At 37.0% G+C, this 121,896-nt stretch overlaps 2 protein-coding genes across 2 annotated transcripts; both read left to right on the top strand.

Moving 5' to 3' along the window:
- The first annotated feature begins 7,664 nt into the window (after positions 1-7,664).
- On the top strand, positions 7,665-46,182 carry LOC306846815 (sodium/potassium-transporting ATPase subunit alpha-3-like). The gene is made up of 21 exons (XM_079380440.1): positions 7,665-8,038; positions 23,899-24,015; positions 24,337-24,396; positions 26,028-26,231; positions 27,846-27,959; positions 28,263-28,397; positions 30,049-30,166; positions 31,651-31,919; positions 34,919-35,117; positions 37,734-37,978; positions 38,838-39,030; positions 39,158-39,470; positions 39,879-40,029; positions 40,162-40,330; positions 41,832-41,986; positions 42,139-42,262; positions 42,373-42,518; positions 43,782-43,912; positions 44,048-44,149; positions 44,295-44,386; positions 45,139-46,182. Exons 1-21 carry the CDS (start codon positions 8,033-8,035, stop codon positions 45,165-45,167), a joined length of 3,072 nt encoding a protein of 1,023 aa, XP_079236566.1. The 5' UTR covers positions 7,665-8,032; the 3' UTR covers positions 45,168-46,182.
- Positions 46,183-66,271: 20,089 nt separating this feature from the next.
- On the top strand, positions 66,272-120,895 carry LOC306847466 (POU domain, class 2, transcription factor 2-like; the record flags this gene model as incomplete). The annotated part of the gene is made up of 16 exons (XM_079381411.1): positions 66,272-66,374; positions 101,614-101,682; positions 102,229-102,263; positions 103,307-103,363; positions 104,418-104,531; positions 105,853-106,095; positions 106,942-107,053; positions 107,171-107,262; positions 108,090-108,290; positions 109,514-109,655; positions 109,745-109,893; positions 114,940-115,131; positions 115,374-115,422; positions 115,508-115,655; positions 118,969-119,042; positions 120,588-120,895. 16 exons carry the CDS (start codon positions 66,272-66,274, stop codon positions 120,893-120,895), a joined length of 2,088 nt encoding a protein of 695 aa, XP_079237537.1.
- Positions 120,896-121,896: the final 1,001 nt, after the last annotated feature.

Below are 121,896 nucleotides of genomic sequence, written 5' to 3' on the forward strand. Positions count from 1 at the left end.
AATGAAGGAGGGAGTCAGAGACAGTCTGTTTGGCTAACACACACACACACGCACATACATACATACATACATACATACAGTATACATACTGTACAAAGTTTTGCCATGCAAATTGAATATCCAGATTCAATTTAACCTTGCCACATGCATGCATCTATCCTGGCTGGATAGAAATGTAATTGCATTCGTTTTGGATTTCCTGCATTCCATGCAAATTAGCTCTTCATGTAAGATTGCTGAATTATTTGACATTTCATGCCTGCTGTCAGCATATAGCTAGATGTGCATTTCAGCCTTCTGAAAAGAGTTTTTTTTTTTTCAATGACATTTTCCTCTGCATCTATTATGTAAAACGGCACCATACTCCGTGCTTTGCTTGTCTGAGTTGATCTGGTAACATGTACTACAGTTGTCTTCTGCGCATCATTTGTCAACTTACAATCTGTTAATTCTTTTCTTCAGTTGCTGTAGAGGAAGTGTTCCAAAATGAGTGGAGGGGAGGAAGGAGAGCGAGAAGATGTGATTAAAAATAGAAGTGGAGGGTAACCAAAAAAAACAGCTTGAAGGCAGATTAGGGGAGACTAGAACCTAGTCATGTTCATGTCAGAGGAAGTGTGAACATCTTACACTTGTGGAATATTTCCAGCATTAATATTAGCAGGGGAAGCACAACAGTTTTGTCTCTGAGGATGCCTAAACTTTCATGAAGGCTTAATGAGTCATATCAATATGAATATTCAGACATCAGACGTTTGGTCAGATGCATGTGGTTAGATTCTGCTCTGGTCATACAAACTAAGCCCTTAGTCCTCACTGGTGGGTTATGTAATAGCAGGTGTGGGGGTGGGTGGGTTTTGACTGCAGTGGTCCTCACAAGAATAGTAAAATCTGAAATAACCTGTTCTGTGGACCAGCCAATGGTCCCCATGGGGAAAATGAACATATGTTTTATTAAAGGCAGTGGCTATTTACACTAAGTGCAAAAAGCATATTTTCTTAGCGATAGATGCTATTTACACCAAGTGCAATTAGCTATAGATTCTATTTACACTATGTTAAAATAGCAGGATTTTCTGCTATTTATACTACTTATTGCAAATAGTGGCAATTATCTACACCTCAGTATTGTAGTATATTATAAAACACTACGCAATAATAACTTATTGAGTGTAAATTTTAATTTGAATTCAACTTATTAAATGGATGCCACCTTATTGGGACAAAAGATACTTTATTTTCAACTTTCTGATTATTTCTTTCATTTTTATTAAAAATAAATGCTTTTCTGATGTGATTTGAAATTTGAAAAAAGTTCACCAAAAGGAGGATTCTGTAAGGTCTGTTTTGGGTTCTGTTTCATGTTCTTGCTTTCATGTCTTTTATTTTGCAGTTGTTTCATGCTGTTAGTGTCATGCCTCCCTTGCCCTCATGTATTCATGCTATTGGTTCGCTTGTTCATTGTGTCATGTTCTGATTGGTTATTGTCCTGTCATGCTACTCTCAGTTCTGTTTCCTCATTGGTTGATTCTTGTCTGTATTGTCTGCTATAAGTATAGCCATCTTGTTGTCATTGTTCCTGGTCGTGTATTGATGTTGTAACCTGCTATCAGTGAGTCTCGTTTGTCCATGTCAAGTCTGTTCATGTCAAGTCTGGTCAAGTCTCGGATTATGTTTGTAGCTTGGATCACGTTTGTAAATAAACTGCACTAGGGTTCATCACTACGCTAGCCTTCAGTGGACTGAATCATTACAGATTCGAACCCAGTTCGATCACGTCAAAAGGAGTATGATACACGATTTACCATCTGCGGCACTGAAGCTGATGACTGACAGCTGTCTTTTGTAATGTTGACTAGCCCAATCACAAGTTGGTGGGCGGAGTTAGTGTAAATACCCTCTGCCAACAAGGTGGGCCATTTGCACTTAGTGTAAATAGACACTCCGTTTATTAAATGTTTTGATGAATACCTGAAAATGCACAAGAGGTTTGTTTGAGGGATACATTTAAATGAACTGTAGATGATAGGAAATCATCAGTCATTTAAAAATAACCATTAGATTGAAGTGGTATTCATAGTGCATTTACATGAATGACTGTTTCAATAAAACTTGAATATTTATTAAATCATATTCAAAAGATGAAGAGAAAATGCGTGTCTTATTTCATAACCAAAAAAAAAGAGAGAATACATTACACAATTATTAGATTTTTTTATTAATATAGTAAATTTTGTTTAGTATTGTTCAAATATATTTAGCTGCAGTTTTAAAAATTTTAAGAAACAGTCATTTTTTCCATTACATATGATCTTACGTGTATAAATCCTTTTGTTTCAGGCCCTAAGCTTTCATTCATATATTTATTAATTTATGTATGTATGTGAACGATCGGGCTTTAAAGAACCAAAATTTCCTTACCAATTTCCTTCTTAAGGGTCAGTTTGATGTTTACTTTGCAAAATCACCTTAAATAAGGTCAATGCATGTATTTTGGGATGCATTTTTTGTCACCATCAAATTCTTGTATAACTATTGTATTTATATTGTTTATTATAAATGATTTATCCATGCTCATCGTTATTATTATTTAAATCATGTGCCCTTATAATCTTTCATCAAAATAACTTTCCTCCGCCTTGCTACGACATCTCAGATTACATGTTGACCAGTGCAAGGGCAAGACAATAACCTCTCCCCTCCAGCAAATTGTCATTGGCATGACATCATGGTAATAGCAAGCAATATTAATCAAATGATCTAGTCAATTCCTGATTGACAAAATAAAGTACCACCCACATTTTTTTCTTATTTGAGAAGCCATTTCACTATATACGCCACATTATGGAAGAAAATGTGATTGCAACTTTTGCTGCATGCTGACATTGACAAAATGTGACCCAATTTACTTGAATTACACTCATGAGAACATTTGCAAATGCACAACTCTTCAGTCTTATTCATGAGTTGGGTGGTGGTAGTTCATGGCTCTTCAGAACTCAGACTACACTATAAAAATTGGCTGTTTCAAGTCACAGTCACGACACCCAAGCTGATTGATTAGCACCAGAGAGCTGTTGATGTCTTGAGCTGTTGAGAATGGTGCTGCGTCATTAGTCGACATCATTTCAACCCTTACCATGCTTGCATGAAAATGTATCCTTATAATTAAAGAGTAAATATGAAAACAACTCAGTAAATCTGCAGTTCTGAAGCACAAATCTTATAAAGATTGACCAAAATTTGTTTTATAAAAAATCAGCTTTCTGTAAATAGCACAGCACTCCTCATGTTGTTTTAGATTTGGCTCCACTGTAGAACTAAAGGTGCTTGAAATGTCTGTTGTGTACTCAAATTCAATAAATATTTCAAATGCCTCAAAAACTTTTTCCTAAGATGTGGATGAGCAGTCATAAGCCTTTAATGTTCTAGTATGGGATCCATTAAGCACTTAGCTTCAGCTCCAATTTCTTGTAGCCACCATGAAATTGGTCTTCAGAAAGCTTTATAAGTTATTCAGGGAGCTGCTCTGTTTGTGTACTTACACCAGAAGTTGGTTTTGCTGGTTTTGCTTCAGAACCCAACACAAAATTCTTATTTTCAAGGACCCTTAAAATGAAGACTGAAATGCATTAAAATTACTAAGAACTGCACATGCCCAACGATATGCTGTCAAGAGTATGACTAGGAAATCTGATGATTTGGTGTTTAAAGATGTTTTCGCCACACAAAACAAATTGCATATACACACTTTTTGTTTTGTTGCTTTGCAACAATTCTTTTAAACCTAACTGATACAGTGCATAGCTTTTTATTTCTTAAAAAACCAAACGTACCGATGTCTATATTCTGGGATGGCAATGTCAAGATGTTACAGTCTCAAATTGTGAACCAGTGGTTCAGTGAGCATGAGGAATCATTTTCATGTAAGAACTGGCCACCACAGAACCCTGACCTAACCCCATTGACAATCTTTAGGATGTGCTGGAGTCACCTTTACAAAGTATTTCGACTCTCCCATTTTTAAGATCTCAACCAAAAATGAATACAGCTCTTGATGGAAATAAATGTTGTAATGTTGCATGACATTGTCGAAACAATGGCAAAACTAATGCACAATATAATAAAAGCTAAAGGCGGTACCAACAAAATATGGACTCTGTGGTGGTCAATTTTTCTCAAATTGAGCCTGGTAAATATATTATGTTAACAGTGGGTATAAGCTGCATATAAAACAGCAGTTGGAATCCAACTGACAAATGGCAAGATGTTTAGGCAACTACAAATGGAGACGCCACCACTGTACCCATTACATATAAATGAATGATTGATGCATATATATAGTGCTTTGTGTATTGCTGTACACCCAAAGTGCTTTACAATCATGTGGTGGTGGGGGGGGGTCTCTCCTCAACCACCACCACCATAAAGAGGTTTTGACAGTCTTGAATGCGTAGACCGATACAAAAATATGTAGTAATGACTCATGAGTGTGTATAAGGAACACTGTGGTTCATGATAGCTGAACTCTTATATTTTATGAAGTAAATGACCATTACATTTCATCTCAGGGATCAGTAAAGCATTTATCTATTGCATAAATATATAATGTGCAACTAGCTGCAGGGTTTTACAGAGTGGCAAAAGAAAAAGTAAGGAAAAGGAGAATAATGTGAGGCAATAGTCTTAGGCAACATAATGAGTGCACTTTAGCCAAAGGAATATGAACAGAGGCTGTTTTTAACTACACTTTCATGCTAAACCGAATGATTAGCCTCATTACCTGAAAAGTCTACTGCAATCAAAATTCAGAAGTATTTGCTTAAATTTAGAAGTTTGGGTTTGGAAAAGTTAATTAAACATGTCCTTCAGCCCCCCGACTGCACCTCCACATATCATTTTCTCAGTATCTTACCAGCTTGATTAGGGGGCAAGGTTACTTAGCAGCCGTTGCTATGGGGACATGATGGATGATGAAATGAAACGAAAAGAGGTTAAGTATACTGTGGTTTGGATGCTGTCAGCTAATTTGTTCTCTGAAAAAGAAGAACTTTGTTTACCAGACTCAATGGGACATAAACAGATGAAGTGAATGGCAAGCTCGGGTTGCTAAAAACAACTGTAAAAGATTTATTGATTGCAGCATTGTGGGTTCTCATGTGGCCTTGACAACACAGTTGGAAAGTAATGTTATGGATTGCACAGTAACTTTCTGTTAATCTTATGTAAATATAGATTGACCACCACTAGCACTACTTATATTTTCTGAAGAAAATATGTTCATCTAAGCATTAAGTAAAAGGTAAGATCAGGTAAGTTTAACCAAAATTATAAAATGATTTACTTTACATCTACCACATTGTGAGGTTTGCTATGGAAGCTTGTTTCCTCCGTTGAATAAAAATAAGAAAGGTTATGCGACTTTTTATCTCACAGTTCTGACTTTTTTTGCGCAGTTGTGATTCTGCATTTCTCAATTCTAATTTATTTTCTCAGATCTGCGAGAAAATTTGCAATTGTGAATTATAAAGTCAGAATTGTGACATATGAAGTTGCAACAGTGTGTTTTAAAGTCAGAATTTTAAGATATAAACTTGCAATTACGGAAAAAAAGTTGCAATCGCCTTTTTTTATTCCATAGGTTACTGACTTAAGTAAATGAGCGTTTAAATAAATATAAATATTAATAAAAATTATTTGATATCACTGATGGTGATAAATGATTCTGCTGTTGTAAAGTTTTCGAGATCCATCCTGGAAATGTGATTCTCAGATAAGTGGTGTGACCCTGATTGTTTTAGGCCTCATTAATCTATTCTTAGCACCTGCATGGTGAAACACTTGAAATCTCCTGTCATCCTGCACTCGTTTCATCCATTTTATTCTGTCTATACATCTCTTTTATGTTTATTTCCTCTCTCTCAATCCAGATTCTTGATTAGATGGCTGACTTATTCTGTCTCTACAGCTCATTTATAACTCTATCATTCCCTGCGTTTGACTCACTTTTTCTCGTTGCATTTAAAAATACCTGATCGTTGTATCTGTTTGCCCTTATCTGCCATCCCCCCTCATACACACAATCACAAATATCCAGTCTTTATGACTAATAGATAGCATCGTCACCTTTTCATTGCAAGAAACATTCGCTCACACAAACAGCACTGCCTAAAAAAACTTTAGTCCATCAAATTTGTTTTCAGTCCATTATTATATTTTTGAAATGTTATTATTCGTATTCTCTCTGTTTCATTCAGTCTTTCTCTATCTGTAATACACCCACACAGCTTTGAGATTCAGTCCATTTCAGGGATCAGATAATGCCGTTAAACTGGCTGATCTTCTGGAACATGTGCCGAGAATCAATATAAGTTTGAGAAGCCTAAGAGGGTTTATAGGCTGCTTTGGTACATTGTTCATAGACAACAGTACCATCCATTAAATTGTCTTTTGCTCATTTGTTGAACAGATTTATAATACTATGTGAAAAGGATTGTACACTTAAAAATTAAGATTCCAAAAGGTTTTCAAAGCAATGACATAGAAGAACAATTTTTGGTTCCCCAAGGAAGCTTTCAGTGAACAGTTCTTAAAATAACCTTAAGCCTGTCTCACACTACAGGATTTTTAGCCCCGATTTCCCCTCCTGAGAATCGGAGCAAAAATCTTGTCGACCACCTCGATCAGTACCGATGTTCGGCACAGATTATCTGGTAATGTGAGGCGTTCACAGATCGAATCTTGCAACTCCTGATCTGCTCGCACACAAATCGGGGCCGCACTGATCATACATACAGAAAGAGAACCGCTGGGGTGAAATCACCTCAGTTTTGAATGTACCAGGTGAGTGCCGAAAGCTGCTAGCACCCTAGCAAACACATATGTAAACATCACTGAAATATCAATGACTATCTGCTGCGTGAGATCACGTGAGGCTAATCTTAATAATATCTTGTAGTGTGTGCTGCGCCGCGATTTTCAAAACTTGTAGTGTGTGCATGTTTAAGATTTGAGGGAAGATAATCTGCAAAGATTCTCCTTATGTGTGTGCTGCAACCAGATATCATAATCGGTTAGGATTATTAAACTCCTGTAGTGTGAGCCCGGCTTTAGTGCGAAGAACATTTTAATAATCTAAAGAAACTTTATCCACTGTAAAGAACCCTTTGTGGAATGGAACGTTTCCATGGATGTTGAAGGTTCTTCATGGAACCATAGATACCAATAAAAAATATATATTTTTGAATGTACCTCAGCAGCATCTCAGTATAAATAATGACAGTCCTTGAAATTGGGAACTGTTAGGATGTGTTTTAAATTTACAGACTCCACAATCTTACCACATTCTTCTACCATGGCATTTGCACTCAAAGAATTTCAAAGTATTTCAAATAATACCATGGTACATGCCAAAAGCATCACTGTATAGCACAAGGATACTAGTTGTTTGTGAAATAGTATGTCTTCAGCATAATAATCCATAAAGAATAAGTGTCTGCTGATATTTTTCATTGGAGATACACATTTGTAGAAGTCTCTTAATATAACCGGATTCTTCTGGAACATTATTTCATTGTCATGTCTGTACATTAGAGGCATTAAAGGGCTACTGTCGCTCGCGGAGGGATAAGAAGTGCGTGCCGCGGCTCGAAGCACTAGCGGCGGATGAACACAGAGAGGCAGAGTGAGCGCGTCGGCTCTTCATCTCACCGGCATCATTCTCAGCCAGAGACGCTTCATAATCCTCCGCGCTGCATATGCTCTTCTATCATTATATCAAACGCTGCCACACATGTGCTTTTAGAAGCCAATGCAGCTTGGGCCATTCTTTAAGTTTTTCTTCATGTAGACCCCCTGTAGCCTAATACATTACTATGCATGGTATCTTCAAGAATATATAGATTTAATTAATAGACAGAGGATCGTTCAAACGCTGCCCGTCGTTATCCGTTCAAGAGCTTAATTTTTCTTCTCTCCCGCTTGACTGAAACCAAACGTTTGACTGACTGAAGACACAGCGACTGAAGGCTCCAAAATGGGGGTAAGAATTTATTTTAAATGCTTGCACATTTGAATGCCATGCATCTTCATAATAATTCAGGGTAATTAGATTTGGATGATAACGTGTGTCTGTATGTATTTTGTCAAATCAATGCATTAAACAGGTGCGTTTATCTCCCAATTAACATATTGCTTACATTGTAAATGTTAAGCAAACATTTATCAGTTACACTGTGGGCGTATTACCCTTAGACTGCAGGTTTAACATCACTGACTTTGTGAAATAACGCTGCTTGATCGTTTGGCAATTGCGTCAAATCGGATGCTTCATTTTTGCACCCAGTCCGACGCGTCATGATGGAGTTAAAGCGAACAAATGAAGAATACTAGTGAATTCATATGCACATATCGGCATATTAGGTGTATACATAATAATATAATCTAAGTCGTATGGCATAGAAGCTAGAAATGGAATATATAGACGCTACTCTCATTCGATGCAAAAAGGCGCACTGAAGTAAACGCAAAAAGGATATCAAAATTATCATTGATAACTAATATGTTTCAAATACATACCGGTATATGTCTATTTTTAACATGACACAAGAAAACTGATATTGCCATAAAGTGATCTTTTTTTTTTAGTCGTGATTTGTAAATTCAGAATCTGGACAGGAAAATTCTGCCAGTCTCCTAAATGGAAGGCGTTAACCACAGATGGGGTGGGGGGCGCGTGTGGATATGGGATGACTGCATCTGGACTGACCCGTTTCAGTAGTTTCACAGCCAACATCATATCACATTTATGACAAGAATTACACCCCAAAGCGAGTCCAATTGTTTAGTAGACGCGCACATCTGCGTCTGCTGATTCAGGCGAATATATCGAACTCATTTGTCACAGCAAGCGCCTTCTAGCTTGTTATTTTGCGACCCTGCAAAACCAGAATTGGTCATCTAAAATTCATGTTAAAAGAAACAAATCAGGGTCATATTCGCAGTTGCTGATGATTAATTGGTCTTGAGCCAATCAAACAATAGGATGCAAGATGCGCTGGGCCAAAATGATGATTTGGGGATGGACTAATACAAGAGGAGAATAAAATGAGCATGGAAAGGGAATGATAGGGTTACAGGAGGGTGTCACCTGGTGTCACCTTGAGAGAGGCAGTGAGTCTTTTGTAGGAGGCTCAGGTGCTTGTGGTTGTTGGCAATTTGTATGAGATGAATGTCTCTTGGAGACTGATTAGAATAGATAGAATATCTATTAGAATAGTTTCTACACTGAAACATGTTTAGATGTGGAATATTGGCACAAAGGTTACTTTGAAACTATTTTCACTCAGTAAATTTTACAAATAACTTGTGCAGACAACTGGGGTGGTTGTGGTTAAAGAGTCAGGCTTGTAACCCAAAGGTTGTGGGTTCAATTCTCAGCACCAGAAGGAAATGTAGGTGGGGGAGTGAAAAAACAGCGTTCGCTTCCACCTTCAATACCCACAGAGCTGAGATGCCCTTGAGTAAGGCACTGAATACCCAGTTGCTTCCCGGGCTGCTCCGGGTGTGTGTCCACAGTGTGTGTGTTCACTACTCACTGATGTGTGTGTACACTTGGATGGCTGAAATGCAGAGCACAAATTCTGAGTATGGTTTACCATACTTGGCATACACGTTATTTATTTACAAAGAAACAATTAGGCTAAACACATTGAATTAAGCATGAAAGTTTGAAGTATGAAATAGCTTTTTTTTCTAAAATAGCATTTTATTATTATTTTTTTTTTACAAGTAGCATTTGTAAAATGTACTCCAAAAATCTGTTTTATTTACAGTGTACAGTATGTAGTGTGTTCAGTATAATGTGTGTACAGCATTCATTTATTCTTTATAATAATGCACAGTTGTTCATATAATACTTGTTGGCAGATGTTTATATTACCATTGTTCAATCATTATGATCAAAAAACCTGGATGAGTGAATTTTGATTACTATCTCTATGTAGTTTAGTAAGTAGTAGGTCTATATTTACACATTTTTGTTCATACCGCACTAAATGACATTCACTATCTAGGCAATAGTGAATGAGTGAACAATTGAGTGATTTCAGACATAGCAACACCAGTGTGCAAGATATAGTATCCCACAATTCAACTACTATCAGCCCCAAAAAAAGTTCTCTCTCTTGAAACGTTATTTGACATGTAATATATATATGTATGTTACGGGGCTGACGAGACGTGAGACATGCGGATCCATATGCAAAGCTTTATTACAAAACATGGTCAGTAAACTGGCAGGGTCAGACAGTGGCAAACAGGTATGGTGGAGGCAAGACAAAGCAATCCGTGGAGCAAGCGTGGGTCGACGATCGGCGAACAGTATCCAAAGGGGCAAGGCAGAGAGATAATCCAGAGACGAGAGCAATAATCCAAACGGGGAGCGAACAGAGTCCAAACGGCAGAGGCGAAGGGTAAATCCAGGAAACACGGGCAGGGTCAGACACGGCAGGAAAACAAGGCAAGACTAAGGCTAAGACAATGGCTCTGTAAAGTGCTATCGCTCCTACACCAAATTTCTGAAAGCATATTATACATTATTACAATTAATAGGTAAACTACTTTAATTTCAGAAATTATAATTGAATTCAATCAAAATGAATAAAATTACATTTATGATTACTCCCTAAATTGAAATATAAAAAATATGAATGATATGTTTTATAGTTGCATAATGTGTTCTGTTTCACATGCTAGTTTTTAAATATAGTATGCAGTATACAGTATAAGCTGTACAGCATGATAATATTCCACTATAGCCAAGGTTTTGAACTTTGAAATGATATCACGGATGGGCTGATACAGTAAGGGAATAAGCTGAGCATGGCAGGAAAGGTGAACGATGGGGTAACAGCAGGCGGTTACCTGGTGTCACCTTGAGAACAGCAGTGAGGCAGTTGTAGGAGGCTCAGGTGCTCGGGGTTGTCGGCAATTAGTGTGACATGAATGTTTCTTGGAGGGTGACACTGCGATGCCCTTGGGACATGCATCCAAAGACACAAGCCTGTCTGAAGGCTTCAAGGGCACTCTAGGTGATTAGGATTTTTAGAATAGCAGGAATGTCATCTGCTAGTGTGAAATCAGATTTGTAAAGTGGTTTCTTTTGGTTTTAGTTTCCTAAAATTGTTGTTTGTATTTTGTTTTGATAATAAATCACTTTTGGTGTTTAAGTAAAAATGGCAACATTGGAGTTTGAATGTCTGTTTACATAACTTTTAATGTTGCATGACTGATAATTGTATATCTGTAAATGAGAAACAGACTGGTGGTGAAAAGTCTTACAATAGACAGTTGTGTAATGGACGCCGTTCAATAGCTTATTCTCATTAAGTGATTCTGGATATGTGTGTGTGTGTGCACTTTCCACTAAAGCACGTAATCAAGCCTTATTTTGTGTCGAAGCCTGGGATCATATGAAGCAAAGCTAGCAGAAAGGCTATCAGTCAATTTGCCAGACGCCGACATGATGTTATATCCTGTGGGACCTTCAAGGTCAGCCAGCAATCTTACTTGGTTGGCCCTCAAATGTCAATAGCAGGTTTTAATCAGTTTGTTCCATGCCAAGGTTGCTTTCCTGTATATTTAGCAAACCACTGTGACAACTACTGCATCAACAGTCTGGTGTTTGCCCAAATTAATTCACTTTAAAATTATTATGCATTTAAATTCTAATTACTTTAAAAAAATTTGTAGCGAAAAGAATTATGGCATTTATAACATGTATGGAAAAAATATATAACACACACGAGTCATTTTTTTTTCAAGTTTACATCAAGGTTTATTTGTAGAATTTCACACTTCATATATTCAAATAAGCTAGTGAATGGCGTTTATTTATCATCTTATAGAAAACATTTCTCATTTGTCCCTAAAATTAAAAAAAAAAAAAAAAAAAATTATATTTAAATAGTTGAAAGCTTATTTTAGGACCTTTTTTTTTGCATTTGTACTATTTTCAAGCAATTTTTTCTCAATTAAAATGTTCATTAATTCCATTACTTTAATATGACTGTTTTACAGAGTATGACTGTAAAACATACGTAAAAAAATGTATTCAAATGAGCATATTTGTGCTCATTTATTTATATTAATTCATTTATATGAAAATTATGTTTTTTTGCATTGTGGTAATAAGAATTTTCGGGGAGAGCTATGTTTAGTTCTCTCGAAAATAATGCAAAAATATTGCATTGGTCATAAAAATAGATTTAACACTCTTAAAGAAAAACTTAATTTGCTTTGATTTTGTGATTGATTAGAATAGGTTACATGAGGTTTAACCCAGTATTTTAATTTATAATTTGTATAAAATACTAACACCTAAGCAAAGTTGTCATGTACGCTGAAAGAATTTGGTGTCAAAACAGTTTTCACAGAGAAATTGCAAGTAAATTTCACAAACAGTTCACAAATATTTCACAAAAAGAAATGGCAAGTAACACATTAAATTATTGACATTTTGAAGTACAAAAGCTTAAATAGTATTTCATGCAAAACATACTCTAATAATCTTTTTTTAATTTTTTACAACTAAAAAAAATCATTTCTTTTTACAGTGTACATCACATTTCTTATCAAACACTGTCTTACTAAAGTAATATTTCACATACAGAACAGAGACATTTTAATTCACACCCATGCTTTCGGAATCCATTGCACACTAATATACTAATTTCGCCTTTGGCTGCATTGAATGTGTCATGAGTCCGGGCTCTGCAGTTCTTCCTTTCTCCACCAGAGGTCACCATCTCCCGTCCTCCCAGACTCCATTCCCCTAACTCCACACACCTGTCGCATATCACACACTCCTGTCACAAATTACACTCCCAGCTGTTGCCCATTGTCATGGACTATTTATACACCACACTCCCGCTGCTCTGTCTGGGTGAATTAGTTGTAATTTATTGTATTAGTCGTAATTATTGTTGAACTCTGAGGATACATGCACTGTGTTGCCGTTGATGTATCCTGTTTCTGAATCTGTTTTGTTTTGCCTTGTTGGCCTTTTTGTTTCGTATTGAAGAGATTCTTACCTGCATTTGGACCCAGACCTCGTCTTTCCACAGTGCTCTATGTGTTCCGTGACAGAATGCATGAACAATATGCTTGATTTCTGGATGTGACTGACTACACTTAAATTAAACACCCATCATTCTCTAACATGATTTTAGCTTTTCTGCTGCTACATAATGGATAGCTCTAACATTTAATTAGTCATTTAATTTAATATGTGGTTTGTTTTATTGGTGTCTTATGTGTAGTTATCCAGAAGCAAGGTTTCTTTAGGGTGTAATCCATTACTATGTGTACAGTACACAATGCGTAATGTACTCCAGGTCATTAGATGAAGCCTTGGACAGAGATAGAGAGAGATGAGAGGTAGTCACAATGTCGGCCATGTTTCATCTGGAACTCATTTTGTGATTAATTTTTTGATCTTCGCTAGCTCTTATTATTAGTTCTCCCAGAGATGAATATATGAAATTAATCATTTATTCACCCTCATGTTGTTCTAATCCTGTATGGCTTTCTTGTGTGAAACATGAAAGGAGATTATAGGCAGAATGTTCAAGCTCTCATCCAGAAACTCTCTAAGGCCACGTACACACAGCAGCTAAATTCGGTTGTCAGTTCACCTTTTACTCCTTTCTCATTCTGTACACACATAATTCACTAAAATACGGGAGTGACAACCGCATTAACTCGCGAAAAATACAGGTAGTGACAACCGCATTTACAGAAATTCTAAGCAGTGTGTATGGAACCGAACTGAACAACTATTTGTTAATGAGGTTTTTAACATTCATAGATGTGTCTCTCTTCTGTATGTGCGGTGAATCACAGGGAAAGCAGTACCAGAGCAGCACGAGCCTTGACTTGTTCGTGTTGCCAGATCTTGCAAGAAAAATCAGTGAACAAGACAGTAATAAACCGAAGTAAATCCAAATGCTTTATGCTGAAAATAAGATCAAAATATAGCGACTCGTTTCTGCTCACAATAACTCCATAAACCTGATCGCTTTATGATCTGAGCTTAAACAAGCCCAAAAAGTGCTTGTAATGAGTGATCATAGCAACACAGAGACTGCACGCACTCTGTGAAGCAGCCTGTATAAGCATACACAAAACACAATGCCTCCATCCACTGTACTTTGGTTAAGCTGCTGAAAATAACGAGCGTTTGTCACTGTAAAATTACTTTGGTCACAATAACGGATACTAAACTTGCAAGAGGCCAAAACGTTTCTATGGTTTTCAAGCTGTCAATCATCTCAGTTTCGAGAGTGAGTCTTCTTCCGTACATACCTGTAACGATTCACTCCTGTATTTATAGGGTTAGTTCACCCAAAAATAAAAATTAGCTCACCCTCGAAGCATCCTAGGTGTATGTGACTTTCTTCTTTCAGACGAATCCAATCGGAGTTATATTAAAAATTGTCCTGGCCCCTCCAAGCCTTTTAATGGGGGTAAGCGGGTGTTTGTTGTCAACAGTTCAGAAGACGTGAAATAAAGTGCATGCATCCGTAATAAAATGTGCCTCACACACCTCCAGGGGGCACGAATCCATGCATTTTTGTAAGATAAATATCCATATTTCAAACGTAATAAGCACTTTTTTCTCACTTTCGCTGACTGTGATACGCGGAAGCCATTCAGGCGGATGACGCAGGACGTAGGCGTCGTGTGCGTGCCTCAGAGAAATGCAGGAGCAAAGGAAACAAAGCTTCCTTTAGCAAATCCTCCCACATTTTTCTCCACAAATCTTCGTTTTGTGACCGGCGTTTTGTTTTATTCTCTCTCTGCGCTCGTCACTAATCGCCAAACGCCGATGTCCTACGTCATCCGCCGGAACGACTTCCGTGTATCACAGGAAGTGAGAAAAAAAGTGTTTATTACGGATTATGGATATTTATCTTATCTACCGGAGCTGTGTGAGGGACGTTTTATTATGGATGCGTGCACTTTATTTCACATCTTCTGAACTGTTGACAACAAACACCCGCTTACCCCATTGAAAGACTTGGAGGGTCCAGGACAATTTTTAATATAACTCCGATTGGAATCGTCTGAACGAAGAAAGTCACATACACCTAGGATACGTCAAGGGTGAGTAAAACACAGGCAAATTTTCATTTTTGGGTGAACTAACCCTTTAAATGCGGTTGTCACTCCTGAAACTTACATGGCCTAAGAGAATGTAATCTTGATCATGTCTGAGATGAACCCCACTGGATTTACTAAAGTGGAGCACCTCCAGTTCTCCACACATCCTACGGCACAGAGGCCGATGGGCATGGACATGAATGTGCACGTGTGCCACTTCTGATCTCAGGGTCATGACTGTGTCTGTAACTGTGATGCACGTGTGCGTGAGTGATGGAGAGAGATCCACAGACAGTCAAATGGATGATGTTACATGCATGACGATAGGCACGTGCGGGGGGGGGTGCTTGAGCCCCTTTTTCCCTTGATGCCCAAAGTGCCCTTTTATATTAATTAATAATAGTTTAGCAGTAAATTAAATTATCCACATGATGACGTTTCACCTGACTCACCATCTCATCCGGAACGATCCCTCACGACACCTCCAGAATTTTTATTCAATAATGTCCGCGGCTGCCTGTAAGTGGAGTTCTCTGTGGAGCGGTGTGCTTGTAAACGTATAGCAATTGAATTATTATTATTTTACGAGAAGGCGTGAAGAGATCATGCACAGCTGTTGTTTATATTGCTGTGTGTAGCCTGTGGAAGCACGCTTAGCTGCAGCAAGGAACTACAATATTTTTGTTCAATGTTTTCCTAATGACAATTTTATGATTGGTTTATAATGGCTACTATGAACACCCTTTTCCCATTTTTATCACAGAATAATTCAGGAAATATATTTTATAGTTTCTATAGTAAATAATATGTCAATCAATACTGCATTTTTCATATAGTTTTATTTATTACCTGAAGATAACTTGAAAAACACACATATTTTCGCAATCGTGTTTATTTTCTTCACGTTTCATCAGTAAAAACATTTCTGCTTTTTATTTCAGCTCAGCTACAGCGATTGCATGTGAGTTTGTCCATATTAGGGATTTCCTGCACGTCAAAAGTTTCTGTGCTAGAGCGCCCTCTGGCTTCGAGTATGAATGAAACATGCACTGCAGGAGAGTGTTTCGCTCTCCTGATATTCATATCTCCTCATTTTGGATACGAATAACACGTCAGGTCACGTCTCTTTTAATTTAAATCTACATTTAAATCTAGAAACCTCTATGTGAAAACACCTGCTCGAATAAAAACAAAGGTGCTTGTTCTCTTTCGTTCTTGCTGTTTAATTGGGAAAAGTTTAAAGCGCGTCAAGGTGTCTTGTCTTTATGTTATCTGACTAAAAACTATTCATACTTTGAACTATTAATATTACAGTATCTATTTAAAAAACTTAGAGAAAAATAATTATCACACCACTGGTAAAACAGGCTTATACTGATTGTCTCGTCCTCCGAATTATACTTATCAATCCTGTTTTTATAATCATTATAATTCAAAAAATGAATAAATTCAAAACAGTATTAGAATAGAATTCTATTTTAAATAAGACAGGAATATTTTTTTCTACAACAGTAGTGTTTACAACAGCAAAACCACCATACCCTGTAAACTGAACAACAACAATAATAATAAAAATGTCATTCCAGAGTAATTAAGAGGTGCCAAAAATGTCTTTAACATTTAAACTTAAAATAGTCTTTTCTGTTCTGTTTCTTTTTCAAACCTGTGTCATGGCATTTGCTGCTGTATCAATACAGAAGCATCCATTTGGATACACATATCAGCAAGGAGCACAGCCCTATTAAAAGCCGTGTTCCATGTGCCCCTTTTATACTTTGAGCACCTGCCCCTCCAAAGGTCTCTGCATGGCCCTGCATGACGATACGGCGAGAACACAGTGTACCAGTATAGGGCTTTGCTATCAAGATGGTTAAACTACATTAGACAGCAAACTATAAACAAAGTGAGTAGATGAGTTAAGACAAAATAAATAAAAAAAATAGACAGTATGTATCTCAAAGCATACGAGCGATTGAATGTATGAATAAGAGAAAAGCAGGAGCGGGATTACAGTTGTTCAGTAGGGTAATCCAGACTGTAGTAAACAGTCTTTATCCTGCACTGCCGTCTCACCCAGAGGACAGAAAGAGGAAAAACCCTTGACAGATGGTCAAATTATCTGAACACACGGCCACAAGGATGCTACAATCGTGCCCTTTTTGTGTTTTGTAGTGTTTGGGGTTTATTTTTTTAATAATTTCTTGATTTTTTTTATTTTTTTTTATTTTTTGTAACAAAAGAAATACTGTCTGTTGAGCATTATGCTGAACATCACAGGGTTACCTGAGTATCTATGAGATGCTCTTATCATTTTTGTTAATATTTTTAATTATATTTTATTTTTATATTGTCTGCTTTCATGTTATTTTTTAAAAATATGTCTGTATAGTTTTTATAAATTTTTATTTCCATTTTAGTTATTTTAGTACATAAAGTTATTTTATTAACAAAATGAAAATTAGAAATGTTACCTTGGAAACTAGATGAAATAAAATAAGTTTTAAGTTTTTTAATATTTTATTTCAGTTTAAATTTATTTCAAGTAACAATTTTTTATTGTATTATTTTTTTATGGTTATAGATTTAGTTAACTATAATAACCCTGGAAATAGATCATTTAAAACAAGCTGCTACTAAAATATTGAGTTTATCATCATTTAATATTTTCAGTATTTTTAAAGTATGTTTTAGGGATTGTTTGATTTGTGTCCTCTGTGTATTGTTTTAATAATATAATCTAATAGTTCCTGAATAATTTGGGTTAACCCTATGATGAACATAATTTGTTTCAAATAACAAATAATAGTTGCTAATATAAAAACTACAATTGGGTCAAGTAATATTTTGAGTGATGTATATATATATTTTTTAATAGTTTTTGTTTAATTTAAGTAAAGCCTTATAAAAAACAGAAATAATTAATTTTAGATTAGAGACTGCCAATAAATTTGGTCTGTTTTAATGCCTTTTTAAAAATAATATATATATATATATTATCAACCGACATTAGAATAATTTATGGAAGCATTTTAAGCATTGCACATTATCATGAAAGCATGCTGGTGTGCTATAATGGTGGATTTGACAGTAATGCCGTCTGGTTGTGCATGCAAGCTAAAATAGGTCACAGAAGCACACATGGCAAATCAGGGGATGCCACATCAATGAAAAGCCCTAATGTGGATTGAAGTGCACTAGACCACCCTCAACGGCCCCCACACTCACACCTCCCCCATATCCCGCACGGGGTTCCTGTTAAAAGCTTCACGGTTTCAAAGATAAGCAGGATAGTGGCTGAAGCATTATCTGTTTGGCATTTCCCTTCTCATCCTCAGTCATCAGTTCAGAATCAGAATCAGAATGAGCTTTATTGGCCAAGTATGTTTACACATACAAGGAATTTGTTATAGTGACACAAGCTCCACAGTGCAACAGAAAGACAGCAACAGGACAGGACACAGATAATAAAAGAATAATATCCAAATAGGCAATGTATAAAGCAGCAAAAACACAATATATAATATAGACAGCTATGTATGTACAGGTCAAGTATGTGCAAATTAGAAATAAGAAATACAAATAAAATAAGTGAGTGTGGTGAATGGATAATGCATTATAGTTGTGTGTTCCACGTTTATTGTTGAGTGTTCATGAGATGAATTGCCTGGGGGAAGAAACTGTTCCTGTGTCTGGTCGTTCTGGTTCTCAGAGCTCTGTAACGTCGACTAGACAGTAACAGTTCAAAGAGGGAGTGTGCTGGGTATGAGGGGTCCATAGTGATTTTACCAGCCCTTTTGCTCACTCTGGATAAGTACAGCTCTTGGAGATTGGGGAGGGTTGTACCAATGAATCACTCAGCAGTCCGGACTACTCTCCGTAGTCTTCTGAGGTCAGATTTGGTAGCTGAGCTGAACCAGACAGTTATTGAAGTGCAGAGGATGAATTCAATGAAGGTGGAGTAGAATTTCGAGTATGGGTCACCATACTTGACAATACGTCACGACTTTACTTTAACTGTTTCAGCAGCTCCTGTGGCAGGTTGAACTTCCTCAGCTGGCGAAGAAAGTACAACCTCTGCTGGCCCTTTCTGACAATGGAGTCTATGTGAATATCCCACTTCAGGTCCTGGGAGATGGTGGTGCCCAGGAATCTGAATGACTCCACTGCAGTCACAGTGCTACTCATGATGGTGAGTGGGGGGAGAGCAGGGGGGTTTCTCCTGAAGTCCACAATCATCTCCACAGTTTTGAGCGTGTTAAGCTCCAGGTTGTTAAGACTGCACCAGACAGCCAGCTCCTTAACCTCCTGTCTGTAAGCAGACTTGTCACCGTCCTGGATGAGGCTGATCAGTGTGGTGTCGTCTGCAAACTTCAGGAGCTTGACAGAGGGGTCTTTAGAGGTGCAGTCGTTGGTGTAGAGGGAGAAGAGCAGTGGGGAGAGTACGCAGCCCTGAGGAGTTCCAGTGCTGATGGTACGAGTGCTGGATGTGAATTTACCAAGCTTTACTAACTGCTGTCTGTCTGTCAGGAAGCTGGTGATCCACTGACAGACGGAGGTGGGGACGGAGAGCTGGGTTAGTTTATTCTGAAGGGTTTCCGTGATGATGGTGTTAAAAGCGGAGCTGAAGTCCACAAGCAGGATCCTCACATAAGTCCCTGGTCTGTCCAGATGCTGCATGGTGAAGTGCAGTCCCATGTTGACTGCATCATCCACAAACATGTTTGCACTGTAGGCAAACTGCAGGGGGTCCAGTAAGGTTCCGGTGATGTCCTTCAGATAAGCCAAAACAAGTCTTTCAAATGATTTCATGGCTGCAGTCATTAAGTGTCTGTAGTCATTAAGTCCAGTAATTTTGGGTTTCTTTGGGACGGGGATGATGGTGGAGCGTTTGAAGCATGAGGGGACTTTGAAAGTGAAAGTGAAGTGACATTCAGCCAAGTATGGTGACCCATACTCGGAATTCGTGCTCTGCATTTAACCCATCCAACGTGCACACACACAGCAGTGAACACACACACACCGTGAACATACACCCGGAGCAGTGGGCAGCCATTTATGCTGCGGCGCCCGGGGAGCAGTTGGGGGTTCGGTGCCTTGCTCAAGGGCACCTCAGTCGTGGTATTGAGGGTGGAGAGAGCGCTGGACATTCACTCCCCCCACCTACAATTCCTGCCGGCCGGAGACTCGAACCCACAACCTTCGGATTACAAGTCCGACTCTCTAACCATTAGGCCACGACTTCCCTTCACTTTGCACAGCTCCAGTGATCTGTTGAAGATCTGTGTGAAGATGGGGGCCAGCTGGTCAGCACAGATTCTTAGGCAGGCTGGTGACACACCTTCTGGGCCTGGTGCTTTCCTTCTTTTGTTCTTCCTGAAGACCTGGCACACATCTTCTTGACTGATTTGAATTGTAGGTGTGGGGGAGAGGAGGGTTGCTGGAGGTGTTAATGGTTGTGTGGACAGGTGTTCAGGGCGGGTGTGGGGTGAGTTTTTAAAAGACAATAAAACTCGTTCAAGTCGTCTGCCAGGTGTTGATTCTCCAGAGTGCTGGGGGATGGTGTCTTGTAACTGGTGATAGCCTTCATTCCTTTCCACACTGAAGCAGGATCACTGGAAGATATTTTTTTCCTTAGCTTGTCAGAATAATTCCTCTTTGCCACTCTGATCTCCTTTTCCAGTGTGTATTTGGCCTGTTTATACAAGACTTTATCCCCCTTTCTGTAAGCATCTTCTTTGGCCTGACGGAGCTGTCTTGAGTTTTGCAGTGAACCATGGTTTGTCATTGTGCACATATCCTCACAGAAACTGATATAAGATGTTACAGTCTCTGTGAGCTCGTCCAGATCGATGGCAGCGGCTTCAAAAACAGTCCAATCAGTGAGAGAGAAACAGGCTTGTTGATCCCACTCTGTTTCATTAGTCCATCTTTTAACAGTTCTTAATACAGGCTTTGCAGATTTAAGTTTCTGCCTGTAGATCGGAATAAGATGAACCAAACAGTGATCAGAGAGTCCTAAAGCTGCTCGTGGAACAGAGTGATATGCGTCCTTTATTGTTGTGTAACAGTGATCCAATATATTACTGTCTCTGGTGGGACATGTGATGTGCTGTCTGTATTTTGGCAGTTCGCGGGAGAGATTTGCTTTATTAAAGTCCCCGAGAATGATTAAAACAGAGTCCGGGTGTTGTTGCTCACTCTCTGTGATCATATCAGCGAGTTTCTGTAAAGCTGTGCTCACGTGCGCTTGCGGTGGAACGTAGACACTCACGAGAATGAACGAGCAGAACTCCCGCAGCGAATAGAATGGCTTGCAGTTAATGAAGAGTGTTTCTAGATCTAAACAGCACATCTTCTTTAACACAGTTACATCTGTACACCACCTCTCATTGATGTAAAAGCACGTCCCACCGCCACGCGATTTCCCCGTTGATTCTGCGTCGCGATCTGCTCTGATCAGCTGGTAATTAGGCAGATGTAGCACGCTGTCTGGTATGTCGCCATTTAGCCAGGTTTCCGTGAAATACAGAGCAGCAGAGTTAGAAAAATCCTTATTTGTCTGGGAGAGCAGGAGGACTTCGTCCGTTTTGTTGGGTAGAGAGCGGAGATTCGCCAGATGGTTGCTAGGCAACGCCGTTCGAAATCTGCGCTGACGAAGCTTCACAAGCGCTCCGGCTCTCTTCCCCAGCCGCCTGCGTCTCCTGTAGCGTTTGACCAGAGCTACGGCTCCACCAACTACAATGTCCAGCAAAACATCCGAAAAATCTAAATTCGGTAAAAGATTTTGTGGTGTGTTCTGCCGAATGTTCAGCAGGTCATCCCTGGTAAAACTGATCGTATTTGAAAAACAAAAAACAGGAAAAAGAAACAAAAACAGTACAAACACTGAAGAGCAACGCACAATAGCTGCCATCAGCGGTGCCATTCCTCAGTTCCTGGACCATGTGTCTCTCGCAGTGCAACAGAAGGTGCTGCGACATGATGCTTAAATATGAGCCCATCTGTGTGCTCATGTTATTATCACAGTTTCAGCTGGTTCGTTAAAGTTCTCTGATTGAATTGAGTTGAATGTTGAATGTTTGTGTCATTTGTGGGAAAAGTCTGGCTATTTGTGCCTCAAAAAGGTTTTGAATTCCATTTTACCAGCATTTAAAATATATAGTCATTGTTTTTTTATTCTTTTTATAATGCCTTAGTTTTACAGTCATAATTGATGTCTGTATATACTGTATGCAAGAATCGATTTTTATTTGACAAATTAAAACAGTTGACCAATTGTAGCTTTTTCTGAAATTTCATACTGCCTTGCTTATGTTTTAAAAATAAAAAAAGTTTTTGTCTTGTATCATCCATGATGCGAATCTCCCGTTCCACCACATCCCAAAGATGCTCTATTGGATTGAGATCTGGTGACTGTGGAGGCCATTTGAGTAAAGTGAACTCATTGTCATGTTCAAGAAACCAGTCTGAGATGATTTGAGCTTTGTGACATGGTTCATTATCCTGCTGGAAGTAGCCATCAGAAGATGGGTACACTGTAGTCATAAAGGGATGGACATGGTCAGCAACAATACTCAGGTAGACTGTGGCGTTTAAACGATGCTCAATTGGTACTAAGGGGCCCAAAGTGTGCCAAGAAAATATCCCCCACACCATTACACCACCACCACCAGCCTGAACCGTTGAGACAAGGCAGGATGGATCCATACTTTCATGTTCTTTACGCCAAATTCTGACCCTACCATCTGAATGTCGCAGCAGAAATCGAGACTCATCAGACCAGAATCTTCTATTGTCCAATTTTGGTGAGCCTGTGCGAATTGTAGCCTCCGTTTCCTGTTCTTAGCTGACAGGAGCGGCACCCGGTGTGGTCTTCTGCTGCTGAAGCCCATCTGCTCCAGGGTTCGACTTGTTGTGTGTTCAGAGATGGTATTCTGCATATCTTGGTTGTAACGAGTGGTTATTTGAGTTACTGTTGCCTTTCTATCATCTCTAACCAGTCTGCCCATTCTCCTCTGACCTCTGACATCATCAAGGCATTTTCGTCCACACAACTGCTGCTCACTGGATATTTTCTCTCTTTCGGACCATTCTCTGTAAACCCTAGAGATGGTTGTGTGTGAAAATCCCAGTAGATCAGCAGTTTTTGAAATACTCAGACCAGCCCGTCTGGCACCAACAACCATTCCACATTCAAAGTCACTTAAATCCCCTTTCTTCCTCATTCTGATGCTCGGTTTGAACTTCAGCAAGTCGTCTTCACTACATCTAGATGCCTAAATGCATTGAGATGCTGCCATGTGATTGGCTGATTATCAATTTGTGTTACCAAGCAATTGAACAGGTGTACCTAATAAAGAGGCCGGTGAGTGTATATTGTTTATCTATGCAACTTTATTAAAACAACATACAAATAAAAATCTGTATTTTATGTATGTTTTTGTTATCATTTTTCAAAATACATGTTTCTCTTTTATATTTACTAATACAATATCAACATCAACATGTATTGATGGGCATTAGGATGGATATACATGTACATGACATGTATGGGCTAGATAATATATGAAATTGTCCCAATTTCTAATATGTTTTTACTTCATATGACAATATATTTCATATATGGAAATTACGGTAACACTTTACAACAGTGGTCGGCAACCTTTTGGGCATGAAGTGCCATTTTTAATTTTTCTGGTTAACCACTGTGCCAATAACCCCCCCCAATTTCTCCTCCAGTATGGACGGTCGGACAGCTACCGTGTGGCGACCACGCAGGACAAAGATGAGAAAGAGTCTCCTAAAAAGGGAAAGGGAGGGAAAGACCTGGATGACCTGAAGAAGGAAGTACCGCTGGTAAGACACATCAATACATATCATACATCTTCATGTTCTTGTATGAAACTTTAAATATTTTATACTTACGATCAGTGACCTATAGTGAATAATTTCATATTGTACTGATTTGGCTATGTAATTTTGCCACAGTGCTCATTGGATGAGTAGTTCAGTGCCTCATAAATTAAAGTACACCATACTATATTGATTTTCAAATACTATTTTGCCTTAAATCAAATGTAGCAAGGTTGTGGTTCAATTACTGTGGTCAGTTGCACTCTATAGTAACTCATCCTTTCTTTGTGCAAATTTAAACTCTCTTGGGTATTTTTCCCCTAGACAGAGCATAAGATGTCAATTGAAGAAGTATGCCAAAAATTCAACACTGACATTGTACAGGTGAGTTTCTCACGTCAATAATGAACAATTAAAACCAATTAAATCAAGTTAACAAGCCAGCTGTTTCATATGTTGCACTATAAAATAAAAAAATAGTATTACAAGAATAAATATTTAAAAAAATAATCTCACAAAAGGCTTTTTACTAGAATAAAGGTGTGGTTTTGAGAATAACATTTAGAGATTAAAGTAGTAATATTTAGGGAATAAAGTTAAAATTCTGAGAATGATATCAAAGAATTATGAGATTAAAGTAGCAATATTCTGAGAATCTTTTGGAAGGAAACATCAAAGTGAAGTGGAATCGAACACTGGTTGTCATTTAAGGTTGCAGAAAAGAGGCAATTTCCTGACTGTCTATCTGGTTCTTTCTCCTGAATAAATTCAATTTCCTTCATAACTGCGGATGTGTCTGGATGCTAGAGATAACTCGATGCTGATGCACCAAAAGACCAAGGATTTCTATCTTGGTAAATCTTTTGCTGAAGTTTAATTTAACTAAATACCCTATTCCTCACTGGTGAGGCTAGTCTGGTGCCCTATTCCTGTAACTTCCTATATTGTGAATTTTGTTTTTCCCCTCAAAAATTTTCTGCTTTAATCACATAATATTATATCTTCTGTATCCTGGTTTTTGGGATATTTCACCCAAAAATGAAAATGCAATCATCATTTGTTCACCCTTATGTCATTCCAAACCTGTATGACTTTCTTCTGTGTAATGCAAAAGAAGATATTTTGAAAAATGTCCCCCATTTACCCCCATTTAGGTTTAAAATATTGAATTGTCCTGACTCCCTTTAATCTTGTAAAATTAAGTATGTATTGTCAAATTTAAATAAATTAATTCTTGTAATAGTACAATGTTATTACTTGCTTCTTAAAGGTTTTTTTGTTGACACTGATACACTTCTCATTGATTTACATTACAACAAGCTATCAGAATTTCATCTTACTGGTCATATAAATGTCAGCACATGTAGCAAATTGCATATTTTGCTCAGTTTGGGCCTCAACTATGTGCTCCATATTCTCCTATAGTATATTATATGAGCCATAAAAGCCTGATATATCAAGAATGATACTTCTTTGTTCTAAATTCTAAACTTTTTTTATTTTGATGTTTTAAAATATTTAGTCTAAAGCATCAGTGAACTGTTAAATAATAATAATAATAATTAAGAAATAAAATAAAAATAGATTTTCTGATTATTATTTCAAATGTAAGACTTGTAAACTTGTCCTTTAAAAGATTCTCCTCATCCAAAGCAATTTAAAGGGACAGCCCACCCAAAAATGTCATCATTTCACCCTCAAGTTGTTCCAATCCTGTATTAGTTTCTCTCTTCTGTTGAACACAAAAGTTTGAAAAATTTGGTAACCAGACAGTTAATGGTCCCCATTGAATTCTATAAAATACAATGGAGGTTAATAGGGACCAGCAACTGTTTGTTTACCCAGGTAAATAATCCCTTTAACAGAGAACTAATTTCACCTTAATGAGCTTATCTGAAACACAAATGTTTTAGAGCAGGAACTGTGATCTCAACAAACCATCGCCCTCTAGTGTCAGTGCAGTAGTGATTGACTCATGAGTCAGATTTCTTCTCACACTCTCTTGTCCCCTGAAGGGTCTGACTAATGCCAAGGCAGCAGAGTACCTCGCTCGGGACGGTCCCAATGCTCTCACCCCGCCCCCCACCACCCCGGAGTGGGTCAAATTCTGCAGACAGCTCTTCGGAGGATTCTCCATCCTGCTGTGGATCGGAGCCATCCTCTGCTTCTTGGCCTACGCCATCCAGGCCGCCACGGAGGACGAGCCTGCTGGAGACAACGTGAGAATTCACACATGTGCACAAAAGCATACATTGGCACAAAAAATATGCGTTATGCTGCTGTTTGGAGTAGGCCAAATTTAGGACAATTTATCTGTGAGTAGATAAGGCCATGTTTGTGACATTCAGTAATCCTATTCAGTAGCTAGTCTTTTATTTCTAATCCATGTTTTTTTGTTAATAATACTCTTTTAAATACGATCTGTTCCTTTTATAGTGTATTTAGTTTGGAGAAAAGCCATGGGTGGCAGAAAGTATTTTGAAGAGGTTGGGTTGAGAAAGTAATTAAAAGAGAATAAAAACAAGCCTTGTCCCACTTTTTAGTTTTAGCAAATTAATTAAGAAAAAACATTTTCAGTCCCTATCTCACTGAATGTTTTGCACTTTGTTATGAGGTCAAGCTTTGACTGGTTAGCATGGTTTATTAGCATGATCAGTAATGCATCTTCTGTTCAGCTATTCAGAACTGTTCATATATTCTGGCAAAGTCATTTTAGTCCAAGAAACACATACACTACTGTTCAGGTCAGTAGGATTTTTAAATATTTTTATGTCTCTTATGCTTACCAAGACTGCATTTATTTGATCAAAATTACAGTAAATATATAAATATTGTGAAATATTATTACAATTTAAAATAACTCTTTTCTATTTGAATATATTTTAAAATGTAATTTATTCCTGTGATGCAAAGCTGAATTTTCAGCATCATTACTCCAGTCTTCAGTGTCACATGATCCTTCAGAAATCATTCTAATATGCTGATTTGCTGCACAGGAAACTTTTCTCTTTATTATCACTGTTGAACACAGTTGTGCTGCTTCATATTTTTGTGGATTTTTTTTTAATAGAAAGTTCAAATTTAAAAGCATTTCTTTGATAAATGGAAACATTAAATTCATAAATTCATAGTGACAGCAAATACATATGTTTATGTATGTATGTATGTATATATAAATAATTGTAAAATTAAAATGTAGATGCTGTCACCTGTCACCTATTCATTTCTTTTTTTTAAAACATACTCCACACTTTTAAACGGTAGTGCATTTAAATAATACATTTACAGTTGTTTATATATTTAGCATACACTTTCATCCCAAGTGACTTATGTTACAAAAATTAGCAATTTGAATAATATAAATAAACATTTCTCACTTTTTCAGTATGTGGCATCTTCTGGTTTTTATACCTCAATTAAAACACTGTAATATCAGCAACTCTTTTAGAATAACAAAATAACAACAAATTAAGATTATTCCCAGTTTGTAATCATTCAAAGGTGTTGCATACTGTACTGCTATGAACTGTACTAGAATAGACACTGCAACAAGAGAAACAGGGAAAAAAGCATGATGATGCATGAAAAGTAGAGAAAAATCGACCTTGATGTCATAATCATTCATGGTTGGCTTCAGCCGAATGATTTCTGGTGTGCTGTAATGGAGAATTTGACCATAATGCTTTCCATTTTGATTTGTGGGCTAAATGAGGCAAACAAGGTGAATCAGAGAAATCAAGGTCAGTGACCTGCTGAGGATTTTCTCCACATTAATTTGATAACCTGTCCTCCTGCTCTCTCTCTCTTTCTCTCGCTCTCTCTCTACTCCACAGTTGTATCTGGGGATCGTGCTGTCTGCTGTGGTCATCATCACTGGCTGCTTCTCCTACTTCCAGGAGGCCAAGAGCTCGAAGATCATGGAGTCTTTCAAGAACATGGTTCCCCAGGTACACAAAATAAAAGTTCTTTAATATCCTCAGTTCTGATTCTTAATCCTACTTCAGCCAAATTATTATTCAAAAGTGAAAAGATTTTTCAGTGCAAATTTCTAGCTGTGCTCCTCAACTCAATAATAGTTGGATCAAAAGGAAAACTCAAATAAGCAATAAATCTTAATCCACTGTTTTCCTGAATCTTTGAAGCCTCGCTCCTCTAATCTCTCCTTTGGCCTTAAAGTCATTAGAGGCTGAAATTGATGTGTGTGTGTGTGTGTGTGTGTGTGTGTGTGTGTGTGTGTGTGTTGTCCACAGCAAGCTTTAGTGATCCGTGAAGGTGAGAAGCTCCAGATTAACGCTGAGGAAGTGGTGGCTGGTGATCTGGTGGAGGTGAAGGGAGGAGACAGGATCCCTGCTGACCTCAGGATCATCTCTGCTCATGGCTGCAAGGTACAGTATCGAAACAAAAACATGGCTGGAAATATCTATTACAACCCCAATTCCAGAAAGGTTGGGACATTTTGTAAAATGATATAAAATCAAGAATATGTCATTTGAATCTCTTTAACTTTTTATTCAATTGACAAAAGTACAAAGAAACGATTTCCAAAGTTTTCACTGACTAACATAAATGTATTTTGTAAATATGAACACATTTTGATTTTGATGGCTGCAACACACTCCAAAAAAGTTGGGACAGAGGCATGTTTAACACTGTGTCACATCAACGGCCTTTTTAATTACAATGCTTAATTGTTTAGGAATTGAGGATACTAAAAGTTCTGCAAGCAAAGTTTTTGTCCAATCTGGCTTGATACAAGACTTCAGATGCTCAGCAGTCTGTGTTTGTTGTAGTCTGATTCTCCTTTTCATGATCATTGCAAAATTAGATTTTTGATTTGTTTGATACTTCTCTCATGAAATTAGGCACAAAGTGATAAGCCATGACCCATCTTTGCTGGCAAAGACTGAGATGCTCCTTTTAAACCCAAACATGAGACCTTGACCTATTACCAATTCACCTGCTTACTGTGAACTGTTTAAAAATAGTTTAACATGGATACTCTATAACCTTTTCACTTTTATTTTGCCCATGTCCCAGCTTTTTTGGAATGTGTTGCCGCCATCAAAAACAAATTTGTTCATATTTATAAAATACATTTATGCTGAACTTTGAAAATCTGTTCTTTGTACTTTTGTCAAATGAACAAATCACAGTTTCTTGATTCTTGATTTTATTGCATTTTACAAAATGCCTCAGCTTCTCTGGAATCTGGAACCAACTGTCTGTCTGTCTGCCTTTCTGACTGTAAGGCCTGAAAAACCTAAAACTTTATTATTTTAAAGGGCACCTATTATGCTCCTTTTTACAAGATGTAATATAAGTCTCAGGTGTCCCTAGAATGTGTCTGTGAAGTTTCAGCTCAAAATACCCCACAGATCATTTATTATATCATTTTGAAAATGCCTGTTTTGAGTGGAAGCAGAAACATGCTGTTTTCGTGCATGTATCTTTAAATGCAAATGAGCATCTGCACAGAAAGCAACTGTCACACAGCAGGTGAGTACTAAACTAAGTTCTGTTTCATGTCTTATTGCGCTTAAACTGTCAAATACACATAAGTTACATAAACATAGTCGGTTATGTCTGTGAAGGTATACAGCTGGGAAAGAAATCGCATGTTTATATTAGATCTGTGTATTAAGTGACAGCTGCGTACTATATAGTACAAATAAAACTATACAGATAAACATGGTGGATTGTGTGCGGCTCATTCTGGGCGGGGTCTCTGCTAATATGGCAGTGTCCGTCAACAGTCGTGGGCAGGGCTTCTAAAATGTGATGTCCACATTTGAAAAATTCCACAAACGGCTTGTTCTGAGACACTGCTATGATTTTTAAAAAAAAAAAGGAGCGGGTGGATTTTTATCATTATAGGGTGGTTGTGCACACACACTGCCAACACATTTATGTTCAAACAACATGTAAAAGTCCAGTTTGCATAATAGGTGCACTTTAAAACACATATAAGCGTTTGGACAAGGCTCCATCAAATCAATACTACTTTGTTACACATGTATATATTTTTTATTCTTCAAGGTTGATAACTCCTCCCTGACGGGCGAATCAGAGCCTCAGACCAGGTCACCTGACTGCACCCATGACAACCCTCTGGAAACCCGTAACATCGCCTTCTTCTCCACCAACTGCGTTGAGGGTACGTTTGCCATAGCAGCTGCATCACTACTCCTTTTTCTCCTCCATGCTGTCTCTCTCTCGCTCTCTCTATTTTTTTCATTTCCTGTTCTTTATGAACTCATCTTCTCTGATCGACTTCTGCTTTTTCATTTCACTCTTTTTCCAATCTCTCTATTTTTTCCTGGTCGTTTTTCCTCCAAGAACAGCCGTGGAGGAAAGATGTTATCATGACAACAACCTCTCACTTCTGCACCCCGTCTTGCCACTCGTCTGCTGCCCACGTGATTGCTCACACCCTCATTTTTCACTCTGTTTTTCCACATATTTCCTTTGTTTTGAGGATAAAACACTAATTAATTCAGATCCGACTGAATAAATGAATAGTACTGCAAAAGCTAATTACATTTTCTTCACTGTGTTACTATCACTGCTGAATTCCAAATGAGGTTTCATCATTTGCTCATCCAGTCTTTCACAGGTTTTCTACCTGTGAATGAGGATTAAGATTCATTATAACAAATCCGACTGCTTTAATAAAAGCAATTACATGTATAGTTCTCTCAGAGATGACTGATTTCCCTCTCAGTCAGTGTTAGTGCAGTATTAATGTGTCTGCAGCTCTTGTCAGTTGTGTAATGCTGTTGTTTTGAAAGGAGATGTTGCATATGCACACTGCTGTGCTGTCAGCAGGGTGTTGTTAGTGTTTGTTGATCTCAGACAATGTCCTTCCTTCAGATTCAGACTCAGCTCCAGGGTACGCTCTCCTGCCACCGTGTGGTGGATTTACACAACATCATTATGAGACTTCTAGAATGTGGCACAGAACTCAAGCTAAATGAAATCATTCCAAAAGAAGACATCAAATCACTATGTAATACTGGATATTTTTACCCGTGGTCTGAGATATTAAAAGAATAAATAAGAAACAAAATGGCTAATATAAGACATGTTGTTTTTATTTTATTTAAAGAGCTTTATTAGTCAAATAACCAATTGAAATGACATCCTGCAGTTGTGGTCATTAAATAAAAAAAATAAAATTTAAAACATTTTTTCTATTTTTTAAATAAATGAATGTGTTTATTCAGCAAGGAAGCTTTAAATTCATCAAAATTGACAGTAAAGACATTTATAATGTTACAAAAGATTTCTATTTAAAATTTTCAAAGAATCCTGGAAAAAAAAAAAAAAGAAAATTCACAAAAAACTAAGCAGCACAAGTGTTTTCAACATTGATAATAATAAGAAATGTTTCTTGAGCAGCAAATCAGCATATTAGAATGATTTCTGAAGGATCATACGACACCAAAGACTTGAGTAATGATGCCGAAAATTCAGCAAATTAATGCAAAATTTATAACTAAATGTTGTATAATTTATGTACAACTAGAAATACTGCTAAATATTGAAGCTTAAAATAGCAAAAGTCACACATTTTATCACTCTTTCTTCTCACATAATAAAATAATATCTACTTAGTTCTCTGTTGTCTTCTCCTGTCAGGTACCGCTCGTGGGATTGTCGTTTGCACCGGTGACCGAACCGTCATGGGCCGTATTGCCACTCTGACCTCCGGCCTGGAGACCGGAAAGACGCCCATCGCCAAGGAGATCGAGCACTTCATCCAAATCATCACCGGCGTGGCCGTCTTTCTAGGCGTTTCCTTCTTCATCCTGTCAATCATCCTGGGCTACAGCTGGCTGGAGGCTGTCATCTTCCTCATCGGCATCATCGTCGCTAACGTGCCCGAGGGACTGCTGGCCACTGTCACTGTGAGGACTCCTGCTTTCTCCCTGTCTTTCTCAGTGTCGGAATTTTGTAGTGGGTATTGGTGTCCCTGCAAGTGTTTAAATGTCTTTTTTTGACACGTACATGTTTTTTGGGGGAGGGGGAGGGGGGGGGGGGTTTCAGTATAATTTGTGACTTAATGCGTGTGTTTGTCGTCTTTTTTGTTTCTTTTTCTTTTGTTCATGGCTTTGTTTGGAATGGACATACAACATATTAACATATTTCACAGTACGCACTACAGACTGCACAGTATGTACTGCAGACTGCCTACTGAGTATGTGAAATATTATGTTAAACATAACGCCATATGCAAAGATAAACATTTAATACAATATTGTGTGCTAGATTATATTCGCTATATTAATTCGCAAGGGGCAATGATATGTCAGTAAATAAATTTGCATTATCGTTCAAAAGACTTTTTTTTTTAAGAAATAAATCATTTTATTCAGCAAGTCAAATATTTGTAAATGTCATTTTTGGACTTAATTGAATGCATAATTAAGTGAGAGACTTCTTTCAAAGACATTAGAAATCTTACTGACCCCAAACCTTTAAACGACAGTGTATTTTGTTTAAAAAAAATTAATTAATAAATAATAATAAAATTAATAAAACACATTGGCATTCCAAACTAATAATTAGACAAAAACATAAATAAATAATTAAATAAATACAATAAAATCATGTTTGATATTTCATTTATTCATCAAATATAGCATTTTTGCACGTTCATTAGTAGGTAGATAAAAAAAATAAGAAAGTGAGTGAGTGAGTTTTAGTTTCGTTTCTTTTCATTTTACAGTTCTAGTCAGGTGGGGTCAGGTTACAGGAAAGTCAGGCTTCAATTTCTACTACTACCACAGTTCTCTAGTTCAAGTATTGTAGTTGTGTGCCATTCTGAACATATTCCATGAGATTATATTTGGACACTTTACTCTGTGTGTATCTCATCTGTTCTTTTTCATCTCTGGTTCATTTCTTCTTCGGTGTAACTCTTGACAGTGTTAGTGAGTGTTGTGGCTTCTGGTCTATGGTTGTGTGGTGTCAGTGAATGCTCCAGTAGTGTTGAATATCATTGTGTGTGTTCTTGAACTGTATTCCCTCTCTCTAATCCTTCATATCTGTGACTCTTCGTGACTCTATCGCTGTCTCTCTCTCTCTTTTTCTCTGTCTGTTCCTCTCTTTCCCTTTCTGTATTGTTTTACAGACGCACTGTTGAAAGCCTAGGCCAATATGAAAATCAGAAAAAGTATTACTCTGTGATATCTCTAGTTGCCTGTGCGAGCTAGTGGCTGCCACATTTGTTGTGCTGTGCTGGGCTGTGCATTGGGGCTGGCCTGTGCCTCTGGCTGCGATGCACAACTAGGCCTCAAACATACTCTACGCAGACGTGGAGCTCGGCTTTGTGCATCACTGCATTCAGAAATGTGTAATTCATAATGCAAAGCAAATATGCATGCTGACAATGCATGCTAAATACACGGACATTGAGACTTTTTACAAATATATTTTTGTGACTGTAAGGCAAATTATGTCATATATATGTATCGATTTATATATTATAAGTTTTATATTTACAGTAAATGTCAATTATTCTTTTAAATTAAAATGCCTCATTTTATTTCATTAAAAGAATATTCCAGCTCTTTATTTTTTAGCTAAATTTTCTGACTGTAAGAAAACATTTGAACGCTTAACTCCACTACCTGGATTTTTTCTTGAAGTTTTTGAAAACGTTTTGCAATCTTCAATGCTTATAAATAATAAAAAGTCAAATCTTTTGTAAAATACTATAATAATATGTTTTTGAAACCCTTAATTTGTGCTGTAGCTTATAGACACAACTGTGTCTCTTGTTTTTAAAAGTCTGTTAGGCTGCATTTATTTGAACAAAAATACAGTGTAAACAGTAATATTGTGAAATATTATTATAATTTAAAATAACTGGTTTCTATTTGAATATACTTTAAAATGGAATTTATTTCTGTGATGCAAAGCTGAATTTTCAGCCTCATTACTCCAGACTTCAGCGGCACATGAGCCTTCAGAAATCATTCTAATATGCTGATTTGCTGCTCAAGTAATGTTGAAAACAGCTGTACTACCCTTTATAACATGCATATGTTTCATTGATTAAAAAAAGCATCTCAACATTGCCAAAAGGGTGTGATACTGGACATTAAAAAAATCACAAAAGTAAACAAAAACAATATGGATAATAATTATTAATGTGATATAGAGACATTTTGATTTTTAAATCTGAAACTATGCTTGAAACTAGTAAAACTATTTTGTTTATTAAGTTTTGAATGATTTTTATATGAATGAGTTTTCTCTAAATCTGATTATAGTTGTATAAATTATAGCTGTAGTCTGTCACAGGACAGTTATTATTTCAGTCATGACTAAAATTTGAAAAAAGTACATGTGTAATACTTGCATTTTGCATGTTCTCAGCAGCCAATAATTCACCTCAGAAAAATGATGGTCTACACAAAAGTTGTTGTTTTTATTTAAAATATTCTGGGTTATTTACTTTTATATCTTTTGTCATGTTTTAGGGGGGGTTGGATGATAAGGGCATGTCGCAACTGTTCATTTTGGCATCTGTCTAATTTGACTTGCTCCTACCAAGTGACAGATGAATTTGTGCAAATATATCTAAGATTTAGATTGGCTAGTCTTTTGATGTCAATAACGAAAGACAGACATTGTGTAGAGTATGTTTCTGAACTCTCTGCTTCTCGCTGTGCTTGGCTTTGCTCCTCAGAGCCTCTTTTTGTTTTCACACTGTTCTCTTACTGCACGATGCTGCATTGTGCCACATTACCAACAGCGTAATGTCACTAAAATTCTGTTCGCTTCTCTTTCTCTCCACCTCCTTTTCCTTTCAACTTCTGCTTCACACTTCCTTTGGTTCCATTTTTCTGCTCCTCTGTTTCTGTTTCTCTCTTTCTGTCGTTCTGTTTGCGTCTCTCAGGTGTGTCTGACGCTCACGGCCAAGCGCATGGCCCGTAAGAACTGCCTGGTGAAGAATCTGGAGGCTGTGGAGACATTGGGATCCACATCCACCATCTGCTCTGATAAAACCGGCACCCTGACTCAGAACCGCATGACTGTCGCCCACATGTGGTTCGACAATCAGATCCATGAGGCGGACACCACCGAAGATCAGTCGGGTGAGTTGCCAGGGCAATAGATGCAGAATAGATCGATTTTACCTTTCGAAAGTTTGGGGTCAGTAAGTTTGTTTTTGTTGTTGTTTTTTGTAAAACAGTAAAGATTTTTATTCTGCAAGGATGTGTTAAAGTATGGAAGCCTGTTTCTGCCACTGAGTAAAAAATAAAGGTAATTGTGATTTTTTTTTTTTTTTTTTTTTTTTTTTTTTTTTGAATTGTGAGATATAAACTCACAATTGCAAGAAAAAAAGTCAAAATTGCAAGATTAAAACAATTGCGAGTTATAAAGTCAGAATTGTGAGATATAAACGTGCAATTATAAGAAAATAGATTTTATAACTTACAATTCTGAATTTATATCTCACAGTTTTGAGAAAAGACATCATACTTGTGGGGGGAAAAAAGTCCGAATTGCGAGATAAAAAAATCGCAATTACAACCCGAATTATGGAAATGTTGGGACGTTTTTTAAATTTGAATAAAATGAAAACTAAAAGAATTTCAAATCACATGAGCCAATATTTTATTCACAATAGAACATAACAAATGTTTAAACCGAGAAATTTTTTAATTTTATGCACAAAATTAGCTAATTTCAAATTTGATGCCTGCTACAGGTCTCAAAATAGTTGGGACAGGGGCATGTTTACCATGGTGTAACATCTCCTCTAGTTTGAAGACGTCTGGGCATCGAGGTTATGAGTTTCTGGAGTTTTAGTTTTGGTATTTGGTCCTTTGGTTTCCAGCTGCTGAAGAGTTTGTGGTCGTCTTTGACATATTTTTCGTTTAATGATGCAGGCAGGCCAACTCAGCACCCGGGCTCTTCTACTACGAAGCCATGCTCTTGTAATAGCTACAGTATGTGGTTTTGCGTTGAACTGCTCAAATACACAAGGCCTTCCCTAAAATAGACGTCATCTGGACAACCTTTATATACCTTTCAGCATGCATAGTGCAAACATGCGAGCTGCCCATACCATATGCACTTATGCACCCCCATACCATCAGAGATACTGGCTTTTAAACTGAATGGTGATAACACGCTGGAAGGTCTCCCTCCTCTTTAGCCCGAAGGACACGGCGTCCGTGATTTCCAACAAGAATGTCAAATTTGGACTCGTCTGACCATAGAACACTTTTCCACTTTGAAACAGTCCATTTTAAATTAGCCTTGGCCCACAGGACATGGCGGCGCTTCTGGACCATGTTCACATATGGCTTCCTTTTTGCATGACAGAGCTTTAGTTGGCATCTGCAGATGGCACGGTGGATTGTGTTTACCGACAGTGGTTTCTGGGAGTATTCCTGGGCCCATTTAGTAATGTCAACGACAGAATCATGCCCGATGAGTGATGCAGTGTCGTCTGAGGGCCCGAAGACCACGGGCATCCAACAAAGGTCTTCGGCCTTGTCCCTTATGCACAGATATTTCTCCAGTTTCTCTGAATCTTTTGATGATGTTATGCACTGTAGATGATAAGATTTGCAAAGCATATGCAATTTGACGTTGAGGAACATTGTTTTTAAAGTATTCCACAATTTTTTTACGCATTCTTTCACAAATTGGAGAGCCTCTGCCCATCTTTACTTCTAAGAGACTCTGCCTCTCTAAGACATCCCTTTTATAGCTAATCATGTTACAGACCTGATGTCAGGTAACTTAATTAGTTGCTAGATGTTCTCCCAGCTGAATCTTTTCAAAATGTCTTGCTTTTTCAGCCCTTTGTTGCCCCCGTGCCAACTTTTTTGAGACCTGTAGCAGGCATTAAATTTGAAATTAGCTCATTTAGTGGATAAAAGTGTAAAATTTCTACATTTAAACATTTGTTATGTTCTCTATGTTCTATTGTGAATAAAACATTGGCTCATGGGATTTTAAAGTCTTTTAGTTTTTATTTTATTAAAATTTAAAAAACGTCCCAACATTTCCGGAATTCGGGTTGTACCTTATTTTAGTTTTTATTCAGTGGCGGAAATGGGCTTCCATATTAATTGGATAGTTCACCCAAAAATTCTGTCATCATGTAGTCACCCTCAAGTTGTTAAAAATCTGTATGAGTTTCTTTCTTCTGTTGAGCACAAAAGAAGATATTTCTGCAAACCGTTCCTGGTAACCACTGATTTCCATTGTATGGAGAAAAAAAAAAGTCAGTGGGGTGCAGAATCTGTTTGGTTACAAATATTCTTTAAAATATTTATGTTCAACAGAAGACAGAAACTCGTACAAGTTTGGAACAACTTGAGTAGATGATGACAGAATTTTCATTTTTGGGGTGAACTATCCCTTTAAATTGATCAAAAGTGTCAGTAAAGACATTTAAAATGTTACCAATGCAGGGTTGTTATAGTTAACTGAAACTAAAACCATAAAAATGGGTTACTAAAAATTAAATAAACGTTTACTGAAAATATTCAAACAGAAAATAGTTCATTTACATTGTAAAACAATATCACTTTTTACTATATTTTTGATCAAACAATTGTAGCCTTGGTGAGCAGAAGAGACTTTGTTTAAAAGCAATACCTTGGAATGGTTCTAGCTGTTGCTGGGCTGTTCTGGCTGGTTGCTAGGTTATATATAGATATTATATTGATCCTGTGTGTGTTCTCTAATAGGTGCGTCCTTTGACAAGAGCTCTGGGACGTGGTTGTCTCTGGCCCGTGTTGCGGCGCTCTGTAACAGAGCCGTGTTTAAGGCGGCACAGGACTCTCTGCCCATCCTGAAGCGTGATGTCGCGGGTGACGCCTCTGAATCAGCTCTTCTCAAGTGCATTGAGCTGTCCTGTGGATCTGTCAAAGCCATGAGGGACAAGAACAAGAAAGTGGCTGAAATTCCCTTCAACTCCACCAACAAATACCAGGTTTGTGTGCTGTTCTGTATCTGATGTGACTGAATTTTTCATCCATTGAGTCCAGCATCCATTAAGTTGGGCAGTCTTGGCCTAATGGATAGAGAGTTAGACTTGTAACCTGAAGGTCATGGGTTTGAGTCTCATGTCCGGCAGGGATTGTAGGTGGGGGGATTGAATAACCAACACTCTCCCCACCCTCAATACCATGACTGAGGTGAGACCCTTGAGCAAGGCACCGAACCCCCAACTGCTCCCTGGACGCTGCAGAATTGGCTGCCCACTGCTCCGGGTGTATGTTCACTTGTACACTTGGTGTGTACACTTGGATGGGTTAAATGCAGAGCACAAATTCCAAGTATGGGTCACCATACTTGGCCACACACCACTTCCCCTTCCCTTAACTTGGTTAAAATTCAGTCAATATAACCTTCACTTACATAATGCTTAAAATAATATTGTATATTTACTGTCAATGCAAAATAAATTTGTTGTAGTGTACCAACAATTTTATAGTTATTATTCAAAGTAAACATTGTGCAGCTTAAACCAGTATTAAACAGTATGATATTATTTATTATGTTCATGTCCTTTTTTTAAAGTTAACACAAGATTTTATGTTGAAATGTATATCAGTGTCTAAGAAAAAGTGTATTTTGTGTTATGAAATAACACGTTATGAAATACTAATACATTTTTGTTAATAACTAAAATACTTTAATAATTTTAATTTCTTAAATTGATAATGAATGAAGATTTTTCTTTTAATTCTTATGAACGATTAAACATGCTAATCTTGATTCACATTTAACAGACTATTCTGTTCTCATTAACACTCATTCTCATGTGCTCGGATGTGTTTTCATACCAGCTGTCAGTGCACGAGTCGGACGAGGGTAATGATAGCCATTACCTGCTGGTGATGAAGGGGGCGCCAGAGCGCATCCTGGACCGCTGCTCCACCATCATACTGCAGGGCAAAGAGCAGCCCATGGATGAGGAAATGAAGGAGGCCTTCCAGAACGCCTACCTAGAGCTCGGAGGACTTGGAGAAAGAGTGCTGGGTGACAAAATCCTTTTAAAAGCACAAACATGAATATAAATCCAAGGCACATGAAAAACAAAAACATTGGATCCTCAAAACTGTAGAATAAATCCATTCTGACAGTCTTTTTTCCTCCTTCCATCCAGGTTTCTGCCATTTGTTCCTGCCCGAGGACAAGTACCCCAAAGGATTCGCCTTCGACACGGACGACATTAATTTCCAGACAGACAACCTGTGTTTTGTGGGTCTGATGTCCATGATTGACCCTCCCCGAGCCGCCGTCCCAGACGCCGTGGGCAAATGCCGCTCAGCAGGTATCAAAGTCATCATGGTGACCGGTGACCATCCCATCACGGCCAAGGCCATCGCTAAAGGTGTCGGGATCATCTCTGAGGGTAACGAGACCGTGGAGGACATCGCTGCTCGCCTTAATATTCCCGTCAGCCAGGTCAACCCCAGGTAGAGTATAAAAACACACAGACAGCTTTAACCCTATAAAGCCTATTGCATCATATTTGATACACAGACTTCTGAGGCCTCTAAATGATCAACTTCATTTAGAGGCCTCAGTATACTCTTACAGTATACTCTTTTAAGAGTATACTGTAATACAGCGAAATATTTGCAATTTATTTGTGCATCAGTGGAGAAACATGATTTTGCCCCATAATGGTGTTAGTACAGTATCTACTGTACCTACATGGAAAGTCATCCAAAAAAGACTGAATTCTGGATAATGTGAAACATATTTGTCTAATACTTCTTGCTCTTCTTTTTATCTAATAACAGCAGCTGTACGTTTAGTCTGATTTTGATACTACTGGAGAGCGAGTCTTCATTTGGTATTCTTCGTGCATGTGTTGTCAGGGATGCTAAAGCCTGTGTGATCCACGGCTCAGATCTGAAGGATCTCACGCAGGACCAGATGGATGAAGTGCTGAAGAATCACACAGAGATTGTGTTTGCCAGGACCTCTCCACAACAGAAACTCATCATTGTGGAGGGCTGCCAGAGACAGGTACACACACACCCTCACCAAAATAATGTGTAATAAATGCATTAAAACTAATTGTAGTTCATTGTTAATCCTAATATCAAGGGAAATAACTGACTTCTATTTGTACACATGCTCTCTGTCTGTGTCCTTTAGGGCGCCATTGTTGCGGTGACTGGTGATGGAGTGAACGACTCGCCTGCTCTGAAGAAGGCAGACATCGGTGTTGCTATGGGGATCTCTGGATCAGACGTCTCCAAGCAGGCTGCAGACATGATCCTGCTGGACGACAACTTTGCATCCATCGTTACTGGAGTTGAGGAAGGTAAGAGAGAGGGAGACAAAGGATATGGGAAAGACAGAAAGAAATCCAGAGCATGCCAGAAAATGAAGGCAGCTCATACAAGGCACTTATTTTCATCTATGACAGGGAATTTGCTCTTTATTCTTCATTATTTATTCTTTAGTTGGAGCTCCATTACATTCCACAAATCTAGTGCTAGTCTACCTGAGGTCCTTATAAACATTCATAATATAATATTATATATATATATAACATAATATAATATAATATAATAAGGGGTGCACATAAGTGGAATGCAGGTGCGCATGCACGACCAAAATAAAGAATGTGCTGTGTAAATAAATTCGCTCATTTGTGTACCGACATGGTTGACAACTGTTAAAATTTCTATTCGAACTGAAAGCATAAGTCTTGGCTATCTGATGCCGTTTTCAAAGCACAATGCAAAACAAAAGCTTGCTGATTTTAAGTTTGAAAATTATGAAAATTCATATTAAAAACAAGGTAAATATTAGCATTTTATTTTTACGTTTAATATAAAATAATTGTATTTTTATTTAATACTCCCTATTTATTTTAAAATATAATAATATTATCACACTTTATTATTTTGTTGTTTATTTTATTTTTAAAAAACTAAATAAATAAAGAGCAATAATATTATTATCACTATTATTCTTTTTTTTTTATAGTTATATTTTAATGGGTCACACTATGTGCAGTGTGAGGACCAAACCAAATCTCCAGGTGCTCTTGAGAACCAGGCTGAAAAACATATGTGCACCCCTGAATATAATATAATATTTAAACCAAATAACAAACACAATTGAGAGTGTCTTTCTATAGTATCTTTTTGAAAAAATCATATCGTTTTTGAATTTTTAAATATGTATTAATTCAAATGAAACATTTATTAATTATATACAATATGACTTATGGTTAACTTTATATATTTATTTATATATTTAATATTTGTCAAAATATCTTAATTGAAATTCAGACAATTACAATAATTTTTTTTACTTCATTTTATTTATTTTCATTTTTATTTATATTTTTGTTTTGTATAATATTTATATAGTATTGTTGTAGTATGCTTGAACAAAAAACACAAGCGAGTGTCTTTGTATGGTAACCTTTTGGGAAAAAAGCATATAGTTTTTGAATATTGAAATATATATAAATTAATTGACAATAAGAATTTATTAAATACAACCATATGGCTGTATAACTTCTGGTTACAGTTAATATTTAATTATATTATGTATTTAATTAAAGTTTTTAATGCTTTCATAAAAATGTCAACAACAGCAAGAAAAATAGGTAATATTTACACCAAATAAAAAAAACACAATTGAGAGATTTTCCAGGCAGCATAAACATAATACAGGCATTTCTCTGAAAGCAAATAGTTTCAAGCTAAAATGCTTGAAAAAACAGAAGTAGTCTAGATGAATGAGAGAACATCTCTGGTAAAATTTAGGTCTATATGAGGTCTATGCTTCCACTTTTTCTCTCCCAGGTCGTCTGATCTTTGATAACCTGAAGAAGTCCATCGCCTACACACTGACCAGCAACATCCCTGAGATCACTCCCTTCCTGTTCTTCATCTTAGTCAACATTCCTCTTCCTCTGGGAACCATCACCATCCTCTGCATTGACCTGGGCACTGACATGGTGAGACACACACATACATTTATTGTCTTTATTTCAATAATGAACATATTCTTGAATGTAACAGGAACTGTTCTTTTGTAGGTATCATTCTCGCCTTTTTTCCGAAAATTCACCCCCTTGTTACATTAACAAATCTTTGCTTTCAATGTCAGGTCCCTGCAATCTCATTGGCTTATGAAGCAGCAGAGAGTGACATCATGAAGCGCCAGCCTCGTAACCCCCACAGGGACAAGCTGGTGAACGAGCGTCTCATCAGCATCGCCTATGGACAGATTGGTGTGTGAGCTGCTACATTATTAAAAATGTTGTCTAGTTCAGTTTTTGGTTTGATTAAACTGCTGTTGACCCAAATGAACTGAATAAAAGGGACTTCCTGTCATATGTAGGTATGATTCAGGCCCTGGGAGGATTTTTCAGCTATTTCGTGATTCTGGCTGAGAACGGCTGGCTTCCCAGTCTGCTGGTGGGCATCCGGCTAAACTGGGACGATCGCTCTAATAATGACCTGGAGGACAGTTACGGACAGCAATGGGTAAACATGCTGTAGAGATACATTACACTGCATCAGATTACACAAACTACACACATGTTTGATAGAACAGGTTTGACCTTTATGCATTTGGCAGATGATTTTGTCTTAAGCACTTTACATTGCATTTTACATTTATTCGTTTAGCAGACGCTTTTATAAAGAGACGTACAGAAGCTATCCTGTTTCACAACAGGCTAAGCAAAACCATCCAATTACTAAGACCTAATCATATTTTTAGTGTTGGCGATTGGCTTCCATCTTAACTATTAATGATCTGGTTTTGACATACAAGAAAACAAAACAGTACAGCAGAAAACACTGATTTTCAAGACAGGAAGTGCATCTATACAGAAGAATCCAAGTTTATTCTATTGATTGTTGTTCAGACACATTTAGTGAGATATTTCAATTAAAATAATTAAAAGTGTTCAACAATAGAGAAATTTAAATCAGGGTTATTATAGTTAACTGAAACTAAGACTAAAACCATTAAAAAAAAGTTACTTGAAATAAATTAAATGTTTACTGAAATAAAATATATTTAAAAAAAAAAAAGTACTTATTTTAATTCAGCTAGTTCCAAAGAAACATTTCTCATTTTCATTTAGTTCATTAACTTAAAATAACTACTAAAAAATAATAATAAAAAACTATATAGACATACTAAAAAAACAAAATGTTTATTATTTACAAAATAAAAGACTTTAGAAAATGTAAATTCAAAATTTCATTAATTAAAAACTACAATCTCTATACTAAAATAACACTTATCTAAACAAATCTAGCAAAAAAAATCAAATGTAATATACACTACCATTCAAAAGTTTGGGGTCGGTAAGAAACACAGTAAAAACAATAATACTGTGAAATATTATTGCAGTTTAAAATAATTGCTTTATATGTAAATACATGTAATTTATTTCTGTGATATCTTCAGTGTTACGTGATCCTTCAGAAAAACTTTAAATGCTGATTTGAATCTCATGAAACCAAATCATTATTATTATAAATGTTGTTTGTGGAAACAGTGATACAATTTTTTTTCAGGATTATTGGATGAATGGGAAATTCATTTATTTGAAATATAATTATTTTGCAACATTTTAAATGTATTTACTGTCTCTTTTAAACAATTTAGTGCATCCTTGCTGAATTAAAGTCATAATTTCGTTCAAAAAATGTCAAAATCCTACTAACCCCAAAGTTTTGAACAGTGAATATGGAGCATGTTAGAGTGTGTAATCATAAATGTCTTTCTCTCAGACGTATGAGCAGAGGAAGATTGTGGAGTTCACCTGTCACACGGCCTTCTTCGTCAGTATCGTGGTGGTGCAGTGGGCCGACGTCATTATCTGCAAGACTCGCCGCAACTCTGTGTTCCAGCAGGGCATGAAGTTAGTATCTCTCACGATAATCCATTAACACTAAGATTCTACATCAGCTGGAAGTTGGATCAGATATTAAGGCTTGGGGTTTGTAGGGACTGACCCAATCTAGCTGAGCTAAGAGATTGTGCTTGTTCTTTGTAGGAATAAAATCCTAATCTTTGGCCTGTTTGAGGAGACGGCTCTCGCTGCCTTCCTGTCTTACTGCCCCGGCATGGATGTAGCCCTCAGGATGTATCCTCTCAAGTGAGTGTTACCTGGATAGAAACCTCCTGATGGAACATTACAAAGCAAATTTCAAATGTGCATCCTCACTATCATAGTGCTAGCTGAGGAAACAACAGTTTAAATAACGTGAATTCTCTTTTTTCCCTCTCGTTTCTTCTCTTAGGCCCAGTTGGTGGTTCTGTGCGTTCCCTTACAGCTTCTTAATTTTTGTTTATGATGAGATCCGAAAACTTATCCTGCGCCGAAACCCAGGAGGTACAGAGCTTGAATTATTCTCTAAATATATTTATATATCGCTGTATACAGGCTTATGATGATATTCAATATATAAGTATTGAAATTTACATATTTACTCTGCCATGGCTTTTTGTTACATTGACATTCAAAAGTTTGGGGTTTTATTGTTTTTGAAGCCTCTAATGCTCACCAAGAATGGTAGTATTGTTACATTTTAATAAATAACATTCATAAAAGATAATTGTAAATCAGCTTAATATTTTTGTGGCAACCATGATACATTTTTTCAGGATTCTTTGATGAATAGAAAATTCAAAAGAACAGTATTTATTTGAAATATGCTTTTTTTGTAACATTATAAATGTCTTCAAAATCAATTTAACGCATCCTTGCTGAATAAACCTATTAATTTATTGTAAAAAAATCATATCGATCCCAAACTAAAACACAGTAAATATCTAGTTAAAATAAACCAAGGATTTATTTCTAAACTGTTTCTCACTAAATGAACTAAAAAATATTAATTTTAAATTTTTGTATGAATTGTTATTGCATGGAAGATGCTACATAGACACTCATATGAACGTTAAAGACTTTATGATGAAAATGAATCATTGAATCAGTTTTGAATCTATTCACTGTAGTTGACAGTTTGCTCCTCATATGAATATTCTGTGAATATCTGATTGCCCAAACAAGGAATAATTTTAAAATCCATGTTACAGATGCTGAATTTTAATTATTCTCTTTCTCTCTCTGTTTTACTTCAGGCTGGGTTGAAAAGGAGACATACTACTGAATTTTCAAATACTTCTTTCATCAATTCTCCCTCATTCCCTTGCTCTCTTTCTTAATCTTTCTCTCTTTCTTTCACATTCTACCCTTTCCTCCCTTCATTATAAAAACACCAATACAGAAACAACCATGTTACTCCTTCCTTTTACTGAAATAAAAAAATAAGAAGATGAGAGGACCAACCACAGAAGAAGACAACAAACCTCCTGTTTTTGTTTATGTTTCTGCCCAAAGACTACAGCTGAATCTGCCAATATGATAGTAGTTAGCTTTACTAATACTTCTGTAATGGATGCCAAGCATCACGTCTGTCTGTCCAAACCCAGCAGCTGCCTTTTGACTCGCTCACGGTCAACAGCCACTCCTGTACAAGCACTGCCACTATATTACTGTTATCTTTACTATCCAAAAATACAAATAACCTAAAGATCACAACCCATTTAGACTATCACCCTCTGCTGGGGGTAAAGAGGAGCACAGCTTTCCTCACCCCAATCTGGCACCTGTCTGTCTCTCTTTCTCAGCGTTTTTGCTTTCTGTGTTGTTGTTTTTTTTTTTAGTGTTGTTTTTATTAATCATTCATAGCTTTTTTGTTCTATTTTTTTATGTTAGAAGTGTGTCTGAGAACTGCTTGGTTTCATTTTTCTCAGACATGACAAAGCACACTGCTACCCTTTCACTCTATCTCTCTCTCTCGCTCCTTCTCTCCCTCCCCTTTTATCCTGTACTCCCCCTCCCTCCCTGCTCTTGCTCCTTCTGTCTGTCTCTCTGTCCCTGTCTGTTTGTCTGTTCGTGAACGATGTGAAGAAGCCGCCCTCCTCTATCCGCCCCTGTTTCCCCTCTTCCCCTGTTTAAAAAAAGAGAAAATACAATCTTTCTGTGTCCTAGGAAAAAGAGACTTCTCTCCGATTTCATTGTTTAAATAAGTGTAGAAAACAATGGAGTAAAAGCAACGTACCGATACGTGAAACAACAGCAAAAAGAAATGAAATAAAAAAGAAGGATCTCTCTTTTTTCAGCTTGGCGTCTGTTTGTTTTTGTGTCTGGTGTCTGGCATGAAATCGGATTAAATACTTTGTGCAAATTTTAAATCCACTGCATTTTCAGGACGCCTAAACATGCATTCACATTGTGTTTGAGCTCAAAACAAACATTTTTAATTTATAAATATCAAGAAATCCTTTCACATGAGTGAATTTCATGTTTTAGTGTGTAGTTGAATGTCATCCAGAATGCATTCAGATGTATTTTCATTTTGTAATTCAGATTATTCTCAGTGATTCTCATTATTTACTAATTTCAGTGTTAAGGTAATGAGAATCGTCCTGTGCATAGACAATGCTATTAAAACTATAATAATGTACAATAAAAAAATTGGATTTTATTTTTTTTATTTTATATTAATTAATTATTTTTTTATTTTGGTACGTTAAATATAACCCAGGCACGTTTTTGACAGGCTTTGTGCAATTCATACAGTTAACTAATTGTGATGCTGGTCAAATACTGATAGTAATTTACTAATTATATATGTATATATATTTTTTTTTTTTTTTTTTTTTTTTTTTGCAGTATGTTAAGGAAAATCTGGGAACAGTGATTTATTGTAACGAAACTAATTTGATAAAATGGATTTAATTATTTTATATTATCTTATTATATATTATAATTTTTAATTACTTTATTTTAATTTATTATTATTATTTATTTATTTTTAACATTATTGTATTTTGGGGGGGTAAAATATGACCTAGGCACATTCTTGACATACTTGTAGTAAATTGTAGTCAGCTAATAAAAAATAATATTAAAAACTACTCTCTCGATTAACATGATTAGAGAACGTTTACCTCTGTAATGGCTGTTCTCTGAACTCTGCAAGTCTGTTAATGGTTTTACTGTCATTAATTCACTCTCGCAGGTTTTCTCATAGCTTTTATTGGCACTGTGACATTTATAGAGGTGTCTTCTCCCAAAATCATATCACAACAATAATCAGATTAAACACATCTCACTCGAAATCACTCCGTAATATTTTAGCAACATTCATCATTTTGAGGAAGCTGTTTTTCAATAACGTTTCAAAACAGCAGGTGGTCATAAATTTAATTTGCGATAAAATTTCCTGGAAATAAATAAATAAAATAAAATTGCTTTTTCACAGACGTATCACCTTGAGGTGTGGGTCACCCTGTTTAAAGACTGCACACACAGATAGAGACCGAGGGCCTATAACAGCTTATATATTTATACAACCTGTTTTATATATATATATATATATATATATATACAGTTTGGGGTTTTATATGAAAGAGAAAGGAGGAGATGGGCTGCAGTAAAGTCTTTGATGAATTCCCTGGTTACATTCAGCCACTGTTTCATTTTGATGATGAAGAGGGTTCACAAACGCACACACACAAAACCACACCTCTAAAAACAGAATTACAAACATGCCTTGAAGCCAACTCTCCAAAATAACAGAAATATGTCTCCTCATTATGAAACACACACACATACACACGCGCTCCCCTTGTCAGCTGTCCTGCCTGCTTTAATCTTTCTGCTCAATGCAGACCCCCAATCTCTCTCTCTCTCTCTCTCTCTTTCACTCTCCCCCTTTCCCCCTCTCCCTCTCTCGCTCCACTGTTCTGTGTGATAGAATATCGATCGCTCGCCTCGTCTCAGCAGAAAGGGGGAAGGGAGGGGGCAATGGTCAAATGTACTCCAAGGTTGTCTCCTTGGCAACTGCTGGATAGGTCACAGGGTTGCCATAGCGCCTAGGTCGTCGGGGTCACCGGGCTGACCAGTAATGTTTGGGTGTGTGAGTGCAGGTGGGGATGGCAGTCATGTTCATTACAACCATGTTTTGACTGATCTCTACTTCATACACACAATACAGACTATATATGACTACACATTGCATAAAATATTTTAACCATGTTATTTGTGGTAAAACTGTGATTATATGGTATTCAATCCACCAAAAAGTCTTGATTACAACATTTTTACTATAATAAAACCATGGTTAATTTTCATTAGGGTATGATTACATATATTACATTAAATGGTGCTCTTTCCCAAATTAGAGCAGTGCAGTTCAAATAAACAGTCCTATAATAATAATAACATCAAAGGCTTGTGTTGAGTTGCTATTAGTTGAGGTTGCTAAAATCATCTTCAAAACTGCTTTGCTAATATAAGAATTTGAGGAACGGTCGTGGAAATTAACCAGGGTTTTACTACAAATAAAACAAACAAACAAAAAAGGCTATTGCTGTTAACCACAAATTAACCATGCTTTTGCTACACTAAACATAGTTTAACCATGATATTTGTGGATATACAAACAGTAATCAATCCAGCAAAAAGTCATGGTTACTACATTTTTACTGTAATGATTAATTTTCGAAAAGGCATGATAACCTATAGTCCATAAAATGGTGTTCTTTCACACATTAAAGCAGTCCAATTCAAATAAAGAGTTGAAATTTTATGTTTAAATCCTTGGATAATAATATCAACGGCTCATATGAGTTGCTATCAGTTGAGGTTGCTAAAATCATTGACCCCGTTGACCCTTGCAGAGAACGATTCGCACCGCTAGATGTCGACCAAACTCGACAAATCATCTGATTTCTTGTTGATTATTATTTGAACGCCGAGTTGAAGTTCAAGATTTGGTTCAGGTGGTTTCTTCAGATCGAAGTTCATCCTTTCAACCAGGTGATAATGTTACACGCTTATGCACATTTATATTGCTTATCACACAAATTAGGCTATATTGACAAGATTTCATCTTAAAAAGTTCCTATGCTATTCCAGTCAACAAGACGGAAATTATATTGTTGTTGGAATTAACCAAAATAAACCAATAGATTGGTTTGGCTCTTGGATAATGATGGTCTTACCTGAATAAACACTGTTTAGATTAATATTTAGGTTAATAGTTACATCACATAAAATGTCAGCAGACGTTTTCTTTTTAAAAACGATTGTTGACAAAAAAAAAAAATAATAATAATAATTGAGGTTGTTTTGTAGCTGGTTTCTAGATGGTCCAAGCTGCTAATTGGCTAGTTGAATAACCACCATTTCTCAGAGTCAACATTAAACTGGTATAACCACCTTGAAGCTGGTTTGTTAGTCAGTAAAACTATGTCACTATATAATGACAAGCAAGAAATTAGTTGCCATGCTGTAAAACACAGCCACCATCTTAATCTGTATTTCCAGTAGTCTCTGTATAAATCTTTGGCCTAAAGATACAGTAAGAAGCCAATACACACACACAAAAAAATGTTGATTATTCAGTATCAGTTTGTACTAAAACTTAGTGGCTTAATTAAGTTTTAAAGTGTTTCGTATAAAGCCAAGTGTGTGTATGTAGGCTAAAACATGTCAAGGTGTATCTGAATGCTTGTAAACGGTCAGCTGGTCTGATATTTGAAAGTTGGATACAGAGTTTGTTACAATGGATGGAAAAATCTGGACTTGGACGAGCAGGAAGTCTTCGTGTCGAGGGGATTTAAGCGACCAGAAGTGGCTGATCGCAGCGACCAGTCTGGGGTGTACGAGTTTGATGAAGGATTTTAGGTAATGGTTCTACGGGCCATTGGCAGCATTACAGGCTAGGACCAGTGTTCAAGTTCAACTTTACGATACAAATCGTTGCAAAGCAGCTCTACAGGAAATTAAGTTTCCACAATATATTTATATATTGCAGAACCTTAATATATTTAATTTATGGCAAAATTTGGTAATTCTGTATGTTGTCTGAGCGTTGGCATCCTCTGAGGTCCTCTGAGGGGTTGGCATCATCTTTTCTCAGGTGTTCGGTCATCTCAGATCATTTAAGGGTTGGATCCAGACTGAAGCTTCTGTAATTCCTAGTTACCATGGGATGTTAATCCCGTGACAGAAACAGAAAAACGAATAGAGACATAATTAGCGTAGCTGCTATTCCATCTAAGCAAAAATGATTTGTTCAACCCAAGCTAAAGAATAATAATGTACATTTGATCAGATATAACTGCAGTACAAGATTATAAGATGCATTATGTGAATGCTTCGCTAAAGAGATGTGTCTTTAATCTAGATTTAAACAGAGAGAGTGTGTCTGAACCCCGAACGTTATCAGGAAGGCTATTCCAGAGTTTGGGAGCCAAATGTGATAAAGCTCTACCTCCTTTAGTGGACTTTGCTATCCTAGGTACTACCAAAAGTCCCGAGTTTTGCGACCTTAGGGAGCGGGTTGGATTGTAGCGTGGTAGAAGACTAGTTAGGTACACAGGAGCTAAACCATTTAGGGCCTTATAGGCAAGTAATAATATTTTGTAACTGATACAGAACTTAATAGGTAGCCAGTGCACTGAGTGCAGAGACTGTAAAATTGGGGTGATATGATCATATTTTCTTGACCTGGTAAGAACTCTAGCTGCTGTATTTTGGACTGGCTGTAGCTTGTTTATTGAAGATGCAGGACAACCAGCTAGCAGTGCATTACAATAGTCCAGTCTAGAGGTCATGAATGCATGAACAAGCTTTTCTGCATCAGAAACAGGTAGAATGTTTCAAAGCTTGGCAATGTTTCTAAGATGGAAGAATGCTGTTTTTGTAACATGGGAAATATGATTTTCAAAGGGCAAGTTGCTGTCTAATATAACACCCAGATTTTTGACTTTAGAGGACGTGACAGTGCATCCGTCTAGTTGCAAATTGTAATCCAAGAGATTCTGTGTACTGTTTTTTGGTGCAATAAGTAATATCTGTCTTATTTGAATTTAATAGGAGGAAATTATTGGTTATCCAATCTTTTACATTTTTTACACAATCTATTAGCTTAGATAGTTGAGAAGTTTCATCTGGTCTTGTTGAGAAATATAGTTGAGTATCATCAGCATAACAATGAAAACTAATCCCGTATTTTCTAATAATATTACCAAGGGGCAACATGTATATTGAAAATAGCAGAGGACCTAGGACAAATCCTTGTGGTACTCCATACTTTACTGGTGATAATTGAGATGACTCCCCATTTAAATGAACAAAGTGGTAGCAATCAGACAGGTAGGATCTAAACCATCTTAAAGCCTGCCCTTGAATACCAGTATAGTTTGGTAATCGATCTATGAGTATGTCATGGTCTATAGTGTCGAACGCAGCACTAAAATCAAGTAATACTAGCAATGAGATGCAGCCTTGGTCTGAAGCAAGAAGCAAGTCATTGTAATTTTAACAAGTGCAGTTTCTGTACTATGGTGAGGCCTGAAACCTGACTGAAATTCTTCATAGAGATAATTTTTTTGCAAGTAGGAACACAATTGAGCAGACACAACTTTTTCAAAAATTTTAGACATAAACGGAACATTTGAAATGGGTCTGTAATTTGCCAGTTCATTAGAATCTAGTTGTGGTTTCTCAATAAGAGGCTTAATAACCGCCAGCTTGAATGGTTTTGGGACGTGACCCAAAGATAACGATGAGTTAATAATATTGAGAAGCGGTTCTTCTGCTACAGGTAACAACTTTTTCAGTAGTTTAGTGGGTACAGGATGTAATAAACATGTTGTTGGTTTAGATGCACTGATAAGTTTATTTAGCTCTTCCTGTCCTATAGTTGTAAAGCACTGCAGTTTTTCTTTTGGGTGCGACGAATGAAGCTGAAATACTAGATGCAGTAGAATCTACATTTGATATTGTATTTCTGATGTTATCTATTTTATCAGTAAAGAAATTCATAAAGTCATTACTATTAAACTGTGAGGGAATATTTAGATCGGGTGGCGTCTGTTTATTAGTTAATATAGCCACTGTGCTAAATAAGAACCTTGGATTGTTTTGGTTATTATCTATGAGTTTGCGGATATGATCTGCCCTGGCAGCTTTTAGAGCCTGTCTATAGCTGGACATACTGTTTTTCCACGCAATTCTAAAAACTTCCAAGTTAGTTTTTCTCCATTTGCTCTCAAGATTACGAGTTTCTTTCTTGAGAGAATGGGTATAACTGTTGTACCATGGCGCAGTACGTTTTCTCTGACCTTTTTCAATTTGAGGGGGGCAACAGCTTCTAATGTATTAGAGAAGATAGTGCCCATGTTGCTAGTCATTTCGTCTAGTTCATGTGTATTTATGGGTACACAGAGCAGTTGAGATAAATCAGGCAGGTTATTTGTGAATCTGTCTTTGGTGGCTGGAACAATAGTTCTGCCCGGACGATAACGCGGAGCCATATAATTAATATCAGTAATACGCAGCATGCACGATACAAGGAAATGATCAGTAACATCATCACTTTGAGGTATGATATCTATATCGGTAATATCAATTCCATACGATATAATTAAATCTAGTGTATGATTAAAATGATGAGTGGGCCCGGTGACGTTTTGCTTGACTCCAAAAGAGTTTATTAGGTCAGTAAACGCAAGTCCTAACGCATCATTTGTATTATCAACGTGAATGTTAAAATCTCCGACAATTAGCACTTTATCAACATTAACTAATAGATCTGAGAGGAAATCTGCAAATTCTTTTAGGAAATCTGTATATGGCCCTGGCGGTCTATACACAGTAGCCAGAGCAGGAGAGATTTCTATTGCATATCTAACAGTGTAACATTAAGCAGAAGTATTTTGAATGAGTTAAACCTCCTGTATCCTGTTTTCTGAGTAACATTGAGAATATCACTATATATTGTTGCAACACCGCCGCCACGACCAGTCTGACGGGGCTCATATTTATAACAGTAGCTTGGTGGAGTAGACTCATTTAGACCAAAATATTCATTTGGTTTCAGCCAGGTTTCAGTCAGGCAGAGTACATCAAAATTATTATCTGTGATCATTTCATTTACAATAACTGCTTTGGGTGCGAGTGATCTAATATTTAGGAGCCCAAGCTTTAAAAATTGTTTTTGTTCATTTATTTAGCGTTTTTCTGTTTTAATCATGATCAGATTTTTTCTTGATCCTGCATTAAATTTATATTTTGACCTCGCTATTCGGGGAACAGACACAGTCTGTATAGATTGGACAACGCAAGTACTTCTATCATTTAAGTTGGTAAAACAAAAGTCATCATAGTAGTTATTTAAGAATTGGCTTACTAGTCAATAAGGGGTGGTGATGGCGCAGTGGATAAGACACATGCCTTTGGTGTGAGAGACCCGGGTTCGAATCCACTGTGAGACACCAATGTGTCCCTGAGCAAGACACTTAACCCATAGTTGCTCCAGAGGCGTGCGACCTCTGACATATATAGCAATTGTAAGTCGCTTTGGATAAAAGCGTCAGCTGAATGAATAAATGTAAATGTAGTCAATTACTAGTGTCTTGGGTTTAATTCTTGCAGTTACTGGCAGTCAGTGTAGAGAGCTGAGCAAAGGTGGAAAATGAGAGAATTTCCAGAGGTTAAATACAAGTCGAGCGGGAGCATTTTGGATGCGCTCGAAGGACCGTGTAGCAGATACAGGTGGACCAGAGAGGACCTGAGGTGCAGTAGTGATCGAATAATGCCTTGACAAGCACATGATTAAAGGCATAATTAGTGTTATTTGAGATTCTATTCCTTGCATTTTCTTAATTGAGAGCTCTGAACCATAAAAAAGTGAAATTAAACCTACTGTATAATAAAATTGATACACAAATTTCTAAGGCTTCCAAATTATCAATATGATCAAAACTTTCCTGTAAAACCTGTTGTAGACTATCTGCTACACACCTTCTGTCGTCTGTTTGATAGTGTATACTTTTTTAGCAAGTAAAAGGGCTTTTATTATAATTATATAATTCCCTTTAGGTCATGTGTCTTTTTGCTGTGAAATCTTTACTGATTTTTTAAAAGTGCATGTAAAACAACTTTTTTATTTTTTTGTAATATTTCAAGATCACAAATACTGGACTGAAGCAACTTCGTTTACTTAATTTCCATGCATTCAGTTTTTCTTTTAAGAAAAATGTATTATCAAATATGATACATTATAGGCTTTTGAAGAATGTTTATTTTATTAACCTCTCAATTACCATTGTATTGCATTGCATTATGTTTTATCTTCCAAAAACAAACAAACAAAAAATATTATCTTAAGATGTATTATCGTGTGATAAAGTGATAAATTATGTTTATATGCATTTTATGTAAGTAGTCTACACTGTTATAAAGATCTCATTGATTTACATTACAAGCCATCAGAATTTCATCTTACCTTTTGGCCATGTTAATTTCAGCAAATTGCAGTAAAAATATTGATCTAACAAAGTTGAAGCCAGACTTTATTTTAGACATTAGAAAGAAGAAAAAATAGAAAGCCAATGTTTTTGTCCCCTTTAGAACAGTGCGCAATGATAATTCTTGTATTAAAAATGTAATTATAATACATTTTGAATTCATAATGACTTTAAGAGGCAAACATTATATCTAATAGTACTGTGCAAGTTTCTTGAGCGTATTATATAACCCTGCACTTCTATTGTTGTACATGCAGAATTATAGAGCTCATCCATTAAGTCGTGTATGATGGATTTCAGATGTGCCAATGTCCATCAAGTGGAGTCCCACCCTCAATAACTCTCAGGCTCCCTCACAAATGTGCCCCTTTTCCCCATCAGTATCTACTTGGTCGTCATGGAAACAGGCAAGATGCTGGGTACAACAAGGGAAAGTGAGAGAAGGAGAGATGGAGGGTGAGGGATGCAGGAAAAAAAGTGTCTGAAGGTCACTCACAGATTAAAGGTTGGTGATGACATCTGTTTGTGTGCATGCTTGGGCTCAAATTCGGGTCCTAATGTTAGTAATATTAAACATTTTGTCTAGTTAATGCTGTGATTTTGCATAGTCCTGCACAAAACCCTAAATATATCACGCTCTGTTGTTCCTCTGGTTTCTCGCCATGTCACGCCCATTGATCTTCCACTTTCTCCTGATCTCTCTCTTTCTTTCTTGCTCACTCTTTCTCCCTGAAAGAGCCAGATGGGGTGAGCGTTTTTTATTCTCAGAGGCCCTCCTGCACGTGCCTCCTATTCAGAGCCTTAAAGCGTTTAATTCATGAGGGGTTTGATTCTACAGAGAAGGGGCCTCTGCATCTCTCCCTCCGCCTGCGTTCTTTTGCCCCTCTCTCTTTTTCTGATCCACTCTTATACCATCTTATTTCTTCCGCTGTTCGTCTCACTTTTTTCCCTCTCGCCTCCTTTATTCCCTCCCCTCCTCTTTTTAACTGTTTCTTTCCTCCATACATTGCCTTCCTGCCTCTTTTTCCAAGTTAATTTCTTAATATTTAAAAGCTCTTCTTAATGCATTTGTTTGGAGGAAAATACAATAAATGAGAAGTGTGATAATATTGTTTTGTTGTTGATCAAACTAATCAATCAGATTTTTTCAAATGCACATGCAAACATAATCTTTGGCAAAGAAATTATACCTTTTTTGTTTCATATAAATGCATAGAGTACGTGCAGTATTGACCCTCTCGCTCTCTGATAATTACACATTGAGTTAGTGACTATTATCCTGTCAGGTGCCTGTTTGATAAAGCTGTGATAAACCTTTCTCCTGTCCTTGCTTTGCTCTCTCGCTGTCTTTCTCTGTTCTTGAATTTCAGAGCCGGTTTTCTCCAAAAGCTTAGGATTCTGGGCTTCTTAACCTTTTTAAAAATGAAATTTAGAAATTTGGACCTGTTGGCTCCTGAAAATGTTCCCATCTTTCACACCACTATGTGTCACTGGTCACAGATAAATATTCTTTTAATAGCTTCAATAGGAATTTGGTCTATTTTCAAAAACACAAATGTAATAATTCAAACGATGCTAAATAAGATTGAAAAGGTCCACAGAAATCAATTTAGAGGGCTTCACCAAATTATTCAAATGGGTTTGTTTCTCAGTGGCTGATTTAATTTGTATTTTTTTATTAGTATTATTTTAATTTTGCGCTCAATAGCAAATGTTTCATTGACAGAAATCCTTGAGGCAGGCTGCCAGGCTATGTCAAGGTGCACTTCCTCATAGAAATAGGCTAGTCAGACAAAGGTGTGTGCATCTATAATGCACGTTTTAATCATTTATGTGAATGCTGTTTATGAATATGTTTGTGTAGGCCTAATTAGCATAATGTTTAGGCTATATAAATGTATGATCAATGAAGGACAGAACATAGGAAGCATATAACTACGACCAAAATGCACAATCCAGTTTCAAAATACACGTTTTCCCTAAATTTCGACGACCTCTCCACCTGTCTGGGACCCCGGTGCCAGAAACAGTGGGATTATTTAGTGTCGCTGGGCTTTAATTGATATTGAATGTGGTCAATATTTATTCGGCTTCAGTTAACGCGAAAATAATAAGGCCTTATGTTCGCGAGCGGTGTGTTCCCGGAGAGGCCGATGCGCCGTCGAGTGGAAATCGATGAACACACTGAGTTAATTATGAGAAATCAATTAAAATGATGGAATTGTGACTTTTATAAAGAGCGAACTGCCATCGGGATATCGACAGGTCAAGAGGGGAGCGAGAGACACTTCCTCCCGGCGCGCGCGTGTTTGATGTCTGGAGCGCGCGGCTAGTATCTCTCTATCTAGACTAGAGACATGGAGAGTCAGACAGACAGACAGAGAAAGAGAGAGAGGGAGACGTGCTGACACCAGCTACAAAGATTCAGTGGAAATCTTCCAGGTTTAATCCGCGTCTGTGTCTTCAGGAAGCTGTATTGGCCGCGTAAAGGGCTTCACGATAAAACGTATTATTTAAGTTATAATTAAATGATTAATGTAGAGTTGTGCATTTAGAAAATCTTAGAAATTTGAGCATAGTGTGTATAAATATTAAATGCTTAATTTGTCAAAAAACAACCCACTTCTACATTACTTTACTCTACGAAACCATGCTTGCAATATGCCTAACCTTTTTTTCTCACCTTCTCATTCTTTCTGTTTTCCTTTTGGTAGCTATCATCCACCAATTCGTGGGGTTTAATCGTAAAGTTAGTCTAAAGACTTAATTTGAGGGCTAAAAAAACACGGGTATTGGTTTTACGTTTTTAATATTTTTAATATTTTCAGAGACCAGCTAGGTTTGCCGTTGTTAAATGAATATGGAATTTATCAACAAGATATTTCCATTGCTTTTTTTCTAGAAGAAGAAGAAAAATAAACATTCACACACACATCTAGGCCTATGTATTTTTATGCATATATGTTATAGTATACTTATAGTTTTTCAATGATTTTTAAGCTTTATCATTATACAGTAAATGCAACATACAAACTTTTCTTGTGCTCACTTTTTTAATTTAGAACGGAATAAACAGAAGTCGTATGTTTCTGTCGTAGCATATTTTAATGGTATATCCCAGTGTTTAATCTGTAGATTAATTTCCCGTCTGTTGCAACAACTTTGACATTTAGTGCAGTGCTTTTCGTTTTAAGAACTGGATCATCGAATTTACAATTGAAATTTAGTTTATATGCTATTAGTCGTGCGTTGCTTAAAATATATTTACTGCCATTTTATGTATTGTGATAACGATATAACATTTATTAATTATTGCTAAATGGTTAAACTATATAGGCTAATATGGCAGCATTTGCATTTATTGTTTAATTATGCATTGACATGTTTGCATTTTTGCATATTCAAAACACCTAAAACTTTAACGAACAGATTAAAATCGTGCATTTAATATAAACGCAAATTTATGTAAAACGTGAATATTAATTTTAGTATAGTAATGCCTTTGACTTCATTAATTAATTGACTTCAGGAATTAAAGGAATATTTAATAGAGCTTATTTTTGTACGAACTAAAAGAACATTTAGATAGTTGTTTATAAATGCAAATATGCATTGATTAAATAAATGCATGCTAGTTAGAGGCAAACATGTAAGTCGGGTAAGAGTTATAGTGATACACGTGCATGCTTTGATAATTAATGTTTATAGATTAATGATAAATGTACCCATATCAAACGGCTGAGCAACTAAAAGGAAATCCATTTTTGACAACTGAACGTGCAGGTGTTGGTAAAAACTCCAAGTGGAAGATGTGAAATCATGCAGTATATTTGATTTACTCTGCACATCATTTTTTGTGGTGTCACGTTAGCGTTGTAATATAGTTAATGCAATAATTTATTATAATATGCATGCACATGCTTCAAAATAAATAAATATATTGACCATTATTATCTTAATTATTAATGTAAAATAAGTGAAATCACGCAAAATGATTGCATAATAAACTAAATGATTAATACGTTTAAAATAATGTTCATTTTCAAGATATTTAACAAATATTAATATTGGTATATCGGTCGCATTTTCTGACTATATGGAAGAAAATGTCGGTGTTAATCTTATGTTTTTTGTCATGAAGGATTCGACAAGTTCGTTGTTTTCCCTGATATTTTAGAGAATTTAGCTCACCTCGGCAAAAAGTATCGATCTTTCGACTTAAACAACAACTTTTGGTCCAAAAGGCTTTGACTATCAAAACAAAAACAGGGGAAAAAACAACCCTCACATTAACGCTAAAAAATACCATTCGTCCACACAATGTGCAAAGCTGTGCAAAGCCCATTAGCTCACGACCTCAGTGTCAAAGGGCAGTTGGTCAGTCTCCAGACGCGCCGGCCGCGAGAGCGCGCATTGGCTTCTGTCGTTATTGCTCTATATTTCATTATTGAAGAAGCACATGCACAGCATACACATCCCAATAATATATAATATTACAAATCCAGAGAAATAGACTTTATATTGGGATAATGTAAATATCAATACCTGTTTATAATTTATACCTATTTTTGAATGAGATCTTATTCTTAACTTAGACTATTTAAAATATTCTATCACATATAGGCTACATACAGTTTTTATTTTCTTATGTAATTGTAGAATATAAAATAGAAACGGAAAATAATGCATGAAAGTAAGCATATAAAATATCTTTTGTTCCTCCAAAATAATGCATTTGATAGATAATAAATAATGATATTTCATAGTTGGATTTACATTCAGTGAATTTTGCCAGACACATGGACCATGGAATGGAAACAGTGTGTAGGTTGCAGTGGATGTCATGTTTGGTCTGTTTGTAATCAATAGCTTTGATTCTCTTGAGCTGATCATTGACTTTTTGATGTGCCATCATAAGAAGAGTTAGTGAGGTATTGACCTCCAACACTGATGCTTTGCTGCATCTTCATTGTGTGTGCTTTTTTTATTACAGACCAAATCTAGTGTGTGCGTGCATGTGTTCGATTACTTTAAAAAATAGGAATAGATCATTTCAAACAAATAGTATCTGAATGGTTAATTTTTAATAAGCAATGATATTTTGTCTATCATTGCCTATATATATATTTAGGCTTGAGAATGTATCCATGTTTTTCTATGAGTAAAATTATTTGATTGTTTTGCGACAAACACACATACGCATGCACACACATGCACGCTCCGTGAGCTCTGTGCTGGTTGGTTGTCCAGGTGGTTAGAATGCGGGCAAGCGTTCAAGCTGAGAGGTTGAAGGTCAATTTCATCCCAGACGAATGACCTCATTCGCTGGAGGCTGACCCCTGTGGTCAAACTGGTAAGGGGAGGAAAGAAAGAGAGAAATAGAGAGAAAGAAAGAAGAAACGATTGGCATTAGGGCCGATCATCTAACAGTTGTGATGTTGTCGTCTTTGGTGTTGTGCATTTTCATTGTATTGGTCAGATTCTGCCATTGTCCTTTTAGATTAAGTAGATTTTTACTCTGTCTATACATCTCTCTCTCTCTCTCTCTCTCTCTCTCTCATGAATTAACACCTGACCTTGACCACTGACACTGAACCTAACCTTCAAGAGTGCCTAAACATCAACCCCCACGGTCCCAAAATACACACTCGCACACAGACGCACATTAAGAGAGAGGAGAGAAACAAACACACACACACAGATGTCCAGCTAGAAGCTTGTGTGAGGATGTTAAGTAAATGTCACATCGTGAATTACACTTCAATCTATGGTGTTTTGCCCTCTAAATATTCCTGTTTTTATTGAACACAAAATAGAGATGGCTATGTTTTTGCTCTTTTTTATATTTTTTTGAAGACTGCAATAATTATGACTCCCCATAAATATGATTCTTTTTCACAACGTGCATGTTGTCATCAAAAAGGCAAGTAGTGTATTTTTTTTCAGTGGCTAAAAGTGGTTTGTGTGTGTGTATACCCGTATATATACATATGTATATAATATTGAATATTACATTTAACGTGTGTGTGTGTGTGTATATAAAAATGAAAATTTTTTATATAATGTTATATATATATAAAAGGTATATATAATATTAATGTATGCATTCCTGGTTTTATTGAATGCAATAAAAGACAGATTGTGCTTATCTTATTTATTTGTGTTTTTATTTTATTTTGAAAAAGCTGCAATAGTTACTGTATAGTTAGGTATTTATATTTATATTTTATAACCAGGCAGGTAGACACAAACGAGGGAATGCAACGCCAGAATAGAAAAAAAAACCTACCCACAGAATTCTCCAGACTAAGTATTTACACTCCTATAAGGTTTTGTTACTTGTCCTCCCCCAAACACCCCTCTCTTTTTCTTTCTTTCTCCATCATCCTGCTTAATCCCTGCCTACTTCACCACATGTTTTCTAATCCCAAATATCAGAGGTATCCCCCCCTCGTCTTTGAGCCCCTAATGCTGAAACCTCCTTTGATACAACCTTCTTTGCTTCCTCTTCCCCTCTTTTTTTCTCTCATCTTATCACTCACTCACACTCCCTGCGCTTGTCCTCTCGTGCCTTGTGTATTGTTACTTGTACGCATACTTCTTTCTCTTTTATATTTAGTTTCCATTTTGTTTGTGCAATTTATTTATCTGCAGTGACACATACCGTTTTAAGCTACAATTAAATGCATTTTAAAATAAAATAAATTGATGGTAAATCTGATAATCATTTCCCATATTTTTTGTTTACTGCATCTTCATGTCAAAGGAGTGTGAGAATATGTAGTGTCATGTGCATGTTTGTGCACGTTGCCTAGTGTCATATCAATAGGTTAATAGGCATAGTGTCACATAAACTAAGTAGCTGATTAGTTGTCGCTTCACCAATCCATACACTAGTCAGAAGTCATAGACCTTTCCGCATTGATTTCCCCCTTTGCCTTAAGAATGAGGTAGAGGTCAGGATTGGGGTTCAGCTATTGATCGACCCCAAATCACAACCCACCCGCTCCGCGTCAACCTGTGCCACCATAGCTTTCACAGGGCGAGGTGACAGTGCTTTGCTTCCGATTGGCTCGGTCAAGGTGCATCGGTAATTGGGCCTTGTTTTGATTGACAGCTAGATTTACATGCTTAACCATGGATGAGCGCCCATGTGTTCGACCGTCTGATGGGACCGTTGAACCAACTGTTACGTTCGTGCATTAAAAACATGGCCGCTAACCTTTGACACCCTAATTTGCTTAGTCACCATTTAAAGTTGTGTGATGGTCCATTTAGGTTGGCCGCCGTCCATAATTGAGTCCTCTCACTTGCACTCGTTCATTATTTGTCAAATAATTCCTCCCTTCGCTTCTCCCGTCCACATTTCTTCTCTGCTTTATAATTACACGTCTGTTTTCGTCCTCAATTTTTCTTCATCTCCACACGTTTCATTGACTCCATACGTCCCTTTTCCTCGCCCACTTCCCTCTATCAACATTTGGCTTTTCATCTCTCCTTTTCTCGGCACTTCCTGATTCCCAGCTGTAATCTCATCGGCATTGCTCTCCTCGTTCTCCTTTTCCCCCACTCCCTCTCTCTTGTCTTCACTGTGTAAGCAAGAGATTAGAGGTTGTTAAACATTTTTCTTCTCTCTTAATTGTTTTGACTTGTGCCATCGGCATCCCGATTAGGGCCCATTGATTTCCTAGTGCTAAGTGCATTGATTTCTACATTTCTTATTGATCTCGGTTCTAAATCTACCCACACACAGTCTCAATGCACAAGGCGAGACGGAGAGAGAGAGGAGAGGAATCTGTTAAGTGTGTCGTTGTTAGACAAAATTGAATGAAAATGAAATTTTATTTATTAATAAATATTATAATTAAATATCACATTAATACTATTAAATATAGTGAAAGTAAATGTTAGGCTATATTAAATAATATAGTGTTTTTTTTTAAGATTTAATACATAAGCACCCATTTTTAACGCACAAACACTGGACATAGCACACACTTATTCACCCCCACGCACTCTTTACCTTTTGCCTCCGTGTAGCCACACACACTTACACACACTCGGAACCCCATAAAGATCACAGACGGGGTATTGGGGCTTTATCCTCTTCTGCTGTAACGTTGGATCACATATTTAGCAGGCCTCTGATGGGGCAAAATCAGCTCCCCCTCTCAAGCTAGTCTGCGCGCTACTGATAGCCCCTTCCATGTCATAGCATTAGGCTGCGGCAGGTCGCTGCGGGCGAGACACATCGCCAGCACTTTGGGGGTCGATGTCTTTTACCAGCACTGACTGCTGGATCTTCAGATGCTGTCTCCCAAGTCTTTGATCGTGTTAAAACTAGCATAGCGTGGAATGATGGTAGAATCTGTATGAAATGGAAAAGACGTTTTGTAGCGGGTCCAGTATAGGATGCATTAATAAAAGAATAAATAAAAATCTTGTTTGTGAATTTTAGCCGCCGTAAGCAAATGTGTGAAATCGAAATATTGTAAGAGTGTTTGGCAGGCTATGCAAGAAAAGCAACAAAAGGACAAATGGTGTAAGCAGCCTAGACTGTATCTGAGATTAAAAAGGACATTTGTTGTGGTATTATTCCATTAAAGTAACTAACTATTGGCAATTCGTTATCTTATTCTTCTCCCTTCATCCCAGATGTTAAAGGTGCAAAAAAATACTAATTTGTCAAAGAGGATATATATTGTTAATGATAAATCTGTTAAACAAGGCATATGAAGAACTACAAATCCCAACATTACCTTGCATTGATGAGCAGGCTATCTGTCAATGAGACAAGATCTGATGTCGATTGGTGATAAAGAGAAGACAACATTAGCACCGTGCAATTATTACCCTGCGTGTGTGTTAAAAGAGAGCTTCGGCGCAGAGGATAGATTTGTATTAAGGGTATTGGCAGACTAGAGCTGGATATTGACAATATGTCAGCACTGATCATTAGATCAGCTGAAGAGAAAAAGTGTGCGAGACCCTTCTTGAATCGCTTCTAACTCCATCGTTCAGGAATTATGTAGACATTGGGTAAAGTAAACATTTATTCTTTTTAGATCTTTTTTTGTTTAGAGGCATACATATGCATCACATGCAAAGATTGCATATAGAAAGTACATTATAGTCTATATGTGGTTGTGTAAGAGATCTTGAGTTGTTTTGTATCTGTCTGTGTCGGTGAAAATGAATGATATTTTATACAAGGGTTGCACTACAGTGGGAATGTGTCCTAGCCACAGTATTAGCTGCTTGTTACAGCAAGAGGGGGTGTTGATATAATTGTAAGCTGGTATTGATTGGGGCGCCTTGTTATTGATGAGAGAGAATTTAATTCGACCAACGCATTTGTCAACATGACATTGCCATTTAACAATGAACTCTTTCACTATTGCTGTCTGGTTCACCCACCCAGACACACACAGGAGGAAGTTTCTTTTTATATGTGCACTGGGCAATGATTATTTCTATTGATCGCCAGGTTCTTTACTTTTTTTAAATATATATATATTTCACAACAGGAACTTAAATAATGATAATGATGCCAGCATTCATATTAATATCTGTAAAAAAAAATTGTGCATAATTTTTAATAATTTTATAAGTGATTTTATTTTGTTTTCACTTTATGCATTATAGCAGGTGTTCAAGCTACAGTGTCTTGCATGTAGTGATACATTTAAGTTTTCGTGCATTTGATTTCCCCCATTTTTAAATGATGACATGTCAATCGTAATGCCTATTGGACACTGTAGTGGACTATGAGCTGACCATTGAATGTAGCCAAATGGAAATGTCATATTTGGAAACTTGTGTTTCAGTCAGCACACCTTTCTTCCTTCTCCGCGCTATAGACGCGCAAAATACACTATATTCTACAAGAAATAATTGCTTTTGTCTGGAGGGAGTTTGGATGGGGGGGGGTTCGCAACGCGTGCCCTTTCAGGCGAGGGGGATTCGTGAAGGACAACTTGTCGCTTCTTTTTCTCTCTCTCTCTTCCGCCCCCCCTCTCGCTCGTTGGACACGCGGATGTCATCTGTCAAATGGAGGGGGTGCATGGGGACAATAAAACTCAAGGAACCATTGTGTTGCAGGAAAATATGATTTTTTGAAGCAAATAAAATATGCGTGTGTATGTTGTGTTAATCAAATAGCTATTAAGGCATATTTCAAATCAGTTTAAGTGGGTTTTTTTAACGATTAAGTATTTTTCTTATAATACGCTGGCCAATAATTGATCTAAGCCTCGGATATAGTAGAATCGATAGACGGATAGATAGAAAGATTGGGGTGAGGGTGCTGGGGAGCCCGTATTGACTGCGATGTTTAGCGTATAGATTTTTCTATTTAAAAAAATCTATGTCGGCAATAATCTGGAGTGTAAGTGCGCGGCATAGATTGTAGCTTTATTACTGACAGCATTCAGTGTCGGAAAGAGGGAATGAAAGATAGAATGGGAGAAAGAGAGAGATCGCCTAGACTAATAGACCAAATGAAACTTTTGTGAGGTATAGCGATAATCCGGTTCTGTTTGTTGCTTATTCACAGTATAATCCACAGACATATACCTGAATGTAGATGAGGATATAATCACCTGATGTAAAATACTCGATGTATGTGTGTAAGCCTATCGATCAGCGGCCCGCCGCGATTATCAGAGTCATCATAATGAAGAGTAATCAAGCGATCAATACGCAGGATAGCTTGCCTTATATGGGATTAGTAAAAAAAAGGAAGGGGAGAGGGGGAGGTATGGATGGAGGGAGAGAAAGGGGGGCGGGGGGAGTATAGCGGCTGCTTCTCTCTTTCAGTGTTGCTTTCGTACCGGGAGGCGGACAGAGCTCGCGAGCGACCGGGGTTCCCAGATAACGGGACTATCGTAACGGACACACACAGACGGATGGTGGTGGGACAGAGCCAAAGAGCTGAATTCCGCTTAACGGGTACCGTGTTGTTTTCTTTTCGTTCAGTTTTAATATGTCGTGCTCAAGTAGTGTTGCTCTTTAATTTATTTATTCAATGATTGCGTTTTAATTACCGGCTCGAGAGTGGAAACGAAGGGGGAGCGTAGCCTTATACGTACGTGATTATTTAAATATATTAAGCGATTCTATTATATTTTCTACAAGAATTATAATGCTGCTTGAAATGCATGCAATGTGCGCGAGATAAACCACACTGGAGAGCTAGAAACCAAATATTGCTGTTAAACCGCTGCAAACCGTTTTAAAGCCAGCAACCGCGACTTGATTGTAATGTAACCAAATAGTTTTTGTACTGAAGTGAACACGATTTTGACTCGAGATTTGTTTAAAAAGCGAAACCAAAGTGGAACCGGATCGCGGCGCGCGCAAGGCCATTGTGACGTTTACCGGCCGCACACCTGGTCTCGCGCGGGATATGCAAAACCCGGGAAACGTTATGACAGTTAAGACAACAAGAGAGTTTTGAATTTTAAAAAGTCACAGTTTCGGCCAACGGTTCGTCGTTTGAAAGCGTAGGTCTTAAACGTTATTCTAATTTGTAGGAAAATTAACGGATTTTTCATTCAAGCCAACAGAAAGACCAAACAAACGTTAAGTGACCACAAAAACACTTTTAGTAGCTATATATCTCGACGATATTTAGACCGCTCGACTATCCGTCTGTGTGTCAGTCCGAGATAGAGTATCCCTGAGGAAGAAGTAATGACTGAGAGGCACAATACCAAAAATGTAAAGATAACCTAAGCTATACATTTTAAAACAAATAGTTACTACTAACCTACCAAAAAGAAAAAATAACAACCCCAAAACACTACTTGACAAAATAAGCAACCAAAGAAAAAGAAACTCAAGACAAGAGACCATAGAAGAAAAGCCCAGACGACAGCGGATCATGTTTGTTCCCTTGCCGGTGCCGTTGGTGTTTCAGAGAACCGCTCCTGACTTCAGCGCCTGGCGACTCAAGTCTCCGCTGCCTCTGCGCTCCGGCAACTCCGGTAAGAGATGCCCTTTACCTCCCTCTGGTTAATGTCGCTTTTCAGCTTTTCTTTTTTCCCCCTCACACTGAAATGAAAAAAAAATCTAAACGTAGAGCCGAAACACCTGTTCAGCCCCAGACAACCGTCTGAATGAAATCCATATTTTTGTATTTCTTACTAAATATATATATTTTATAAAAGTGTGCCACTTTGAGTGTGCATTAATGAAGGCTGGTTAAGTTGAAAAGACGTCTGCCCATAATTGCCCTTGTTTGAATGGTTCGTCTCGGCCTCTATCATCCTTCTGTCCTCCCCGTGTCTGCTTCTCCATCTGCCGCCTGACTCTCTTCTCACGACCCGTTCAGGAATATTGATGCTAATTTATCGATTCCGCCGAGATCGATACACGCAGACATCGAGGAAAAGACGGAGCGAGTGTGTGAATTTAACGACAAGTTTGAGAATGATGATACTTTATTTGTTGATGCTTTTGTCGATTTTAAGTGCTTTTACTTTAGGCATAAATAGCGTAATCATAATTTTAAATTACAGTCATCAATATCTCACTGTAATATTAGCCTACTAAAGCTTTGAAATTTGCAGATAGGCTATAACTTTTATTTTCAGTAAAGACTTTGCATAGTTGCATTCATGTTACAAATAACACATGTGCAGTTGTTTATATTTTGTGGAGCTGCTTGTAAATTAATTTTTTAAATTATTATAGTATAGTAGGCCTATTTGCATGAAAAGTGTAACTTGACTCTGTAATGAAGTGTTACCAAGAATGTCAGTTTGAGATGAAAGACCGTTGTATAGCTTCTGAAGTAGCCTACTGCATTAGTGAGGGGGCGGGGGCGCGCAATGTGTGCGCGCAGCGTCTGGCGTTCAACGAAGCGGAAATTTTCCAACCAGCAGATGGATTAAACATATGCGCCACTTATAGATCGTGTCACCTTAAACACACGTCATACACCAGCACACAATGACTAAAATGTAAATAAGGAATTTAAAAACGTCGAATTGGCACCGCTGTCTTTAACTCTGTTTCATATAAGAGCAAGGCCTAAATACTAAGTGGATACACCATAGACCTTACTGAAAGTGGACGCCATATTTATTTATTTAGTTAGTTAATGAAAACGAGGTTATGCACGTACAGTTAAAGTTTAATTTTCATATCACCGGTTTTCCAGAGTTTTGTGGATCTTTTTTCCTTGTTGCATCTGCAGAACCAATTAAACAGACCTCAAAGCTTCTTCTTCATTCACAAAAAGTAAATCTGGCGTCTGTCCTGAATAAGGGTTATACCTCAAGAAATGAGAGCAAGAGCCTTTAATTACTTACTGGCGCTTAAATGAGCAAAGAGCCAGACATTAAGCTTTCATAAGCTGCACCACATAATGGGCCCACATGGTGATGTGCTTTCTTATGTGTTAAAATTGGATTGGCCTGATTGTTTGGTTGGGATTTGTCTTTTAGGTCAGAATTCTAGGAGGATATTGAGGGAGGAAAAGAGAGAGGGGGATTCTATATCATTCCTGAAAATGATAGAGACATTGATTCTTAAATTTACATTAAAAAGACAATGTTAAAAATAAAACATTACAGTGAACAATTAATTGTGCAGCAAGTTAATTTTGAACAGGTACTTATACAGTGTTTTCGTGTTTTTATTGATGGATGCATTATTGATTGTGTGTGTACTTGTGTTCAGTGTTTGCTGACACTTGTGTTTGCTTTGTCTGTTCTGTGTGGTAATTAGCATTTTTAATGTCTGGTGATGAAATAATATTATCACTTGATGTGTCATGTTCTATATTTTCTTGTATTTATATTTACTTTTTCTCTAAATGCAAAAAATTGAGCTGAATGTATTTGGCATTCGACTGCCACTTTAAAATTATGCCAAAGGTTAAACCTTTCACTTCTTTGATAATATAAGACTCAAAATGGACACCAGGCGCCACAGCTGACATTAAATGCTGCAGAGGTCAGAGTGGCAAGCGGAGCAGCCAGTGAGGATCTTTATGTTGGGTGAGGGAAACTATATTTATGTTCAGCCTTATTTACAGATGATAGACACTATCAAGGGCATTGCTTCAGAGTTTTTACTAGGTTTTTCCTAGCCGGTGACCATGAAGATATCTAACAGTTTTTACTCTTGTGTGTTTACTGTAGAATCTTGGCATCAGGGAGATTGGGATAGTCTGCACACTATATTTACATTTATATATATATATCAGAAATGTATGATGTTGGCCCTGGTGGCTGGTAAAAAGGTAAAAAGTTGACATAAAAAAAAAAAATGTAGCTCTCAAATTATATTGATAATATAATTTGTAATCCAAATTAGAAAAAGAGAACCATTTTCACTAGTTGTCTTAAACTTTTGAACCCAGTTGTATTATGTGTTTTTAGCTCTATAGGGAGCGAATGCTTATAGAGATGGTCCACCATTATTTTTAGGCCTTATTTCCCTTGTGCTGTGATTAGGAACCTCATTGTTGTACTGTTGTTTTTTTTGTGCAGTCTCTAAACCCCTTTCAGGGTCACTTTTATGGAATTATAGTCTTATACAAAAAATATATCCACAGCCTAATCACTGCGGCAAAACCATAAAATAGTTTTATGCTGCTGTGTAAATCCAAGTAGCTGCTCTTTAGGAGAATATTGGGTGCACTCGAGGTTAAAGGTCAAATGCGATCAGGTCAGTCTATGGCTCCGTCGTGCATCTGTCTGCGCAGGCGACCTGTGTTTACACTGATACAAATTTACAGTTTGATGCGCCGCAAAGTGTTTTAACCTCAAATAGGTATTGATTAAGGAAGATCAGCCATGCCGTCCGCAGCCAGAGAGCGTGAGTGTGTGTGTGTGTATATAGATCGGATTTGAGCGGGAACGTCGGCGAGTCCCAGTGCTAACGTGATTGCGAATGACAAAATGTCCACCCGGGTTTGTTAGGGACATAATGGGGAATCAATAGACACAACAGGGATGTCAATACAACATGCTTTATTGCATTAAACCACCTCTCTCTTCCCCATCCTGACACCTAAGCTTACCCTCCACACACACGTGCGCGCCAGCACACACATCTACCAGTTTGCGTCTTTTTTTTCCCTTTTTTAATGTTGCACTTACAGGAAACTGAAATCATTTGAAGTACTGCACTCATTGCACTAAGTATCTCTGAACAGACACACACATGCATTAAGCCAAACGCACTCACACGCGCACAAGAGTTCCCTGCTGAGCGCCTACCTTTCCGATCTCAGCCATCTCTGTCCCTCCATCCATCTCTCTCTCCCTCCTGAGTATCCATGGAGACATTCATAGGCCATTAAGCAGATGGTAATAAAGGGATGTAGGTAAACACTCTCTCCCCTGCGCCGACCCTCACCTCTGCGATGGAGACCACCATCAAGACCACTGCCGACTAAATGGACCTCATTCGGACTCCAATACCCCATATCTGACAGGTCCAAGTGGTTTTTTTTCATGCTCTGGTGTGTGTTTGCGTTACCTGGTGTGTAAGTGAGGACGTATGCGTAATGATCGCTGGAGGGACTGTGTTGGCCGATTTCTGATAGCTCTTAACACACTGAGCACTATTATGGCCTGACCGTGTGAAATGGGATCCGGTGGTCATATTGTACAGGTGGAGCAAGACATCGCAATCTCTCTCTTTCTCTCGATGGACCTTTATCAGACTCATAAACCAAATTACACGGTACGGCTATGTTAATACACTCTCGCTGGTCAACTGTGACCTGTGTCTTTGTTTTCATGCCTCTCTTGTTGGACAACCAGTTCATACCAGTTAAAAAAAAAAAAAGTTCACGTTAAAATTTCTTACACTTATGTCATTCCAACACGTGACTTTATTTTTTCATGGAACACAAAAAGAAGTTTTGAAGATTGTTGAAAAGTGCTGCTTTTTCCGTACAATGATAGTAGATGGTGACCAAAAACTGCTACAAATACTGCCATAAAAGCTTCATAGAAGTTTCATGTCTTAGTTTAATGTGAGGAACAGCTTGAATAAAAAGGAATGTAAAAGCCGTGGTCCACATTCCCTTTCATTTGATGGAAGAAAGCAGTTTGGACATTTTACTTAAAATAACAAATTTTGTGTTACATTGAAGAAAGTAATAGGTTTTGAATAAATTATGAATTTTCTTCATTTTTAAAAATAAATGTTCTTTATTGGCATTGATTGTTCCACAAAGAACCTTTTAAGATCCATGGAAACTTTTCAATTCCACAAAAGGTTCTTCAGAGTCGAAAAATAATATTCAGAATTAGGGTTGCAAAGGGGTGGAAAACTTCCAGAAAATTCCCGGATGATTCCAAATAATCCTGGTAAGTTTCCAACAATTCTGTAATGTTTCCGAAATTTACAGTAAATTTTCCACCTTTTTGCAACTCTATTCAGAATATTCTACACACTTAAAAAATGGTTCTACTAGGAACTGTAAATCATATTGGAACTTTTATTTTTAAGAGTGATGGGTGAACTACTTTAAAGCCTGAATCATGTTTTGTGTGAGAAATGTATGCAACTTTGTTTATGAATACTTTGTCTGAACTCTTTTTATACTCCAATGCAAATACAGTGAGTTCCCACTGAAATTGTAGCATTTGTTTTCCATTTGAATATGGATTTTGAAAAATTTTCAAACAATTAAAAATAAAGGTATAAACAGATTAAATCTTTAAGGTACTGCAATATTTTTATTAAGAATGTATAGTGGGACATGATTGTAATGCATTGGCCATACATTTGCATCCATGCTCTTGCATAAAGTATGTTTCTAGCTAAGGTGGTCAAGCTGGTTTGTTGCTGGACTAGGGTGGTCTACCAGCCCAAATAAGCATGACCAAGACAGTTTACCCAGGTCTAGCTGATATAAGTAACTAGCTTAGACCAGTTAGAAACCCCAGAAGATCAATTTATCAATCTGTCCATAACCCTTTCACTCTTATACTAGTTGTTTATACAGTATACAAATACTGAATACATTTGCCTTATATCCAGAGTGTAAATCTTTTTCTTTCTTTCTCTGGAAGTGGCGTGTGAATAGCTGTAGGGCTCGTCATTGAGGTCAGGGTCTTACCGCCTCTTAATTAAGCTCAGGAATTAGAATTCACCACACAAAGACACACACACACACACACATTTACCCATTTGAAACCACATACATTTACACTTGTACGCAGCTCTTATTATGGTATCCACAATATGAGCCATCTTGCTTTCTCTCTCCATCTCACTGTCATTCCCACTTTTTGAGCCCTTATCTAAGGACATCCTGTTCTTTTGAAGGAAAAAGAGTCAGGGTTCACACATTTTATTATGAGGAGAAAGAGACCGTAGCCCTCTGGTCAGCTGTGCACCATGTAGAACAGAAATAGTTGGCTGTCGAGTGGAAGAAAGAATAAATGTGTTAGATGAAGACCAAGGGCCGATGGAGTGTAAAGAGGAGTGTAAAACAATCAGGTACGCATTCATATTGATTTTTAATTTCAACTTGCTTGAATTAATATTCGCTTTTAAACACTTTTTATCGATCGATCTGGTCTCACCGTGCAGGTTCCAGAGCGCGTACACATGTCTTTCACAAGTATCTACATTGGACCAGCCACCCGTGATGTGGCCATTTAAGTAATAACTTGGACTCGTAACAACCAGAGCTTTTTTGATTGAATTTGTCCCCCTCCCCTGCATTTCATATCATCTCCTGGACCAAGAGTGTCCAGATTTTGGGTGGGTTTTTCACCACCCAATTTAATTTGATGGACAAGCTGTATGAAAATGAGCACGTGCATGTAATCTGTGTGTGTGTTTGAACTTCAGGGACGTGCTGCCCTTCCCCATGGCTGTGTAGTGGTTACAGTTGGGTTCGAAGGGAGAAATTTAATATCCCTCCACAATGTATACACAATGAAGGGGGTATTGCAACAATGGTGCAGAATAAGCGGGAGAGAGAGAGAAGGGAGGCAGGCGTGAGCGGCAGCTTTTAATAAATCTGAGTGCTTTTGCGCTTCAATCTTCTCAAAGTATCCCATCTTTACCCTACACCTCCTTCCTCCAAACACACACATTCACACTCAGTGTGAACGTACTCTTTCACACTTTTGACATTAGATGTAGACAAATTAATTTAAAAAAAGACATTCAAGCCCACGTTCATGGAAAGATTGGCAAAGAATGCTTTTGAATTTCAAACTTCATCTAAAGCAAACATCTGCACGTTTTTGCTTAAAACGATTGAAAATGCATCACATGCGAGTATGTCCAAAAGAATGCTAAGAGCCGGTCGCACACTGCACGCACACATTGTTAGGTTGTTAGGTCAAGGTGCTTGTTTATATTTTTACACAAGGACAAGTGCCCAAGTTGAACTTTTAATTTTCTTCTTTTTTTGTTTTTTGTATGTCCACTTATTTTTTATTCTTTTCTTTCATGGTATTTTCATTCTTTTGATCCAGAAATGAAATCAATCTTACAACCTTACAACCATCTTTCTTTATATTTCTCCCTTTAACACTTTATTTGTCGTTCTGCCTTTTCTGCTGTTGCTTTTTGTATTAACTAAATGCAATATGGAACTGAGGTCTTCCGAGTCTTCTAACTTCTTTCAACTCTTCCTACCATGAACCTATACTGTGACATGTTTTTTTCAGGATTATTTGATGAATGGAAAGTTCAAAAGATCAGCATTTGTTATGAATTAGAAATATTTTGTAACATTATAAATGTTTTTACTCTCACTTTTAGTCAAATTTAAGGGTGTACTTGATGAATAAAAGTAATAATTTCTTTAAAAATAAAGTCTCACCCCAAACTTTTGAACGATAGAGTGCATAGACGAACATTTAGAAATGGTGCAGAATCTACCTAGTTCAAAAAAAATTATTTTTATGAATTACTAACATGATTTGGATCAAATTAATAATAAAAAAAAAAATTATATATATATGTATGTGTGTGTATATATATATATATATATATATATATATATATATATATATATATATATATATATATATATATATATATATATATATATATATATATATATATATATATATATATATATATATATATATATAATTTTATTTTTTTATTAATTTGATCCAAATCATGTTATTTGGCTTGAAGAATTAAATAGTTTGATAGCACTGACAATGGCACAAGTATTGTATAGAAAGGAATGTTTCCAATCTCCTAATGCATTTCTGTGTTTACTCATGATGACACTTCTGATTTGTGTATGTATGAATAATATGTATTTGTTAAGAATAACTAGGTCAGGTGACCCACCCCATCACTTCTGCTTCTCCCTACATCTATCCATCTTCCCCTGTTCCATATGCAGGATGAATATGGTGAGTATATGTGACGGTCAGCTGCACAATTTTACAAAGAAATCCCGCTCTGATTACCCAAGAGGGTAACCACGTGAACGGTGCAGTTGGTGCGGGGTGTGGTTTACCTGACAGGCCGCCCGGCTAATCCCGTAGGTAAGATAAATAGCTAGCCTAGCTCCGACTCTTTTCAGGGCGGCTGTGTATTCAAATTTCTCTTTTTAGAGACCTTGAAAGGAATCCGAATGTCTCAACTGGTTCAAACGCCCTCAAAAGGATGCACCGCTAGTGTGAAAGACGCTCTTTTCTGCATGTGGCCAAAGAGACACCCCCGATTGGAGTGTGTTCACCAGTTGTCCATTCAGCCGTGCACTCTGACCTCTCTCGGCTCCCTTTGTCTGCCTGTCAGGGGCAGTGGGGGTTGACAAGTTGACCCCTGACCCTTGCCTCAGTCCTACCCCTCCTTCCGCCCCTCTCTCGTGCCCCCTTCCATTCACATGCAGCCACTCATCATCCCTCGTCTTTCTAAAAGCACCGTTTTCTTATAGACTCTCCTGCTGTCTCAAGTTCAAGGCCTTGTGGGCCGCTTACATTGAGGCGGGAACCTCTGCCTAGTGTCCATGTGCTTGGATTGCAAAAAACATTATGATGTGCATCAAAAGTGGCTCCAAAATTTGGAGGCTTTGTGCATTGTGTACAGTCTTTATTGGCTTCTGTGGTTCCATGAGGAACCTTCAAAGGTTCCAAAAAGGGAACATTTAAAAAACATTTTTGTTTTCTCAAAGTTTCTTTAAGAGAACCTTTTTTGGAATACTGGGTATTACCAACTCAAATTTTAAGAATGTGGAAACTTTCCATTTCAAAACAGGTTCTTTAGGTTATTAAAATATTCCTCAAACTAAGAAAAAAATGTGTTCTTTTAAGAACTGTTCACTGAAAGGTTCTTTGAGGAATCCAAAATTGTTAACGTTGTTTGCATTAGATCTTTGAGATTGCCTCCAAATTTATATCCAAGTAAATCAGTTGTGGTTGGTTTGAATATGATGAAAGTTCATAATGATGAACAAAGGCACAATTCTTGTGGTACATGTGATGTTTTGTGCAGTTTTGGTGATGTCCATTATAAATTCCTACAGGTTCCTGTAGATTTTCTTTACATATGCACTGATGTGTTTTGAAAATGTTTGACCACAATTTTGAAGGTTCATTTATGAATGAATTAACACTCACAAGTTTAATCAAAACACAATGACAACAGCAAACCTGAATGAACCAGTATTATGACACACACCAAAAGCGTCAACAAAATTTGGAGATATTGTATAATGTTAGTTGCATTGGATCTTTAAGATTGCCTCCAAATTTACCTCCAAAATCCAAGAAAATGAACTGTTGTTGGTTTGAATATAGTAACTTATTTGCTTATTTATCCAGAGTTGATAAGTTCTCAATGATAAACAAATGCGCAATTCTTGGGGTGCATGTAATGTTTTATGCATTTATGGTGACATTTCTATAAGTGTTTGAGTGATGTTTCCGAAAATATTTGGAAGCGTTAGTGTTGGAAGTGTCGGAACCACAATTTCAAATGTACATTAAGAGTTTGGCTCCTCTCATGTGATTAATCAAAGCACACAAGAACTGCAAACCTGAATGAGCCAACATTATTATGTGCACCAAAAGTGCTTCTAAAATGTGGAGATATTGCACACAATAGATCTTTGAGACTGCCATTGAAATTTATCTCCAATATCCAAGCAAATCAACTGTGGTTGGTTTGAATATAATAACCTGTGTTGTTTTTCAGGGATGAGAAATGCATGATTCTTGTGGTATGTATGACGTTGTATGCCTTTTTGAATGCATCCGTTATAAATGTTTGTGACGTTCCTATAGAATTTCTTGACATGCGTATTGATGCATTTCAAAAGTGCTTGACCTCAATTTCAAATCCTCATTATGTGTCCGCCAGCTTTCACAAGATTAATCAAAACACGCAAAAATAACACGCAACACTTGGCTGGTAGTAAATACCACAATACATCGCAAATTACCTTTTGTATGTCACAGAAGCACAGACTGTGGAAACATGTGAAATAAACACACCGATGTGTCATTATTAGCAGACATGCATTCACAAGTTCTCTTTCTGTGTGGTTCAGTACAGTACAAGAGGTGAAGGTAAGCGACACGTGAATCGTTGAATCACAAAGAAACACATGTAAAGGGTGAATATGAATCACATTTTAATATGTGAACTCAAGGGATGTTTTTGTGCATTGAACGACTTTGTGCGAATGTGGTTGTTGTGTCCTTTCTTTGTATGGTGTAATTGAATGACTCTCAGAGTGGCCTTAGAGTTAAAATATAAAGTAGAAAAGAAAAGATGGGAGGATTGAAATCAGGACAAACCCAATAAGACAAGAATGAGTTCTTAATGTGGTATTAGAAGTCGCTGAGCTGTAGAAAAGACAGAAATCTCAAGGACATGATTCTTTTTTTTTTTTTTTTTTTTAGTATTACAATGTCAGTGTAAATCACAGAAATGTGCCGTCTTCAGAGTTTTTGGTATATTCAGTTAAACTTCATTAAAATATTAACGGAACATTGTTCAAATTAGCTTGATGACTACAGACTGTCTGAATGCTCTACCATGGATAATAGTACTTTGTTGTATAGCTGTAAAAGGAAATTAAACATTACTGTTTACGTGCAATCTGTAGATGCAGTTTTTAAGACCCTTCTTTTAACACACACACACACACACAGATACGAACTCACATACACACCAACTGCGCTCTCGGCCCTAAAAGCCCCTTTTTACTCCCTCAATTTTGTCCATTTCTCGTCCAACCTCTCGGCTTTTATATTAGAAGGCAGTGAGAAACCACATACAGAAAATAACACAAAAAGGTGTGTTTGTCAGAATTATGAGCCTCGCCACATGTGTCTTACCTTGAAGATGTTGGAAATTAAATGCTGGTAAATTGGAGTATGTGGTCACTCACTGTATGGCTATGCCACTGTATAATGGTATATAGTGCGTGCCATTTTTCACTGCTGGAATTATTAAAACATTTGTCACTCTGACGGAGTGTTGGGAGATTGTTCTATCTATCTTTATTGTGCTTTAATGTTATTTCAGCAACAAACGTGGTGATCCATATGGCATTAGCAGGGAGTCCATGTTTAAGTATGCTGAATACTAGAGCATTTCCAGTCTAATTATTGTTAGAAAAATGTGACATGAATAAAAGTAACGCTAATAAGTTGTCATAAAGCATAGTGTTTATTGTGCATGCATTATTGAATTATAGCTACCTATTTTTTTTCGGGCTTATGAAATGAGCTTTTTATTAATTTAATGGCAGAAAATAAAAGTTTGGGGTCAGTAAAAATGTTTTTAGTCTGTTATGGTCACCAAGGTTGCATTATTTGATCACAAATACAGTAAAATTAAAGGCAATATTATTAAATATATTACAATTTAAAAGACCAGTTTTCTATTTTTAATTTTTTGGTAAAATGTAATTTATTCCTCTGATGCAAACCTGAATTTTCAGCATTATCACTCCAGTCTTCAGTGTCACATGATCTTTCAGGAGAACTTAAAAACAGGTGTGCTGCTGGAACCCGTAATATGTTGGTGCTTAATATTTATGTGGAAATCAGATTTTAATGAATTATGGATTCTTTGGCAAACAGAAAGTTCAAATGCACAGAGTTGATTTGAAATAGAAATCTTGCGTCACATAACAAATGTCTTTACTGTCACTTTTTATCAATGTAATGCATCTTTGCAAAAATAAAAAAAAATTATATCTTTAAAAAAAATAAACTTATTGACTCCAAACTTTTGAACTTTAATGTTGTTTAACTGGACATTAACAAATGAATATGAAATTCTTTTTTGAGTTTTTATTCTTGCGTTATTCCTTTTTTTTTTTGAAGCTAGAGAAACTCTTAATTACCTTTTAATTAATTTGCATCATTAAATACTAAATAAATAAATATGGTGCCGGGTGATCAGATTATTCATTTATTTAATTAAAATAACAAGCTTATGTAGAGTCACACACATGGTATCGATGAAGAGCATCCAGAGGGGTCGTTGCGTGTTTCCATCTGTATCGTTCCTGCAATGAGAAGGCTAGTTAACAGGAAGGGGGAGGTGAGCGACTGAGCATCCAGGGTTCGGAAATGAGAAATGACCCAACGCCACACCACCAACCCCTCCACCTCTCCCCTCCATGACTGTCCCATCCCCCTCTCCTTTATCCTTCCCCCAGGAACGAAAGCAGAGGGATGGGTCAGGAGAAGAAGGGGTGGAAAAAAGGTGGATGGGGGGGTATAACAGAGAGAGAGAGGGGGAGAGAGAGAGAGACACAAAGCATTAAAATTCATGGCCTTTTTTATTTTCCCCACTGAAAATCAATACCGTCTACTATGGATGAGGTGAACAGTGGACAACAGTGGTTGTGGGCAGGGGCTTATGGGAGGGGGTTTTGGGGGGTTAGATGGATGTTGGTGGGGGGGGGGGGGGGGGGGGGGTGGATAGGTTGTTGTTCATTAAGTGTAAGCTGCAGCAGTGGGGACCCTCAGTAAGGGCTATTGTCCATCGGCAGTGACATAAGGAAAAGCGGACGATGGGCCAAAGCAGGACCATTGAACGGGCAGGACACAAACAGAACGCGCATGATAACCATAGTACTAGGATATTGGGCGTTACCAACACGGAAGGGCTGGAGAACATCTAAATTCTAAAAAAATTAAAAATTCAAAAGCTAAGAAAAGAGCAACATAAAAGAAATGATTTGACACAAAAAGTAAAAAAAAAAAGTAATCATTTACTCACCATCATGTCATTTGAAACCTGTTTGCAGGACTTTTTTCTGTGAAACACAAAAGAAAATTATTTAGAAAAATGTATCAGTGCTTTTTTTCTCCATACAATGTTTCGTATGAACAAAAACAGAACACAATCTTTATGTTCCACAGAACACAGTCAATATGCACATTTGGGACTGTGTGAACTCTTTTGTGCAGACAAATTCGAATTTGAATCAATGTAATGTCTGCAAACCTCAAATATATTTGAATCACTCTAATCTCCTTATTGAATATAAAGCACATTTGTGACCATCAGATGCTCAAAATCTCATTTGAATCACTGCCAGCTTTGAATTTAATTCTAATCAAAGCATTAAACTGATTTTGAATCACTGTAATTTTGAATCAAATATGAATGACTGGAAGATCCAAAACAAATTTGAATCATTTCAATCTTCTAATTAACTTTGAATCTCTGCAACTTTGAATCCTTTGATCCTTACAAGATCCAAACTGAAACGGAATCCTTTCAACCTTGTAATTGACTATGAATCACTGCAAACCTCCCAAACAAATTCAAATCACTAGACTCTCTTTAATCATTTTAAACAAGATTTGTGACCATGTGAAGCTCCCAATTAAATCTAAATCACTGCATGGTTCGAATCTAAGTTGAATCAATGCAAGTGGCAATCTGAATCACGGGAAGTCGTGGCCTAATGGTTAGAGAGTCGGACTCGTAATCGAAAGGTTGCGGGTTCGAGTCCCCGGCCGGCAGGGATTGTAGGTGGGGGGAGTGAATGTACAGCGCTCTCTCCACCCTCAATACCACGACTGAGGTGCCCTTGAGCAAGGCACCGAACCCCCAATTGCTCCCCGGGCGCCGCAGCATGGCTGCCCACTGCTCCGGGTGTGTGTTCACGGTTTGTGTGTGTGTGTGTGTGTGCATTTGTTCACTACTCACTGCTGTGTGTGTGCACTTGGATGGGTTAAACGCAGAGCACCAATTTCGAGTATGGGTGACCATACTTGACAATACGTCACGACTTTAACTTTAACTTTAACTTTTTAACTTTTCAGCCTTCTAATTGACCTTGAATCATGGCAACAAAAAAAAGATTTTTAATCATTCTAAACTCACAATAAATCACATTTGTGACTGTGAGCTCCTTTTGTTCATCAAGCTGGAGAACATGATCAGGTTTTGTTCATGTAACTCCAGTTCTGCTGTCGTTAAAGCAAAAGAGATGCAACAGAAATTCATGTAAATACTGAAACCTTATTCTATATTTATATATAATATCCTCGAATGCAGACTGTCACTCTCCCATCAGATATGACAGCTTCTTGTCCCAGCTTGTTCACACTCAGTGGAAGTTGGTTTCTCACTCCATTCTCAGAGGCATGGAGAGACGCTCACCTTTCACACTTGCTCCCCAGGACACCAGGAAGCCCATAACGATTGTGCATACATGTATGTCCAAATGCGCGCACACACATACTTGTGTATATGGTATGTGCTCTGTGAGGGGCACTCTGTGCATATACAGGACTTGTGAGGCTGGTTACTATGGGGATAGGTGTGGAGGTGTAGGCCCATGCTTTTTTTCTGACGTGGGTAAAAGAGTCATAAATAATGAATAAAAAGGAAACTGCATTGAAATGCAAAGGCTGAGGCATAGACATGTGGGTCGTATTGACATATTTGAATTCTGGGATCCACACAGTGCAGAGTTTCTATCTCAGACCTGTAGAGCCTGAAAGGGACTGAAATGTAGCAGCATTTCTACTGATCAAGTTGTCGCTTAATATTTATGTCATAAATTATTCATTTTCTTTTTTTTGTGCATTTACAGTAGCACATTTTTGTTGCATTTAGATAACAAATTGTTGAATTTGCAATTGTATTAATTAGTGTATACATTGCACATAATGCATTGAGAAGCATATTTATAGTAACAATTGTTCGTGTTGATCTAAAAGAACAGAGCATGTTATTGCATAGTTAACATTTTCACTTGTTTTTCTTTAGGAAAGTAGTCTATTGCAATAAGCATAAATTATTTGTGAATTAATAGTAAGTCACAAAACATGCATGCTGTTTTTTTCTTTTTAAAATATAATCCTTTTTCCATATTTTAAACTATTAAATGTTTATTCTTTTTACACAAGTGCAAATATGAACCGAATTTTCACAACAATCTTTGAATCAAATTGCAATCAATACAATCTTCAGCCTGAATGTGAATATCTGCAAAGTTGAATCAAATTTCAATCACTGCAAGTTATAATTTAAATTCAAATCAGTGCATGCCTCAAAATGAATTCGAATCCCTACAACAATGAATAGAGTTTGAATCACTGCAAGCTTTGACTCAAATTCGAACTTGAAATTCGTAAACTTGAATTGAAATGCCAAATTGAATCTTATTCAAATCCATACCAGTTTTGAATCTAATTCTAAAGAATGCAGTCTGTGAATTGATTCTAAATGACTGCAAGCTTTAAATCAAATTCGAATCACCGCAAGCCTCAAAACAAACCGAATCACTTTGCTCTTCGAAACAGCTTCGATTATAATGGGAGTGTTTTAGTTTTGCCGTGTTTCCACTCGCTCGCAGTATAGATGGGGTTTTATAGACTTTCAGATGACAGATGGTTTGAATTGCACATTGAATCGCACTGAGTGGCCTTTTTTATATCTAAGATTACACATGGAGGTGGACATCACGGATATAGGCCTGAAGTACAGATAGAGGTTGGAGTGCATTTCATGCTCACAGGTGAGGACGAGTGTGTGTGTGTGTGCGTGCTTGTGTTTGTGTGTGTGTGTGTGTGTGAACGCGGACCCTTTGATGTGGAAAAGGCCTCTGGTTGGCAGTAGGCCAGTGCATCAATAAAGGCAACTGGAGTTTGAGAGGCATTTAAGTTCCATTTCTCCCAGGCCTTACAGCTCAGGAAAGATCTGCTCTTACTCTCTGTCTGCCTTTCACACACGCCCTCACAGAGAGAGAGTAATCAGGCCAAATTTGTGCACTACATTGTTGGAGTGTGCCATAATTGAATATGTGTGTCCAGCTGTTTATGTGTGTGTGATTGGTTGCTGATTTTGAAGTGGCTTGTTAGACACACTAGCACAGTAGGGTTGACTTTCAAGTTTAATTATGAAAGATATATTTTTGTACAAGGTGCAAAGCACACAGCTGCTGTGGGAGACGCAAAAATGCACTTCTTTCTTTAGTTCTTGTCTGCTAATCTGGCATCACGTTGTCACTAATAACCATGACGCCTACCCACATCTCTCACTTTGTCTGCCGGTTTCCTCAGCAGCGATTTACTATTTAGCATCAAGAGGTGGAAACCTGTGATTTATGCAGAACTTGTTAATCCACAGTATCTCAATTTATTTCCAGAAATGTTGCAGTTTAAAGGCTTTTTGCCATTCTTATTTACTTTGAGTGTCAGTGTGAGTTGCAAGGCTTAATGTATGTGCGGTACATGTATAAGGCCCAAAACATACTTTATGCCAGGGGGTCACCAAACTTGATCCTGGAGGGCAGATTTAGCTCCAACTTGCCTCAACACACCTGGGCTGTATCCGAAATCGCCCCCTACACCCTCAAATAGTGCACTAGTGGACAGAATAGTGGACAGCCATTTTAAGTGGTGTTCGAAACCATAGTGGATGTTTTCGAGTGCACTCATTCAATCCCACAATGCACTGCAAAAACGAGTGTGCAACCTATGTACACTCAACGGCTAGAGAATCCCCAGAATGCACTGCGAGAGTCGCGTGCCGAGTCAATTCCCGCGTCTCACCAGAAGATGGTGCCCGCAGCTGAATCATCCATTCATTGATTTTAGAAGCACTCGTCCACGGCGTAATACAACACAGGTACAAATTAATTGTAAATTGACTATTAGAGTTTATACATAATTTCCGTGACAGAGTTCAAGATATATCCTTCAATCTTACTATTGGAGGTGCCCGTTTCAAATGATTATTTAACAGCAAGCAAACTATGCAAAAGCGGCAGTCCTTCCGGTGCACTCAGTGTCCGAATTCACTCACTCGTTTTCATTCACTCCTTCAAGTGAACTGTATGAGTGGAGTAATGTAGGGAATAGTGAATGAGGGTATAGGGGGCGCTTTCGGATACAGCCCTGCTTGTATACCTAGTAAGAGCTTGATTAGCTGATTCAGGTGTGTTTAATTAGGGTTGGAACTCTGCAGGACACCGGCCCTTCAGGACCGAGTCTGGTGCTTATGCCATGCATTTTTTTTTTATTTAAACTTGCGGTTAACTTCAGTACTAAAATGGTCATCTTAAAACAACTAGAACAGGTTTTTGATAAGCTTTTTGATGCCACAGACCCTCATATAGAGAATATAAAACCAACTATATATATAGGGCCCTATGGAATCCGTTTGATTTTTTTCCCAAATTCCGTTTTATTTTTTTCTAAATTCTGTTTTGTCCGTTTTAATTTTTCTGGAAAGTTTCCTTTTTAATGGACAAATTAAATTGTATTAATCAAAAACATGTCTAATTAATTTAAAATCATGAAACTTATACAATTTAACATTATTAAAAGTGTAACAAAAATGACATGTTTAGGGTCGTATGAAAATGTAATTTTTTTCTCAACATAAGTTTTATTGTTACCAAATTCTGTGTTTTAGCATTATTTGAATGCATACAAACAGTTTTTTATTTATTCTTACAGTAGCCTTATGAAATGTTTTTCCCCCCTCAGAAATTCTGTGTTGTGTGTTTAAATTTTACTGGTTATCAGATGAAGGAATAAAACATTGATTGAATTTATATTTTAATTAATGAAAATTAAACATTTTGGCAAATAAAGGGGATTTACTATTAAAATTAAAATATTTTGTGATTATTTCTTTACAAAATAAAGTTTTATTATTTTTCAACAGTAGTAGTAAGTAGTAGCATTACGTACATTCTACTAAATAATAGTAATATAGCCTATTTCTGGCACAATGTTTTAAGTTAAACCGAACTTTTATTTTGACGGGTTGCCGTGAATAAAGTTCTGTGTGTATATGATATGACGCTAGTTTTACTCAAATGAAATGGTAAAATGCTCGTGAAGTCCCTCTCAGATCAGTTCTGGAGATTCAGTTCTAGTTCATGTGTTTATGTCCTCATTGATACGGCAGACGCTGAAATCACCGCGAGGGCCACGTGCGCTGTTTATCTGTGTATGTAACATTAGTAAACAAACAAGCAGGATTCTAGACTTTTGCGGCTTAATATTTACAGATTCTAGTCCATATCGCGATTTGATTTAAGTGTAATGACCTACTTTTGATTAATTCATCCAAACTTTGACAAATTCCGTGACATTCCGCGTTAAACTGTAAATTCCGTTTTTATGACTGGATTCCGTTTTCTGCATCGCGGAAATCATGAGGCCCTATATATATACACACACATTTATATCAATGTATCAGTATAAAGACCCATTAATATTGGGAAAATATACAGTATATTATAAATATGAGCATTATTATTATGAATATCTGGTAATATTATTTGGTAATATTCACTTTATTTATAATTGTATTTTTTCTACACCCCTGTAGAGTACTGTTAACCTAAATAAATATATAAGACTTGGGCTGTGAATATTCTGAATTATGTGAATCTCATAATTTCCAACCTTTATTCCACAGAATGGAACAATGCTAATGTTAAATTGTGCATTTTAATTGATTTATTTTAATATGATCATTATTTTTTGTCAAATTACTCTTGCTCCTGTTTTGCAAGTCATGTGCTTAATGCATACATGTCAATGTTTGAAATTCTGCATTATTTTTTAACCTTTTTATTTCTGTTTTTTGTGTGAGTGTGCAAAACCTTAAGGCCCCCACCCCCCGCCTTTTTAATTTTTTTGGAAAACCTCATATCATTGCATTATAAACAAATTGCATTATGGTTTGTAACACTTTTTGAAAAGCAGTATAGTGGGAAATTGAGCTTGCATTTTAAGAAGTGTATAGGTTCTGAGTTTTAACCACTAGCCCAAAGTTGAGTTGGCTTTTTTATTCTTTTTTATTGAATTGTACAGATATATATAAAAAAAGTTTAAATGCTTTGACGTCAAATTACAGACAGAATGAGCAAAACAACTTTTTTCATGTGTTCACCAACAACACCAAATACTGGTATGATTTTTACTCTCATTTCCATTTCCCTTTCATTGACCTAACAAATCACTCTCCTCTCTTTGTCCACTGCTACCCTTTTTCTGTCCTGTTGCTTCGTACAACTGTTGCATCACTCAGCTTTTTTTCTGCCAACTCGCAACCTATTTGCAGTACCACCACAAAACACGCAGCCGTCCTCCCTCTCTCTCTCTGCCTCGCTGTGTGTGTCTTTCTCTCTCTCCCCTTCTCTCTATTGATCTAGTCATAGTTTTCTATCTTCAGCCTGCTGGCTGGCTGGCTTTAATCAATACAGATAATTGTCTGCTTTCTCCCGATGCCAAACAGTCTGTGTTTTTTCTCAATGAATCCAGGTCTTCCCCCAACTTACACACATACACACACTCAGGGCCCACCTACCCGGGATCCCCCCCCCCCATTAATGACGGGAGATAACCTGCTTTCCTTACCGATTTTTCCTCCGCCCCCCCCCCTCCGCTCCCCCTCTCATCGATTGCCGTGAGATATCGCCCCACGTGCCCCTTTCTCAGTGTGTAAACACGGCGAACACGTGGCGCCAGAACTACACACGCTCATGCAAATACGCCAAGCGTGCATTAGCAAATTTGCGAAACGTTAGATTTATGTTACTCTGGCGTTGCCCCGGTTTGCTCTGATTAAAAAAGGCACAGACGTCACTGTATATTCACCTGAAAGTCTCGAAGTTCATTGTTTTGCCGTCGTCGAATAGCACAAAGGTTCAAATTGCTTCAACATCAGGCTTGTAAATAATTGTTTACTTAGTGCATTTAGCTCAGGTATCTTCTGATTTCATTGTGTGGACTGAGCCGATTACATATGTGGTATGATACATAATGTTCAGTAAGTACTGAATCTAGCGCTGACCTTGGATAAACAACTTTTGTAGGTTATTGTGTGGGCTTCACATCTTAAATACGAACCCAATTTGTCCGAGTCTATTTGAAGTTTTTGAGCATTTTCGTACAGAGGCGGTTTCAAAAACCCACTCATTCAGATGTTCGCCCTGCCGTTCCTTAAAAAATCGGATGACAAACATCACGGGTCAGTGAAAAGGCAAGGACATCTTTTCCAATAGCAGCGTTCGTCTGGATAATGTCAGGCAAGATTTTGTAAATGTTTAAAAGCCAAAGGCCTATCATATACATAAAAAAGCCGTTTTGAGTTCAAGGTCATCACTTAGAAATGATGCTGATGAAATTCGGAGACAGTTTGAATGGAAGAGTTTGCTCGATCAAAACTGCGTTTCTATCATGATTTTATTTTATTTTTTTTGCAGATGACTTGAATGATGTTCTATAGATGTTTCAGCATCAATAAGCATGCGGGAGAATCTGTTTCTTTGCCAGGTTAATGCTACATATAATAGCGTTCATGTGTTAAAGACAACATGAAATCAATGTCGACTCCATTTACTTTATTAATAAAGGCCCTCTGGTCTTATTGTGCACAATTCATCAATGCATGCATTTTTAAAGAGGAAAATTTTTTATTTTTTTTATAATCTGTCATTAATTTCCCTGTCTGTGACTTGATTAACTTGATGTAACTTGTGCAGCATGGTTGGGGAAAATAATATTAACCAATAACATCACAGTATGATGTTTTTCCGCAGCACTAATCCAATCAAGTCTGTCAGAGACGCAAATTGGTTTGCTACCAGAGTTTGAGTCTAGCTTTCCAAGCTTTCTCTTATATTGCAAAAAATGGTAATGATGGATAAAATGAAGTCCTGTCTACCATTATTTCAGTTTATTCTAATATTAAATATTCTTTCACTTTAAAAACACTGGTGGGTCCCTACACTTTGCGTGTTGCATTAATATATTATTTATTGTCTTGTTACACTATTAGTGTTCACTTTGTGATACTAATTTGTTCCTCTATCCAGTAGTTAGTGGTCCAGTGTCCAGTATTGCGGTACTGGAGATTCAGCCATTTTGTGCGTCTGATTTTTTGCTGGTGCGATGAGAACACGGCCTGATCCAATTTGTGTTGGTCACCAGTGTGAAATGGCGGTCGGCCGGGGGACCGGCGCTCTCCAAAGCCTCTCGGATCTCTTCCTCTCCTCGTTTTCTCTCTCTTTCAGTCTTTCTCTCAGCTGGTGATGTGCCACTCACCCAGCACCTCACTACCCTGGCACCCAGCACGACCACAACCCAGCAATCAACACACGGCACACATATATACATGTGTATACACACACATACATACATGCAGGCACTGATACAAAGCAGACTATAAATTTATTTTTTTTGGGGGGGGGGGGGGGGGGGGGGGTAATTTAGTTTTCTATATTCACTGAGATATATGAGATAATATTTTTCAACTTTAGGTTACACCGTTAAAAAATTATAAGAATTTTAAATATTTTTAAATATTATTTATTATATATAATATGTGTATATATATATATATATATATATATATATATAATATGTATATATATAATATGTATACTAAATAGATTATACTGTAAAATTATTTAAAATGTAAAATTCAATAAAATATTATTTAAAAAATTATATATTTTAAAATATTTAAATAGCAAATAATAATGATAATAATTATTAATAATAATATATTATTCAATATAATATCCATAGAAAAACATCCATATTGATATGATGTTGATGTAACTCATTCATTCATTACATCAACATCATATATAGTTTTAGAAAGATCCAATACAATTCTTACTGTAACTTTGATATATAGACATATATAAGATATAGAGGAAGCTGTCTTAGTGTCTTTTTTAAATAAACAGATTAATACAGATTTTTTTTTGTATAAGTAATTATTTTTAAATAATTACTTGGATATAATTTTTAAACTTAAGTTATACTGTTGTTAAATAATAATAATAATAATTATTATTATTATTATTATTGTTTTTTATGTATGTATATGTGTGTATATATATATATATATATATATATATATATATATATATATATATATATATATACACAGTACTGTAGAAATGTTTTACAAAATATTATTTAAAGCTATATACATTGTTTTATAATATTTTATATTTTAGTTAATAACATTTAATAGATATTATAAAATAGAGTTTTGTGTGTGTGAATACAGTGAATATTTAAAACAAAACACAAAAACGTCCACATTGTCCATATTATGATGGTGTTTTGTTGATGTATACAACCATTCGTAACTTTGATAAGACAATTTTTGAAGACTTTAGTTATTTTTAAATAAGGATACACCTAAACAAATTCTATAACTCAGACTTCAAAATAATTTGAATAAGATGGTATCATTAGCCGTTCATTTTACACATTTTCATGACTTTATTTTTACGTCCATAATAAGATCTGTTTCAGTTCTGTCTGCACCTTTTGACAAAGTGCAGTTCCCTAACACTACAAATCAAAAGGTGACTTCACAAAGCACTTTTAAGCCACATTGAGCACACATGCACTCCCCTTTCAACATCTTTAACACAAAAACACACATCTTGCCATTTCCCCTTCAAATAGACACACTCGCTGTGATTTTGGCAAAATTGCCATGCTTGACGACCGTACAGCCGACGACGAGGCAACAAAGAGCGAGCGAGCGATGGATGGATGGGGGTGTTTGTGTGTGTCATTTGGTGAGTGAACATAAGTGGCACTGAGGCTGTGGAAAGGTAGGCTGATGGAGAGGGCGATGTAAAATTAGACAGCAGAGTGGCCACCTTTTTTTGCACAGCAAGAGTGAATGAGCCTCGCCATTCAAAATGGAGTTTGGTTAAATAACCTGCTAAAGAAGCGCAGGTGCCATGGCCGAAATGGAAGGGCGAAAAGCACAGAAAGACAGAAGAAGAAGAGGTTGAACACACCCCAGGGAACCATGGGTGAAAAACCTTGCCCAAGGGCACAAGCGAAGGGTAGAGGGGGCCTTCGTCCATCCAACTATCCCTCTATTTCTCTCCTCCCTCCATTCTTCAGGGGAATTGTCAGTCAGTGTATTTCCACACAGCCATCCTAATGTTTCTCGACGCTGTGGCACTGTTAGCATCGCTGCCGTGCAAGCCGACGACAACACACCTACCTTACAAAACAGCCTTCGATCCTCCGAGTGCAGCGCGTATCTTCCTGCGGATTTCTCTCCCTTCTTGTCACTTTTTCACAGGAACGCTGGCATTTGTTGAGCCCACATCAAAACTAGCGCTTAGCCAAGTGCGCGAGGTGATAAAAGAGAGACGGGAATGGAGAAATTAGGCTGAGGGCGAGGGAATAAGAGATGTGTAAGTTTGTGTGTATTCATCCATGTTTGAATTGTGAGGGCCGCTGTTGATTCGTCTCCCCGCCGCACTCGCGCAAGAAGCTCGGGTAAATACAACCCGAAGCGTCTCCAAACTGTGTATTTTGGGGGGGGGGTTTATCCCCAGGTCACATAAATGACACAAAAAAGAGTGCGTGAGAGAAAGCGAAGCAGAACGAGAAAGAAATATAAAGAAGTAGTAGTAGAAACGAGAGACAAGGGGGGAGGTTGTGGGCATTGCAAAAGTGCCTCCAATATGCGCAGGTCTGAGCGCCCTCTGAGAGGGGCCCCGATCGATACCAACTCGGAGCAATAAAGCTTTCTCCCTGTCATCTCCACAGAATACAAAGCAGAAGGGGAGGATGGTGGTGGTGGAGGGGGGGATAGAGGGGTGAAAAGCTGTTCCGCTAGCCAGACCAATTTCCTAACCCTCCTTTCTCCTCTCCCTCCACCTTTTTTTAGCCCTCCAACTACTACTACTACCACTATGCACACCACCTTTTCTCTCCCTTTTCACGCACCTCTCCCCGTCCGACACGACTCGAGGTGTTGTGTCTGCTTATATTATTAATAGTGTTTGAATAAATAAACTTAATAATTCATCTCCGCAGTTTTAACTGGATTGATAGCGGGTGAAAGATTCCACAGGATCCAGCCCAAATGAAACAGGCATGCGGAGGGACCGGCCACCGGGTTAGACGAGCAGGCCAGAACAGGTTTGAGGTCGTAGCCTTAGCATGTGAAAGAGATGTATGTGCAGGTGAGGAAAGAAAAGCAAGAAAGACGTGCTGTGCAGGCGGCGAGGAAGAGGTCAAATAAGTGTTCTCTTTAATTGAGAGCCAATTTAAGTCCAGTGCAATCGATAAACCTATACACCGAGCAATCTGCCGTCCCCCATAACACATACATCATGCTGTTTAGTTGCTTAGTAGATTCTGTCACGGACGGACACCAACCCCCAGATGGGATTCGTTTGGATTGGCTCGGTGCTCATTGAACCTGCCGCGCGATTTGAATTTCTGTACATTTTGGGCATAATTATACGCTGCCTCTCTCCACGTCTGAGCCTTCCCTCTTATCCTTTATTAGGAGACAGCTGTGTAAATCTTCTCCTGTCATTGCCTCCTTTTATTGTACGATCACAATGCACCTGCACTCACTTTTCTTCTCCTCCTCTCTTTGTCTCTCTACCCGTCCTGCGTTTACTCATATCTTAATATGGTTCCTGGCTGCCACTTTATTTTGCCCGTCGTCCACTCCATCCCTCCAACCGTGACACCTCCTGTCGGGGTGAAATAATAGAAGGACAGAGGGTCGGGGTGGATGGACAGAGGGATGGAGGAAGGGTGGAAGCGTCAGCCTCCCTCCCTGTTTTGCACATTCCCCCGGGGAGAGTGGTAATAATGGTAGCCATACAGGGGAGGGGGGGCGAGAGGAGCGATTATTGTCTTGTAGGGAGTCAGAGGTATCGATCGGCCCAGAAATATGTGGTGCGCGAAAGAGGTACTGTATCGGATATAATATACACTCCTGAGACGGCAGGCGCAGAGGCGCACACACACAATAATACAAAATACCAACCCAGAGACGCTCCCATACACACACAAATACAAAATACCCACCGCTGGAGAGGCTTACGCACACTCGAGCACAAATATATTTACGTAAATCCGCTCTTAAAACACGTGCAGCTAAGATGCACTCAAAGCACACACACATAGCTAGAGGCCAAGAAAATACTCCCGACATGCTATCCAAAAACACTCACAATACACTAATACAGATGATTCATATGAGCTAAAAAAACCCCTCTTCAAATTGCATTATATTGCATTCACGGAAGTGTTTTGTTAAGAACAGAAAAACATCATTTTGACTTCAGAAATACTCCTAAAATGCATGTTGGTTACACTATCTGGTCTGAATTTGTGTTGCGTTCCTGTTTGAAGTGTGTATTAATATTTAAATGAGGAAATTTGTTTGTCCGAACAAGAACAAACCAACTTATTACTTGGAGCCAGAACATTTCAGGTTTTTAGTTTGATTATCACATACACACTCACACACACATATATACACACACATGCAGGTCTTTCACTGCTGTTGCCTGGCAACGTGGCTAGGTGTCCTATTGGAGAGCTGTGCTGTCCAGTGATGCCATGACCGCAGCTGACCAGCACTGCTGCACACGCTGTATAGAGAGAGAGAGGGGGTGGGGGGAATATACTGAGCGACAACGGCCTTGAGTTACTATAAAGTTTTGTTGTAGCATTTATATTTCTTTTGTGTAATCATTAAAATATATATAAATAAAAAAAATTAACCTAATTATAGATATATACCACAAATGATATACATGTGTGATACAACAAAGTGTATTATTAAAACATACTATGTCTGAAGTGAATCTTGAATAAAAAAGCTTGGGCATCACATGATGCAACTTTATTAGTATATTTCGGTTACGGGCAGAGAGAGACTGCGAGAAAGGTCTACTTTTATACCTGTACCCTCCATTGTTCTGCTCTATTGTCTTTAAATCAGGTCAACAGCCGATAAGATTTAACACCCTAACCTGCCTCTGCATCTGAGTCCTGACTCCCCCTGAGTCAAGGGGAGCTGTCACTGCTGTGCTTGAAGTAGGGAGGGTGTGTGTGTTTGCACTGCATCTTTAGAGCACTGTATTTGTTGAATTGGTGTTGCATTAGTTTTGGTTAAAGGAATATTCCTGGTTAAAGGACTGTGGATGGTGAATGTGGCATGTTCAAGATTATCACAGAGAACATTTCTGACACACACTTCAATTTGTACAAAAAAAAAAATTGATGGGCAGTTTTGCACTTACAGTGAAATTAAATGATTAGCCTCATAGACTTCCATTGTAAGTTCATTTTCATACATGCTTTGTTTGTTTGTTTAGCCAGAATTTTTTTTTTCCAATATGGGCTTTATGTGGTAACATGTAAATTAAGTCAAAAATATATATATATTTTTTGTCATATTATGCTTTTTCTTAAATATATCTTTAAATAATAAAATATTATAAATATAAATAATATCATGATTTTAATAATAAAGTAATAAAATAAAATTAAGTGATGATAAAAAAAAAAAAACCTTAATGGATTGGTTAACACTTATATCAGGTAGAATCGGGTATTTAAAATTTGCAGTTTATCATTTTTTACAGTGTACTGTGTGAAGTAAAAGTTTGTGATTGGTTGGTTGTGTGGCTTGGATATTTTACAGATAAATCAACATATTTCTGTCTTTAGTGCTAAATGTGGTAGTGTAGTATTTGTACTATGTACATTTTATATGTTCGATCAGAAATCTTGGCAGTAATATCAAACCAAAAATTATGGCATAAAAAAGTATTAATTTTACATTTTTATAATGACACTTTTTTTTTTTTTTTTTTTTTTACCTTGCATGTCAGCTTCACATTAGAATCAGACTTAAGCAAACATATATGTACATGCATGTGTTTGTGTACCCGTCATTTGGCACCTAATTACATCAAAACTAATTGGGGCAGCGCAACTAGTCTGTGATCAGCGGGCCACCGTTATTTATAGAGCCGTCCCTGCGAGAAACGCCGCTTCCTGTTCCTCCGAGGCAGACATACCTCTCACTGGCCTCCCCAAAGGTCAAGGGGGGCAAGACCAGGGGGAGGGGGGATAAGGGAGGGTGCGCAGCGGACTGACCCTTGACCCTAACACACGCCACCCAGCATCCCTTTTTCAGTCCCTCGCACGGACACACACACACCCACGCGCCGTCTGTCACGGCCCTTACAAGCGTTGCTGAGGAGCTTCGGGGGCACATAAAAGGGGGCCTGAAAACTTGCTAAACCCCTGACCGTGACCCTGAGCATTACACACACACATATTCACAAGACAGATCCATTATGAGCGATGGGGTAAAAGGCTTAAACTAGAGGACGCATCAACTGTCCTGTGGGTGAATCAGTGTGTGTGAGGGGTCTGTGCGGTGAAGAAGTATGAAAGTGTGTGTGTGCATTTTCAAAACAAATGCAAGCAGGTGAATGATGGTTGTATAGCTTGGATATTGCATGGTTAAATCATTAGTGTGACACACAAAACTCAAGGTTTCAAACACTTTCTTATATTACACCTAAAATGTGTAGTAGGCTATTAGCCTACTAATAATATTTGTACTATGTAACTATATTTGTACTATGTTAACTGGCATCAAGGTTAAAACTCTTAATAATATAATTGTTTCTCTTTTAAGTCCCAGAACTCGACAAAGACTTAATTTCCTATGAACAAAATGGCTCTCCAAATATAAAAAGCTCAACCAGACGTAAAAAGAAAAAGAAACGTTAAATTAAAAATCAGAGGAAGAAGTTGAAGCAGAAATGTCTTCTGATATCATTCATTCTCTCGTGATTTAGTTCAGTAATCATTTATAAGGAGACCCTATAGGCTATACATTGAAATTAAGCACATGTAAAATTGCCAAGAGGAGAAATATCAGGAAAACATCCAGTTAAGACCGCCGTGGTGGTTTAATATTGGTCTCCCTTTTAAGCTAAAACGTATTTACGCTTAAAAATCAGCTTTGTTAATCAAAGCCATAACATATAAATATGTCAAATGAACAGGACAAAAAGTTGAAAAAATGTTGGAAAAAATGCCCAGAAATCGCTGGTTCGATCTGTAAAGCCGCCTGTGAAGCAGGTTTGACGCCTGATTGTTAAAGGCACTGCTGCCCTCTAGCGGTTCATCTGCGCTACTTCAGTTTCATTTTCGCTGGGCAGATGTGGGAATTTTAGCGCATTGAGACCAAGCAATGGAAAAGAGAGGCGTGTGAAGAACGAAAATGAGATATACATGTTTTTCGTTCTTGTGATGAGCACTTTCCAGCCACCCCAGCACTTTCTGCTGACTTGAGCTGTCTTTCCCTCTTTCTCTTTATCTCTTTCAGCCTCCTTCTTTCTCAACATTGAGCTACACCACTTCAAACCAGCCTTTATAGCTTCCCACAACAAAACAACAGAGAAATAACCACCTTTTTTACCTGATATATGTCTCTAGATAATAACTTTTTCCTTTTTTGTGTGAGCGTTCACCCGTACCCGAGTTCAGAGATGTCAGAGGAAGTGGAGGGGTGAAACAGCGGTGTTTGTGGGTGGAGAGAAAATGTGGGAGGGAAGTGAGGAGAGAGTGACTGTATGAACCCATACCTCATTCATTCTTTCATGTGACAATTAAATGTAGTTAAACAAGGACAGCCGAACACTGTTCAAGCTAGAACTTTGAGTCAATAGCCTTGTGTTGGAAATGGAATCTAATATTCAAATAATATTATGAATATTCACTCTGTAGTTTGCATAAATTGATCATTGAGAGCAGCGATTGCTCTGCTCGTTAGGGCGCCGGGAGCTGGACTGAAGTATTGCTCACTGATAAACCTGAGAGACTCAGACAGACACAGACAGAAGGCTGTGGTTTATTTATAAAATGGTGGCTATGGCGAAATGTCTGAATTCCAGGTAAGTCAGTGTCTTTCTCTCTCTCTCTTTCTCTCTTTTTCTTCCCTCTAATGATCTCTCGAGAGGGGGCCGCAAGGTTAATTAGCTTCGCCTTCGCTAACTGACTCTGCTAATGAGAGGACATCAAAACTAACTGGACTGAGGCCAAAAGTAATGAGATGTCAGGAGCAAATCTCTGGAGGAATGCAAGAGACTTGAATATCTGTGTGTGTTTGTATATGAAGTGCAGTGGTGGAAAGAGTACTGAAAAAATATATTACCTTCCAAAAAATGTAGTTTGAGTAGAGTAAAATTACTTGTCCAAAAAACTACTTGAGTAAGAGTAAAAGAGTAGCCTATTTAAAAGTACTCCTGAGTATTGAGTACTGAGCTGTGGATTCTACCCCGTCATAATAAACGCTGTACACTGCAATTTATACATTTGTGACCCTGGACCACAAAAGCAGTCTTAAGTCGCTGGGGTATATTTGTAGCAATAGCCAAAAATGCATTGTATGGGTCAAAATTAACCATGTTTCTTTTATGCCAAAAATCATTAGGATATCAAGTAAAGATCATGCTCCATGAAAATATTTTGTAAATTTCCTACTGTAAATATATCAAAACTTAATTTTTGATTAGTAAAATGCATTGCTAAGAACTTAATTTGGACAAATTTAAAGACTATTTTCTCAATATTTAGATTTTTTTGCACCCTCAGATTCCAGATTTTCAAATAGTTGTAATATTGTCCTATCCTAACAAACCATACAACAATGGAAAGCATATTTACTCAGCTTTCAGATGATGCATAAATCTCAATTTGGAAAAATTGACACTTATGACTGGTTTTGTGGTCCATGGTCACATTTAAAAAAAAAAAAAAACGTTGTACATTATGTAATTCACATTATCTTGTTTGTCATAAAGAATGAACAATATCTATCATCCAACAGTTTTAATTTTGACTGCCAACTCTTTAAAACACATCAAAACAGCACGGAAACAGTATTCAGTTGAAGAAAAGACGAACGTTATTCTCAGTACAATTATCACCATTTAAATCATAAAGTTTTAAATCGTAAAGTAAGCAGAAATCTGAAATTTACCTTAACATATTAGAGGAAGATGTGGCTGAATTGATGCTTGAAGAATGCACTTCCAGCAGCTGGTGGTTAAAGTTTTCTATGCACATTGATTTGACGAAAGTCACGAGACTGATTACTATCTCTCTATCCAATCACATTAATGGATAAAAATTAAATTAAAATGCATGTAACGACCACACACGGAGGAAAATAGAGGAATAAAAGTACCGATACATCACTTAAAATGTACTCAAGTAAAAGTACAAAATTTTTAAACTACTCAAAAAAGTACAATTACTGATAAAAACTACTTAATTACTGTAACGTGAGTATTTGTAATTCGTTACTTCACACCCCTGATGAAGTGTAATGCATGTCGGTGTATGTAGAGGCCTGGTGTATGCAAGTAATCTGTACATGCTCCCAGAACTTTTTAATATACAACAATATTAGAGAGATGAGGCAATAAGAGTGAACAATCAGTGGAGTACATGTTTTATAGTAGCTTTTCTATACTTATAGGTCACTCTATAACCAGAAAAGCTCCAGGTGTTTCAGTCATATTAGATTACAACTAAATAAACCACAGCCCAATAATACAAAAAGCCAGATATTTTTAGAAAATATGATCTTCTAGATTTGAATGTGTTTCTGCTGTTTTTACTATACTGTTTTAAAGATGATCACATAAGGATTTACTGTTGTGAATTAAGTTGGCATTTTTGCTGGGTTTTTTTTTTTTTTTTTTTGCTGTGTCTGCATTTGCGCCAGTGCTTTACTTCATGTTATAGCATCAAAAATAATGAAAGAAAATCATTAACCCACTTTTGAGGCTTTTATCTGTGTTTGAATCACAACCAGGCTGATTATTATTACTTTTTTATTCGAATATTGTTTTCCCACAACAGTACACCTACATAACCTTAGGCAAAACATCAATCTTCTTATCTTTAATAATACTTAATTTTTTATAATCATTAACTAAAAAGATGTTTTTTTGTTATTCATTATTTTACAGTAACAACCCTTCCAAAATGAAATCACATGCAAGTCACATGCCTCTGAATTTAATTATAGCTTAAAATAACTTGCTTAAAGCTATATTTGAAATCTAAATGGAAACGAATTTAATTGAATTAAAGCAATTTCATATTCATAATGAAATTGTCATTACAAACACACATACATAACATGCTGTGTGTGTGTGTGTACATGTATATTATGTATAGTACACGTATAGTACAAGACTTCATGGTTTTTAGGTATACATATCAGTTTTATCAATGAATTAATAGGTGCATTTTAAAAATAGAATTAAAAAAAAGACAAAAAAGAATTTTCATTTTAAGGGGAGACACTGCAGGCAAAAACAGTTTTTTCATGCACCTGTCAAATTTGAGATTTTGGGCTTTTTGGTTTTTCATAAAGTATTTTTTCAGACTAGTTGAAAGAAAACATCCAAAAGACACTGTTAAGTGTTTCTGTTATAGCACTTTAACTATTTGTGTTAATAGATTTCAATTACAATACATATTTTTAAAGGCCGTTTTCTCAAAATGAGTTTTCTCTCCTACATATATCTCCACTTCAGTAGCATTAACACACACCAAACTTTACATCTTTATTCCTGTCTATATCCTGAAGGTTTTTACGGAGGGATTCGTTCATATATAATTTGCTTGATTATATACAACATTTTATTCCCCAAAAATTGTTAAAATGTATTATTTTCTGTCTGTTCTAAGTATTTTCTGAATTATGGAGTGACAAAATGAGATACCCAAAATTCCCTCTGTAAAAACTTTTGACTCTGTGTCAATAAAATGAAATAAGAATTTTGAAACCAGCTTCATCCTGTTTAGATTTTTGTTCTAGAAATGTATGCAAATTAGCACATTTAATTAAATAATGCCTCATTTGCATATTTAAACCTAACATTTTAGAAAGTTTGTAATACAAGAAATATTTGCAATTATCAATGTAATCAATCAACTAGGTAAGGTGATAACTATTAGTTAATGTTTTTACCCTATTCGCCTGCAGTGTCTTGTGAACACGATTTGTAAATTTGTTTCCCTCTGCCATTTTTATGCCCTTTAAAAAGATGTGACTTATGCTGATTGATTGAGTTTTTCCAAGAATATCTCTCACTCTGTCGTTCAGTGTGTCTGTGTGTGTGTCTGAGAGAGATGAGAGTGAGTGGAAGGCCACACGGTTAAACAGGAAATGGGGGTGACACTACACTGACTCACACAGCACAGAGGTTTGTGGGTAATACTGACACAGAATCGACTGCATGTGAATCAGCCTTCACGTTTTTCACACTATTTTATATTTGATTACAGTGTCATCGGAATGATATTTTCATTTGGGCTTTGTGAGGTTTATGGTCAGTTAGTCATGTTTGTTGTCATGTCCTTTCGCATTAAAATGTCAGTCATTCCAAAAAAAAAAACACAGGCTTTCAACGAACATATAGCTATATTGTAAAATGCCTTTTAATCCATACTGCTGAAAACAAATATTGTGCAAACATCATTTTTTTATTGATAAAATTTTTTGAAAGGAAAATAATTCTTTGTGTCACAGGCTTCTGAAAATTAAATGCAAAAAATATCAAACACGTTCAATAATATCTTTAAAAAAAAACAATTCAATTTTTAACATTGGTATGATGATATCTAATAAGACTATAATACAATAAGCTGGCTATAATTGGCTGATATGGACTAAAATGTGAAGCCAGATTTTATGATATAGTGCAACATACCTTGCAAATGCTAATATTTTAAGGTTATGAAGTTATGAAAACCAAACACACTTTAATATTTCTCAAAGTAACACACAACCCAGACTAGAAGACTGGTACTTGTAATTTCCTGCCAGGTCATTGTACGTTAAGTTTCCAGACATTTCCTTTAATCCTGAAACACATTGCATTGTGTAATTGAAATTACGGTAAAACATTCATGAAAAATCAATAAGGAAAATACCATTATATTAACACAAAACACTGGGGCCTATTTTTACATACTTTTCTTAGAGTGCAGTGTTGTTGTTTTTTTTGCAGTGCAGTGTAGTTTATTCTATCTTTCAAGTATCTCTATATTTATTTTTACTGTTTATTATTTCACAGCCTCATTGAACCATGTATCATTATCAACCAGACTTGTGCTGGGAAGGTTTCTTGAGGTTTATGGTTGATTAGAGATCATTAAAGTTCTTTTATATTACATTATACAGCAGGTTCTTCGGATCCGAGTTTTGCATTCGTGCAGCAGAGCATCAATGGCTTTTTAAAGAAACTGAGAACAAGAAGCTCTTTGTGGATCTCAAAAAGGTTCCTGGAACCTTTATTTTTAAGAGTGAAGGGTCTCTAGTCAGACGCTCAGATGAAGGAAGTGCCAGACACTTTTATGCAACCGGCACGTCATATTCGCTTCTAGGCCTTTCGTGGCTTTGCATCATGACAAAACAACTCGGTGGCACTTTGACTGTGATTTACACTGTGCTTTTGATCGCAATCTCTGGTTCACCTCACTGGTGTGATTGTCTGGAAGCAGGTGATCAATCTTTTCTTTCATTTCCACTCATTTGACTATCAATATCAGTGAGTAATTCATCCTAATTTAGTAACTCACTCGAATGAGGTGGGCGGTGGAGGATGGAGGTTTTGTTTGACTCGGTTGGAAAGTGGCTTTAATTTGACTCTGCCTTCTATGACTAAAGCAAGTGAAATTTGTGAACCACCAAAAAAAAAAAAAGCACCCACGGCCGGCATAGTGGCATATAGAGTGAAGGAGTGTTCTCATCGAGTGATCGGAGGACAGAGACAGTTGAGCAAAAAACATTCCGGTGAGTCACAAATACACCGACCTGCAATAACTCATATCACTAGTCACTAAAATACTACTTATGCTAATATTACTTGAATATCAGGTTAAAAATGTTGCTTTGTGTGTGTGATTATTTTGAGTTGGTCAGTGTTTGTTTGTCATGGAAGTTTAGTTGAAAGGCTTGAGAATGACTCTTCTTGACTCATCCAATCATTTTTAAACATTCATGCATTTAAGTTCTGATCCAATTCAGTGTCTAATGAAATGTTTTTCATAATGAGGTTTGTTGTCTAATTGAAATGTTCAATATGCTGACAAAATTGGTGTAGAAAGAGTTTTCACTCAGAAATTGCAAGTAAATTTCACAAAGAATTACTAAGAAATGGCACATTGAAATAAATGTGAAATTTTGAAGTACTGAAACTGAAATGTTATTTTACTCCAATAATCCATTTTATTTACTTCAGAAACTAAAAATAAAATAAAATCATTTTACAGTTACAAGTTACTTGAGAAATTGGAGTTTTGATTTTATTTGGCATTTATTTTGACAATTTATTTCAAGTATATGCAAAACCACGCTGTAAAATTGTATTTTTCAAAATAATAATTTTTTTAATTAAACAGAGTACCATTTCAGTCTTTCTGCTTCAAAATTTAATGTTACTCACCGTTTCTTTTTATCTGTAAAATTTACTAGCAGTTTCTGAGTAAAATTTAATTCCTCGCTTTTTTCAGTGCATGCAAATTTACATTTTTTAAATGTATGTTTAATAACTGTTCTTGTTTACATGAATGCCTGTTAACTTTTCTGTTTGTTTACATCTTGCTGCCTTTGCACATTTTCTAAAATGTTCTTATTTCAATTTTGTGTCCCTTCCTTTTTGAAAATTGACATGATTGCTTCCATACAAATAATCTTTATGATAGATCTGATGTTCAGCGTACACGTTCCAGCCTTGTAATATGAACTTAGTTAACATTAAATAAACTGGACAAGCAAATCAGTTTGCTCTTGGAAATGGCCGTGTGGATGGTCTGAGCTGGCCATCAATTTCACCGTGAGTAAGAAAGAGAAAAGCTGTTATCCTCCTGCAAAGTGCAACACGTGCTCTCGGGGGATAAGATCCTTTCCTGTCCGTATTAACAGCTATTGCGGGTGTGTTTGTGTGTGTGTACGTGAGTGTGTATCTGTATGAATGATGGCGTGCAGGATGGGACATGCCCCTCCATTCCTGCTCTCTGGGAGGCGCAGGTGCTGTATTAGGATGAAGAGAGTGTCAAACAGGACTAAAACAGAATGAAATAGAAAAGTAAAGGCCAAAGGAAAGACCGACGGAGCAGTTGAGCTATTCGCCGAATAGTTTTGCTGATGGAAATTGACTTTTGATGCTAAGGTGTCTGTTTCGATAATTAGAGGTTTTGGTTTGATTGTTATCTACTGTTTGGATGAGGTTATTATTAATATTATGATTTTAATTATATATTATTATTATTTTATTATGTCATATATTATTGTATTGTATTTCAATAATGTTCTTTTATAATGTTCAAATATTTTTTTTAGTTATAGATCAATCACATAAACTGTCAGACTTTTTGAATGCATTGTATGATATTTAGCTATGCTTAACTTAATTATTTAAAATATATATATATTTTTTTATTCTTCTATTGATGAAGAATATATGAAAATTAGGATTTGGGGATCTAAAATGAGGTGACAATATTTGTACTTTTAATTAAAACCTTAATTGAACTACTAAAAAGCTTAAATTGGCTAAATCTTAAATCTTCTGTCATCCTAGATTCCTTTAAAGACAAATGCATGAATTCATATTGTTTTATTAAACTGTGTTACTTTAGTAAAGTAGTTATTACTCATAAGTAATTGATTAGATATTTTAAAGAATTATGTAAAATAAAAATAATAAACACAGTTTTCTTTTATTTGTTTTTGAAATATACTTTAGCATGTCAAAAAGCGTAATTCCAGTAACCATGACTCCTCATGATGAAAAGAGGTTATTTGTCAACTACACTTTTATGTGGTTGAAGATTTAAAGCCGATTGACAGAAAAGCTTTACAAAGCTAATGCCAGAAGTGTTTTCAGTCGGTTTCTCTCTCTCTCTGTTTCAGTAGATATCAGGATGTCTAAAGCCGTCGAGGACGACAAGATGGGGACTGAGCTTCCAGTGGACAGTACAGGTAAAAATCAATATTACGGTTGATTATTGAAGGTCTATGTGAGCCTGAATGCTTGAAGATGTAGTAGAAATGTATGTTATGTTGTCATCTATATAATCAATATAATTATTGTTATTAGTATGTGAAATCATGAAGATGTAAAGGTTTGTGTGTAGGTGTGATGATATTGTTGGAGAGAAACACTGCATGTGTAAGCGTGTTTTATTATGTACATTGCTATGATTCATTATTATTCCTAGATGTGTGTGTGTGTGTGTGTAAGTGTGATGAGATTTTCTTTTGGCATAATTCTCACATTTTCCACTTGGTCTGAATCACACACAGAACACTTTAGTCAGCCGTGGCCCCAATCTCACACACACACACACACACACTCACGCACAGCGGCATACAGTAACCCAGGTTAAACGATCCCTGGTATTCCAATAATGCAATGCCTCTGGCTAACCAGACCACGCTTTTCTGGATGTGAGCGCCGGAGCCTGAGGCACTATTCTGACCTGATGTGTCCTTCATGTGTGTGTCTCTGTGTGTGTGTTTCTACAGACTCTGATAGGAACAGTCCAGAGGCCAGCGATCAGGTGTGTGAACATCTTTTAGTGCATATTTTTTTAATTAGTGGTTCGATGTCAGTGAATGTGTTTTAGAAAAAAAAAAAAAAAAAGACGTTCATGAGAGATTCTCCAAAGAAATTAACCATTTAGATCAGGGTTGTCAAAGATTTGATTTTGAGGAAAAACTAAATACATATATTTACCGTATGTGGCAAAAAATGCTTAAAGCCTTTCTAAAATGTATGTATGTTCACAGAATCAGGATAATTAATCAACGGATCAAACCTTTGTTTTAATAACACGCAGCATTCGTCATTTGCAAATGTCGTCCCAGGTGAATGCAGGGACAGTCCCGTGGCTAACTTGTTCATTTTCCCTCTTTGAAGTTTGAAGTTTGTTGCTTACTGCATTAACAGTATGGACAGATGCAATGAAAGTTGTGATGATTACAAAATGAACTTCACAATTGTTTCCAAGTTTCCTCTGAATGAATTTTGAACATTAATACTGGTACACTCTTAAAAATAAAGGTTTTATGGGCGATGGTTGATGGTTCCATGAAGAACCTTTAAGATCCATAGAATCTTTCCATTGCAAAAAAGGTTATTTATAGTGGAAAAAGTTTCTTTAGATCAAAATTCACACCAAGAAGATAACAGTTCTTTTAAGAACTAATCACTGAAAGGTCCTTTGAGGAACCAGAAATGCTTCATCTATGGCATCACTACAACTTAAGAGAATCGTTAACATCCATGGAATCTTTCCATTCCACAAAAGGTTCTTTATAATGGAAAAGGTTATTTAGAATATTAAAATGTTTTTGTCACAAAAAAAAGGTTATTTTAAGAACTGTTCACTGAAATTCTTTTATGGCACTGTTGCAAAAAGCTTTTGTAACCTTTATTGTTAAGAGTGTATTTGACTGAGATACAGACCTCTAATTCAACACACAGTTACGTTCTAAGCCTAAAATTGTGATATGTTCTGTTTTAGATTATTTATTATTATCCAGTTTAGGCCATTGAGATTAATCCATTTTGCCCCTAATCAACTGTTCCCGTCTAATTCAGACCCAGCCGATGAAAACAAGTCCTTTCTGCTTGTCTCCTGCACCCAGCAACACAAAGGTGTGTGTGTGTGTGTGTTAATGCATGATTATTTAGTTACATCGAGTTACATTTTTGCTAAGATGGATGCCCTCAGGTAAATCTCTGTTAACATTGTAAAATGCAAATGAAATTTATTTAGTCGTTTTGAGCTGCATTCCTAACAAGATTCAAGACAAGATACGAGAGAGAGAGGGGAGGGAGGGAGAGAGAGTTCAATCAGAAGTGAGGTAAAAAAAAGTTGTAGTTGCAGAGAGGTTCTGGATGGATATTTACACGACTAAACAATTTGAACTGCTTCTCTTCTCTTAAATCGGTGAGTAATCAAATGAATAACTGGAAGTGTGTGTGTTTACATATGGAAATGGACTTTGATTGTGGTTTTTGTCTTTGTCAAGAAAAGACGAAGTGGTTGTTGGTGTAATCGGTCGTTGACACATAGTAATGGCAATATCCGTTACAAACTAGCTGTACCAGTAACAAATGATTCACTGTTCATTTGATACAGATAAGGGAATAAAAATTAATAATGCTATTTTTAGTCTTAGTATTTAGTGCATTTTTAATGGATTTTTGATCATTAGATTAAAATACTTTTACAGAAATTGAATGAAAAATAAATTACTATTACTATTTTTTTTAAATTGCAAGATGCAGTTTTGTGTGTTTTACATTGTTGCTATTTATGTGATTGTGTGCGTTTTTGTGACATATGAGGACACATATTTGTATAATGACATGGGTATGACATAGGTATTACAAGGAGAAGGTGATTTGCAAGGATATTTCCCCATGTCCCCATATTTCAAAAGGCTTATAAATCATACAGAATTAGTTTTTTTTTACAAAAAAAAAGTAAAAATGCAAGTTTCCTGTAAGGGGTAGGTTTAAGTGTAGGGTTGGTGTAGGGCGAAAGAAAATATGGTTTGTACAGTATAAACACCATTACGCCTATGGAATGTCCCCACAATTCACATTGTGTGTGAAGAGTGTTAGTGTATTATATTATCAGTGTTTATGTGGGTGTTTATAATATACGTATACACACATATTGATGTATGTGAATGTTTGATAGATGAAAGCCGAGGAGGCCACTGAGATGACCAGTGTTCACGCTCCTCCACCTCCTCCAGCTCAGCCGGCTCTGCCACACACACAACTCATGCTGGCAGGCAGTCAGCTCGCAGGGGTATGAGCTCACACATACACAGGTCTGCGTGATGAGACAAACATGTAGGCTAGTGAAGATTTTAAAAACAAAACATTTGACATTTTTGAGGGGAAACAAAACAGAAATGAAGCAGACATGAACATTTTATTTATTCATTTAGTTGAAGCTGCATAGTCTCGTTTTCATTTATCTCACTTGTCAAGTGGCCAATGGCCTAAATTAAAATGCAAAAAAATTAATAAATTGAAAGAAAAAAAATTCTCAGCACCACCCAGATTTTAAGTGCTTATTTTTTAAATTAAATATAATAAATTATACATTTAATGAGTTTAAAAAATGATCAGATTAAAATGTTCTATCTTGATTGTTAATGTGGCATTTTTACAAAATTAAACATTTCAGTTAAAAATAAATAAGGGAAAGGGGTGTGTGGCCAAGTATGGTGACCCATACTCGGAATTTGTGGTCTGCATTTAACCCATCCAAGTGTACACACAGTAGTGAACATACACCCGGAGCAGTGGGCAGCCAATGTTGCGGCGCCCGGGGAGCAGCTGGGGGTTCGGTGCCTTGCTCAAGGGTCTCACCTCAGTCGTGGTATTGAGGGTGGAGAGAGTGTTGGTTATTCACTCCCCCCACCTACAATCCCTGCCGGACCTGAGACTCGAACCCACGACCTTTGGATTACAAGTCCAACTCTCTATCCATTAGGCCACAGCGACAACTGTAAATAAACCATGCATACGCTGTAAAAATAAAAAACATTTTATAAGAGAATATTATTTCAGTCTTTCTACTTCAAATTGTTTAATTCAATGTGTTACTTTGCCAATTCTTTGTGAAATTTACTAGCAATTTCTGAGTGAAAACACTGGCTTTGTGGCACTTTAGCTAAACCAGTAGTGCAAAACCCTGAAATAAACTTATTTTTATTTGCTATATTATGCAATAATTAATCTAAATGAAAACAAATATAGATGATATATGGATACAAACGGTGGAACATACCTGGGAACATCAAGGTCATGGGTTCGATTCCCAGGGAAAGCAAGAACTGATAAAACGTGTTTCTTGAAAGCGGTGTTAAATATAAACCCATCTGCCAAATGCATAAATGTAAATAGATACATGGATCTTTCTCTTGCTTTCTCTCTCTCTTTTGCTCTATGCTTGTATTAACTAAATGCAACTACATGTAACTTAACCGTGCTTTGGATGTCATCTTAGGCTCTTCTTGCTTAAGAGAGGGTGCTACAGATGCCGCCTTTTCTGCTTGATGACGCTGTTCTTTTCTCCACCTTTACTCTTTATCCCTCGCTCCTTTCCTTCCTGTCTTCAGCTGGCCGCTCTCCTCCCTGCACAGCAGCAGCTGTTGTTGCAGCAGGCTCAAGCGCAGCTGTTAGCCGCAGCCGTGCAGCAGTCGAATGCTGCGCATGCCGCCCACGCAGCTGCGGCAGCCAATCAGCAGCAGCAGACACAGCAGCAGCAGGCCAATCAAGCAGCAGCACAAGCCCAGTCTCAAGCCAAACCTGAACAAGCTCCACCTACACTTTTGTCACAGCCTATCCAGCTCACTGCCCAGGTATATCGTCAGCGCTGTGGTTGTAGGTTTTCAGGAAAGTGCAGGGCAGATTTGTATTTTCCTTTATTTAAGTTACAAGAAGATTCCCGGTTAAATAAACTTCTTCAGGAGTAACTGTGGCATGCGGCCAGTTATGAACAGAAAATAAGAAAATGCAGTTTGCCCATTAGTTGCAATACGTGCAATACTGTATTTAAATATTTAATAAATATATAAAGTAAATAAAACTATTTCAATTTGAAAAATCCTAATGCAAAAATATGTCAATTTTGTTAGTTTTTTTATTTAAATGTATTTAATACCATTTAAGTATAATTTTGAATAAATGTTTTTAATGCATTTTTTATTGAATTATATGTATAATCCTAATACAAAATAAGATCATTTTAATCTAGTTTTATATAATTACATTTTTAAATTGTTATTTTACTACTAAATGTATCATTAAATAAGTAAACATGTTTGCAAAGAATGCCTTGCATTAATACTGCATCTAAATATTTAATTAATATATAAAATAAATACCAATACAAAAACAAGATACAGTGTTTCCCACAGGATTTTGTGAGACTTGTGGCGGCAGGTGACGTCACATATTAATTAGCATATTTATGACGTCTTTGCGTCGGGTTTGCGTTCAGACAAGTTTTGGCAGTGATCTGTTCTACTCTCTAAACTGTCACATGCTTTAATATAACTGAATGCCAAATAAAACTGTTAACCTGAGCCAGTTGTTTCTGAAACTTGACTTGTAGAATAACTGGATCTTTTCTCTTATTCCCCCTGTCTTTTGTTGCTCACATTTCTTTACTTCATTCTCATAAGGCTTTCTGTCATTCTCTGCAGGACATTCAGCAGTTGCTGCAGTTACAGCAGCTGGTCCTGATGCCCGGTCATCATCTACAGTCTCCAGCTCAGTTCCTGCTTCCTCAAGCCCAGGCTCAACAGGGTCAGCAAGGTGAGACGTGCCTGTTCACACATTAGTTCATTATTTGCCTATGGGGTCTCTGTCACACCAGTAACATTTGTGTGCACTGATGTCTTTAGTGAGAAATTGTCTTTAATGCTCTTTCAGGTTTGCTTTCAACATCAAATTTGATTCCACTACCTCAGCAGAGCCCAGGGAGTCTCCTGACCTCCCCATCTAGACTGGGCCTTCAAGCACAGGTAAGAAACCGAAACGGGTCCAAACTACATTGACAGCCTGATTATTGCTTATTTAATTAGCAAGTGGTGTCCAGTTATCATCTCAGTAATAAATATGGTTATTTTTCTTTCTTTTTTTTATCAGTGTTAAGGGCAGTTTTCAACAGTCCAATCAAATAAAGAGTCAACAAGTAAAAGAAGGTCAAGCACATTGCATTAGGGGATACAGTATGTGACGCAGTGTGCTCTGCTATGTATGGAAAATGGAAAATTTATGCATATCATGTATATATTACCATTCTAAAGTTTGGAGTCAGTAAGATTTTTATTAAAAGTATTGGTTTTAAGTTAAAAGACTCTAATGCTTGCTAAGGCTGCATTTGTATGATCAAAAATACAGTAAAAACAGTAATATTGCTCAATATTGATCATTTCTTTTTGAGAGTGAAAAAAACCATGTATTTTATATATATATATATATATATATATATATATATATATATATATATATATATATAATTACTGTCACTTTTGATCAACTTAATTCTTCCTTAATAAAACTATTCATTTTAAACATTTAAAATCTCACCGACTCCAAACTTTTGGAACGTTAGTGTACATATCGCATACTTCTACAAATTTTTAGTATGATGTAATATGCCAGAGTCTAGATTTGTTCCCTTTCAGCTCTAAAAAGTTGGAAAATAGGGGTAGAAATAGGGGTAGAAATCAATATAATGTGAAACTTGAGAGGAATCATTAGTAATATGTTTGAAATGGAAGCGCTGTCTGTATTACACTACACCCGTGTTTGAGAAAGTAGTGTGTTTCCCCAATCTGTGCTGTAGCATCATCTTGACAACAGGCTGTGGTCATTGCAGAGGGAGAAGAGCGTGGAGAGCGCTGTGAGCTCCGCCCCCTCCTCAGCCCCACCCATGAACTCCGTTCCCACGGTGACGGCTCACGCCGAGGAGCCCAGCGATCTGGAGGAGCTCGAACAGTTCGCCAGAACCTTCAAACAGAGGAGAATTAAACTGGGCTTCACACAGGTGTGTGTGTGATGATTTCTGATATTTTCTGTCACAGTTCAAAAGATGTTCGTAAAATTCTAACTTTATATATAAACTTTCTTTCAAGACACTTTTTTTGACATGCAGTTAATAAATACAATGAAATAAACATTATAAACAATACTTATTTATCATATTTATTTATAAGATAATTTATAACGAGGCATTTTAATGTTAATAAATCTTTATTTTAATTGTTTTAATGCCATTTTAATACAGCTTTAATGTATTTTATATTGTTAGTAAATATTTTTTTGTATTTTTATTGAAATAATTTATATATTTGAACTGATTTAATAAACATTTAATACAAGTTTAATGCATTACAATTTTTTTATGAATATTTAGGTTAAAAAACTATATATCTTTTTTTTATTTTTATTTTTTTTATTAAAATAACCAATACATTTATGCATTTAGCAGACACTTTTATCCAAACTTGTATTCAAGTTAGTTTTTTTTTTTTTTTTTTTAAATCAGCTCTTGCTTTCCCTGGGAATCGAACCCATGATCTCAGCGTTGCTAGCGCTATGCTCTACAAAAATACTCTATTTGAAATACATGAAAGCAGCAATATTTATTTATCATATATATATAAATAAATATATATATATATATATATATATATATATATATGGAGATATATATATATATATATATATATATGTATGTATATGTATGTATATAATTAAGAGAGACATTAGCTTACATTTTTCATTAGCTTTTTAAAAATTTAATTTAATTTTTTTCATTAAATGCCGTTTTAATGCAAATTGAATTTATGCATTATTTTAATGCATTATTTAGGATCAGACTTTTGATTTTTTTATTTTATTTTTTTTTCACATGGGAGTCCAGCTGTATTGTTATTTTTGACAAAAAGATCTAAACCCATAACGTAGATTCAAACAGTTGGCCCAATGAGAAATTTAGCTTTAATTATGCTATTCATTGACGATCAAATAAGTGATGAGTTACTTTGTGAGAAAATAATACGGTTAGCAAAGGCATTTCTATCTGGATGAGATTAAAATTCTTAGAGGATTTGAACTAGATTTTCTCAGAGGATATGTAATAAAAAACCACATAAGTTGGTATCGAAATAACACATGTATGTGAAATGTGACCTGTCCTGTCCTGCCCGCATAGGGATAAATTGCTAAAACAAGCGAAGGGTAACTCTGCTCGATGTCTTCCTGCAGGGGGACGTGGGTATGGCCATGGGTAAACTCTATGGCAATGACTTCAGTCAGACCACCATCTCACGCTTCGAGGCTCTCAACCTCAGCTTCAAGAACATGTGCAAGCTCAAACCCTTGCTGGAGAAATGGCTGAGCGATGCAGGTGTGTGTTTCTGTCAGTTTTCTTTTGCTGTTTCACAATAGCGTTCCCTGTGATTCATGTTACAGTGTGTGTGTGTTTTTGTGTAACAGAAACCATGGCAATAGACAACATGCTGCCAAGCCCCAGTTCACTGTCCTCACCTCTGCTGGGCTTCGAAGGCTTGCCTGGACGCCGCCGAAAGAAACGCACCAGCATCGAGACCAACGTCCGCATAGCCCTGGAGCGCAACTTCATCTCGGTTAGACGCACACATCAACACATCACATGTAGCAAGATTTTCATTTTCTCTCCACAGAAATTGTATTTCATTCACATGACTTGGATCATTCTGTACAGCACACCTCAGCACCAGAAATGACCTCTTTTTTGCTGTCTCACGATAAAAAATAATATATTGGTTTTTGAAAATGCTGATGCCTTTTTTTCTCTCTCTCTCTGGAGAATCAGAAATCTGCCGCAAACTAATTTATTGTAACATACAGTATAAGAATTATGTCACCACATTAAACCCTTATACATCTGGCATGATTGTAGAAGTATTACTCAACCATTTTTTACGCATTAGACATAAAATTATATGCATTAAACAAATAATATCAATTTACTTAACTTACTGTTCCAGAAGGCTCTCTTTGGAAAGTCTAGTGATTTGACAGTGGTTCCCAATTAAGGAAAAAGAGCATGATATTATTACAAAATAATTAAAAATACAATGAGATATAATATAGTAATAACGATGATAATGTTTATTATATCTTATTACAAACTGCTTGTAATGTTAATTTTAAGGTCTATATGGATAAAATAAAATGATAAAATATATTCCCAAAATATAACAATACGTCATATAAAATATAATTCCAGAATATAATATGTAATATAATATAACTTAATTTTGGATAAAATAAATGAATGCAAATAATAAAATAATATTCCAAAGTATAATATTATAATAATTATGTATTTTATTGCAATGCTTGCAATGTTCATTTGTAAATTAAAATAAAATAAAATATATTTTTTAATAGATTGAATAGACAGACAGATAGACAAACAACCAAATCAATCAATCAATAAAACTGTGTATTTTGTTACACCGTGAGTGGAACACCAAGGTGCGTTCACACCAGACGCGACTTGCGCGAATAAATCACGCTATTCGCGCGTAGTTGGACGTGTGAACATTTTGGGTTTACTCGCTTCATTTTGGGTTTACTCGCTTCAATGAAGAATTTCACGCGTGAATGAAGAATTTCACGCGCGAAATTCTTCATTCACGCGTGAAATTCACTGCACAACAGACGCGAATTCGCGTCATGGGCGGGGCTTCTGCCAGGGGGCACAATGACTGCCACAGAGAGCATATGTATAGAATTTGGCAAATAAAATAGCCCTTTATGTGCTATGGAAACACTGGACGCGTGTATTTCAGCTGAGAATGTAGTTGTTTAAAACTCAAATCTGCGGTTTATCTATAAAAACAGCCCCTATTTGAAAATGTGCTTCGCCGATTTCGGAGCCGTGAGCTCCAGGCGATCACCGGGCGCTCGTGCTCATGTATCCCGAAGAGAGGAGCATAACCTCGGCTAGTCCTTCTGACATTTGCCGCTGGCTCTGATGTCTCTGTAGTGGATAAACATAAGATATAATTTGTTTTGGGTAAATCTAACAGGTAATCTTTGGTCTATAGTACAGCTCCGGATACAGCTACGATGATTTAGTCCTCTGTTGTTGTTTTGATTTCTGCCTCGCTCGTAATCACGTCACTACTAGAGCAAGCTCCTGATTGGTTAGCGCGGCGCGAATATCCGCCAAAGTTCAGATTTTTGAACTTGCGCGATTCGCGGGAATCGCGCGTTCCGCGCGTCAAACACTCGAAACGCTCAATTCGCGCCGCGTCATTTGCGCGAATCGCGTCATTCGCGCCTCCTCATTCACGCGAATCGCGCCGCAGGATGTCTATTCGCGTCTTTGCATTGACTTAACATGTAAATCACTCGCGCTTAACGCTTCATTCGCGTCTGGTGTGAACGCACCACACTGATGTGTTTTTCCAAGGAAACCCATCTAAGATCAAGTCGAGGCAAACAGCCAATTCAACTGAGGCGCTGTCTCTTTCCGTTTCTGAGTAACTCTACTTGTAAGCATTATGGTCAGTTCAAAAAAAAAATTATATGGCTAAAGAATATATTATTTCATTGTATTATGCCACTGTCTTCACAAAGAAGTGTCTAGAGTCATGAAATGATTGTCTAGTCATCAACTATATTTTTGTCCTGTTTTATGTTCAAGGCTTTTTTTATGCAGGCCACTAATCACTTTTAATAACGGTTAATATAAGCTAAACAAGCCTGCACTGACAACGAAAATTTAGAAGGAAGTAAATAGATATTTGGGTGGTGTAATATTATCCTACAATGTCATTTGTTGATATATTAAGATATGATAATATAATCATATTAGATAATATATTAACCTATGTTATTTAAATTACTAAAATAGCCAATTGACAATAATGATCAATAATAGTTCACCACACTGCATGATGCGGTGACAAATTCAACCACACAGCTTCACCTAATTAATTATTAACTAAACAAATTTGTTTAGTTATATCATTTATAATTTGAATAAGACAACAACACCAATAAACTTTGGATAAAAAAAAAAAAGGTTTTATTCATTACATCATAGATCAGATTTTTTTCTTCAGGAAATGGGCAGACTAAATAGCACCACAGAAGCGAACAATAACCGAAAATTAAATTAAGACTCTAAATTTTGAACAATTATGAGTAACATTAGGCTAAAACATAAATTATATCTTGATCGCTGTTAGATGCTGAGCCAACCCAGGACGTTTTACTCATCTCCCCACCATCAGACTCTCCATCGCTCATGGTATTTAGTGCTTCTTATACTGCTTCAGCATCCATAAATCGCCGCTTTTTACTCATTTTGTCTTTATGAAACTGATCACCGCTAATTCAGTGAGTGAATGGTGTTGCCTATGTTAAAACATAAGCGGCAAGAAAATGACAGTGCGAAAATGCAGGCATTATATAGTGGGTAAATTTGACCTGCACAGCGCTTACAGGTATAGATACCCCGTTTTTTGATCTGGTTTTATCTTAACAATTTTTTTTTTATATTTTAGTAAAAAGTCATTGGGCCTTTTTCAAGAAACATTCGTAAATATAGGAATAAATTCTGAGTAATTGGTGCGTAAAATGGACCTTCCCGAAAACTCTCCTCCGGATTCACAAATGCTTCGCACACATCAGATTTGACAGTTAAACGTGTATGTTAATGAATTCCAATCATTCGTAAAAAGGGCGCTTGTGCACGCTCATTCACAATTAGCATAATCCCTGCCTATGAATTACAGCTACGCAAATTGCGTGTCCAGGAACACAGTGGAATATTCTGGTCTACTTTCTCAGGTTTGGCTCCAGTATATTGCATAAATGCTAAAAAGACTAATAGGCCATATGCCTAAAAATAAATATTCAATAATGTGTGTCCACCAAAGCGTTTTTAGCCAACCGAAAAAAATGTCAGGCGCGCTTCTAAAAAACAGCCAGCTGGTGGTGCTTGAGAATGCTTTGGTGGCACAGCATTTTTCCAGTTGTCAATTTGGTTCCTATGATGTGGAATATCCACGGCAGTAACGTATTACCAGTATCTCATTTTGAAGAATATTACTGAATATAAAAATGCAGTAACCAGTGATATTAACTTCTCTATTGTTGTTGAGTTGTTGTACAAGTAGGATGATTGGTCAGTGCAGTATTTGTCCTGCCCCTCCTCCATTGATTGGACGGCTGGGTAAAAGTGACAGTGACGAGCCCTACGTTTTACCCAAAGCTAAACGGTTATCAACTCTCAGCTACAAAAAATAAAAATAAATAATAAAAGAAAAAACAGAGCAAACTACCTTGTAAAATATTAAGATGGCAGTGCATCAAAATTCTGTGTCATCAATTTGCAAAAAATAACACTAACATTTTGAAAATACAAACACTTTCATGAATCCAACAATTTGAATTGAATAATATGAATTTAGAACAGTTAAAAAAATAATAATAATAATAAAAGATTATACATAAAATACAGTGCAGTTAGTTCAGACGTAGCACAGTGTCCATTCAATAAACGCACAGCTAAACAGATGAGTTTTGAGTGTGGATTTAAATGTGGAACCCTTGGTATTTCTAACTGACTCTATCCTAATGATCTGAGTGGTCTGTTAGGTTTATATTCAGTGAGCATATCTGCTATGGATTTAGGTCCTAGGCCATTGAGCGATTTATAAACGAGTAAAAGTACTTTAAAATCAATCCTAAATGTAATTTTCCACTGCGTGGTACAACGCTGCTTGGCACGGTTCAGTATGGCACGGCTCGGTTTGCGTTTCCACGGCAGTTTAGTACCAGTTTAGAGTGGGCGGGATTATTCACGTTGTTATAGTTGCTCCGCCTCTACCGCCGTGACTCCTGAAAAACTTTTTTAATTCCGAGTCGCATCACGCTCTCGCTGGATCTACTCCTCGGCTATCAAACAGAGGACAGCCTGTACTTCCTGAACAGACAACGAAACAGCCATTTTTTGGTTGTTAAAAGCAAGGTGCGCTCATTCAAAACAGTTGTGTTTGACCCTTCTCTGGTTGTGCTGATTTAAATCTAGCGGGTCTGTTGTGTCTCGTGCCGCAAGTTCAATGACGCAAGCAGTGACGATTTTCTCTTGCCAATCAGTGATCAGCTGAGTTTACATGTCACATTTTGGTAACAGTACGGTTCACTTGGAACCTCGGCCGAGGTGGTACTAAAAAAAGTACCAGGTATCAGGTACTGTACCCAGTGGAAAACCCCCCAAAAGTGAGCCGTACCGAACTGTACCGTGCCGTACCATGCAGTGGAAAAGCTCCATAACTGGTAGCCAGTTTAAGGACCTGAGGACTGGTGTGATATGCTCAGATTTTCTGGTTCTAGTCAGAATTCTGGCAGCAGTGTTCTGGATGAGCTGCAGATGTCTAATGGTCTTCTTGGGAAGGCCGGTGAGGAGACCATTACAATAATCCACCCTGCATGTTCTAGTGTGAAGGGTTCAACAAATCTGTATTTACATGCATTTTTGAGTACCAGTTGCTCAACTGCTTCTTTGATTTATGTCATGCATTTAGCATTTCATGCATCAACATGAAATAGTCCCAGGCTGAACCCTGGGCTTGGTCCAAGTGTTTTTGTCATATGTCATGTACTCATGCACCTCATTTCACCCCCAGAATCAGAAGCCTAACTCTGAAGAAATCCTGTTGATGGCCGAGCAGCTCAACATGGAGAAAGAGGTCATCCGAGTCTGGTTTTGCAACCGGCGGCAGAAAGAGAAGCGTATAAACCCCAGCAGCGCCACCCCTCCTCTGCCCAATCAGCCTCCTGCGCCGACGCACAAACAGCCCTGCTACAGCCCGCACATGGTACACCCACTCACGGCTTTAACCACTGATCTCGCCCAAAGCCGTTTCTGCAGACGGCTGTGTTCAAATGTTGTTTGCGTGGTGCGTCGTAAGAATGGGTGCAAAATGCCGTACCGATGTCTGGTCATGACATGTTTGAATAATGTTTCATAATTGTACCTTTGGAAGTAAAGGAAAATATTAAAGACCATCATGAGGAGAAATATGTTTGTTAATTGCAGTCTTATTCCTTTTTCCTGTAGATGTCCAGTCAGGGACTGGCTCAGGTCGCTACCAGTCTCAGCACAACAGGTAAGAAGAGCAGTTCCAATGAATAATGTACACTTCAAATTTGTGGTTAAAAGTGCAGACACTGAATCCTTCCTCTTGAATCTAGCCGCCAGTCCCACACTTTCTGTGGCCTGCCCCCTCAACCCCAGTGGACATGCAGCAATGAGCTCCGCCCCTTCCTCTGTGACTCCGCCTCCTCTCAGCACAGTCAGCCCCACTCCGCCCAGTCTCAGAAGCCCTGGCCTAAACACAGGGTGAGAAGCTGCTTCATCTGCTTAGGGCAGGAAAATGTTCTTTTGATGCTGTATTTATAGTAATGATGAAAAACTTTTTTAAAATTGAAACAATAATAATAGTTAGTAATAGTATATGGAATTATTTTAGTGTCTTTATTATTCAAACAAAAATTCTGTATTTGAGAGCAAAACTAATTATTTTGTAATTAAAAAATAAAAGTTTGCAAAAAAAGTCTTCTTAAGGTTCAAAATTAAATTAATTGAAAACAAAATAATTTGCAGTGCGTGTAAATCTTTAAAAAATATATATTTTTCTTTGTGCACTTCAAAAACTTTTCATCACTAACACAAATGTTGCTCTCTTTCCTGCCTTCTTTTTTTGCGGGTCTAAAACGTTTGTTTGCGAGTTGAAAAGTTTTGCTTGCGAGTGAAGCTGTGTGTCAGTGGGCGGTCTCTACGCACCAGGATGAAAGGCCCTTTTCTATTGGCCACTCTCGATTGAAGTGACAGTTTGACCACGCCCACTACGCTTTCCCGCCACTGACGCCAGTCAGTATATATATATGTGTGTGTGTGTGTGTATGTATGTATATATATATATATATATATATATATATATATATATATATATATATATATATATATATATATATATATATAGATACAGTGCCCTCCATAAGTATTGGAACAGTAAAGACAAAATTGCTCTGTTGGCTGTGGAGTCAAGACATTTGCAAATATGATTAAAAGATGAATATGAGACAAAACTACAGAATGTCACATTTTATTATTAGCCGTTTCAACATGTTTTACCAAATAAAAAGAACAGCACTTTTAGAGTTCATCTCACTCATTGATGTGAGCATAAGTATTGGGACAGTTGAACATAAGGCAGATATAAAAGATTAAAAGCTATTATTTAGTTGCAGATCCCTTGCGCACAATCACAGCAGTGAGTCTGTGACCCATAGACATCACCAGACTCTTGGTCTCATCCTTTGAAATACTTTTCCCAGCCTTTAATGCAGCCAATTCTAATTGTTGCTTGTTTTGGGGAGTTTCTGCCTTTACTCTCCTCTCCAGCTGGTGAAATTCATGTTCAGTCAGATTTAAATCTGGAGATTGACTTGGGCAATCTAAGACTTTCCATTTCTTTGCCCTTATAAATTCCTTGACTGAACTGGCAGGGTGTTTTGGGTCATTGTTCTGATGCAATATGAAGCACTTCCCAATGAATCTGGTGGCATTTTCTTGAATATTGGTAGGCAAGATGGTTTTGTATCCTTCCAAATTCATTCTGCTACTGTCATCATACATTAAGTCATCAGTAAAGTTGAGAGGGCCTGTTCCAGAGGCAGCCATGCATGCCCATACCATGACACCACCTCCACCATGCTTTACAGATGAGGCTGAATGCTTGGGATCATTGCAGTTCACTTTTTTCTCCACATTTTTGCTTTCCCATCACTTAGATAAAGGTTCATCTTTGTCTCATCGGTCCATAAACACAGTTCCAAAACTCTTCTGGCTCACCTTTGTGCTTTTTTGCTAACTCTAATCTTGCCTTTCTATTTTTGGTGCTGGTCAGAGGTTGCTGGTCATCTTGCTGTGTAGCATCTGTAATTCTGTGTCAAAGTCTCCTGAGGACAGTAGATTGTCAGAGCATCACCCCAGCTTTACAGACATGTCTTTTAGGATTCATTTTCACAGCTTTTATGATTTGTCTGTCATCAACTACTGTTGTTTTCTCAGCCGATCAGGTTGTTGTTGGTTGCTGGTGTCGCTGGTGGTTTCCAAACTCTTGATTTCTCCATGCCCTTTGTTTTTGCTATAGCTCTTATTGACTTCCTTTTTCTTTTAGCATCCAAATCACTTGCTTTTCTTTCAAAGTCAGCTCCCTAATCTTCATCCTGGTTTGTGTGTCATCATCGAATGCAAGATTCAGGATACAGAAGTAATGGATATAACTGATACGACACATTCCCTGCTTTTAATATCTGAAAAATTTATTAATTAACAATTAATTAACAGGACACAGCTGATCACTTAGAAAGACCTGTGAGGCAACTGCTCCAATACTTATGCTCACATCAGATAGAGGGATGAAACTCCAAAAGTGCTGAACTTCTTAGCTAGTAAGAAGAATTTGTCTTGACTCCACATTCAAGTAATTTTGTCTTCACTATTCCAATACTTTTGGAGGGCACTGTGTATATGTATGTATAAATAAATAATGTTAGTTTATTCATATTTATTTTACTTCGACATTTGAATTTTTTTTGCAAATTTTAACAAATTCCAAATCCAATGTTATACATATTGTAAATGATTTTAGACCAAGACGATGAAATAAATATATACATAATAATTGTATTAATTATTTGTTTAGGTTGTTTTAATCAGCTAAGAAAGTAATATATTGAGTAATGTATAATGAATATTAATATATTCTTGTTTATTATATTTTGACATTTGAAAAAAATATTTGTACAAATTCTGTATCCAATACTGTACATAACGTAAATGATTTAAGAGAAGGACTGCTCCAAATGTAATTAATAATAAACGTAACAAAGACTATTATTAATGAACAAACAATTAACCCGAGCAATATTTGTTTACATCTAACATATTGAGCGATACAATATTATGAATGTTAATTGTTCTTGTTTATTATATTTTTTTAACGTTTGAAACCACATTAGGAAATTTGCACAAATGTACAAAATCTAGTGTTACATAATGTAAATAATCTTAGAACAGAATTGTTACAAATGTTTAATAATTATATACAGTACCAAAAAATCTTTTAGGTTGTTTCAATCAATTAACTATATCTGAATCATAAAATATTGTGAATGTTCATTAATTATTATTTATGATACCTCTGATGTGCAAGAATATTTGCATAAATCCGGCATCCAGTGTTCTGCATTTTGCAAAATGTTGTGATCATGAATAGTTGAGTTCATGAAGCCTGTAATTACAATAATGTGTTTCTGTCAGCAGCTTTCATTATGACTAAGCATTCTGAAATGAAATAATTACAGCTTTGCTGTAGTCTTATCATACCTGTTTTCGCAATGCTATCTCTATTCTCAGTTGTGTTCCAAACCTGTCTATTTTAACCTAAACCGTATGCTGAATTTCTTGTTCTTGAGTTTTCTTTCTTTGTCTGGCTCATGTAAGTCTTTCCAGCATGTGAAATGAACACAAACTCCACGATGAATACGGTTGCTCTTGAAATGTCACAAAAAATGCTTGCTTCTCTCTGCATGTATGAATGGCGTGTGTTTGTGGGCACGTGTAAATGACACCACACACGTTACAGGAACACAATGATGGGTGTAAGCACAGGAATGAACCAGGCCCTCATCAGCAGCAACCCTCTGGCCACAATGCAAGGTTTGTCATAGTGAAGAGGACGAGATAAAAAAGGCTTGGAGAAAAAGATGGTTGCATGGAAGTGTTTTGATAGAAATATATGGAGCAGGAGAACATATTTAGAGATCCGTTAGAATAACATGAGGGAAACCTTCCCATCATTCATCATCAAAGAGCCTTCCGCTGTACTCCCACCGCATATTCATCACATCTTCATCCTCACTTCTGATGTGTGTGTGTGTGTGTGTGTCTGCATGCGTGTGTGTGAGAAGAACTGTGTTTGTGTACCTTGTCTGTCTTTTTCAAAAGCACCTGGCATTTCTAGGCCCTTGTTATTGAACTCATCATTGAACTTTCATCCTAACCACTTAAAACCCTTTGCCACCAACACAGTGCTGGAGGCGATGCACAATCTAGAACTATATATGTATATGTGTATGTGTATGTGTTTAAGTAATACACACACACACACACACACACATATATATATATATATATATATATATATATATATATATATATATATATATATGTGTGTGTGTGTGTGTGTGTGTGTGTGTGTATTAAACATTTGCATTTTATTTATAATAAATATTAATACATAATTAAATTTAATTCATAGAAGTCTAGTTAACTGAAATCTACGAATACTGATTTTTTTTTATATATATCTTTTTACAAAATTGTATACCAAGTTTGAAAAATGTTAAATATTAATAAAATTATTAAATTTATTTTATAAAAATCATATATGTGAATTGAAAGCTGTATTATTGAATATTTTTTGTTGCAAAAACAATATAACAAAACAATACTTTTATTCAGCAAGGATGCCTTAAATGGATTAAAAATGGCAGTAAAGACATTTATAATGTTACAAAAGACTTATATTTCAAACAAATGTTGTTCTTTTGAATTTATAATTATCAAATAATTATGATAGGCTTTTTCAAAAAATATTAAGCAACAGTTGATAATAACAAGAAATGATTCTTGAGCAGCAAATCAGTAAATTAGAATGATTTCTGAAGGATCATGTGACACTTAAGACTGGAGTAATGATGATGAAAATTCAGCTTTGATCACAGGAAAAAAATACTTTTAAAAATATATTCGAATAGAAAACAGCTATTTGAAATTGTAATAATATTTCATAATATTACTGTTGTTGTTTTTTTTTACTGTATTTTTTATCAAATAAATGCAGCCTTGGTGAGCAAAAGAAAGTTCTTTTGAAAATGTTTTCTTTTTTTTTTTTAAACCTTTTAAATTGTTGTGCATATATTTTTAGAATTTAATTACACGAAAGCTGGCATGATGGCATATAGGTACGTAATTGTAATTACTTTAAATGTTAAAATACATTCTAAAAACTAATAAGACTCTTCAATTAGTCTTTTTTCTACTTTCAATTAGTAGAAAAAGCAGCTGTTTCCAAGTACCAGCACCCTTTTGGTGGAAAAGGGGCATCAAACTGCCATTGTAAGATTTTGGTGAGAGTGTATGTTTTATATGCCCTAAATTTAAAAATCTTTCTTTCCCTCTATTCTCTCATCTGTTTCACAGCCCTGGCTGCCAGTGGTGGCCAGATGCCCATTTCCGCTCTTGAGGGCAGCGGTCAAATGTTCCTGGGTGGAGCTGGAGGTCCAGGAGCTGGACTTCGTCAGTCCCTCTTCCTAAACCGCCCCACTTTACTACCCCTGGCGAGGAGCGCAGGCATGGGTCTGGTCGGCACCCCCAGGGCTTCTCCGCCTCATGGCGCCAGCGGCACAAGCCCAGACTCCCGCTCCGTCTCCCCCTGCTCAAGCCCCGCCTCCTTCTGCTCGTTAGGTGACACCTCACCGCCCCCTCTGGGCGGAGCCATGGCTGAGTGACGCCCACACCAACCTGCTGCACTTGAGGGGAGTCAGAGGGGCGGAAGAATGAAGACAGACAAGACTCGCCTTTTCAACCAAAGCCATTTCTCACTCCCTCCATTTCTCTCTTGTGCTCTCTCTCTCTCTCATTACGTCTTTTAATGCCAAAAATATAGAGAAATGAGCAGAAGAGAACAGGATTACGGGGGACTGTTTAAACCAAAAAATTGACCTACACCGCATGGAGAGGTGGCTTCGACGGAGCTACTTTGAGAATGTACATTTATTCTTTTCCAAATGGAAAAAGACTAACCTACACGAACAGAAGAATTTGAGGGCAGGGTCGAGAGCCAAAAAACTTTGCGAAGAAAAAAGGAAAACGGGTGGCAACGAATGGAACAAAGGAAGGACATTTGACAAGTGTCACTGGACGGTAGAGAAGAGAAACCAAAAAATAAACACATGGAGGAAGAATGGAAAGACTCACAAAGACAAAAAATGCCAAAACCAAAATACCAAAAACCAAAACCAAAAATCGGAGAGAAAAGCTTTACCTAAGACTTTGAAACCTGACTTGTCCAGGATTAACTCTACACAACACCAAATGCCATTTTTCCATGCACCCCTTATAATTTAAATTTTTTTGTAAATGTATTTCTCAATCTACCTCTGCTACCAAGTATTTAGATTTTCTCATTCTTTTCATTCCATTTTCATTTTTGATCCATGACATTTTCAGCATATTTTCCTGTCAAACTTACAATGAAAAACACAACGCCAAACGAATTTAGAGGGATTTGTCTCTACTTTCAACAGTATTACACACACACAGGCGCTTACTGCTTACTGCTCCCCGATTCCCTTTCCATCACTGATCATCTGCTGGAAGCGCGTCCATGCCTCAATCCTCAACTCACTTTTCTTGGATACCAAAGCGTTTGTCTGGCCTTTTGCGTCAGCTGAAAAGTGCTCAGATGACAAGACCTCAGACATGTCAAAAAAAAAAACAGCATACACAA

The sequence above is a fragment of the Barbus barbus genome (genome assembly GCF_936440315.1).
Source record: "Barbus barbus genome assembly, chromosome: 27".
NCBI classification, from domain to species: domain Eukaryota; kingdom Metazoa; phylum Chordata; class Actinopteri; order Cypriniformes; family Cyprinidae; genus Barbus; species Barbus barbus.

What these genes read in the sequence shown, in the direction of transcription:
- LOC306846815 (XM_079380440.1), top strand. An exon ending in TCAACACTGACATTGTACAG is followed by an intron (nt 24,397 to 26,027) that starts GTGAGTTTCTCA and finishes TGTCCCCTGAAG; the next exon opens with GGTCTGACTAATGCCAAGGC. An exon ending in CTCAGGATGTATCCTCTCAA is followed by an intron (nt 44,150 to 44,294) that starts GTGAGTGTTACC and finishes TTCTTCTCTTAG; the next exon opens with GCCCAGTTGGTGGTTCTGTG.